The sequence below is a fragment of the Thunnus albacares genome, chromosome 22 (genome assembly GCF_914725855.1).
Source record: "Thunnus albacares chromosome 22, fThuAlb1.1, whole genome shotgun sequence".
Classification (NCBI taxonomy): domain Eukaryota; kingdom Metazoa; phylum Chordata; class Actinopteri; order Scombriformes; family Scombridae; genus Thunnus; species Thunnus albacares.
Genome location: NC_058127.1, coordinates 9,204,385 through 9,346,926, shown reverse-complemented (window position 1 = coordinate 9,346,926; position 142,542 = coordinate 9,204,385). Strand labels below are relative to the sequence as shown.

At 38.1% G+C, this 142,542-nt stretch overlaps 11 protein-coding genes and 3 long non-coding RNA genes across 17 annotated transcripts in view; 11 read left to right on the top strand and 3 right to left on the bottom strand.

Annotated features, from left to right (window-relative positions):
* The window catches only part of znf219 (zinc finger protein 219), an 18,860-nt gene extending 17,644 nt beyond the window's left edge, over nt 1-1,216 (top strand). For both annotated transcript variants that reach the window (XM_044341532.1, XM_044341531.1), the window contains exon 5: nt 1-1,216. This exon is cut by the window's left edge and continues 4,184 nt beyond it. The gene's annotated coding sequence lies outside the window, so the exon portion shown is untranslated.
* A 39,912-nt stretch (nt 1,217-41,128) lies between these two features.
* LOC122973930 (E3 ubiquitin-protein ligase TRIM39-like) lies at nt 41,129-47,350 on the top strand. The gene is made up of 6 exons (XM_044341729.1): nt 41,129-41,739; nt 42,680-42,775; nt 43,749-43,982; nt 45,215-45,362; nt 45,851-45,877; nt 46,106-47,350. Exons 1-6 carry the CDS (start codon nt 41,152-41,154, stop codon nt 46,651-46,653), a joined length of 1,641 nt encoding a protein of 546 aa, XP_044197664.1. The 5' UTR covers nt 41,129-41,151; the 3' UTR covers nt 46,654-47,350.
* A 565-nt stretch (nt 47,351-47,915) lies between these two features.
* Nucleotides 47,916-59,234, top strand: btr12 (bloodthirsty-related gene family, member 12). The gene is made up of 8 exons (XM_044341727.1): nt 47,916-47,957; nt 50,085-50,584; nt 50,883-51,074; nt 51,228-51,323; nt 54,235-54,468; nt 55,599-55,746; nt 56,702-56,728; nt 57,745-59,234. The coding sequence occupies exons 1-8, from the start codon at nt 47,951-47,953 to the stop codon at nt 58,281-58,283; spliced, it is 1,743 nt and encodes a 580-aa protein (XP_044197662.1). The 5' UTR covers nt 47,916-47,950; the 3' UTR covers nt 58,284-59,234.
* Nucleotides 59,235-59,981: 747 nt separating this feature from the next.
* LOC122974470 lies at nt 59,982-69,133 on the top strand. Its single transcript, XM_044342503.1, has 13 exons — nt 59,982-60,057; nt 61,172-62,180; nt 63,408-63,503; nt 63,653-63,883; nt 64,053-64,200; nt 64,321-64,347; nt 64,439-64,990; nt 66,076-66,704; nt 66,777-66,872; nt 66,958-67,191; nt 67,550-67,697; nt 67,782-67,808; nt 67,915-69,133. Exons 2-13 carry the CDS (start codon nt 61,215-61,217, stop codon nt 68,490-68,492), a joined length of 3,732 nt encoding a protein of 1,243 aa, XP_044198438.1. The 5' UTR covers nt 59,982-60,057; nt 61,172-61,214; the 3' UTR covers nt 68,493-69,133.
* A 1,803-nt stretch (nt 69,134-70,936) lies between these two features.
* Nucleotides 70,937-72,645, top strand: LOC122973677 (E3 ubiquitin-protein ligase TRIM47-like). Its single transcript, XM_044341388.1, has 3 exons — nt 70,937-71,516; nt 72,224-72,454; nt 72,562-72,645. Exons 1-3 carry the CDS (start codon nt 70,989-70,991, stop codon nt 72,586-72,588), a joined length of 786 nt encoding a protein of 261 aa, XP_044197323.1. The 5' UTR covers nt 70,937-70,988; the 3' UTR covers nt 72,589-72,645.
* A 76-nt stretch (nt 72,646-72,721) lies between these two features.
* On the bottom strand, nt 72,722-74,025 carry LOC122973678. The gene is made up of 2 exons (XR_006400103.1): nt 73,947-74,025; nt 72,722-73,319 (listed from the first exon to the last, which is right to left on the bottom strand). It is a non-coding gene; the product is annotated as an uncharacterized LOC122973678 (long non-coding RNA).
* Nucleotides 74,026-74,104: 79 nt separating this feature from the next.
* On the top strand, nt 74,105-80,831 carry LOC122973676 (E3 ubiquitin-protein ligase TRIM39-like). 2 transcript variants are annotated; one of them, XM_044341386.1, is made up of 7 exons: nt 74,105-74,169; nt 76,762-77,339; nt 77,494-77,589; nt 78,022-78,255; nt 78,450-78,597; nt 78,682-78,708; nt 78,816-80,831. In XM_044341386.1, the coding sequence occupies exons 2-7, from the start codon at nt 76,764-76,766 to the stop codon at nt 79,379-79,381; spliced, it is 1,647 nt and encodes a 548-aa protein (XP_044197321.1). In that variant the 5' UTR covers nt 74,105-74,169; nt 76,762-76,763; the 3' UTR covers nt 79,382-80,831. The 2 variants fall into 2 exon arrangements, with proteins under 2 accessions (XP_044197321.1, XP_044197322.1); XM_044341387.1 differs by lacking the exon at nt 74,105-74,169 and having other exon boundaries at nt 76,710-77,339.
* Nucleotides 80,832-81,663: 832 nt separating this feature from the next.
* LOC122974469 (nucleolar protein dao-5-like) lies at nt 81,664-97,864 on the top strand. The gene is made up of 38 exons (XM_044342502.1): nt 81,664-81,766; nt 82,661-82,715; nt 82,829-82,978; nt 83,092-83,129; nt 85,847-86,033; nt 86,160-86,348; nt 86,458-86,681; nt 86,888-86,969; nt 87,064-87,158; nt 88,730-88,822; nt 88,893-88,962; nt 89,057-89,142; nt 89,340-89,435; nt 90,421-90,513; nt 90,803-90,895; nt 91,278-91,385; nt 91,574-91,655; nt 91,737-91,780; nt 91,894-91,992; nt 92,122-92,220; nt 92,350-92,439; nt 92,919-92,997; nt 93,089-93,132; nt 93,216-93,308; nt 93,545-93,664; nt 94,136-94,214; nt 94,304-94,347; nt 94,773-94,865; nt 94,987-95,082; nt 95,310-95,391; nt 95,473-95,516; nt 95,624-95,722; nt 95,852-95,950; nt 96,080-96,169; nt 96,647-96,725; nt 96,827-96,870; nt 97,585-97,663; nt 97,755-97,864. The coding sequence occupies exons 1-38, from the start codon at nt 81,749-81,751 to the stop codon at nt 97,862-97,864; spliced, it is 3,465 nt and encodes a 1,154-aa protein (XP_044198437.1). The 5' UTR covers nt 81,664-81,748.
* A 7-nt stretch (nt 97,865-97,871) lies between these two features.
* On the top strand, nt 97,872-101,789 carry LOC122974364 (zinc finger protein RFP-like). The gene is made up of 6 exons (XM_044342338.1): nt 97,872-97,941; nt 98,172-98,258; nt 98,918-99,013; nt 99,092-99,269; nt 99,375-99,401; nt 99,552-101,789. The coding sequence occupies exons 3-6, from the start codon at nt 98,963-98,965 to the stop codon at nt 100,079-100,081; spliced, it is 786 nt and encodes a 261-aa protein (XP_044198273.1). The 5' UTR covers nt 97,872-97,941; nt 98,172-98,258; nt 98,918-98,962; the 3' UTR covers nt 100,082-101,789.
* A 126-nt stretch (nt 101,790-101,915) lies between these two features.
* On the top strand, nt 101,916-110,994 carry LOC122973650. Of its 2 annotated transcripts, none has more exons than XM_044341344.1 (18): nt 101,916-101,996; nt 103,947-104,181; nt 104,616-104,797; nt 104,943-105,021; nt 105,119-105,204; nt 105,564-105,651; nt 105,759-105,844; nt 106,104-106,191; nt 106,291-106,376; nt 106,727-106,814; nt 106,915-107,003; nt 107,161-107,274; nt 107,990-108,085; nt 108,173-108,276; nt 108,427-108,535; nt 108,668-108,812; nt 108,909-108,935; nt 109,614-110,994. In XM_044341344.1, exons 1-18 carry the CDS (start codon nt 101,952-101,954, stop codon nt 110,147-110,149), a joined length of 2,283 nt encoding a protein of 760 aa, XP_044197279.1. In that variant the 5' UTR covers nt 101,916-101,951; the 3' UTR covers nt 110,150-110,994. The 2 variants fall into 2 exon arrangements, with proteins under 2 accessions (XP_044197279.1, XP_044197277.1); XM_044341342.1 differs by having other exon boundaries at nt 106,915-107,057.
* A 2,939-nt stretch (nt 110,995-113,933) lies between these two features.
* LOC122973751 lies at nt 113,934-115,052 on the top strand. The gene is made up of 3 exons (XR_006400122.1): nt 113,934-114,159; nt 114,516-114,693; nt 114,893-115,052. It is a non-coding gene; the product is annotated as an uncharacterized LOC122973751 (long non-coding RNA).
* Nucleotides 115,053-116,820: 1,768 nt separating this feature from the next.
* Nucleotides 116,821-117,960, bottom strand: LOC122973747 (complement C1q tumor necrosis factor-related protein 6-like). The gene is made up of 3 exons (XM_044341481.1): nt 117,633-117,960; nt 117,354-117,482; nt 116,821-117,114 (listed from the first exon to the last, which is right to left on the bottom strand). Exons 1-3 carry the CDS (start codon nt 117,856-117,858, stop codon nt 116,834-116,836), a joined length of 636 nt encoding a protein of 211 aa, XP_044197416.1. The 5' UTR covers nt 117,859-117,960; the 3' UTR covers nt 116,821-116,833.
* A 3,073-nt stretch (nt 117,961-121,033) lies between these two features.
* Nucleotides 121,034-122,230, bottom strand: LOC122973748 (complement C1q tumor necrosis factor-related protein 6-like). Its single transcript, XM_044341482.1, has 3 exons — nt 121,964-122,230; nt 121,685-121,813; nt 121,034-121,445 (listed from the first exon to the last, which is right to left on the bottom strand). The coding sequence occupies exons 1-3, from the start codon at nt 122,187-122,189 to the stop codon at nt 121,165-121,167; spliced, it is 636 nt and encodes a 211-aa protein (XP_044197417.1). The 5' UTR covers nt 122,190-122,230; the 3' UTR covers nt 121,034-121,164.
* A 4,612-nt stretch (nt 122,231-126,842) lies between these two features.
* Nucleotides 126,843-129,221, top strand: LOC122973749. The gene is made up of 3 exons (XR_006400121.1): nt 126,843-126,904; nt 127,247-127,424; nt 127,849-129,221. It is a non-coding gene; the product is annotated as an uncharacterized LOC122973749 (long non-coding RNA).
* The last annotated feature ends 13,321 nt before the right edge of the window (nt 129,222-142,542 follow it).

Sequence of the window (142,542 nt, the reverse complement as noted above, 5' to 3'; positions counted from 1 at the left end):
TTTTTAATGAGAGCACAAACCTGAGTGATGGTCCCTTCTACTCCTCCCACAGGCAGATGGGAATAAAACGGCCTGCCAATCATTCTAGATGTCTAATGACAACAATTTCCTCGGTGATGAGAGATTTTCAAAATAGACCCTTTGTTTAAGAAGCATTCTTCTCTGGAGATTTGAATGTAAAAATGTAGCCTTCGACTCAAACTCCAAATCTGCACGGAGAAAAAAAAATCATCTTTGAAAGACTGAGATAGCACTTAAAAGTCAATATTTTTTCTCTCTTGAAGGTTTAGTTTGATTTTTTGGTAAATTTACTCTTTTGCCAATTAATATAAAGTCAGAAAACTCACAGGTGCCTTTTCATTTTTTTGCAAGCAGTGTGAAAGTATATAATTACCTCATGGATGTCAGTGGGAGAAGTAGTGTCTCCTTTCAAAAGTGAAGAAATACACATTTGCACTTTTGTATAGATGGACAGCTGGTTTAACTGAACCGCACAATATATCGCAGTGCATTTGTAGAGTTGCACGTTGTACTGTTAATTGAGAATTTACACTGTAATCAAACTTTGGATTTTGTTTTCAAGAGCCCCCAGCCACTTTGGATGAATATGAAAATGAAAATTTCCAAAAAAAGTATTGTGCTTAAGACAATTTGTTAGTGCTGCTATATGCAAACCTTCAGTGTTGAAGGTGTATTTCCCCCTTTTTGAGAGGAGCTCCTACTGAGCATCCATAGACATCCATTAAGGCTGAGCTCATTATTCAACTAACTACCTTCAAAACTCCCAAAAAGACATAAAAGGCATCCTTGAGTTTGACTAGGCAAACATTAAAAAATTCTCCACTAAACGAACTATCCCTTCACATTTGCACGTACTTTCAACTTAGCTCCCTTGTGATTCTTCAAATATATATGAAAATTGCACCTTATCTCCTGATTGTGAATCAGATCATTTCACCAAAAGGATAACTTCAGATGAACTGATCCTGCGTACTGTATCTACAGGTATGATCACTTTGAAGGTGTTGTTTACCATTAAAAGGACAAATCTTTGCGAGGTGAGGGGGCCATGCTGGGTTTGGGCTCTTGTGTAGTTGACTGCCATTGCAGTGAGGGAAAACTGATCTAACATAGTAGTGACTAATATGACTTTGTGGACAGATAAAAAAAAATAAAAATAAAACACATTAGAAATAAATAAACACCAACAAAATAACCTGGTGTCTCTTTGTCATGTTTATCTACCCTTGATGGCATTTTCTTTTAGGTTTTCAAAAAAGATCTTTATATGTGTTTCTTTATATATTGCATGTAATGTATACTTGTAGAAGGATGGCACGCTCCGATTTGTTCCTCTTCAAACTACTTGTGCTCAGAGTGAACACAACATTTAGGAGATAGAAAGCCCTCTTGTGGCCTAAAGCGGAACTGCAGGAAGGTGAAAAATCTAATGGGACATCCTTTTTTTTCTCCTGCAGCTTGAACTTTGTTTCTGCAGAGGTTATAGAAATTGGTTTAAAGATGTTAAAATTTGACTAAAGAATTAATGAATGAATGACTGTAATAATGAGGATGAAGGCAACCTTCATATAAACAGTCAGGACCCTCGAGAACTGTTTGACATATGTATTGTCTGGATGGATTATGGCTACATGTGATGTTAGAAATCTGGGAATTTAAACTACTTTTTTTTTTTTTTTTTACTCTATATGAGCTGGTGGCATCAGCAAATGTCCACAATAGACCATTTAAATTGCAGACTGAAAAAGCTTGGAAACTGACTCAAAAGGTTGAAGTTTGAAACTGTGAGTTGCTAAATTCTGGACGGATATTTGACTAAAATATTTTTTTCTGTTGATAGAAGTGCATTTTTACATCAAGCTGTGTTTAAATGCTCTGTAGGTTTATTGAACATTGATAACAGAATGTGAAGTTGGTCTGAGTATATAAATGTTGCCAGTGTCATGGCAAATGAAACTTATTCATATCAACTCAGTATTGATGGATAATGACCCAATGACCCCAATGAGCACAGCACATACAATGCCTCCCCTGGTACAAAGCAGCCATGTTTCGCATCTCTGCAGCAACATTTTACAGTGAAATATAACCCTAACCATAACCTAAGTACAGAGCCCTCTGTGTGAAGCAGCGGTTATCAACAGACAAGCTTAAGGGCTCCTTGATTGGGCCCCTGAGTTTCTGTCCATCAGGCAACAGAAATGTTGTGAACTGTAAAGACAATTGTGGGATTGACTGTATGTGGGTGTCTTCTGGCAGCAGGTCCCTTCATTTTACACGAATTTCCTAGAAATTTTTGGTGTAATTTGCTTCTGTGATGTTAATCGTTATGGCATTTTACAGAAGGGGTCATGCAATTTGTTACAAATTATAAGGAAAATTTGGCAGTTCTTTGACTGACAGAAAACCCTCAGTTTTCATTGTGTAGTTGTGTGTCAAACTAGATATTGGCATATTACTGTAGCTTATTTTTTAAAAGCTCTATAATGAGTGTATTTCTCTCACACTACCATATAATAAAACCCTTTTGAGCAGTTACACAGAAGCTAATTTTAGGAAATTGCTGAAAAAAATTAGTTGGAAAGTAAGGCACCTCTAAAATAAAATGTTACTGAAATTGTTCAGAGATGCTCACTCATTATATTTGACACAAAAAACTACACACTGAAAAGTATGTTTTTAGAACTGTTAAGAATCAAATTTTCAAAGATGTTTTGCCATATAAGAGCAACATATGAATGAACCCACATATAAACCAACTTTTTTCCCATTTTTCTTCTAATTTGTACCAAATTGTACCAAAATATCCCAAAAATTGAAAATATCCCAAAATTTAACAGGTACATACCTAAAAATTACTTTCCAGGAAATTAAGGGACTTGTAAAATAAAGTTTTACTATCACTTCCTAATTGTACCTGGAGAAGATGAGGATTTACAGCACCCTAAAGATTCCAAACCAGGAAAAGTTTGAGGATTTTAGTGTCTAGAATCAAATATGACACAACTGCTCCCTCCAGTGGATACATTTATGATGCTTTTTTAAAATTTAAATAACCAACACATTCTTTGGATTATAACTTCAAATTAGGTAATTTTGAAACGGCACCGATTAGATATATACATTAAGGAAACAATGACACACAGCACTATTAGATATGATAAGACTAATTTGATTTGGGTTGCCCATCTCAAGAAATGCAGTCCACTCTGAGTAAAGTCAGTAGAAAGCTTGCACAAACCGGATGTCTTAGATTTTTCCTTCAGGATAAAATCGTGAACATGCTGCCTTTTGAAAATTGAATAATAGATTTAAGAATATGCAGTTAGCAGTGCAAAGAGAGGAAAATGACACTTGAAATATCATTTGATAACGAGCACGTGTTCAGGATATTCTTTAGATGTGCTTTGGTAATTTATTTTGACAGTTTAGAGAGGAAGTCATGCATGCATTTTGGCTAACTTGACAACCGGGATGCGTAACATTGAATCTCTCTACTGGGAGGAAAAAACATCAGCTTTGTTGCAAAATCAGCCTCCATATATACCTTTTACTTTTGGGAACTCACCATTGTAAGCTTACAGATCAAATATTGAAAATCCAGAGCTCACAGCAAGTCCACTCAGGGATATGTTCAGGGATAAAATAAATAAATATCAAACATCAATTAACACTTTTCCGTCAAAGGCAGAGTTAAATGCTCCAGGGTTATCCTCCTTATTATGTTCCTATTAGCCTACATCCTTCTACTAGGGCAATAGTCTGCTCCCTGGTGACTAGTTGAGACTGAGTGGGCGAGACAGAGAGAGAGAGAGAGAGAGAGAGAGAGAGAGAGAGAGAGAGAGAGAGAGAGAGAGAGAGAGAGAGAGAGAGAGATCCTGTTGCCCATAAACCGCACCGTTACGCACACTAAAGCTTCCTTCCATCATCTCTTCCGAAGGAGAACTAAGCATCACTTCTCTCTATCAGCCCTCCTGCTGCCTCTCTTGGTCTCGGAGCATCCACAGGCTGAAAGACTGTTTCATCTTTTCTTTTTTTTTTTATTACACAGCGCTTCCCACACTCACTGCAGCACTCTTTTGACGGCTTGGCTTCGGTTCTGACAAGGGCTGAGAGCACGGAAAGACGAGACTCAAGTCCACTTCTGCTGCAGAACTCCCCTCCGCGCACGTTTCCAAGATGAGCGAGGTGAGTGCGCGCGTGTTTGAAGCATAAATCTGTTAAGATAGCTGTTTTAAGATTTGGATCAGTTCTTCAGAATTGACTACAAGTGCAGAGTTATTCCGCGCGCGCTGCAGTCACTGAGCGGTCATTTTCACCCTGTCAGATTAAACCCTGAGTCAACATCATGCACCTGTATGGAATTAAACGTGTCATCTTATTCCAGCCAGCACGCGCAGGCAATTAAACCCGGTGTTAATTCTCTGTCCGTAATCTCACACTCCTCTCACCATCATCCTCGCAAAACCCGCAGCCAAGGTGCGGTTAAGACTCAAAGAACAAAATGTTTTAGCGCAGCGCTCTCCACTCTCGTTTGGCTTTGGTCCCAAGTCTGACAACAGCACTGCAATGAGAGGCGCGCAGCAGTGACACCAGCTCACATCGCCAGTGGGCACTAGGAACATCTGGTGGCGCATGAGTGTTTCCCCAAAGCAGGGGCCCGGGGACCTTCGAGGGACCTTGTGTGGGATCCAGAAGGTCCACAAAATGGGGGTTTTGTTTTGAATATGTATGAATAATCTTTAACAGAAGATGTACAAGAATTATTTGTCGTTGACTCCTTGATGTGTTTGGGTATGAACATTATAACGTTTTCTGTAGTTTTCTACTGTGGAGTACCTTTGAGCAGCACCATACTTTAAATAAACTATATATATAAATATATGGTGCTTTATTTCCATCCATAAGCAGAAGTGTTGGTGCATGGGGAACCACTGCATGGATTCTTCCCAAACTTGCTGCATAGATGCATCATTTTTGCATAATAAAGTAGCTATTTTATAATGAAACATAGGCTTGATCTTGCAGGCATATGTGTGAATGGATGAAGCATTAGGGATAACCATCTTTATGAGGCAGACTTGGGGAGTGTGGTCATGTATGATCGAAGTACTGTTGACCGTCGATAATACTTGAAAACATCAAAAACAAGAGCAAGTAGTTTTGGTTAATTGATATGTTGGTTATATTGTACTGAGTATAAATATATTATAATACAGCTTGAGTCTAGCTTTACGGATTGTGCTCATTTCACCACGGTTCACTGCTGAAGCTGTCTGTCAGAGTTTCATTACCGCTGCAAAAGAGTCCCATCCTCATCTTATAAATATTTAACCTGCAAGTTGACCCGGAAGCAGCTCAAGACAGTCATTAGGTATTACTGGGACAATGTTCATTTTCCTTTAGATCTCCAAGTGGTGCAAAATCTGAATCTCTGTAGTGTTTCTTTACATTGGCTGTAGAATGAAAACGATAACCAGGCAGCTAAAAAGATAGATGCGTTATGTAACCTACTAACTCGTCCAATATCTCGTCACAAGATACATGGATGTGCATGACAAGCAAACCTTGATTGAATAAATTCCACATGGATAAAAATAACGTCATGGAGGTCCCCATGGTGTGATTATCTTCCCTCATAGAAGTAGAGCGTTGCTCCAATGGGACTGTTCATTCTGCACATGTATTTCTAATGGTCCTTGCCATTCAATCTACTGCCCGGGACAGATGGGAACTATCAGTGTGTCTTCTAGCAGATGATGCCACTACTACTCATGGGAGATTTGAAATGTAAACACAGAATGACATATTAAACATCTGCTGGACACTGAAAACCAGAAATGGCTGCATTTAGGAAGTTTGTTCCCCCCACATCTGCACTTTGAAAATGGACTGAGGCCTGAAGAGACGTATCACAGTGGTTTGACATGCCGGTTAATGCCTTCAGTTTTCCTTCACAGCCTTTTGATACATGCCGTCTGTACAATTTGGAAAATTCTGTTCCTATTTGGACATTTAAAATCTAAATTATATTCATTGTCTAAATTAGAACTGAAACGATTAGTCGAATAGTCAGTTAGTCGATTGTAGAGCTGCAACAGTTAGTCGATTAGTTGCCAACTATTAAATTCATCGCTAACTATTTTGATAATCAATTAATCATTTTGAGTCATTTTTAAAGAAAAAAAAGTCAAATTTCTCTGATTCCAGCTCCTCCAGTGTGAATATATTTTGGTTTCTTGAGTCCTCTGTGACAGTAAACTTAATATCTTTGGGTTGTGGACAAAACAAGACATTTGAGAACGTCACGGTTGGCTCTGGAGAAGAGTGATCAACATCTTCTACCGTTTTCTTCTAACTAATCGATTAATAGAGAAAATAATCAACAGATAAATTAATAATGAAAATAATCAGTTGCTGCCCTAGTCAATCATCAGAGAATTAATCTGCAACTTTTTTGATAATTGTTTAATCATTTAAGTAATTTTTCAAGCAAAAATTTCTTTAAAAATCCCCAGTGCCACCTTTTTATTTCTGAGGATTTGCTGTTTTTCTTTGTCTTTTGTGACAGTAAATCAATAATCGTTGGATATTTGAGCTCTGTGACAACACCTTGAGCTTTTGGAAACTGTAACTGGCATTTTTAACAATTTTCTGACATTTTATAGACCAAACAATTAATTGAGAAAATAATCCGAAGATTAATTGATAATCTTGCCCTATTCTCAAAATGTCAGAAATCAATTAACAACTCTTCCCTTGAAGAAGAATCTGACTTTAAAAGAACCAAGTCGACATCATCCTTTTAAGAACTCCCACGTTTGGCCACGAATGTTGAATTTTTCATACCCTGCCCATGCAGCGTTGTTTAGCAGCTGGAGTGGAAGACTTACAGTGTGCATAGCGGTCCTTCTTACCAGCCTGTAAACCTAATCTCTGTCGGCCATCCATGCCATCCTACTTCTAACGCCATTTGGATGGATACAAGTTGAACCCCTGACCTCATACATTAGACTGCAGCTGTGCCATCTCAGTGGATGAAGCACTAAGTGGAAATGGAAAAAAAAAAAGAAGCATTTCCTCTTTTTCATTTCAACCTCTCACGCTTCATGTATATACAAATGTAATCATATGACATATATGTGATATAATATAAACATTCTTAGATGTGTACTTTGGTTCGTAGAGATCACTCAGGATGTGATTGGGGCACATTAAATCATATCTGACACATGATTCAAGTGTTTTAAAACCAACTTTATGATTATTACAAAAACATCCCACAATATGCACTTCCTCCTGCTTCAATTTACGGAAAAGAACATGATTCAGCCTGTCTGGGAGCCACGTACACTTTCATTGGAGTAATGGCGATGAGCTATCGTACTGCACCTTCCCACTGCTTTGACAGACTGTCTCCTCCAGCTGAAATCTTGTCACCCACTGCCTCATTTCCTCCTCTTGCTTTTCACAAGCTTCTATTCATCTCCCCCTCGCTCTCTCGCTCTCTCTTTGCTTTTTTTTTTTTTCCTTCCCCCCTCTAAAGGCTTGACTGTATTCTCCTTAGCAACAGCAACAGGACTCAGGCAGGGTATTAACACTTGCATGCGCACATCCGGGAGCTAACATCTGCACAGCATGAGGTGTAGAAGTCAAAAAGAGAAAGGGGAAGGCAACGGGAAGGGGTAGTTCTAATTTGTGGGAATATGAATGGAATACGCAGGGAATGAAATGGGGCTGTTATGTAATTCGTGTTTGGCAGTGGTTCCACTTTTGACAGCTGTTTGGTGGATTTTCCTTTTATCCCTGCTCGCTCTCAGAAGCAGGACAGCATTATAGAAAAAAAAAAATGAAGAAGTCAGAGTCATTTTTAATACTTTTAGCATAATCCAAAAGTGCCCTGATGTAAAGCAGAGCACACAAACACTTCACGCAAATGCACACACACACGCAGTAAGAGAAAGGTAGCTTTCTCATTATGCTTGTAATTAACACTTAGCAGGCTTCCCCCTTACAAAAAGCCACCCTATTTCGAGCAAGCTGGCAGGGGATAATTACCAGGTTCTGATGTGGCTCGGAGGCCAATATGAAGCTGCTGAGGTAAAACCGAGAAAGCGCCAATCTTTGTTTCTCTTTGTAAATCTGTCTCTCTCCATCTGTCAGTCCCCTCTTCCACTTCCTCCCTCCTCTTCCTCCGTATCTTCCTTCCCACCCCCCACCTTCCCCTCCAACTGAGATTGTACAGCATCTGGCGTGTCTGGAAATCACTGGCTTTCCCCTACTCCTTCATGGAGGTATAATCCTTTTATTTCTGTCTATAAATACATTTCTGCTGAGCTTTTAGAGGCTTTCTGCTGCCTCTTTTTCCTACCCCCCCACCCCCACCCCCCCCCCCCCCATCTGACAGCAAGTGCAGCACTAAGCCCTGTGTGTGTTTATGGCTTAAGAAATGTACTGTATGTGTGTTTTCAAAGGAGACACCATTGAGTGTCGAGCAGAGAAAAGGGACCGGCAGAGGATGTGTTTTTCCACTAAAAGGAGTCCTAAATATACGCTGTCAGTCCCCGTGTCGCTGCACCTGTTTTTTTAGCCGCCGTTTTTTCTATTACGCCATTACTAGTCTTGTCCACCTCCTTTGGTATACCACCCAATCACCTGCTTCCATTTCCCAAAGGGGTGAGGCCGTGCGTGTTTATCCGATATCAAACGCTGAAATGTGAATATGTGAATGTTTGATGACAGGGATGCATGCTTTGAATATCAAGTTGCTAATTGCTTTGAATATGTCAAAGCTACCAGTGAATTTTCTCTTCTTACCAGCAGTTACAATGTATCTCTCACACATGGATGTCCAGTGTGTTTTAAAATAAGAAATAAACATTAATCCTGCTCAAATAGGACTCCAACCTTTTTTTTCCCCCCGAATCTACTAATTATTTAGTCAACAAAATGTCAGAAAACACTGAAAAAAAACAATCATAAAGTTGCTGAGTCCAAGGGGACATCTTCAAATTGCTTGTTCTGTCTCACCAAATTAAAAAAAGAAAGATTTTTAATTTACAATGACATAAAATAGAGAAAAGCAGCAAATTCCTCACATGAGAATCAGTAACCAGCTAATTTGAATAACATTTTTATACACACTGACATGGTTCTATAAATGACAATGTTAGTCTGTTGGTCAGTCAGTTCACCTTTTTGGTCCAGACTGAAATATCTCAACTATTAAAGTGGCAATGTCGAAGATCTCCGTTTCGTTCTCTTTGGCGACACCATATGGCATTAGGCGGTAATTCCAGGTGTTTTTTTGGACCTCAGTCCCAGAGATCCAAACAGTGTCGCTGCTGTGTGACGTCATGCTAGCACAAGGGAATTAAAGAGTGTCTTGCGTTACGTCCGCCTACCCTCTCTGGCAGATCATCCACTGTGTGATGGAAAATGTGTCATTAACTGCGCTGCTTGTGATTTGAATGCATAGTGGGAAAGTCGCCACGGACACCCAGTTTGTAATAATCATAATGCAAATTCAAGAGCTTTCATTAGTGGGCCATAGGCTCAATCACCATTGTGCTACCTCATTTGGCGATAGATAGTGACTTAACAGACTTTTATTTAAATGAAAATCTTCAAGATTATAACTTTAATGGATGGATTGAGAAACATTCATCGTCCCCAGAGGATAAAGCCTACTGACTTTGGTGATCCTCTGAATTTTCCTCTAGCGCCACCATGAGGTTGACATTTGTGGTTTTGTTTGAAATGCCAATTGGATAATAAACTATTGGATGGATTGCCGTGATGAAATTATGTAAAGACATTCAAGTTTCCCTGAGGATGAATTGTAATAACTTAAGTAATCCTTCTTGTAGCGCCATAATCAGGTCAAAATTTTGTCCAATACTTAGGTTTATGACCGTAATTATTTACTTTTTGTTTAGTGCTAATTAGCAAATGTTAGCATTCTAACACACTAAGCTAAGATGGTGAATGTGATATTACCTAAATATGACCTTCTTTAAATCAGGATGTTAACATTGACACTGTCAGCATTCCAGCACTCAAGTGATTAAAATGACTGTATATGAAAATGTAAGGGTATAATTTTCCATGGACAAAATGATCACATTATCTGCTATTAGCTCTGTCATAACTAAAAGTTGAAACTATTCAAACATATTTTGCTCTAAAATTCCTACATGTCAAGATTGTTGACAGGTAGGATGTTCCACCAAAACCAAAGTATATGCTTTTACAAAGATTAAATTCTCTTCACAGAAAAATATTGCGATATAGTATAGTGGGTATTGACCCGTCACTAAACCATCCCAACCAATTATGACAGATTGTTTAAAATATACATTTTTTTAAAGTTAAAAGTATGTTCTTGGTTGCATAAATGTATTTGTAATGTAATATTTATGTTCTGTTAAAAAAAAAAACATTTAATTGGGAAATTCAAAAGTCTTTGCTGCAATTCTTAATTTCTATACATTTTTTTATATACATTCATCCTGGAGCACACTCTCCATGCTCTTAGATTGTTACCTAAACGAAGTCCTCTCATACATCATCACCACCCATTATCCCTATCTACCCTCAGGAATCACAACTATTTCTGAATCACTCTCTTACTGCACAGACCCCACACCCACTGACTTATATAAAGCCATTAACTGGCATTGTGCTATTTTTAGTTGGCAGGTACAGTGTGTTTCAGAACAGAGGCTGAGGGTAGCTGTGCTGCAAATTTAATAGATGGAGGAACGGGCTTCCACAGTGGACACAAAGTCAAACGAAACAGATGGGGAGGCAAATACGACGGCTAAATGCACCAAAGATTAAGACAAAAATCTTTGTCTATTTTTTTTTTTATAGTATTAGAGGATTAAATCATATGTAAGTGGATCTACAGCATGTACATACAGGTTAAGCTTTAAAACTAGAGGTCATCTAGATTTTGAAACTAATACAATACATCCATGATAAGAGCATAATCTTGTGAACCTTGTGTCCATTACTGAAATGCTTTGTCCTGTTTGTCAGACTGGATCTTATGGACTATCATCAGACTCCATTACAGCTGCAAATCCAGCTCTAATTCTAATTAAATTGGAGTCCAAAGTTCATTAGAACCTACAGCTCATCAGAGTCCATTAGAATCCATAACTAAGCTCTAAAAGCAGCATTTTGAATGAACTGAACTTTCTGGCTGCATGGAGCATCCAGAGCTTGACAGCTTGGTCCACTTAATGTACAGTAAGAGCAGCTCTGAACAGATGTTGAGCTTGTACAGTACCACACAGTCAGCAACCGACACACATCTGGCCGCCCCGGCCAAACACAGACCTTTGGCTGAGTGTCCTCACAAGAGGGATGAAGGGAAGAGAGGAGAGGAGGAGGATGGCAGCGAGGGGGAATAAAGCATAGATGAGATGGAAACAACCGGGTGGGTGTAAAATTGAGTAGAGTTGGTAGAGTGCAGAAGAGGACAGAAGAGGAGATGAAAAGAGTAGAGGCATGAGTCGGCTCAGGCTAAAAACATAAGCACTCATGGAAACCATAAGGTGGATTAAAACAGCCCCCAAATGGCATATGTTATATAAGAGAAGAGGGAAAAAAAGGGCACGGATACATGAGATGGATAGTTGTAGACAAAGAAAGCCCAAAGGCTGCTTCCCTTTTTCTGGATGGGGAATAATAAGAAAACAGTAATAACGTTGCCTCCTTCAAATTATTCATCCTCCCTCTGGACCAATCAGTAATAAATTCAAAACGTCACCTTATTTTGACACGCAATTATTGCCTCCCCCTTGGACTAATTAGCATTTTTGTGGTGCTCATTTATCTTTTAGGCAAGTTATGCCAAGAAAATGTTTTAATTTTATTCTCATGTAGAGACAGAAATAGGCCATTGTTTTCTCATGATCAGGACTGCACTATCTCATAATCTCTTTATTATTCCCATTGATGTTGCATAAGAGTGTAGTCGGAGTCTATCTTAGGCTCTATCTTGTTTTCATTATGAGGGCCTTAGAAATTAAAGACTTCTTAATGATTGACTAAAGTAATATTGGACCAAATGATCAACTGAAAGTTAATTTATAATCAAATATTTTGCACATTTCTCCATTTTTTTTCAGAGAATAAAATCATTATTGGATTAATTTGTGGAAACAAGAAGCTCGAAGGGACAGTGTGCTTACAAGGAATTTCCCCCCTTTTTCAGCAAGCTAACAGTGTTGGCTGGTAACCATTAGTGATTTAAGTTGTCTGTCTATTTACAGCCTCAACATGTAAGAGGACCTACTGTGCTATTAAGTTACAATCCACTCAGAAAGTGGAAAGAAGCAATCTAAGCTAACTAGTTTCCACTCTGAAAGTGGAAGCTAGCAATCTAAGTTAACTAGCTAGTGGAGGCTTGCCAACACTGACTCTCACTTAACGTTACTTTTTATTCATGTTATTTCAACACCTTCTGAGTGCCCTTGTCAGGCTGCCCACTCAGCTTGTTTGTGTCCTATGTTATAAAAAGAAGAGAGTTCTTCTCATATAGCATTCACTATGCAAACCTCAGCAAAAAAACGTCACGATCTCAGGCAATAGCATGAATCCTTTATCTAAAGTTTAAAGGATAGGTTCACAGTTTTTCAAGTCTGTCTTAAAACAACAGTCAGGTGCCCACAAGAACATTGAAACACATTTTGCTCGCTAGTATCATTCCCACTGCTCATACTTACCATTAGAAGATCTCCTCCAAATGCACTTACAATGTAAGTGATGAGGAACAAAATCCACAGTCCTCCCTATGAGCGAAAATGTATTTAAAAGTTTATGAAGATAATATGAGGCTTCAGCCGTCTGAGTTAGTCAAATAAAGTGGATATGTCCCAGTCTTCATTTTAGGATCAGGGGATTTAAAATGTAAGCGTTAGCGTGCCAAAAGCATATGTTAAGTTGTCCATTTGGAAGGAAAAAACTTTTTTACTGACATCTAATGTTTGTTCCTACAGAGGTTAAAAGCACTCATTGTTACTTTGGAATGAAAAGTCTGCCAAATGAATATAATTTAATTTAAGATAGTGAGATAATGAAGTGGTAAAATAGATACTTTGGACTCTCAAAAATTGTGCATTGTCACTTTCTGACATTTTATTAACCATTATACATATATATATATAGGTAAATTATATATTCCCCAAAAAGATTACCCCAAATACCCTATAATAGACAGAAACATCGGGCTGATCTTGATATTAATCAGCTCTGACAATAGTAGACAGCTCTCTAGGACCTTATATAAGTAATTTAATATTTATTATGTTTATTCCACGAAGAGTTGGATTTGGCAGAGATCAGGGGGGAGGCGAGGAAAGGGCCAACTGGGAACGGATAAAGAAATGTGACAGAAGTGTGAGGAAAACAGCTCGGAGAGGTGTATTCCCCAAAGGAAAACCTTGTTGTAAATGAAGTGCATCGCACTGTGTGAGAAGAGGGGAGGGTTAGTGGTGGTGAGGGGGGGCGGGGGGGGGCGCATGTGTTTCTTGCTTCTGTATATGTGTGTACAGTATGAGCGTGTGTGCGCGTGTGTGTGTCCATGTGGACTCCATTTGTGCCAGCCGTGTCTTTTCTGAATAGACCGTGTATGTTCCGATCATTCTCACTGAGCCAGTCTTCTCAGTTTTTTTTTTTTTTTTTTTTTTTAAATCACCCTCTCGCTACAATGCATGTCTCTTTCTCTCTATCTTGCCTCCCTCTCCCTCCATATGTGTCTTTCTCTCTCTCTATCACCTTCAGCGGCTCCCCAGGGCAGGCTGTTAAATGCTGCAATCTGTCTCTGTCTCCCATCCTCACCCCTCCCTCCCTCCCTCCCTCCCTCCCTCCCTCTTTTTGGCTCCTCTCTTTCTCTTAGCCTTTCTCTGAGGCTCACCGCTCATGAATCACAGCGTTAACAACTAAAAGAGGGAAATCCCTGACTAAAAGCAGAAAGTGGAGGGAGGGAGGGTGATAAGGACATATCTCAAGGGGGGTCTAAAGCCAGCTAGTCATTTGTGATTAAGAGGGAGGAAGTGGAAAGGACAAGAGAGGAAGAAGAAAGGATGGGACAAAAGGATGGACAGATGATATGAGGATTATTATAGGGGGATATCAGGGTCGGAGGTTGATTTTTAATTTCATTTCAGCCAATTCAGAGCTAATTTGTGACACCATTAGAAACAGATACGTCATGGCAAGGAGAAAAGTGCTGAATTAGGTTTTGCACACTTGGTCCGTGCCCTGCTTTGCATGAATACAGTTACTTTCTTACAGGAAGCTGCTCTGTACAGTTACATTAATCTGCTGCTGATCACTGAGCAGCTTCACTGGAGCAAAATGGGGTTAAGTGCCCTTCAAAAATAATGGTGGTGGGAGGGGAAGGTGTTCCTCACACAATCTTTTCAAGCAGAATTTCCCAGCAGGCCTGCTGGGACACAAACAGACGACCTTCCCCTTGCAGTCACATGCCTGTTTCTTTTAAGCCCACAGAGATTTAGTTTGAGCTTTAAAAGGGAAGTGAATTGACCACTAACTGAAAAGACAGGAGAGAGGGTGTGAGAAAAATAAGGACGAGGAGAACGGAAGGATCTGATCGTAGAAGCAGAGATAAGGATAGAGATGAGTATAATTTTGGGATTAATGGTTAAACCAAATCTGAATATTTAATTTGTAAGTTGTAGCAACTGAGCATGACATGAGGTTATTCAGTGAATAGACTTCAAAATGGTGATTATGGAATTTTATGATGGTGCCAAGCATTATGACCAACACCACAAACGTGGTAATGTAGTGACTACTTGCAGAGCAGCATATAGAATTTGAACATGTGACAGCTAAGATGATTGACCAAAATGACCAAAATTAAACTCTATATTGGAAAATAAACTTCAAAATCTACTGATTTCCATTGAGACTAATTGATTTTGGTAAAAAAAAATGTACTTTTATAAATGTTGCTATGGCTAAGCCCTGTGGCTGTGAGTGTGTTGTTCCCTCTGGCATCTAAAAATTAACATAACAAGCCCATAACCCTAATCCTAACCCCAACCCTAACCCTAACCCTAAACCTAGCTTAAAATATCGATGTTTTTCATATATTATTGTTCAGGGTAACTAGGGAAAATGAATATTTGATATTTATTCAGTCTGCCTACAAAGTTCCAGATACAAAATACATTTTATGAGGATTCTGAAGGTGTCAAATACTGTATGATAGCTCATTACAGAACAATAATTCATCTATTTAGTGAAATCTGTGAGTTTTTTGGTTTAACTGAAAGAAAAAAAAACCTTTCTGACTTCATATGAAATCACCAAGAATGTGAATTATTTACAAGAGCATAATCAATAAATAACAAGGTATTATTTATAACAGCAGTAATCAACTCTTCATTGAAGAACCAGGTGTACTGATGTGTTGACTGAAAGCAAGATGCACCAACCAGTTCATGGACAAGCCTCACTTAAACAGTGAGTGGAACGCTAACAATAGGGTTAAAGGCTGATATTTTAACTAATACAATAACAACTTTAACGTCAAAGTTAGAGCAGAATGGTTTATTGAACAGGCAATTTGTCTCGCAACATTTGTCTCCAGACATTATATCTCATATACCAAAATGCCTGCTTTTCTTTGCAGCTTTTACCCTTTTTTTTTTTATTTTTTTTTTTACATCAGTCACTAACATGTACTGATGTGACAGTCAACAAACACACACATTCAGATATATCCGGCACCCTAGGATGAGAATAAAGCTTGTCACAGACACTAGAAGAAAAAGAATGAGAGAGAGAGGAAAAAGGAGATTATGACAAAAATATATTCTGACATCCCTGATAGGATAGAGCAAGCTTTAATTCTGAGCCACAAAATCAGGTTTTTACTAGTTTCATTTCTTTCCCAGTTTCTCTTTAAGTCAGCTTTATTGAGATTGTGTGTTATTTGTTGCCAAAAGACAACACACACTGAAAGAAAATAAGACAAAAGATACAAAGGAACTTGCTCACTTTGAAAAAAATCACACATTTGTTGTTTCTCCACTTCATTTATGCAGGTTTTTCCTCTAATTTGTACGTGTGTGTTCGTTTGTTGACTGTCTTTTCTATTTCCTCTGCTTTCTCTCCTACTTCCTCACCTGTGATTTTTGATTTTCATCCTCGTGTTTGTCAAGGTCAAATTCCCTCTCGCTCTCTCTCAGCTTATCAGACTTACTGTTGAAAGAGTGGATCTTTTCTGAGTTAAAGCCTGTTTTAATGCCTCCTTCACTGAAAGCTTCTGCACTCCTCGCTGTGTGATTTGTGTTAATATTGAACATACAGCTCTCCTCTCTCTCTCTCTGCAGTCTCTTTCTCTCTTGCTGCAGTCACACTCACTCATATCTCCGCAGTCTCTCTCTCTCTCTCTCTCTCTCTCTCTCTCTCTCTCTCTTTTTCTACATCACCTTGTTTCACCATCTCGCTTTTTCACTTTATCCCCTCTTCCTATCTCTGCAGGCTCGCTCTCTCTCTCTGTTGCACCTTTTTTTTTTTTTTTAGTTTGTAGTCTGTTGCCTTGATGTTTCACCACAACAGCAGTGGTGCAATTACAAGGATCTCTCTCTCTCTCTCTCAAACAGGGCTGAATGATTTGAGAAAACCATGTAGCCTAATTGCAATTTTTCTGACCAATATTGCAACATAAATTGCAAGAATTTCCTATAAATTAAACTCCAGGCCTGTATTTATGGTCTATATAGTTTTAAATATTGCACCAAATACTGTATAATCACAAACTTATCTTGAATCTACATTACAGACTCTGGAAAAATGCAGTTGCTAGTAGAAATCCACTCCTAGGAAAACATGGCTATTTCTTTACAGAAAACTCAACTAATTTAGCTCACATTTAAGAGATAAGATATTACATTAGTGGTCTACTTGACTTTATGCAACATTTTTATTGCTAACAACTAGAAGATGGCCAGTCATAGGAATGACAAACTGTTTTAGCGTCAGCTAGGTAAAGTTAGCTTAACAGACTGACAGGACAGACTGCTGTACAGCCCTAAAGTCCTCGGGTCCATTTAACTAGACCTTTTGAAGGTGATAAGCTTAAAACAATTATATGATGTGCTTTAAATTTTAGCAGGAGATTATAACAACTGTCAGCCAGCTGTCTTTTTTTTTTTTTTTTTTTACACTTGACAGTTAGCATAACTAGCTTAGTAGCTAGTTGCTAGCTACCTGTCTGCAATTGACATGAGGCAATTACCTAGATTATCTAGAGAAAAACTTGCTTCTCTGTTGGTCTTCTTTGAATAGCAACAAGACAAAAAGTCTGCTCATTTTCTTCAAAAGCATCAAAATTATAATAGAATGGTGTTTCTTCCTTGTCAAAACTACTTTTAGCTGAGTGTAAAGACACGGGCATGTAGAGAGCACTTCCAACCAGATCACACATGAGGCCAATCATGTCGGTGTGTCAGGAGATATAAATAATCAATGAAGTTATACTGCTGTGCCTCGTGCATAAATGTGCACAGTGTCTCTCTCAATGGGGAGATGGACTTACCGTTTCTGCTGCGGTGGGATCGCTGCAAATATTTAATGAACTCAAACATTTTTTTGGGAGAGGGTGTTTAATAGTCAGCACCCTCAACTGAAATCATGTTCTCATAGCTATGGGTTCACCCGCCGATTTATGTGCCATTTATGAACCACATTCACAGCCAAATTTGTATGTATTTTCCTGCACAGCCAAGAATGGAAAATCAAGGTGCTTCTCATCAAAGTGTTATGGACAATTAATAGAGTGCAAGGACGCAGTTTTCTGTAAAACATGCAGATTTGGTTTTTCATGACCTGACTGGTAATGAAGCAACAATGGCTGTAGGCTATTAGGCTGTAGTCTGGATTTATGTTTAGTTGCCACTTTTTGCAATAAAATAGATAATTAACAGTGCTGTGCGCTGTAGAGCTGATGCCCAGCCGGTCTTGCCGGTGCAAATATACTGCATGTTAGGCTGGGTAGGCTATAAAAGACGCTTTTTGTCTATACTGTTGTGTACAGCCTTTATAGTTTGTTGGTTTATAACAGTTTATCTCTGTTTGTCTTCTTTTTTCTTCTTCCAATTTTTCATAAGTCTGTTTTTCAGGGAAAAGATGGCCCACCCACTTTTGTATTGGCACACCCAAAATACAATTTCTGCCCACACCACTGTAACATACAAGCATTTTTTTTTTGTTTTTTTTCTCCCAACTCAAAGAATTAACGCTAATTAGCTACAGCCAAGTACATTCGCTGTCATCATTATAATTGACAAAATCAATGGTCACTGAATGGTCACTAAATAAAGCCTCATAGGATGCTGTTAATTATAAAATTGCAGCATGTGCGATTTGAAAATTGTAATGTCAAATCACAATTTTGATATAAAAAACATTCAGTTCTACTCCAGAGCACACTCTCACTGTGTGTATGTGTTTTCTTTCCCATTTATTCTGTAAGATCCTGTCTCTACCCCTGCCTCCTTGCCTGTCACTTGAATTTCTTCTTTTCGAAATCTTCATCTCTCCCCTCCTTTTCCTTTCTCCCTCTTTCTGTCTATGTCTCCCTCTCCAAGTCTCTGTCCCTCCTTCCAGACACATACTGTATACACTTGCAGTCACTGAACATTAGTTTTCTTCCTTGTCTGGCTTCCTTAGCTTTGAACGTGGGCTCCCTGATTGGCTGTTGACCCGATGGGTTCCCTTTTGCACGTGTGCACACGCACATAAATCACACACATCATGCTCACACACTGTATGAGCACAGAAAAACTCCCACACAAATCAGCACATCAGCACACACACGCACCCATGCATGCTTGCAGACATAGGTACATACACACTCTCACAAATACACACACACACACACACAAATACACACAGCATAGACTCTGAGTTATTGGCAGGGCTGGAGTGACAGGCCTCTCTTCACCAACTCATTCACGCTCTGTTGAAGATTGTGTTATGCATGGGCCATTTGCTACGTGGATCATAAAGTGCAATAAGGACAGAGTTAAGCAGGGATAGATTCATATACACGCACTCAAGCTCACACAAACACACACACGCACACGAATACGCACAGAGACACACTCTCACGCGCCGACTTCCCCTCAGTCTGACACGACATTGCATAATCGCAGAATCTGTCTAAATCTCTCTCTCCCTCTCTGTCCATGTCCCTCTCTGTCAGTTTTCCTCACACTCTCTTCCTGTATCACTGACTCACATGTCCGCAAGAGTAACACCAATAGCGCGGCGGCAGGAAGGAAAGTAATCCTTAAAAGAGCAGAAGGAGAGAGTTAAAACATGAGGGAGAAGCAAGCGGGAACACAGGAAAAAAAGATGTTAGATGGTTGACAGCTAATGATGGTCTGAGTAAAAATAACATTTCAAAAAAAAAAAAAAAAGTGCAGTCTAGGAAAAAAGTGTGAAAGTAAAAACAAAGGACTCCAGTAGATAGCTTAGAGGAGAGTATAACCAGGAGTTTACATGTTCTACTGTGACAAAGAAACAGCTATAGTGAGATGAGAATTAAACTTTTAGCATTAAAGAACATCTCATTAGGCACCACAACTGAAACAAAACAATCCTACTTTTGTTTCATGAAAATTATTACTAAATATAGAATATTGCTTGGTATTTAAAGTGGCATTGATTGTTGTTGTTGTTTTGGCCACTTAGGGGCAGCGTAACAAGCTGTAAAACAACATTGACATATCATCACCTTATACAGTTTGGTATGGCAAACTGTAGCGAAGGAGGGTTTCCACAGCAAGTCTTGAACGTCTCCCAGACCGCAGATAATTGCGCTAATCGCTCAGCCAAAGGGTCAACCCGCTAGCCAAGGGCCAATGTGTTAGTCATCCGTGGTCATTACTCTCTAGAAGGAACAGGTCTGCACTGTGACACTAATATTTTAGCAAACAGTACACACAACAGTGCCACATTACCATTAAATTTGAGTTGAGTTTTTGGCCACCTTGACAAAAATCCAATATTTATCCTCTTTTTAGCTCTGTTTTTGGTCTCCACCACTTCCTTTCTACCGTTCAGTGCTGAGCAGGCATAGTGTACAGTGGGTTTATCACAGCTTATTTACTGAAAACAGCTCCTGCTGCTGGAAACAAGGTTGATGAGAGTGGTAAGAGTGAATCAAAACAGAAAAGCTACAGGCTGTAAAACCAAAATAAGGAGCTGCAGAGTTCTCTGTGGGTTTATCACATGAGCGACACCTTTCACATTATTTAGTCATTTGATCCATAGTGGATATAAAAATATTGATTAGTGCAGCTTTAAAGGCACATTTGCTCCAAAACATGTATAATCAATGTAAACTTTGTATACTACCATAAAAAAGGATAAAAAAATCACCATGAAAACCATGAAATGACACCTTACTGCTATCTGACAGGCTACTTTTGGATACAGAAATCTAGGTTTTTAGCATAAACATGTGACAGTCTGTTGGACACAACAGCAGTGAACTCTTATCGTTTTAAAGTTATAAATGTAAACTTTGTTAAGAGGAAAAGTCTGAAAGAAAATGAACCAGAGGAGAGCCAAGAAGAAAATGTACCTAAACAGATGGATAACCTAAAAAAAGCAACTGAGAAAGCGACAAACGGAGAGATCTTGAGATGAGGTGAGACAGATGGCTGAAAAAAAAAATTAATTGGATTTTAACCCGTGAGACAGATAAACAGACAGAAATGGAGACGTGCAAGATCATAAAATTAGATTACTTGTCGTCTGGACTATGTGGTGATGTTAGCCATAGTACGCCCCTGCCTTGTCCTGTTTTTCTTCTTTGACGGTAAGCTCGTGGCAAATTTGGCATTTGACAAGACGTAGGAGAACCCAGCGTACACACACAGCTTCCTCTCATTCAGTTCTTTCTGCACACTGTAGTGAATTTTTCATTTTGAGTCATTTAAACAGTTCCAAGAAGACACCATTCAGTCTTCTGCCTCTCATCCAGTCTGCCAGGAAGTCTTTCCGAGCAAAATGTGAGACTATCGAGCGGCAGAATCGACAGAATACACAGACAGATTTATCCATAGTGTGTGTGTGGGAGCTGCAATACAGTTATTAATAAAATCATGATGATTGGACCATTCAGTTATGACTGAAAGCCTTCAATTTGGCAATCAGGAAGTTGCTTGATTATAATGTTTAACACAAAATGCTTTATGTTAGTGTGTGTGTTTATGTACAGTACATTTGTGTATACGTGTGTTTTCAATAAACATCTCCAATGCAGCAGTCCCTTAATAACTATTACAGGATTTTCTTGACAATTTCTCTCAAGTGCAGAACAGAAGTCCAGCAGAAATGCAGTAATGTAACATCATAATAGAAACAGTTACAGTACATGTTGCTTAAAGTGTTGTTCTTTCTTTTCTGCAGCTGGCATCCACTAACTCTGCTAACAGCAGCCAGACGACTGCAGCTGACAACAAAGGTATGTCTGAGCTTTTTTATCATCTCTAAATAATGATGTGCCATTTGGGAATCACTAAAATGTCCATCCAGATTGAAGCATAAATACCTCGAATGCTGCCAACACAGTGTTGCCAAGGGAAAGTAGCTTTTAGTCGCTCAAAACATTGGTAGATATCAGATGATATCCTGTGATCATTTGCTGTCTTCTCTTGGCAGAGGAAAAGTGGTGCAAAAAATTGGCAAGCAAATATGTCACTCTGGCCAATTTAGGAACTTTGTTGCTAGATTTGGTAACTTTTTAGACCACTCTATGTCAGTGGTATCATCTGGCTTTCCTTCTGAGAGCATCCACTGTATATAAATATGGACGACGCATCTCCACTTACAATGCAATGCAAAAATGAAGCCAACATCCTTTTCGGGAGCTGCAATCTTGCTTGTGTGATGTCATTTGGAGCCAGATTCTGCACGGTAGAATCAGGCGATGGGATGACGGCCCACGGGACATGCCCCACCAGCCGCACCGCTGCCTGATGGAGGTTTAAGAGTGGCTGTAATAGCTGTCGATCATGACGTTAACACCGCTTTTTTATATCGTCAAATAACTAATTAAAAACAAACTTACCAGAAAAATGAGCACTTGGACAAACATCAGCGTGATAACAACAACTTAAAATGATAGAAACCATCTTTCGGAAAGGGTTTATTTGACGTGTACTTTGATTTTTTAGTTTGGTTCATGTCCCATCCGCTAACATGGAGGGGGCAGACCTTATGACCTATACTGCAGCCAGCCACCAGGGGGCTATCGAGATGCTTTGGCTTCATTATTGGGGAGCTGTCATAACGTCCACATTTATATACAGTCAATGCCCAAGAGTTAGATGAGATGATAGATATCACTCTAATAGTCCAATAGATATGAAACTGAAGTGAGGAGATGGTTAGCTTAGCTTAGCACAAAGACCGGAAACAGGGAAACAGTTGGCCTGGCTCTGTCCAAAGGTAACAAAATTGTCCAATCAACACCTCTAAAGCTCACTAATTAAATGTTTTAAATTTAAATATTAAACCATGCAAAAGGAGAGGTAAAAGTGTACTATGTCAGGTAACAGTTTGGGATGTTTGTGATGGTTAATAAAATACAGGAAGTTGTCGCAGCCATTTTGTTTGGTGTATATTTTGTTTACCTGTCTTTCCCTTTTCTCTGCTCTGCTCTGCCTCTTTGAGTGTCCACTACACAAGAAACTTGACATTCTGTTTTATCAGAGGTCATACCACTGATTTTCCATGAGCTAAGCAACCAAGACAAGACAGTATTTTTGGCAGGAATCACTAGTCTGTCAGCCAGGAAAAGTTGGCTGCAGCTTTAACTTTTTGTGCAGCGTTGCTCATCAATATCCAATTCTAGCAATGCAGAGGTTCTATCAAAAATCTATCAGTGCGGCACCAGCTAACACTTGATCTGCCAGTGTGCGCAGACTGTGTGATGGGGTTGTTTGTCATATCAATGCAGTTTCTAGTTCCCTGACCACGTGTCTCTCTTTTTATCTATGTGAGTGTTAAAACTATTTTTAGTATATTTTTCTTGTGTGTCGTATTCTTTTTTTATGTTTCATGAAAGATCATAAAAAGGCAGCCTTTCCGTTTTTCTCTGTCTCAACCAGACAACATAATTTTTTTCTTTCCTCATCCTTCTCACCTCTGCAGTACCTTCCTTCAATCCCTCACCTGTTCTCCCTGCTCAAATGTGCCAAAAATAGATAGCGCATAAAGGTTTTCCATTCAAGCCCTGAGGCAAGGTTCACCTGCTGTAACAGTACCTTGCAGCTAATAAACATGTATGGAGAGAATGTACAGGAAGGTAGATACCCTGAGGCTAATCATAGTGCTCTAATTCATACGCCTGCCAATCACACACACACAAGTACAGCAGGTCAAGAGTATCTTTAAAAGCTGTTATATGAATTCACATTGTCTAGTCAAGTAGATGTCTTCCTGTGTTCACTAAAGTCAAAATCATTTTGCTTTTCTAAACACATTTCTATGCAATTTTAGAGCATGCCATTTTATTTATTCTAAATTTTAACCAAAACTTACACAGCCATGAACTGGTCGATGTAGCTGTTAGCACGTGACTTGTGTATACTTATAAAATACAGTATATGACATTTTAAACTGAAGCCAACCATTTTATTCCATTGAAATTTCCAGATCCTCTAAAAATGATTCTTGCTGCTTGGTTTACTGTCTTTAGGGTCTCTGCCAAAAAAGAACACTTGAGTTGACTGGACATTTTGTCTGGTCTCTTCTACTGGAAATGAGCTGTGACTCATTACTGAAAAAATAATAGTGACATATTCAGTATGAAATGTTCTTTGGTCTTTAATAAGCACAAGATTTTAAGAGACCCTTCTGCACGACTGCGTTCGTCTTCAAGGATGTGCTGTTTGTTCATCCACGCAACTCTTTGCAGGAGTCACCACAGATTAGGCCGACATGCAGCGTGGTTTTTAAAGCACCATCAAGCACTGACTTGTTACTGTCAGTTAGGTACATTTATAGTCTCCAGCTTTTATCACTTCAGCTCTTCTTTGTCTCTGATGTTGTTTTTCATTTTCATATCAGAGATGTGATGTTTTAGAAAGCTGAAACTACTTATTTTAGACTTTCTGGGCTAACAGAAAAAACATATCTTGATTTGCATACTGATATTTGAAGTACTTGCTAATAAACTGCAATACTGACAAATTGACTGACATTTCCTGTCCATTCTGCTGTGTGTTAACCTCCAACCTTCTTGCCCTCTGCCCTACTAGAGAAGGCAACGGCGGCGAAGCCTCAGGAACAGGAGGAGGAGATCGATATCGACCTGGAAGCGCCGGAGACGGAGAAGGCAGCGCTCGCCATCCAGAACCAGTTCAGACGTTTCCAGAAGAAAAAGAAGTAGAGTGACTGACTGAGTATAAATGAAAATGATATGAGGAAAAAAAAAAAACAAACAAAAACAAAACAAAAGAACAAAAAAAACTTTCCGCAGATGTACAGAAATACCGTAGATGATTGAAATGTGTGGTTTTGGGGGGGTTGACGGAGCAGGGATTTTAATTGTTCAGGATTTATCGTTATATTATGCAAAGTGTCATGAAACGCCTTTTTGCATGAGAGATGGACCGGTATCAAGAATGAGATAGTTGGAAGGAACAAGAAAGAGGGAAAAGATGAGATAAAAAGGTGATTTGGAATTTATAATCTAGCATGACAAAATACTGTAACCTCCCGTCAACACATTAACCTTTGCAAAAGCCCTTACATATCACCCGCGTTTCCCTTGACCCTCCAGTACATGCAACCCTGATCCCCTTTGTCCTCGCTACTCCTGCAGATGAAACACAAGCCCAGCACACAAGCAGACAGAAGTTGTGCTCAAAAAAAAAAAAAAAAAACACAGATAAACACTTCTCTGCTGACTGACAGAACAAGCACACACTCTTTCGACGTTGATTGAAACAAGAACGCACAAAAAAAACAACCGAAGCACACGCTCTCTTGTTTCCATGTTCTTTTTCTTTCCGCCTCCTTCTTTCTTTAATTCTCTGTCTCGCTGCGAGGATGAAAATAACACCGAGTAACTGTCTCAGGTGTAAAATCACCTCAGTATCGCCTCCTGTGTAGGCCAGATATTGGATCGCCTCTGCCAGTCTGATCTCACAGGTGACGGAGGTGGTGGTCATGGAAACTGGCTGCTAACTCGCGCAGTCAGAGGCAATTTGCTGCAGGCAAGATCAATATGTGATGGAAAGTAGGCACATGGCATCCTCACATGAGTCGTTAACACCCCTCTCGCACATTACGACAAATGATTGACGCATTAGTGATCATCAAGTGTTTATGTGTCCGCAGCGTCTGCATCTTTTAACGGTCCCTCAGTGATACCTTGATATCAGTGATGACCTGGTGGAAATTCATTCAAATATTCATACCCACTTAAAAAAAAACAACCATTCAGTGGCTTTTAATGAGCTATGTGTTATTAGATCTGAAAAGGGCTGCAGTGGTAGTGATAATCCATGGATAGATAATTCTCTCTGTTGGTGTCAGGTGACTTTTTTTCTATGTCAGATGTTTTTAGTGAGACTTATTGTATAGTATCCTGAACGCTGCAATTGCTATTTAGCCAAATATCTTATAGTTCACCTTTACAGTAAAAGCAAATGTGAATTTTAACATTCACATTTCTAGTAACTTAACAAAACTGAGAATAGTTTTGAACCCCTGCAAGCCAGAAACCAAGCCGCTGATATAGAAAGAGGTTTGCCCATACTGTACAGTACATACAACAGGCATCATATTACTGGCCCCGTAAGCCACATTTACAACATTTAAACACTGTCTGTCTACGGCTGAGAGCTCTCAACCATGCGTGGTGTTGGGTTACTCACTGCCCCGATAGGTAATTCAAACCTCCGTATCCTTAAATAAACACTTGATAATGATTCTGAGCAGATGCCAGCCACGAACCCGAGCCTTGTCACCTTTAGATCAGACGGACAGAAAGAAAAGAGAGACACTTCAGCTGTCGGATAGAGACGGAAAGAAAGACACTGAATGAGAGATGGAAAAACAAAACGTCTGTCTTGTTAGACACTACTTCAGCTACGACGTCATTATATTTGCACTCACACACACATACACACAAGGATTCCTACAATGTTCAAGTGTACTGTATATATTTTGGGACAACACACACATACACGCTCTCCTGCTTTATATCCATGTCCCCTCCTCCTCCTCCTCCCCCCCCCCCCCCCCTCGATGTATGTAGCACACTGAACTGCTTCTAAAAAGCCAAACTTACTCTCCATCGTTGCTTTAATAATAATCTCACTAATTACTAGAATTATTATTGGAATGTAACCTCTTTTCTATTTTGAGGACAGGAAGCGGTTGCATAAAAGCGCAACCGGCACAAGCCAGCCGTCATCGCCACTCGCTCTTCTCTGTCACAGTCCCACTGTTTCCTCCTTCCTTCCTCCACAGTGTGAATTGTTGATGAGCCTCTGAGTTTGATATCAAACCCCCTTCACCCCCCCCCCCCCCCCCCCCCCCCAACTGGATTTGACACGCTTTTCAAATAATTACCTGACATACACTTAGTAATACGGATTTAGGTGGATTTGACTCGGCATGCATTTTGAATAGACACCTCAAGTAAAAGTGTAGCTTGCATATAAATGTTTAAAAATTCTCAAATCACTGTGGGCCTTTGCAGTGTAGATACAATTGTGCTTGAGTTGATAGGATTAACAAGTTAGAAATACAGCTCAGATAAGCCTGCTGGACACCACTGAAACTCAACCTCCTTTATGTACCTGCACTGTATTATCCAGCCGTTCAACATCACTCACACTGTACACTTAAGCAGCGTTTGAATGTTCAACACCTGTCTGCAAGTACCAGTGTGTATGAAGAATTTGGAGAATATATAATCTCTCTTATTAAAGTGCTTTAAAGGCCCTGAAAACTTATTTTCTCAATCAGCTTCTTACTATTCTAGATGTGGTCCTACATTAAAAAAAAAAAAAGTTTAAGGTTAGAACAGTTTTTCTTATTTCACATGAGAGATTTCTGTATTTTTTTTTTCTTTTGTTTTGTCTTCGCTCCGCTTGCTGGTTTGAAATGGGCATGGCTCAGTTAGTTTTGCACCAATCAGAATTGAGCAATATTTGAATCAGAATCTGATGATAGTAATGTTTGGCTGTTTGGTCGGTGTAGTCATAAATACATAGTTTTATGAAGAAATACTTCAGATTTGAAACTTTAAAGCTTAGCTTTAAGGGCAAAATGGCTTTTACTTATTAGAAATCACATCACTGAGATCTGATTGGCCGACAAATGGTCAAATCTTGCATATTTGCATCATATATATACATATATGTAAAGAGGAGAATTTAAAATTGTCATTGTAGGACCTGTTCAAAAGCCAGATCCATGTAATTGAAAATAGAGTCCCTGTCTGGAGGCTGTAAATAGTTACCTTTCAGAATCTAAAGAAGCTTAATGTTGCTTGGCAACAGGCACAACTCGAGAGAGTAACGCCACGCTGGTCATTTCAATGTGAAATGTGACTTGTGATAAGCCTCGTGGATTTGAGGCTGTGAGATCATTCAGGTGGTTAGACAGAGTGACCTTCAACTGAAAGGTCACAGGTTTGATCCTCGCAGGAATCACTGTCCGCAGCCATGTTGCTTTTGCTGTGGATTAGTGTTAGCTAAAGGCCTCAACTCTAAATGTCACTTTTGCCCACTTCAGAGTGCCGTGTTGTTAAAGGGGAGAAAAGGAGTTTGATACAAATTCAGCATGAAAATTCAGTTGATGAAGCCGTCAGAGTTGCAGTTCCCTGTGGTCACTCATGATTTTGCATGTAGTTGAATCTAAAATACAGTTTAAATCTCTTATTTCTGTCCATGTGTGACTTTGTACTACTATAGTATCAAGCAGGGATATCACTTTTTTTTTTCTTTGCGATATTAATACCACAGCAGCCAATACCTTTACTGATCCAATAACCTTCTCTTTGTTAGCTAATAAACTGTTAACAAGCCATTTGTGTGAATGCACTTTGCTTACTTAGCTGCAGTTGTTGGCACATGACAGATGCTGCTACATTTCAGCACGTTGTTCAAAGTGTGGCCTCGAGTATTAACAAGATCTTTCAGGTTAGATTGTCAATGCATCATATCAGATCCTGATTTATATTTTCTACATCTGATCCAGAGTTTTGGCTGATTTTAAACTAACTGATTCTACAGTTTTTAAGACATATAGCTCCCCCTGTTAATATACTGCACCACATTACAGCATATGAGAACACTGATCTTTCTTTCTTTCTTTCTTTTTCTTTCTTTCTTTGTCAACGCTGTGTTTTCGCTTTGCTTTGTTAGCCTGACCTCATTTTACTTTCCCCCGAAGGCAACCAAATGCGGGGTTCGGCGAGCACAGCATGCTCGCTGTGAATGAGAGGGAAAAAAAAGGATGGGTGGAATAAAAAGCTTGTGATCATGAATGGAGCAAAGCCACATATAGTTTGTCCGAGACGGCTTAAGTGAAGTCCCCACGTCCTCCTTAAAAAAACCTCTTGACGTCACGGCAGACAAGAGCTTGGCAAACAGCGGCCGGGGCTTATACCATTTATACACTACAGCGTCTGTACAGTGTCTACCCAAAATCCATGCTTGCTAACTTAAATATTCTCCGCTGCTTGTATATGTTTATCTACATCCACTTATTATGCTTGACAAGAATATAATGTACTTGATAGTGAACAGTAATTGGTGCGGTATGCCAACAGTGGATATTTGGGCACAGCTTTACAGCCTAGAAATGACATCAAAGCCATACTTTAGAGAACAAAAAACATGTATATTTAGGTAATCTGTTCTTGTACACCCCTTCTTTATGTTGTCTGTAGTGCCGTAAAGCAACAGTCAAGCGACCCAGAAAGATTAAATCCCATGCATCCCACAGTGATGACCATGCTACAACTGAAGTGAAATGAAGGCAGTTTGTCCACAGTTATGATAAGAAAACATTAAGTAAGAGTTTAGTTTGTGTTTGAGATGATTGTACATTCACAATGTGGTGTTGAGGCATGGACTTACCCTTCACAGCGTGGCCAATCAGTGACCACTGTCCTTTCAGGGAGGCATCTGCCAATCAGGAAGCTCTACAGGGCCCCATCCCACAACCCACCAATCTTCTTGTATTGCCTCATCACTTCTTCTACCATGATCAATGCTTTATTTATTGCTGGTTTATTAAATGATGTTTCTATAATTTATGTGAATACCTACATTGTTGTGAACCTCTCTGACTTGTTTTGTTGTGTTTCTGATGTGACGGCATGAGAAATCCATATTTGTATGTTTTAGGCTATGAATTCCCTCTTGTGTATTTTGACATTTCAATCTATGTGTTGTTGGATTTTCAGAAATGGTGGCTAAGGTGAGAATGCACAAAAACACTCCCTGTACTGTGTTTTCTGCACTAAATAAAATTTGCTGCATATTGCTTTGAACTCTATCCATGTTGTATGTATTGCTTGCTTCAAATCTGTCAGTTTAAATGCATCAAAGAGTATACTGCCCATTTAAACTCCACTTAGACAAACCAATATACTTACTTTTTTTTCTCAATAAACACACATGTTCCACTTCTATAGGTGTATTATCTACATGTGAAGAATTAATTTGAATGTAGCACTCTCAAAGTAATTTCAAGCATGTGAAAAATATCCTTCTGACCTGGACCCTTCAGGGGATGCTGCGAGCGCCCCCGTAGGAGCTGGTTTCAATCTGGTTCCCGCTGGGTGCTGTTCCAGTTCAACCAGCCTCCTGGATGACAGTACAGAACATGGCTTCTTCATTACAGTGATGGAATTTAGGAATTTGGAGCACTCAATTATACACGGCGTAAATAGGACACTACAGTCTGTCTTTGCCTGTCCCCTTGACATGAATGAATGCATGTGTATGTCTCATACCACAGGGGTCAAAGAGGTCTGGCATTTTGTAATGGTCCCACCCAGAAATAGATTTGTCTCCATTAAAGTGAAAAACATTAAACATTTTTAAAGATCAATTAAATAAAAAATGTTAGATGATGATGGTACGATAGCCCAATTTTTGGGGCGATGGATCGTCTTCTTATGATTTTCTACAAACCGTTACTAACTAGTATTCTTGTATTTTCACAAGAAAACGGATTACTGCCAGTGCAATTCAATCAGGACTTAACCTCTGGGGAGTGGTGTCACCAGTCCCGGTGATCAGAGTGAAGTGGTCAGTTTGCTTAACTGAAAAGGGGATTTTCCAGCTAGAAAGCACTATGTTTAGTGTTGCCAACAGTGAGAAGTAGCTAAAGCTAAGGCTAATTTGCATATCTATGATGTCATGACGTAATTACATACATTTTATTTTAAAACTGACTGACTGTGACTGTTTTTTTTCATTAGCTATTTTTCTTCTCAAGCAGCTCCTCAATGTGCATCTAAATCTACTACTAATATTAAAAAACTGTTTTATGCAGGCTGTTGCATCAAAACTAACTGAAGTATCATGAATAGAGAGATGATCATGCACTGGAATAAATTCACTATTGTTAACTCTGCCTGTTTTGACAAAACTTAGATAGTAAAGTTAAATCATTTAGAATAAAAAAGCCAGATACTGAACCCTAAATTCCCTCTGATGGGCAGGTTGGGACCTTGCATGGTAGCCCCTGTGCCCATTCAGTGTATGAATGTGTGTGAATGGGTGAATATGACTTGCAGTGTAAAAAGTGCTTTGAGTGGTCGGAAGACTAGAAAGGCGCTATGCAAGTACAGTCCATTTACCATTTACCATTTAAAGGGGTCTGAAAAGTTGCTAAATTTAGCAACAAGTTGCTAAGCTGGCAACACTGACTATGAAGCAGCAAAATTAGTAGAGCCACACAGCTGCAGAGGTGGAAGTTGTGTAGAATTGTTGCAAATTGCGCTTGTGTTAACCACAGCTCATGCTATTAAACAGTATGACTTGAATGAATTTGTAAAGAACTTAGAGCTTCAGAATTTCCCTATTTAAAGTGACATTAGCAATTTATCTCACTATTAAGCCTTAGCTTGTTGTTCTTTGCTATTATTAGTAGCTAAATTATTGTTTTTGTCAAAACTAATTTGCAGCACTGAAATGCGTCCTACAAAACAGGAGATGGACATAAGGATATTTTTTACAAAGGGTCAAAAGCTAAATAGTGTAAGTAAAAATAGTAGCTACATGTTTGTGAGCTTTCTTAACTTAAATAATCAACGGTGCTTGCTAGGTCACCAGCTAATGTTAGCCCTGAGTTTAAAGCCTTTTCGCTAACATTTTCTTGTTCAATATTGCTATTAAATACAATTTACTGTTAAATTCAATTATAGCTCTAGATTGTTAGGGGGACCTAGAAGCCAAAGCAGATAATTATTGTGAACTTCGTTGGGTGTGAACATGAACATAATGCATTGTGAAACTGTTCCCCCTCAAACATATTGACTGCATTATGCCCCTGAGTGCAAAAACATATATAGTCAACCTAGAATAAGTGAACAAATACCATTGGATAGTTGGTTGAACAGGATTTCTAATCTATTGGATGATGGACCCAAGAACAGGAGTTGCCATGGCTAATGTCCAAGTTACAAACACAGATGTATTTTAAAGCTACAAAAACCAAGTACAAGTACTGCATACACCAAGTAAAATAACTTAGAAGACATGACAGACTTAGTCCTTCATGTAGCCCAAAATATACTTTTATATATAGTTTATCTTTTACTGCAAGAGACAAGCACATACCTTTTCTCTGGTGGCTGTCAAACAGATTACGGAAAATGGATGATATCAGTAACTGATGTAGAAGACAAGGAGGGAGAGTGGGTGCGCCAAAAAAAGTAATTTAAAGCACTTCATCTCATAATAACATCTGAAATGCCCTTGAACTTAGCAATAAATTTATTTGCTCATAATATTTGCTCATATTACTTTGTCAGAGTCCTCCATCATCCATATTTATGCCGGTAAAAGGGTCATGAATAGACATTACTCTGGTTTTGGGGAGTTTGAGGTTGAAAAGCTTGAAAGGTGCTGAAGATGAAACTTGGAAAATATAACATTATAATTTTATATCTGTCCAACTTGATCTACAGTTCACCCTACAGTTCACCCTACAGTTTGAGATTGGAAGCAGATGAAAGGAAAACAGCTTCAGGACATTTAAGCCAGTGTGAGACGTTATAATTCTCTCGTTTCTTCACCTTTTTTTTTTACACCCACTCTGTTATTTGGATTCCACACTCCAGACGTCAGACTGAAGATGTGTAAACAGTCTGTTGTAAGACATTCATACTACATTTACTACCGAGCCAGAGACTTCCCAAGTTTAGAAGATTGGGTTTTTGTGTTTATGTATATTTTGCATCTCAATTTGCATTAGAATCCTTTAATATCTTCAAAGGAGTTTTTATTTGACAGTGTAAAGGAGGATGGGATCTGTTCAAACTTGTTTAGGAAATTTGATTTGTCCCATGTGATCTTCTGAGAAGCTCGTTTACAGATATCAACATGTTGTCCAGTATAATCTGGCAATTTATATACTGTATGTTATGCTCATGTTGGATTTATTTTTTCGTTTATTATGTTGAGATATCTGTGTCTGTGTTTTATTGCAGTTTTTCCTCTCTTGAGAATCAATTTTCTCCCTGAAAGATCTTTTTTTTCCTTTTGGAGGATCAACTTTTATTCTTGAGGATCAATTTGCCTTCTGGTCGTTTTTTCCTGCCAAAAATCAATCAAGTTTTATTGACACAAGGATGGGGTTCATGCTGATCTCAAAGCAGAGAATGTGATGCTTAAAGTGGTTTTGAAGCGGTACGTAAAACTAGACTCAGTTCAATTTGCTTGAACATCAGAGGGCAGAAAGATGAGCGTCCAGGTAAAGGATGTAAGGGAGATCCATGTTACCTTGGAGAATATTTGGTCAATACAATGTTTTGTAAAGAAATACTATAAGAGGTCAAACGACACTGTGCTTTGTTCTTGGAGCTAAACAAGAGGAAGCAAATAAGGAGAGCATGTTTGTGGATTGTTAAAGGTGAACATCATGATAATTTTACAAAGTTCCACAATACATTTCTAAATAACTACAAGAAACATAAAACCATTGAAAAACATTATACATGTTAGAAAGTAAATGTTGAAAACGTGAAAAAACTGTGAACTATGTAATATACTGTGTTTCAGATTTGTTGGGCATGCTTTTAACGGCTGCACCATGACAGAAGCGTTACTAGCATGACCCCCCCCCGTGCCCCATATAGAAAGGTCGACACTTAACTATGAGATATTATAGGTTAGCAGAGCTGTGCCTCTCCATAATGGCATTTTCCGTGCACCAAGCTTTGTTTACATAAATGCACAATCCCTAACCCTCCTCTGGTCTTACCGGAGTTTTTAGCTGTATCCACCCTGAGGATGTAGCAGGTGCTATCGGGGACGTTGCTTTAAATCATGAAGTTTGTGTTTGCTTACACTCTCTCTCGTCTGGCGTAGCTGGGTTGATAGACATATGAGCTGTTACTGGTAAATGGGGCCATTTTTGGTCAACGGTAGCGCTCAAGGCTCAAACCCAGCTGAAGCGTCTGATGATGGGTAGAGTTGATGTTGAAGCTCCGGGCCACGGAGAGGATATATCCATGTCCCGCTGCTCATGCAGCACGGCTGTGGGAGCCGTGGCTGTTTAGCAGCCCTCTCTGCCTCTCTGTCCAGTCTCATCCTCGCTGCCTCAGCTGTGTGACGGACGCTATTCCGGTGGCCTCACCGTCACTACAGACATACTCCTGCAGTTGCAGTTCTGGCCCCTCGCCAGCACTTTACAAAGAAGTGAATAATGTTGACACCAAACTTCACTGAAAAAAAATGATAATTTAACATAATGATGATTAGTGATGGATCGCTTGTTAACTACTCATTTAAATTACATTTTTACTGAAGTCCACGTTTACCCACAAAATAGGTGTTGAATTAAACAGTTGCTCCTAGCGTTACTTTATTTCTGAAATATTGTCCATGTTGCTTGTCCTACACCTACAAACAAGGCCTGTTGTAAATTGTATATTTTTTAAAGGAGTTCGGCATGTGTGTTGTTAAGTTCAGAGGTTCAGAGACTGTTCAGTTGAGGGCGCGGCTTCAGCTCCCTCAGCAGACACACCCTCAGAATACTGTTTGTTTTTCCATGATTTTTAAACCTAATTTTATATACTTGGTGATTTTTTTAATCAGTCAAATTTGGCTGGGTGGTTAATAACAGTTTTCTGTGGTGTGAAAAACTCAGGACACATATTTATTATTGCTTTACACAGACTTTAATATTTATGTTTGGATAAGTTGCTCAGACAAGGACTAATGAAAAGAAAACATTTTTTCCAGCAGACTCAGAACTTGATCCCACAGCTTTTGACTGGGTTCAGCCTGGCTGCGCAGATTCTGTTTCTACCTTTCACTTTAACAAAACCCAAAAAGAGTCATTGTTTTGAACAGTCCTATTTTTGGAATCCATAATTCAAGGATGGGATTTCACATGTTTATTGAACCTTATGATCTTTTGCCTCAAAATGTCTGCAGTGATCACACAATGATAAGACACGCTGCTCGCCTTTTGTCTTCAGTTGCTTTCATTGTCTTTATTAAGACATATGCAGAGAAGATTTCGCGATGAGGAGAGACAAGATCAGATCAGACGGCATCAGATTAGATCAGATCACATCAGAAGGGAGAGCAGATAACGCTGCTGTCAACCGCAGCCATGTGCTCAGATGTTTTATGCTGTTTAAGCAGAATATGGTTTCAAGAAAATCTTACATTGGCCCGACTGCGCATGCTTTCATGTCTCAATTACGTAGAGAAAACACATATTAGTCATCAGGGCAACAAAAGCCGCCTCATGCATGAAAAGGTATTACGTGACACGGGTGTGATACAGATATTACAGTGAAAGAATTCACTGGAGGACACAGAGATTCACTTCCCACATCCAAGGACTGTGCAAGCACACGCACTCTCGTGCACACACATGCGGAGAGAGAGCAAACATGTAGCAACAGGCAGGAGCTGAAGGAGCAGTCCACCACATATTGCATGTGAATAAAGCATTCAGCTGTATGATGATGTGGAAGAAAAAAAAAAGCTTAGCCAGAGTATTTCATTTTTATTTACCTGTATGGTTTGACGTTCTCATCATTGCTTTCTCATTTACACTGCTGCATACATATTCACACTTGTGTGTAGTGACAGTCTTTACAAAGCCTGCTCAAATCATAAAGGTCAAATAAATACAATTTTACAGACCATATATACAATATTGATCTGAAAGGTTGCTATGAGAGATAATGGTGCAATGAGAGAATAAAGCATATTTCTCCAAAGCCAAAAAACAAATGAAAAAAACATATAATTAGTCTTATTATTAAAACAATATTTTGTACTGTATACATATTTCCTCTTCCACCAATATTTCTGTTGAAATCTGTGCATATATTCGGGGGTTTTTACCTAAAGCCATGATTGAACCATGATTGAACCAAGGACAACACTGAGAGTCTTGTTTATTAGTTTTTTGCTCCAGCATCTACAATGCAAAACATCAAAGTCTACAGTCATTCTCTTTGCAGCTGTACTTAAGCACAGTGGTGCTTTGAACTAAAAGTATGTTTATCATGATCACTATCTTTTAGCATGTTAGCATGCTAACATTTGCTAATTAGCGCTAAACACAAACTACAACTGAGGCTGATGGGAGTCTTTACAGTCATAAACAAAAGCATTAAAGGGGACATACCATACACATTTCCAGGTCTATATTTATATTCTGGGGCTCTATTGGAATATATTTGCATGATCTACAGTTCAAAAACTACTTATTTATCTTAAACTGGCTCTTTATGCAACCCCTCAGTTCAGCCTCTGTCTGAAACAGGCTGTTTTAGCTCCTGTCTCATTTAGGCCCGCTTCCCGATGAGCCCACTCTGTTCTGATTGGTCAACTTCTGCAAGCTGCCTCTTGGCAGACAGCAGCGGTTGGATTTTGCTTCCTTTCCCCACATGTTATGTCCCCTTTAAATAAAGTGAAATTTTGAACTGATGATGGCACTAGATGAAAAGTTAAAGGAATAGTTAATAGTTTTGGGAAATGTACTTATTTGCTTTCTCCATATCATCTGTACAGTAAATATAAAGCCACCACCAAAAGCCAGTAAGGTTAGCTTACCATAAAAACTGGAAATGGGGAAACAGCTAGCCTGGCTCTGTCCAAAGATAACAAAATCCACCAACTAGAACATCTAAAACTCACCAATAAACATAATACATCTTGTTTACTTATCTGTACAAAAGTGTAAAAACGTCACATTGCAGTTTTACAGGGTTATTGTGTCACCATCGGATAGAGGCAACCTGTTTCCCCGTTTCCAGTCTTATTGCTAAGCTAAGCTAAGCTAAGCTAATCGGCTGCTGGTGGTAGCTTCATATTTACCGTACAAACATGAAATTGGTATCAATCTTCTCGTCTAATTCTTGGTGAGAAAGCAACAGTGCAACATATGATAGTTTCCTGATTCTGTGTGAATGACTAAATGAATTAGTGCTCCAGTTTAATGTAGTTGATGGTATTGGTGCAAATGTAATCTATATGTTATGTCACTGATTCACAAATCAGCTGTACCACAATACTCCTTTGGAACAATCAATTTCTCCATCTGCACCAGGACTGTTACATAACCACTGGCCGCAGAAATACCTTTCAGCAAGCAGACCTGGGTTCAAGGCATTAGCAAGCACCCGTTTTTCTTGCCCTTGAGCAAGAAACTCAGTATCCGCTTCTGAGCTCCTGATCTCACTTCCCTAAGGAGTCCAAAGAGAATATCCCCACTGGGATCAATATAAAGTCTCACAGTGTTATTAGGAGTGCTAATGGTGCAACACGATTGCCTGTTTTCCCCATCGAGAAATGCCACATGATCAGATACTGTTGGTTGCCGGGGCACAGTGAGGTTATCAGTAACATAGAGAGTGTGACACTATCCGCACTGATTTTCAATAATGCTCACTAACGCTACCGTATCCCCCAAAGGAGGTGAGAGCACTGATACTCTCTCTGAGAAACCAGAGAGCATCAGGAGGAAGGGGGAAGACGACATAGTAGACGTGAGCTGGAGGGTGGAGGAAGCAGAGAAAGCAATATGCTGAGATGTGAGAAAACTATATGGAGAACAGCTGACTGTTTTTTTTTTTTTCATGTGTGTGTGTTTGAGAGAAAAGAGGAAGATGCGGACGAGCGGGTAACCTAAAGCTACATTTTCTTGAGAAAGATCTGTGTATTTGCAGGCAAGCTTCTTTCAGCGTGCCTCAAATTATAACATGAAAGAGGGAGATGGAGGTGCAACATGAGGGAGTTTAAAGTGAGAGGTGTGGAGAATAGAGAGGGGGGGGGGGATTTCAAGACAGGAAAAACACAGTGCAGTGTAGCTTCCAGCGGGGACTCTGCTAAGTGAAAAAACACCAAGCAAGAATAAGAGAGGGAGAAACAGCAAAGGAGAAGGGTATAGCTTCTATTTATAAACCTGAAAGAGAACATTTGGATAGCGTTATGGAAAATAAAACAGCAGAGAGACAGAGAGAACAAAAGGGGGGAGTACAGAAAAGATGGGCAGATCGGTGAAAAAAGATGAAAAGATGGATGGATGTAAAAGAAAACAGAGCTGGGGGAGCAGGGGCTGTGAGTGGAAATCAGAGAGAAAGAGAGGAAGAGAAGGGGGTGGGTGGCGGAGGGGGGGAAATACATTTACCTTGACTGACACTGCGACAAGGAGAGAAAGCAGAATCCCCACTCCAAGAAATTGTAGCTCCATAACATCATGCGACACAATCTCTGCAGTGGGTCTGCTGTAGGGATACTCTGAATATTAGAGCATGCACGTACAGATGCATGGCCACGCACACACACACACACACACACAGCAGTAATCACAGGGTAAGGCAAGATTATGGTTGGAAGCGTTCAGGTAAGACATCTCTTTTTACATCAGTGCAGATCAAACACCCGCAAAAGCCCTACTGCAATAGTAAAAAATAAATCATGAAAAGTTGTGTATTTTGAGGCAAATTTAAAGTAAAACTCAGAGCTAATGGAATAAGACTGAGGCAACACAAGCATAGAACAGTTTCTCAATAGAAACTGAGGAAAATGAAGACATAAGGCGATCGATAACATGCAACAGATAAATAGAAATGCAATGACATTTGCAGGAAGTGAGGGAGATCGATAACATCTAAAAGACCAAGACAAGTGGTCCTTTTTTAGAACAGACCCCCCTCCTTCCTACCTTTAATGCCTTATTGACATCAATGGTGCCAATATGCTGCAGTGCAAAGAAATCAAAGTTGTAGACTATAAACATAGAGGAATATTCAGTAAAATTGTATTAATCGCTTTCATTTTTCTGCCTGATTGTCAAGACTCATGCTACACTTTTCTAGACAAACCCTGGTTACTTTTGGATGTTTTTAGTGCGAGTAACCTGAGAATTGTGGCCTGTTCTATTGTTGTGTTCATATGTTGCCATGGACGACAGCATCAGTTACTGTATTAGGTAAAAATGCAGCATGAATATAAAGTGTCTGTTGGTAGAAACTGGTTGTTCTCTCTCAGTGCCAGCCCAATGCCGCACACTAGTGGTGGAGGTAAAGGATTGCTTCTGTCTGCAAAGCGGTCAGATACGTGAAGATGCCAGTTCAGAGAATGTGAATTAGAACTTTTAAAAGGGGATTACAAATAACAATTGCACTGCACCTTTAGAAAATGTTGAGGGTTCAGTAAATTCAACCACAACTCATTTGACTAAAACTGATGAGTCTAGAAGATACACTACCAAAAAAAAGGTGAAAAAAGACTTAAAGACTAAAATAATACGCAGATGATGACCAGTGACTTGAGTTATTCCTTGACTTTTCTTCAAGCACCACCATGAGGTTGACAGTTGTTGACACTTTTACTCTTGCAGCAGCGTCAAGTCAAAATTTCAACTTGTCCAATACTTTTTAAATGACTTTCATGCCAAAATACTTGCAAAACTAATAATATTCTCCTCAGCCTCTGCTGTACTTTTTGTTTAGAGCTAATTAGCAAACGTTAGCAATGGGCATATTAGCACGCTTGCGTTGGCATTTAGCTCAAAGCACTGCTGCTAACATGGCTGTAGACTCTTAGGCACAAATTAAAAATATTTTTTGTTATGTTTTCTCCATCTGAAATGAGGGCCCATGTGTATAAATAAAATGAAAATGACTTCATGCAGAGCAGTTTTGTCTTATGTTGTTCTAAACAGATGAGAAAATGACCTTTGAAAACTGGCAACCTCAGTATCTGGGAAAGTACAAACTTTTTCAATAAAACCAGCTAACTATAAAAAGCATTAAAAGGAGAAGTGTTACTGTATTACTCATGCATGCAAATACATATGAAAAAAACCCACCAATCACAAGTCATATTTCAGCAGCTACACGCAATGATTGAAACAGGAAGAAAAAACATACCTGATACCTGTCATACCTGAGCAAACAGCCAAGAGACACACAGGTACTGTAGCCTGATACTTTATATTCTATGTATATTATATTATGATATTGTATTGAAGTTCTAGGAAGTTTTTGCTCTATGACTTATTTTCTTGCATACTTAAAGAATATCTGCATAGCTAAGAATTCACCCCACTACTGTATGTTATACTATGTGCTTTATAGTCTCCCATAAGTCTGAGGTCTCTGGACTCTGTGGACTCTTTTAAAAAAGCAGTTAAAACCCATCTGTTCAGGCAGGCATTTAGGTAGCATGTGGTATTTTATGTTTTAACTCATGTTTAATGTCTGTTTGTTGTTGTTGTTTTATTTATTTGACTATGAAGCACTTTATGACTGGTGTCTGTGAAAGGTGCTATTTAGATAAACTTTACTCACTTACTTAACTATATTAAGGTGTCTAAACCTAATGAGGATAGATTTATATTGCTATTGCTGAGTATAACAACAAAACTGGCATAGTAATATGAAAATTAACTGCTGGGCTCATGATGATTTTGGGACCAAAACATGCCAAATACATTTCAGTAAGCCTGCAGTGATGTTTCCTACAAATTACCAAACTATCGGTAGGTATCAGTACTCAATACCTTTAAGGAATCAACCAAAATAAACCAGTACCAAGTTGTATCAAAACTTCTCCAGTCAAACGATACCTGCATTCAACCCTTTTTGTACCCAGATCTAGAAAAAAATGACTAATTGTATGGTTTTGCTCGCAGTCAATCACCACAAGCGTTCTTTGATTTAATGCAATGTGCTCCTTTACCGCAGCAGCTACAACTCATACAGTATGTGGTGATAATACTTCATTCTAATAAATGTTTTAATAATTTGAACACTTTCAAAATGTATTCATGTAAAAATCATTTGGTTGGGGAGGAGTGGTGGTATTTTACGCAGCTGAATGCTTCCATTCACACGATGAGTATCGAATGAAGTGGAAAAAAAAGGTATCAAATGAAGTATTCTACTGGTATCAGTATCACTTAAAGGGTACTGGAATTGATACTGGTATTGTTAGTTTTTAAATGATATCCAGCCCTAATTTTTATGCAGATAACATGCAATACAGGCCATCCTTTGTACCCTTCCTTAAGTTATTTTCTCCTACACCTGTTCCTCATACTTTCCTTCATAGCCTCATTGTGGAAGGTTATTTTAATCTTTTGCATTCCATTAAACCTGTTTGATGAAGGAAGAAATAGATGGATTTAATCAAAGATGAAATCCTCTACCCTCCCGGTACATTTCCCCACAAATTATTTTTGATTTTTATGTTTTATATGTTTTGATTTTGATTAAACAAAAAAGTCAGTCTGCTTGACACTAAAGTCTTAAAAGAGCAACATTTTATTTGCATCATTTGACTACTACTGCGATTGCACTATGATTTCTTAAGAGCATGTTTCCCTTTCTTAATGATTTCAGACATGGCAGACACTTTGGATAAGTACTCATTTAGTTGTTCTGTGTGTCTGGAGCTTTTCACTGACCCAGTCTCTACTCCATGTGGACACAACTTCTGCAAACTCTGCATTGAGAAGTACTGGGACAGCACAGAGCTGTGTCGCTGTCCCCTGTGCAAGGAGATATTTTACAAAAGACCCGAGCTTCGGATCAACATCTCTTTCCGAGAGGTGGTCGATCACTTTAAAAACACGAATACAGTCACAGTGACGAGCGCTGAAGCCCGTGAGGCCAAACCTGGTGAAGTGGCTTGCGATGTCTGTGCAGGTGTGAAGCTGAAGGCCATGAAGTCCTGCCTGGTTTGTATGGCATCTTATTGTGAGACCCACCTGGAGCCTCACAAGACAGCAGCAGCTCTGGGTAGACATAAGCTGATTGAGCCAATCAGAAACCTGGAGGAGAGAATATGTAAAAAGCATGAGAAGATCCTCGAGCTGTTCTGTAGGAAGGAGGAACAGTTCATATGTCAGATCTGTGCTGAGACCGACCACAGCCAACACAAAGTTGTAACAGCAGAGTCCGTGTTACTGCAAAAAATGGTAAAATTTCATTATTTTGTTAATCCAAGTTTCATGTTGTTCCTGTTGCTTTAAAAGAGCTCTTAATTTTCCCCTTGCCCAAAAAAGTTTTTACACTGTGTGTAGCATTTTAAATTTGATCAATAATTCATCACCATATGACCTTTTTCTGGAATAATTTAGTATGCCAGAAAAAGATTTAGTGTGCCCCAATACATAGTAAGTCAAATGCAGTATGCCAAAAGTACTAGGATGTCCATACATCCATGCTTTTCTAGCTATTCTGATCCGCAATCTTCGTCACATCAGCTGAGCCACCGAGAGATCACAGACCATTGACGCTGCAATGACAGGTGCTACAATGGCAGTATGTCCCAATTGTACTAAAAGTAAAAAGTAGAAGTCTGAACACGCTGCATAGCTGGAAGGACTTGTTGCCACTACACTTAATTTTACTTTGTCCAGTTTGGTAGGTTATCTCCTGAATTGCTTTACAGCACAAAACAGCAAAAGGTTAAGTTTTTTCATAGTAAATGTGGCAGAAAAGCTTCTGGTGTCTTGCAGTGAAAGACAGTAGAAAGATTAAAAGATGAAATGACTCTTTGTTGCAGGAAACACTTACATAAAATGTGGTCGTTATTAGGGAAAGTAGTGTGAGGGTAAATTATGACGTTAGCTTAGATGCAAGGATTCATTTTTGTTCAGGAAACATTGAGATTTATAGGAAATGTGGTCTTGTTTTTTAAAAGTAATTTTCTCCAGTTTTCCCAGTTGATTTGCATTAAATGTTCAAATATGTAACTAGCCACTGCACCATATTACACAGAAATTTGTGGGTATAAGTGCAGAAAAGTTTGTATCCCAGCAATCACATTAACACATAAACTTGGGGGAGACTTGTTGGCTCAAAGTTGAGTTGTGTGCTCACGTTTTCACCACTACTATTTAAATTTCCCTGCAGATTCAGGTCAAGAGGAGAGGGAGAGAGGTGGAGCTGATGATACAGGATCGACAAAAGAGGATTGAGGAAATCAATCACTCAAAGAAACAAACCAAGGTGGGTTCAAAGTCAACTCAAGAAAATGGTGAATGACTTCAAAGAAATTAAACTCGGGAGGAAGGGAATTCACACACAGCACAGCGCATCAGATATTTATCAGCTGCATACACCTGCCTCAACTCATACACACCTGTTAGTAATCTCATTTACTCAAAGAAATGCCCCCAAAAGTTATCATTTATGGCCACAAAGCTGTCAAAGAACAAAAACTTTAGATTTTCTTTAAAAAGTCAAAGAAAAACCAGCAAATCTCAGATGAAATTTTATTTTTATCCACTTTTTTTTTTCATCCACAACATTTCAACTACTTTCAAGTCATCAGACAATTCCACTGCTTTCATTTCTTACTCTTCCACTGACAACTACATTTCTATGCAACTAACTTGAACTAGCACAGATTTCTTTCAGAACTTCAATTTCAAATGATACTTCCATCTGAAATGTCAATTTCAGTGAAATTTCTTTGCTTGAACTTCAACTAAATCTTCAACTGAACTCTGTACTTACTCTTGAATTGACATCTTTTGTCATTATTTTTATTTTCTTTGTATTGTTGCTTTTTTGCCTGTTTTTTTTTATTGTATTTTTTTTTTATTTTTTGCCTTTACATTTCAAAATCCATTTACTTGTGTTTGTCAGTACTGGTGTTTGTGGTTTTGCTGACAGATTCAGGGTTATGGTTGGAGCCATTGCAGAAGAAATTAAAATAAATTGATTTCTAAACATTTGTCGGATGAATAAGATACATTTACTTCAACTAATTAAATTCAAAAGTGGATGGTATTCATTTGCAGTTTTCTTTTTCTACTACAAGGTACATGGACATAGTAAGACTTGTTCAAGTTTATATATGTTATCAAGTACAAATTGACAACTCCCATATTTGCTTAGAAATGACTGCCCGCATGGATTTATCACCAGGTTGGTCGACTGTTAAAATATGGATATGTTTTATATGCTTGACTTGTAGGAGAATGCACGGAAAGAAATGGAAGCAAGTGTTCAGGTCTTCACGTCTGTGATAAAGTCCATTCAGAAGACCCACAAAGAGCTTTTGGAAGAGATTGAGGCCAGACATGATGCTGAACAGATGAGATTTGAAAAGCTCTTCAAAGAACTGAGGCAGGAGATTTCTGAGCTGGAGAAGAAAAATGTTGAACTGCAGCAGCTCTTGCACATTGAAGACCATATCACCCTCATGCAGGTCAGTCGGGGGGGGGGGTGGACTAAACTTGTCTGTTATGTGAATGTATGAATGTATCTTTATGTACAGTATGCTTACAACAATGCATGTCTAAATGTATGTGTGTTTGGTCTGAGTTGACAGATTTCTCTTACTGTACCATTAAATTAAGATTGACTGTCATGCAAGAAAGCGGATTTGAGTCTTTCCGCAGACCTACAGTACAATAAACATTCACCTTTTTATTAACTGTAATCTTTCCCTAAAGAAATTAGTTTTAGTCGTCTAGTGTATTTGCCATAACTATAGTCTTTCCCTAACCTTTATTACTGTCTAAATTTCAAGTCACTTTGCTGATTTCATGCCATGTGCAGATATAGTCAGACATTAGAATTGCCATTAAAACCTATTATCACTATTTTTTTATAATAAAAATTACATGACAGTGTAGTTTGAGAGGTGCTGGTAGTGATGAACCTACAGTGAATTATCAGCGACTCTGCAGCTCCCCTCAGCTTTATAGAGCTTTATAGCGAATTTCACCTCATTTAGCTGTCTGGCTGCAACTTGGTTCACTCCTCTCATAGTGCCGTTTTCAACCAAAACAGGCTGTTTGCAAAGAAAAAGCTTTTAAAACCCACTGTACCTTCTCAGCACCAAACAGACACAGTTAGCAACTAGCATGGTGAAAAAGTAAAGAGCCAGATATTTCCCTCAGGAGTTGGTAGAGACCAAAAACAGAGCTAAAAGGAGAGTGAATATTGAACTTACATTCATCAGATGGACAGAAACACGACTCCAAATGAATGTTGCTCCGTAACTACCGGATGTGTAAATAAGCAGCTGTTTGCTAACAAGTTCAATATATCAATTTAAAAGTGATGAGATGTCAATGTTCTGTTCACAACTTGTTTCTGCTGCCCCCAAGTGGCCAAAAAAACTCTAAAAGCTAATGTAGGTTTAAATGTAATCGATGGTTTTGCAGAGTTGTCAAATACTAATGTTCTTGTCTGCAGACAAAGTTAAGAAACGTGTACCTTGGCCTGATGATGGCGCCAGATTGCGAAAGGTCATGTTGTTCATTTCACTTTACATTTAACTTGTGAGTCTTGGCTCAACTTTCAACGCAATACTTTTAGCGCCAACTGTGCTTGGTGTCACCTGTGCTTAGAGCTTTCAGCGTGTTCTCAGTCAACAGCAAGTTAACAGCCAGTGAAAAAACTTCAACATCGTTTCTGTGTCTCATTCAACAGGCATTCAGTCAAGCCTACACGCTACCATCAACTCAGAACTGGCTCAGCATCCCTGTTAATGAAGTGGACTTTTTGGGTTATATACGCACATCTTTGATTAATGCACGAGAGTTCATCAACCTGGAAATAAGAAAGCAGTCAGCCACTGGTAGGTTTGACACAAAGTCACATTAAAAATGACCATAATGCAAAATTTAACTTAACCCCTCTGGGTCTCCTTGCTTTTTTTCACTGTTAAGACATGGAGATGAGATAAATTGTAGATGTGAAATTGCGATACAAATGTGAAACGGATGATCTGTGTTGGCCCTTCCTTTTGCCCAGTGCATGCTGGCCTTGCTAAAGAGAGAGTTAAATTAAAATTACAGAAGAAATGAATGAATAAATGAAAATATTGCTCAATATTTCTGACACTGTTTCATTGACAGTTTGACGGATGGAATTTGATTTGACGAAAATGCACATTAAAAAAAAAAAAAAGATCAACTGTGCTTTCACTAAAGATCATTTGGTCACTGCGGGTGATTTGATAAATCAATCTATTTCACATCATTTAACCGCTCTGTCATTTATCACCGATCACGTCAACAGCATCATCCATCACATTGTTCATTATGTTCTGTCTTTTCCCCACAGAGCTCAAGAAAGTTTGGCGATATGCAGGTAACTTCTCAAAGTCAACATCCAAGGTGTTCACTTCCGTCAGTAATAACCTCATAGTTCTGAATGTTACATGTCATTATAAGAAAAAAACATAAAAGAATGTATTGTTTGTTTGACTTTTCCTTTAAAATTTGAACGTAGCCTTTACAAGGTCTCAAAAAGAATCATTTAACCACACAAAACCCTCCACACCACTGCTTAGTCCTCACATCCTGTCTATTCTTACAGAGGACATCACCATTGACCCCGACACTGCGGGGCCCTGGCTCATCGTCTCTGAAGACGGGAAAGAAGTCAAGCAGTCTCCAAAGAAGCAGAAAGTTCAGAGCAGCCCAGCGAGGTTCACAGAAAACCCTTTTGCTCTTGCGACAAAGGGTCTAACCACAGGCAGGCACTACTGGGAGGTTGGGGTGAAGGAGAAATCCAACTGGGTGCTGGGAGTCGCCTCTGGCGCTGTAAAGAGAGGAGAGCAGATCACTCCGTCCCCTGAGAGTGGAATGTGGGCTGTTAGTCACGTGGACGGAGGGCAGTATTTTGTGCTCACGCAAAATCCTTTTCCTTTGACGTTGTCTCCTCGTCCTCAGAGGGTGGGGGTGTTTGTGGATTACGAAGAGAGAGAGGTGTCGTTCTTCCATGTAGAGGCCAAGACTTACATCTTCACCTACACAAAGTGTAACTTTACAGACAGGGTTTACCCCGTATTTAATCCATGTTTGACGACAGAAAAGAAGGAGGTGGCTCCTCTGAAAATTATGACAGTAGAGATTACAAAATGAAAACACTCACCAAATGTCATCATCCAAAGCAAAATAGACCTACTTTTCTTACTGTTACATATATAGCCTAGATAATGATTGTATAGGTCCAGACACAAACACTGATCTAATGTAATAGTTATGATTTACCTTGAAGCCTAAAAGGAATATTACACCTTATAATTACTGCATCACATTACCATCAGTGCTTCTTGTATATTTCTAGGGTCAGTGTGTTGTTTGCTGCCGTTTTGCTTACATATTAATTTTTTTCACATTGAGATATTTCCAGTGTACTAAAGCTATAATAAGGTAGCACAGCATTTACAACTTTAAAATTCATTACTATTAAAAAAAATCACAGCTTTACTTGTGTGATGGATTGTGCAACAAGTTAACAGGATTTATCTGGGTGTTTTCTGATCTATTGTTTTTATATTTGTTTGTTTGATTTTATCTTATATTTTATTTACTTTTCATCTTAGAGCAAATTTTTTTGTTATTGTGTTTTTAGATTGTCCTAAATCTTCTGTTTGCCTGATGTAAAGCACTTTGAATTGCCTCTGTGGTTTTGGGAGATGTACAAATAAAGTTACAGTACATAACGTAATAGAACATAAGGTCACTATAACAAAAGCTGATGAACACATAGAGTTAGTTTTGTTTTAATCATCATTGTTTGAGATCTTCTGTAATTTTTTTGAGTTAAAATTTTTCTTTTCCTTTGTATTGTTTAATTTTTTGAGTGTTTTGTGTCATTTGAAAATTCATAAATCAAATCAGTTCACTTGTTTCCTGTTTGTTTTGTTTTTCCTCTTACACTAATCTGTTTGATTTTATATTGCTGTTCTTTTCATTTTTATTTTATTTTTTTTAAAGACTAGAAACCGCTTTGTGGATCCAATATGAATCCAAATAAAGAATAAAGGAAATTACAACAATTAATCTTAAACTATAAAGACAATTTATTGAATATCACATATTGGGGGCAAACAAACAGCAAAACCTTACCAACTATTGCTGATATCTGAAGGATTCATTTAATCATTCATTTACTTTTCAGGTAGAGGCCTATTGAAATGGAGAGAACACAACACAGCTTTAAGTTTAGGGTGTTTGCATATCCACACAGCAGAGCCATAGAAGTCAGTGAAAACTGTGTGAACAAAAGCAGCGCATGTGTGTAAATTTGGGTGTGTCGCACTGAGAGTGGGAGGTGCTGCTCCAAGTTTCAGGAAGAGTACAACACCTGTTGGTGTGTCATTCAAGGCAAAGTACATGAAGTGAAGGACTGTGGCGTTCCACGTCAGAGGAAAACATGCAGAGTAAGTTCTGTTTTATCTGCTTTAGTGATTAACTATTGACTGTGTGTATGTAAGCCTACAGTACAGAGTTACAGTCCGTGTCAAGTGAAGTTCTCTATAAAAACACATTTGGAGAATCCAAAATATATGAATAAAAATGTACATCTTAAAGTATGATGTGTTTAGCCTGAAAAAAATGATCAATAGTTGATATTTTTTAAACAATATGAGGCTGATTTGATCCTGAAATTATGCTACAGTGTTAATCTCGTCTGATTAAATTCTCATTTGCTGTTACATACAGGAAGCAGATGTCCTCTCACAAATCTGTATTACTGTCAACACATTTAAAAACTATACACATAAAAACTATAGTAAGTGTTAATTTGTGAGGGGAAACATTTCTAAATAGAGATTCTGTAAAAAATGTAGTTCATTTGGATTAACAACAACCATGGTAGTTTGACGTAGCTGGTACTGTTTAACTTTCCAGTGGGAGCTTTGTTTTCTTTTAAACCTGAAGTGAGATAGCAGCATGTCAGGTAGAAGGTCCTGAGTTTCTGCATTCCTTAGATACTTTCTCACCACCTCTGGACAGAACGACGCTATTACATTTCTTAACTTCCTGCTTGAACTGTAAAGTTTTTGTTATCTGTGGGATCAAAAGTATGTTTTCTGATCTTGTAGCCTTTCTCGTCCTCAAACTGATTTTCTGCCTCCCGTTGATAATGTGTGGGAATGTGAAAGTAATGAGTCATATGGCATTCCCCTGTCCTTCATCACTCAGTCATCTATGTGCTGTGTCTGTTGAGTTCACACTGTGTCAATCACTCTTCCAAGTATAGTTTAAATGGTCACCCTCTCCTTGCTCACTTCACTGCATCCCTTCCTCCTCAACATCTACTGTATGTTGTAAGCTACATAATTCAGAACAGACAAAATACAGTAAATTATCCCAAAAAAAGTGCTTCACTTTATTTTTGCACCTAATAGCAAGCAGAAATCTCAGCTCTCTCTGCTTCCCCACAGCATCAATCTACAGTATGTTGGAAACTACCTAAACCAGAAAACAGTAAATTATCAAAAGGATAATCCAATATTTCCACCTCACTGTTGATGATTTGAACACTCACCTGTGAACAGTTCTGAGTTTCAAAACTCAGCATTGGGTGGTGGAGGAAAATTTAGGATTTGAAGGTGCTGTAACAAAATCCAGGAGAAGATGCACTTTTCCTTTGTTACGATAACTCAGATAAGACATTGAACGCCTCTGAACATCAACTACATCCTGATTTTATGACTTAACCAAACTACATATGGATGTGTCTGAAAGATGTTGCAGGTCATCATAGAATATTTTTTTGGGTCATTACACAGAATGACCTCATTAAACTAATTACACAAGTCATTTAGTCTCTCCTCCTCTGGGACTCTACATGACCTGATTCAAGTGCCAAATGAACAATACCAGCTTATACAAACTGACTGTAGCCGTGCACAGACTGACCTTTGACTCTGTCAGATTAAGGTAACACAGCATGACATCACATATCCTCAGCCTGAGTTTTACTTGAATATCAACTGTTCATGAGTCTTTCTCATGGAGCGCTATAGTTTCTCATTACATAACATGTCATGTAAATATTTTTGGAAGGTGTGTTATTCAGTGTGTTTACATTTTAAAGGGACATCGTGTTACCATTGTGGCAACCTCACAAGGTTTCTATCCTATATCAGCCTGACATACAGTCAGTTTTCACACATCAAACACAACTTACATCTTAACAAGTCATTCTCTTAGTCAAATATTGGAAATAAAAATAATGTAAGATGTCAAATCTGCCAGTACCGGTGCCAAACTGCTATTTATAATGAACTTGTCCTGATATCCAATCCCAGGTGGTTTCACAGCAATTCACACTTTAATCCGTGTCACTCTCAGTCTAACACGACTGCCATATGATCTTAGTGACTCATGCATGAAATAAAGGTGTGAACATCCCTCTTCGATGAGAGCTGAGACTTGTTATAGGCCAAATAAGTCCAGTAGTTGATGATTTTGGACTTCTAGATGTGGATTCTCTATTTAGCATCTAACCTATAGTATATCATGCCGCTCTCTCTCCCTTTTGTCCCTCTTTCTTCCAGGCATGAGCTCTCCGGGAGGCCGGGTCCTCTCCGAGGAGCAGTTCAGCTGCTCCATCTGCCTGGAGGTGTTCGTGGAGCCTGTCTCCACCCCTTGCGGCCACAGCTTCTGCAAGGCCTGCCTGCAGGGCTACTGGAACCACAGCAAGAAGTTCTCCTGCCCCATGTGCAAGAAAAGCTACCCCAAAAAGCCAGAGATGAGCGTCAACAGGGTCCTGGCTGAAATCTCCTCCCAGTTCCAGGGGCTGATGATGGCTGGAGGAGCAGGTGGGGCCGCGGGAGCCGGGGGAGCCGGGGGAACTGGGACAGCCTCTCGAGGATCCACGCTGAATCTGAGCTCAGATTCAGGCCACGGGGGCTCTTCAGTGCTTGACACCGGGGAGTTCGCCCGAGCCGGGGAGGTCCCCTGTGATGCCTGTATTGGAAGGAAGTTAAAGGCGCTCAAGTCTTGTGTAAACTGCCCTGGATCATTCTGTGAGACCCACCTCAGACATCATAAAAAGGTCAGTTTTTTGCTTTTTTAGGGTTATTGCAAAGTATCTGTTTTCTTCCTCCTGGGAAATACCTCATTTCATATTGTAAGACTTTTCTGTACTGTACAAAGCAGACTCACAGAATGTGGTTAAGGGTCTTGCTTAAAGGTAAATCAGTAGCGTTGGATGAGGGAGCATTTGAGGATTTCGCTTAACTAGATTTCCTTCCATGTCTGGGGATCTAGTAAACCGCAGTCCTGGGTTTGTTATGCTTACATTTGCCCATTCAAATTCATGGCTCTCTCGTCCTCCATGCACTAATTTGCAGGTAAAGTCTCTGACGTCTCATCGTCTGATCGAACCCACCTTCCACCTGGAGGAGAAGATCTGTAAGAAACATGAACGTCTTCTGGAGGTCTACTGCCGCACCGACCACACCTGCATCTGCACGGCCTGCGCTGAAACGTCACACAAATCCCATGAAATCGTCTCCGCTGACCACGAGTGGAAGAAGAAGATGGTGAGCTCATCTGTACCCACTTATTACCACCAATCCTATATTTTTTTGCTTGTATACAAGTGTGAAAATCAACTATAATTCAATTAACAAAACCAAAAAAAAATTTAATGAAACGGTGTGTTCAAAATCAGATTTTCTTGAAAATATTTACAGAGTAATCTGGGAAAGAAGAGGTCAGAGCTGAAACATTTGATCAAGGAGAGAGCCAAGAAACTGGAGGAAATCAAACAATCCATCAAGGTCATCAAGGTGAGTCCACTGAAGGCTTGGTCTGCTAAGAACCAACACCTTGCCTGTGAGAGTGTGTGTATGTGTGTGTGTGTCAGTACAGCCCAGGCATTTGAAAGTGTTGGTGTCAGTTTTCAGTGAGTATCAGCCTTTTTTTTTTATGATGCCTACAGCTCCTTTTTGATTAACTCCACATCAACAATTTCATGGAAAAAACAGAAAATAAAATGTAAATTGATCTCTTCAAGAACTTTGCTGATATATTATTGATACTTTTTTTGTGTCCAAATTAGACATTAGATTGATGTTAGAAAATCAGTGTAGTATCGGTCAAATTATACAATAAATATCTTATCACTGACACTGACTCACCTACTTCATAGTAAATCACTACTTTGTGATTCACTGAAATTTATTCCATTTCAACCGGATCTTTATCATGCATGTCTTATGTTTTAAATTCTGTTTGACCAGCAGTCTGTTGTATTGCTGTTGTCATTTCCATCCCGTATTAAATATTTGCCTAGTGCATTCTGATGTTGCACTCTTCATGTGCTGAAGCTCAAAGGCTTTATTTACACTTCAAGCAGCTCTCTAATCCATACAGACGCATAAAACGTGGGTAGCCTGTTGCTCAAGGGCACTCTGACAGGACTCAAAGCTGTTGGTGGGATGACCTTTCAGTTACAAACTCTTATCTCTGTTTACCTCGGCTTCCTTGGAAAATCTACAAAATATTTGGACAGGACCTTTCTCATACTGTACCACTCATGCTCTGCGGTAGTGGAGAAGACGGCCTGCTAATTCTGTTTGTTGTTCTTTTGGGTATATAGACGCAGATGCATGTCTGAGGCCGTCGAACCGGTGTGACCAGTGTAGACATTTCCCTTTAGTTTCCCACACCCTGTTTTTACCTACTGACTCATGACAGTATGAACCTCAAACATGAAGGATTAAATGTCTTGGTTTGTGTGACTGAAAGAATTGTAATTGTAGTTGTAATATGGCTAAACTGCTATTGAGGCTTTGGATCATTTTCGATAACAATCCAATTAATGAGTGTGCCAAATGAGTAAAATTAGAGACCTTTTCTACACATATTTTTTGTCCAATAACAAATTAGAAACATGATGCTGATTTTTGATTTTTCAGAAACTAGAGGACATTATAGCTAAATCTGTTTTTCAGATAAGCAAACATTTCCCAGGTTCAGTGCTACTCCTGGTAGTTGGTTTCCTGCTTGATGACATGTTTATCTGCTTTTAAGAATACAAAGAGGATTCAGTTACCAAAGGGTTGACTATCAAGATGTCCATATCTGTGTGTGTGTACTGTATAAACACGACTGCGACACGATGTGCATGTTGTCATGTGGGTCCATCTGCATGCTACAAATACTTGTAGATATGGAGACAATGACACATCACTTAATTCTTTTGAATCTTTGGGATTAAATTATGGTCAAACAATGCAAAACACTTCATCAGTTTACAGAATATTTTTGCACTTTTTGCCAGAGAGTAAAAAAAAACTAACTGGAAATTATAGAATAATGTTGAAACCCACTTAGGGGTAAGTTTGAGATGAAAAGCTTGGTGGTTTCCTGTACCAGACTGGGGGAAAACACAGTAACCTGTTTGTCCAGTTGTACAAGCAGCAGACAGTAAATCACTCAGGAGACACTGGACAAAAGGAGCAGTGATTACTGACATTACCGCATTTCACAGGTTCATTTGTTAGAGGCTAATGTGTTTCGAAGGTTTTATTTGAGGCCTAACCCTGTCAGTCAGTAATAGAGAGGGAAAGAAATCAGGCGAGACAGAGATATGGGATTTAGACGGTAGACGCTTGAAGAGAAGGCAAGTTTATTTATATAGTACGGAAGCCGAGAACGGCTGTACTTGCAATTATATTTTTTAATGCCGTTATCTCAGGATCACGAGTTAATTATTTCGTGATCTCGAGATAACAAAGCTCATTTTCTCGTGAAATGGGTTAATTTATCTCATTATCTCGAGAAAACAAAAGGCTGATTTCTCGAGATAATGAGATAACAACTTGTTTTCTCGAGATCACAGGATAATTATGGAGAACTCGAAAATGAGAGTCTGGTTCATTTGATCATGGCTGATTTCAGCCTTCAAGATGGCTGTCATGACTGTCAAGGAGGATTCATCCCTAATTCGTCAAAAGATTTATAAAAGCAGTGAGGGGTTACTATAAGCCTTATTAACAAATGACTTATTATATCCATATATATTTGTACATCCACATTTTTGAGACCGTTTTTGGTAAATAACTTTTAATGAATAAAATATGACAGAAAACATCAGAAAAACAGATATATTTATAAGTAAGAAGAGGAAACAACCTTTTGTTTTCTCATGATAATAATAATGAAATAATTAACTTGTGATCTCAAGATAACGGCGTTCAAAAAAATAAATGAAAGCGCAACCGTTCTCGGCTTCCATAGTATAGCACCTTTCAACATCAAGGCATCAAAGTACTTTACATAAGACATAAAAAGACATAAAAATATGAGTTAAATAAGACAGAAGATAAAAATGAGATTGAATAAAAATAAAATATACAGTGAAGTTATGAGGCATTGCAAATGAATGGTTCCTAATTTATTTTCATAAAAGTCAATGGCAAGTTATTTTCTCAGACTTAAAAAATCTCCCTAATAAATTTATAAAATTTGCATAGTTTTGCTATCAGGCTCAAATTTAGTGTATTATGTAACCAAGAAAATTTGATGAATTTCCTACTTTTTATTTGGTCTTGAAGAAAGTTTGATTTTCTCTGGTCTTGACCTTGTCTTGGAGCCCTTTTGGAGCTTACATTTGCTTCAATTTGCACTTAGTGGTCTTGACAGCTATGGTGCATAGTCACCTTAACCTCTCCTCCCCTGTCGCCTTCTTTGCAGGCCAGTGCTCAGAAGGAGTTGGAGGAGAGCTGGCAGGTTTACGCCGAGCTGCAGCGCCTGGTGGAGCAGAGTCAGGCAGAGCTGGTGGAGCTGATCGCCACACGCCAACGTGAGGCTGAGCGTCACGCTCAGGAGCTGGCCCGAGGTTTGGAGAACGAACTGAGCCAGCTGAGGAGGAGGAGCAATGAGCTGGAGGCCTATGCACAGACCCAGGACAAAGTGGTCTTCCTGCAGGTAATACAGTACATCCTTTCAGGTCACATAACACTGACTATTATTTAAGAGTTTTCTTTTTCAGTTTCAAGAGCTGTCACATTTGGAACCAACAGGAAATGATTTAAGCCTTGTGTCTTTTCACTTTTTTTTCAGCAGCTGGTCACCATTTCTATTATATAATGTTTTTGATATAGTAGTATACTATATAGCCTTTAATAGTTTAAATCAACAGCATCCTCAAATGCCAACTTTAAAAATGCATGCTTGAATTTTAAGTATTATTTCATTATTCATTTTTTTCGGTGTGTAACCTAGATACTCAAAACACACTTAGTATGCATTTGGGACACAGCAAAGGAGAACATTTTCAGAGACTGAAGCTAAACACATTACTGTGTAAGCCATGTGTAACACCTAAATGAAAATAAATGTGCTTTAACAGACTATTGGCTTTTATAGTAATGTTACTGACCTGTACTTGCAGACCGACACTATACATTTTTGAAAATATAATTATCTAGCCGTAATGTTTACACAGCTAATTATCCATAGTTGCACCAGCTGTAGTTGCAAGGAGATTTGTGACACAACATCAAAAGCCTCTATGAACAGAGCCAGCTGTTGTGGAAGTTCCCCTTGTGCATTTATCCTGGACTGTTTATCTGGATAAAATGTTGATTCTCTCTCATATGAAAGATGTCTTTGAAGTAGATGAATTTTTCCAGATAGTACTGTAGGAAGGGGAAGCAAAGGCATATGGCCTTGCATACCCAAACACAGTGTTTGGAAGAACAAAGCTACAGCAAGAGTACGACTGGATTTTGAGTTGTGTTTTTCCTTGCGGACACACTGGTCTTTATCTGTGACTTTTTTTTCTGTTGACAAAAATGTGCTCATCTGCACCTCATCATCTGCTAAAAGTTCTTTGATTATCTTGTCAAACTGACAATGTGCAGAGAGCTCTGTGTTGGTTATCTGCATTACAAGATTTAGATTTACAGAGACAGGCAGCAAATTTATAAATCTGCACACTATCAAGAGCCCATATATTTGTATAAATCAATAAGTCAGTACTGATCTTAGTAACATCTATTTTTCAAACCTCTTATTCATTCTATACCATAACCTTTCTCCTCCACTTCCTGTAGAACCTGGCGACGCTGCAGCCCCCTCCTGAGCCCACTGATTGGTCGGCGGTGAGCATCAACACTGACCTTTATCTGGGAACCATCCGCTCCTCCGTCAGCAGCCTCATGGACAAGTTCCAAGAGGAGCTTAAAAGACTGTATGGGAAAGGTGAGGGAAGCCATAGCCAGAGTTCATTTCTCACACAATTTTCAATAGATTCGCAGATTTTTGAAAGACTCACTCGGTCTATAAATTTAGTAGTAAATACACAAGAATTTCTTTGTGTAGTAACTTAGTGATAACGTGCAGACTCCCAAGACAAAATGGACATTACATGAACATGTAGTCACATCCAATAATACCAATAAAGATATAAAGAGTTGAATGAAACATTTGATTTTGTTAAAATAACAAAAACTAAACATCATAAGCTTAACATCAGCAGTATTCATTACAGTGCTATTGTACTGGATTACAAGTTCATGTTATTTTGTATGACCAAATGTCACACACTTAATTTTGTACCAATTTTACAAAAGACTAGTAAAATGCATTTTTCCAACAATTTGTATTTTTAAAAAACCATTGTACTGTCCCTTCTTATGTGATATGTCATATTACATGTCTAATTGCAAAAAATATATAAGATTTGGAAGCAAGAATAATATCCAAAATGTCCAAAGTGATATATTAAAACTTAAAAATCAACCACATCCAGTTGGGTGCTAAATATACAGTAAAATCCATCTCTCCTTGTCCAATTTCAACAACACTTCCTGTGTAAAATCCAAAACAGGGATATGTAGGTCACTACAAGCACTTTGAAATAGAAAAGTGACTCATCATTCTCCAACAACCTCCCCCCCCAGACACTCACACGTTCACACATACAAGATGGCTGGACAGATGGAGATAGTGTTGATTCCACAGTTCATCCATTTGGAATCAATGGGGAGGCGGCAGCAGAGGGCTGACTGACAGCAGCACATGTCTTGAGCACTTAAAGCTCTGGCTTAGATCTACATGTTTACCACCCACACGTGCCATCTGCTTCGACTTTGACTCTTCAGCTGTATGACTTACTCTCTCTCTCTATTTCTGTGTTGCTTTCTCTCCCTCTCAGAACTGCGGAAGGTGCAGAACTACTCAAGTGAGTAACACTTCAAGTTTATCAGCTTGGTGATATTATATTGGTGGTTTCAATCGGGCATGACACTTCTAATAAGTGTTGTTGGAAGAGAGTGTGTTTGGCGATCTTGGACAGTGCAATCAAAGCTTAATATGAGTTTCAGTTCTTGTAAATGGCCACAAGATGACGCCACATTCTCACAGTACAGACAAGATGAATCCAGTTAGCCAGTTAAAACCTTTCTAACCATTTAGTGATTACAAACTGTGCGGCCAAACATTACTCAAACCCACATTCTGGTAGTTCTAGTAGTAGTCGGATCTTGCAGCTATCCCCAAATTTCCAAATATGTCAAAATTTGGGGAAATGACAATAAAATGCATTTAGAAGAAGCCTCAAACTGGACTTTCAGTGTGTTTACAAGCATGTAAGTTAACAGGTTACAGTTGGCTTTCTCCAGACACCTGATTTTCTTAACTGTCATGTAAAAGAGAAACCTGGTTACTATAGTCAGGGTAGGGGATTAGAGAAAACCAGATTTTCCAGGTAGATTTCTCCTGGAGAACGGGGGTTTCCCTGCCATGTATACACATATCCAGGTTTCTAATTAGCTTTTTACAAGTGCGCATGTGCATAATAAACGACTGCTGACAGGGAAAGTACAGTGCAGAGTGGCTGGATAGATCATTTTACACGAAGTGATGGGTCCTCACATTTAAAATAAACCCATCCAAAGTTAAAACTAATGCTGTGAGAGTAGGAGCAAGCTCAGTGATGAAGGGGTCAAAGAGTGCCAAGTTCACTGTCACAGTTTTGTTTTGGGTGAAATTCAGTTTTACAGTCCAAAGGACAGCATTAGTTGGGGTCAAATAATCATCTAAGGAGTTCAGAAATCAAATCATGAACTATAACAGGCACATTTTTGACAGTCATGATGTGAAGGAATCACTGCATCAAGCATATGTGTTCTGACACTGAAAATCCATTATTGTGATAGTAAAAAATGTCATTCTTCTGCTCTTCTTTTTTCTGGCCAGGTGAGGTGATTTTAGACCCTGGTACTGCCCAAAGGAACCTGGTTGTGTCCGACGACGGTCGCCAGGTGAGGTATGAAGAACGCAAATCCTCTCACTCCGAAGGCCCGAAACGCTTCAGCCCAGCCCTTTTTGTCCTGAGCAGAGAGGGTCTCAACTCTGGACGCCACTACTGGGAGGTGGACGTGGGGCGTAAGACAGCCTGGACGCTCGGCATGACCCGTGCCTCGGCCCGCCGCAAAGGTGAGATCAAGCTGAGTCCAGAGGGAGGATACTGGTGCCTGTGGCTGAAGAACGGGGAGGTGAAGGCTCTGGCATCGTCCCGTGTGCCTCTACTGCTGCCTTTCCAACCCCACAAAGTGGGAATCTACTTGGATTATGAAGGAGGCCAGATCTCCTTCTATGACGTGAAGGCACGCCTGCATCTCTACACCTTCATAGACAACTTTAATGAGAGTCTGTACCCTATCTTCAGTCCTTGCCTCACCCAGGATGGGAAGAACTCCTGTCCTCTCATTATAACCCCTGTTAAACACGCCTGACCTGACACCACACATATAGCTTTAGGTTAGAAAAGAAAAGGTTTGGTTGTAAAGTGCAGACATTTTTAAAAATTTTGAACAGGTGATTTTGTCCTGTAGTTGGTGTTTCTAAATGAAGCAACGTCATGACGGTTTCCCTTGTTTCCAAAGCACTTTACTTCAAACAAATTCCAATCTCATGAAAGCTAAAAAAGGAAACTATTTTGCATTTTAAAACGACACACTGCAAAATTGAAACAGTCAGGTTATGACATTTTCTCAATAAAAAATCTGGTCCAATATATATCCTACTGTATTGTGACTGTTTTAAAGCAATAAAAAAGCATGCATTGTATTACTAGTGTGTGTTTAGGTCAATGGAAACCAAAATGTAACATTGATGGTACTTTATTGACTGACTACATATTACACTGACGTCAATTTACAATTTTGTTACTCAAATGTCACAAGTAGCCAACTGTTTCTTCTTACTGTAAACTCTGAAATTGTATATAAAAAAAACAAGACGTAGATCATAGTGCGAAAACATGAGAAGGACTAGCGAGAATTTCTACAAAGGTCAAGTTTTGATCGGGGGTTCTCACTTTGTGCAGTTGGACATGATAAGGAGATTTGTTAATCTTGAGTGATGCTACAGCTTTGGCACTTTTCCTTACAATTTAAGTCTTTGTTTAACTGTATCAATAAGGCTTTGGAGACTTTACAGATTAAAGCAATGAAGTTAATATATGCACATTTAATTTCTAGCAGTTTAGGCTTGCCTGGGGAGCCAAAATGAAAGATTTTTGTACGTACTGTAGTGTAGGACTATGACATTGTTTGAAACAGGCCTTTTTAAAAACATATCATGGACACAGGATTGTTTTAAGGACCATGAAGCTATGTGCTGTATTTTTTATATGAAATGATTGCTTTTGTACCCTCTTTCTGAATGTATTCAATAAACATGATCAGCCACAAAAAATAAATTTTATCTTGATTATTTTTTCCAACTTTCAATCAAGGGGAGAACAAATGGTTTAGCTTCTGAACAGGCTCTGAAACTAGAAGGGACTTAGTTGTCATTCTTAAGAATGTTTCAGGGTTTTAAACCCAAACTCCTGAAGAGTACATCAAAGTATTTGACTGGCGGTAGAAGGAAATAAATACATTATAATGTAAGATCCTGGAAGGCTGGAGTCTGCAACGAATCAGTCAATCAACTAATAAATTATTCAATCAACAGTTTTAAACATGTAGTCCAGCAAAGACGATACGAGTTAAAAATGAATAAGAGAGACGTTAAAAATGGATGGTAAGAACACCTTACAGTACACTAAAGTAGCCTTAAAATTCCAAGTAAGTGAAGCTCAAAATGTTTTTGTTGACATTTCAAATCACACAAATTTCAGATTTTAATGCTTTTAATAAAACGTTTAACAAACTATAACCTCAAAAATAAACTCTGACTCAAAATCAGCTGACCTGAAATAACACCGACAATTCTAGTATTGCAGGGCTGCTGCACTTTACAGTGTTTTGTTGTCCACCTTCTGTATTTGACCCAAGCTGCACGGCTGGTAAAGTCATTTCTCTTGGAGCTCAGAGGGCCAAGGCCAGGGAGTATAAATTTGTATCTGGGGTAAAAGGAGAGGGAGGGAGGGAGGTATATTTTGGGTCTTAGGTGAGCGTGTTTTAGTTGGGGGGTTGGGGGTTTGGGGGGTTGGAGATGGCAGTGGTTACAGTCTGTCTCATGTGTCAGTGTACAGCAGAGCCTCGAGGCAGCTGCTCTCTGGTGAGTTTCCCCATATCTCTTCTTTTGCTGTCTCTCCTCACTTTCTCTTTTCATTTCCATGCTGTCACATATGCTTTTCAGCGCACTTATAAGTCTCTTTAGGGGGTGTTGTTTGTATTTTGAATTTTTTAAAATAGTGTTTGGCTGCCTAAGAGCTGTGACCTGAATATTTTTTTCTGTTGCAGTCAGTTCAGTAGAGATTGAGAAATTTCTCGAAAAAAAACAGCAGTGACAAGTCTGTATTCTTTTGGAGCTATGAGGTGTTTAAATGTGATAAAATCATCCAGACAAGTCCATGTTCTTGTTTAGAGCAGAGAAGTACTGCAAGGAGTGTCACTGGCTAGACCAATATTTTTGGAAAGATGTTAATCTTGTCTGCCATGAATACCTAGGCCTCAAGCAGAGAGGTGCCTGCGTTAAAAGTCAAACTCACTTACAGCTTCACATGCTGCTAGTGTGCTAATTAAAAAAGCTTAATATATTTAGCTTGAGATCAAAATAAAGATGCAAATGTGTTTTACTTAAAAAGTAAATGTCTGATGTTAAAGCTTCTAAGTCTGAAATAACTTAGTAGAAACCAACCTTAGCAGATAGTGCAGTATAGTAATGGCAAAGAAATGTTTGATATAATTTAGAAACAATGTCACCATTATGTAGTTTGTCCATCAGGGGGCACTAATAAGTTTATTTTTCAACTGCAATGTGTCTCACTCAGTACACATCTAGGTCACAATACTGTCCAGAAAGAACTATATTTAAGGGATCCTAATCAAAAATCATCATCATCATCAGATTTTAAAAAAACCCTCAAATATGGATTGGCTTCAGAAATCAGTCAAGCTCAGTGGAATAAACAAAAATAAACAGTCTGACAACACTCCCCGAAGACTCACAGGGGCTCATTTATTGAAAAAAAAAAGTAAAACAATAATAAAAAAAAGGTTTAGCTTTCCATAACTAAAATTCTAGGTAATCTGAATATATTTTTAAAAAAAACCTTTGGCTTTAATTTGACACTATAAATGAGTCCCGTCATGCTTTGCTTAGCAGATTTGCATGCAAATGACCCTAAGTGAAGAAACATCATCTAACCCTACTGACCTCGATATCACAGCAGGTTTGATGCCCCATTCAAAGGCTGGTTGTTTGAGCTGAAAATGACCCTGCCTCTCCGCCGTGTAGGAATGGCAACCACTGGGAACCTTTCTGAAGAGCAGGTGCACTGCTCCATCTGTCTCGACGTCTTCACCAATCCTGTATCCATCCCCTGTGGACACAACTTCTGCCAGAGCTGCATTCTGGGATACTGGAAAACCAGCCCTTTGTATCAGTGTCCTATGTGCAAGAAGTCCTTCTACAAAAGGCCCGATATTAGCGTTAACACTGTCCTGAGGGAAATCGCAGAGCAGTTCAAGGAAATCAGGGTTAAAAGTGTAAAAGGGAACTTGAGCAAGGAGGAGGAGGAGGAGGGGAAAGTGGAGAAAGAAAAGAAGTGGACAATGGAGAGACGGAAAAAGGAGGATGAAGAGAAGCTTTTGGAGAAAGATCAGAAGAAGCAGCTTCTGGAGGAGCTGAAGCAGAAGCAGGAGGAGGAGAGGAGAAAGAAAGAGGCGTCAAAGGAGAAACCAGGAGAGAAGAAGCCACCGCCAGAGGATTTACCACCGCTGATTCCCCGAGGGTCAGCCACCAAAACTTCCTCTCTGCCATCACCATTGTTCGAGGCATCAGCTCAAACATCACGCCCACAATCACCTCCAATCCCTCCTTCTCCAGCTCCTCAAGCCTCACCTTCACCTACTTCCTTTTCGCTCCTACCTTCTTCCTGGGAGGAGGTCCTGTGTGATGTTTGCCTAGGGGAAGGCAGGCCGAAAGCGGTCAAATCCTGCCTCGTATGTCTGACTTCCTACTGTGAGGAGCATCTAAAATCTCACACTGCCAGGTTCACGAAGCACAAGCTGATGGAGCCTGTCGCGAACATGGAGGACAGGATGTGTCCTAAGCATGAAAGGCTGTTGGAACTGTTCTGTAAGAAGGATCAAACCTGTGTGTGTGTACTCTGCACTGAGACAGACCACAGGGCGCACTACACTGTCCCTGTGGAGCGAGAATGGACAGAGAAAAAGGTGAGACAGATTTGCTAAAATCCACATATACAGGGTTAAGGTTTAGTCAGGCAAATATTTCTCAGAGGTAGAGTAGCTTCAAGCTAGAAACCTCAGTGGGGAGAAGATTTGAAAAAATTCTACCATAAATGTGCAAGACAGAAAAAATTTAAGTCCCAATATTCATTTCTCAAGTTTTGAAACAAGTTTTGAGGCTTGAAAATGAATGAAAAAGCAAGAAAAAAAACTCCCAGATGACAGCAATAAATACATTGTGAATTGGATATCTCAAGGTGAAACATTTCCAGAGTTTAAAAGAATAGCTTGACATTTAGGTAAAAATTCTTGCCAAGAAAAGTTTCATACCACTCTCATGTCTGTACAGTAAATATGATGCTATAGCCAGCAAATGATTAGTTTAGCTTAGCATAAAGACTGGAAACAGGGGGAATCAGCTAGCCTTGCTCTGTCCAAAGGCAACAAAGACTGCCTACTTGCACTGTTAAAGATCACTAACATTTTACATTGTCTTGTTTGATCCATACCAATCTCCAGACCCCTTTTCTGTGGCTAGAAGACGGTACTGTGGTGACCTGAAAGTACCTACTGTAGCTAGTTTTCTATGTTCAGTTTAGTTTGTATCTACATTATGTATTTAGTTTGTATCTAAGGCAATGTCCAAACTAACCTTGCTGAATTTGAAAATGCGTCTTTCCTAAGTTTTGGCCTTCTGTCCAGACTTAGCCAGAATTTCTCAAACTCATAAATGGCCTTATGTTGTAATATGGACAATATGGAGTTTTCCACAACTATGCTCTCACAGAAACAGCCAGCCAGTTGTCTCGGTAATTGCCATCATACAGCCAATCATGAAACACAAGTGTGTCATTGTTGTTAAAGTAAGCTAGGTAGCTACCTTGCTAATTTTACGAGATTGAACCTTGAGTTTTAAACTAATTTGTAGGCTCCTCTATAAACCTGTGGTTCAATGACTCTATGCAGTCAATTCCAGAGTTTAATCCAAGAAAAACGTTATTTATTAATCTCAAATGTAAATTATAAGACTGTCGGCCAATAGCAGGGACCACCACATATACATCAAACTGCTCTATAGCCCATATCAGCCTCTCTAAAAACACAAGTCTTCCTGTTCCCACAAGTAAATAATTGAAAACTGTAAACTGAAGATCAAGAATATTCATTCATGTCGAATCATCAGCGTTGTTTATGTGACATTCTGTTGTGTAGGCACAGCTGAAGAGGACAGAGATGGATGTCCAGCAAATGATCGAGGAGAGAGTGAAGAAGGTGGAGGAGATCAAACACTCTGTGGAGCTCAACAAAGTGAGTGAGCTAGTGCACAAAGTCTCTAATTAGCATCAGTGATCGTATTTACACACACATAAATATTTACAATAGAGTTTTATATTGTATTTCTATTTCATTTTGAGCACTATGACACTATGGCTCGATGAAACACTCTCTGATTTCAGGCTAGCGCTCAGAGAGAGATCGAGGACAGCATGCAGGTCTTCTCAGAGCTGGTGCGCTCCATCCAGAGGACTCAGGCCGATCTGGTTTTGGCCATAGAGGAGAAGCAGAGGCAGACAGAGAGATGGGCCGAGAACCTTATCACAGAGCTGGACCAGGAAATCGCTGTGTTAAAAAGGAGGAATACAGATCTGGAAAACATGGCTCGTACAGACCACATTCACTTCTTGAAGGTGAGAGAGCATTTTGTTTAATGAACAAAGTTCACTTCAAAGTTAAATCTAAGTTTCATATTTGAGCTTTGGCCCTGAAAACGGGCCAGGAAAGGGTTCTTATATTGTTAAAATACCATTTGGAAATTAAACTTATTTCCATTTCATGTCTTGTACTGTATCCCTGTAGAGTTTCCCGGCTCTTAGCACTACACCATCTGTGAAAGACTGGTCTGAGACCAATGTTCCCACTGCCATGTGCATAGGCATGATCAGGAGATCTGTGTCCCAACTGGAGGCAACACTGAATGAAGTAATCGAAAAACTGGTAGACAGTGGTAGGATTTCCTTTAACAAATCCATATATCTTTTATATGTTTCTGTTCATTTTGATTTTAAATTGAAAGCATCACCTGAAGAAGCTGAATAAAGATACTTTTGTCTTTTGTTTTTTACAGAGACCAAAAAGATTCTGAAATATTCAGGTAATGTTTTTTTTTTTTTTGGATTTGGTTTAATTTTTTTCATTCTCTCAAAATACTCCAACTAAATACATCTTTTGTTATGTTTCTGCAGCGGATGTCACTCTGGACCCTGACACAGCAAACCCGTGGTTGCAGCTTTCTCAGGACAGACGTCAGGTGAGACACCTGGGTGCATGGCAGGACCTCCCTGACCACCCTGACCGCTTTGACACGGTGGTCATTGTCTTGGGCCGTGAGGGCTTCACCTCAGGAAGACATTTCTGGGAAGTCCAGGTGGGAGACAAGGATGACTGGTACCTGGGCGTAGCCAAGTCTTCTGTCAACAGGAAGGGTAGGATCTCTGTGAGCACCACCCATGGCTACTGGGCTCTGGCCATGAAGAAAGGCCAAGGGTACCGGGTGTCAACATCCCCGCCGGTACTGCTCACCCTCGACTCCAAGCCCAAGCAAGTGGGTGTGTACGTGGACTACAAGGAGGGCCAAGTGTCATTTTATGACATGAGAGCTCGGACTCATATTTACACGTTCAAAGATACATTCACGGAGAAGATTCTGCCCTTTTTCTACCTGTACTGCTGCGACAAAGCCTCTGATACCTTTGTGATCTGTCCTGCGAATGAGAAGAGCCCGATCAAGCAAAGTTAAGGACAAGTTTTAAAATAAAACGACACACAAAAGAACTGGAAAACCCTTATGAAAATGCAAACAGACTTTATTTTGAAATCCAGTGTTTTGTGTATATTTATTACATGTATAGCATAGCTCAAAAAATATGTTAATTGTACATCTTATGTATTCATATTAGCTCATGGGGGTTCCACAAAAGCCTTAATGGGATAGTTTGACATTTTGGGTAATACACTTGTTAGCTTTCTTGCTAAGACTTAGATGAGAAGCTCAATAAGCTGTCAAATATGAAGCTACTGCCTGCAGTAGTTAGCGGTTAGCTTAGCTTAGCATAGCATGAAGACTGGAAACAGAGGGAAAGATCAATACCTCCTTCATGTCTGTATACAGAAAATCTAACTCTCAGCAAGAACATAAATGCCCCAAGCTAAAGTTAAAAGAAAGTAATAGTAGTTTTTTCTTTAATGATGTTTTGATGGTTTAATGATTGCATGTTAATTTTTATGTGACTGATGCTGCAAAGGTTGTTGAAGATAAGTGTGCCATGATTTAGGACAATAAATGTCTCAAATATTGCCAAATCTCTCTATTTCTGGCTTCATGGACTTTTCTAAGTTTCATTTCAGTAAAATGAGGTCACTTGAACACACCCACTAAAGTGACTGGAGCTGCCTCAGCTTCTCAAGGGCTGGTCTTTATTTTTATTTCCATGCCAGAGATGATGAGTGTTGTATTGTTTGTGGTGCCATAATTACCGCGTTCCATCTTGCATGTGAAAGTCGGTTCGATCCTCAGAATTTACCGTAGAACTACGAAAAGTAAGGTGAGTTATATTTCCAACACTTTTTACTGTTTGTTACATGTTTGCTATTAAAAAACACATCTGTAAGAATGTACAGTAGTGTGTGATTAAGATGTGCAAACCGCAAGTTGATTCACATGAAAGTGAGTCACTGGGCGGGTCGGGACTCGGGACATTAAAAAACAACCTAAAAATAGACTTGGTTCAAAAGACATTTTTGGCATATTTTGTAGTTTTTATGTCTGTATTCAGTGCAAGACAAAACCATGGTGGTAAGGGTTGCACGTGATGTAAAAAAGACCCGAAATATAAAACATATAAATTACCTTTCGTCCTGCAGAGAGCCATAATGTCATCATTCAGTGTCCTCAACTCATTGCCAAAGGATCGTTTCCAGTGTCCAATCTGTCTGAATGTCTTCAGCGACCCGGTCACCACACCTTGTGGTCACAACTTCTGCAAGACCTGCCTCAGCGAGCACTGGGACAACAGTGAGTTGTGTCACTGTCCGACGTGTAATAAAAGATTCTACATCAGACCTGAGATCTCCACAAACGCGGTCATTGACGAGATTTCGGTCCAAATAAAGAAGAGAAAAGTTGAGACACTGGAAAGCGCTGGTGCGCCGTGGCAGGTGAAGTGTGATGTGTGCTCTGAAGTTAAGTTCAAGGCCCTCAAGTCATGCCTGGTGTGTCTGACGTCATACTGTGAAGCCCACCTGGAGCCTCACCAGAGAGTACCCTCCCTGATGAGACACAAGCTGATCGACCCGGTGGAGAACCTGGAGGAGAGGATGTGTGTGAAGCATGAGAGGATGCTGGACCTTTTCTGCAGGGGTGAAGAGGTGTGCATCTGTCTGCTTTGCAATGAGACAGACCACAAACACCATGAGACAGTGCCTGTTGAAGAAGAAGGGGCTTTACAGAAGGTAAGAAGAACTCCAAATGAGAGAATGTCTGGTTTATGCCCTTTTAAAAATCTTTTAATTCTATATTTTTAGGAAAATATTGAGTCCAAAAAAGCTAAGATCCAAACAATGATTGAGGCCAGACTGGAAAAAATAAAAGAATTTACGGATTCTTCTGAAATGAGGAGAGTAAGTACTGAGAACATTTTGTACAAGTGTAATTTAACAATTTATATATCAGTCCTAATGACATAGTTTCTTTACTTTATTACAGGAGAAAGCAAATAAAGAGGCCGGGGACAGTGATAAGCTGTTCAATACTCTGATGACTCGTGTTCAAGAGATGCAAACGAAAATCAATTCAAATATTCAGGAGAAGCTCCAAAAATCTGAAGAGAAAGACAAAGCGATGATTAAAGAGCTGGAGGACGAAATCACCCAACTGCAGAGGAAGCAGTCTGAGCTGGAGGAGCTTTCACAAACTGATGACCACGTTCACCTTCTGCAGGTTATTGAACACCCTCAACAGCCACCAACATACACTTAACATGCAAATAATGATCCTGTAATACACAATAGTTCAATCACTTCCTTGTTTCCCTCCCTTGCATCTTATCCTCACTCGTCAATACTTAAAGTATGCAAAAAGACCAGAAATAGTATTAATGTTCTTGTCACAAAAGTTGATGAAAAGACCTGTTTGCCAAAAATATCGTACATTTGTTAATGTTTGTTTTACATTTGTTTTTTTTTTTAATTTTTATTTTTCATGACAGTGCATCAGGATACAAAATCTGCTTTGGTGTAGATGGTTTGGTTTTATAGCCCTGTGTTACTCATGATCATGTGTTTGTGAATCATTCTAGACTTTGCAGTCCCTGAACACCCTCTCAGACGGCAAGGACTGGTCTCAGGTCAGGGTTTACTCAGACGTGTATGTGCGGACGCTGAGGAGAGCCATGTCTCATCTTGTGCACACTTTTCGTGCCGAACTGAAAACTCTGACAAACATGGGTAAGCATCTGTTTCATCAGTGAAGATGAAGTCTCTTCGTATGAGTTTCCCATAACTGAGGTGTTGTGTGTTCATATGTTACAGAACTGACAAGAATGAGACAATACAAAGGTAAGATAATAAACACACATACCTTCATTTTTTTAACTAACTGATTAAATTCAGTCATTATTACTTCAGATGAAAGCTGTGCTTGATCTAATTTTAATTTTCTCAGAGTCCGTCACCTTTGACCCAACCACTGCCGGTTGCTACCTTGTGGTGTCTGAATTTGGTAAACGTTTGAAGTACTCCAAAACTGCGAGCACCTCATCGCCTGCTGACTTTGACAGGTTTGACTGTCCCATGGTTTTAGGCAAAAAGGGGTTCACCTCTGGGCGGCACTATTGGGAAGTCAAAGTGGGCCTCAGAACCGAATGGGACATTGGTGTTGCAAAGGAAACGGTATCCAGGACGGGAACCATTGTGAAAAGAGAAAATGGCTTCTTTGCCATAGGGAAGAAAGGTGTTGAATATAAAGCTCAACGCACACCCTACACAGTTCTTAACCTGAGTCCCAGACCAAGACAGGTGGGAGTTTACGTGGACTACGAAGAAGGCCGAGTCTCTTTCTATGATGTGAATGAGAAGTTGCATATTTACTCTTTCACGGGAGAATCTTTCACAGAGAAACTGTTCCCGTACTTTTATCTGTACAGTTGGGCAAAGAAATCAGAGCCTTTGATTATTACCTCTATGGAAGATCAAGCACTTCTCTTCTCTCGCATTCGCCTCCTCACACAAGCTAAAGAATAACTAATCAGTATAAAACCGTTGTAAGGTCAAACCTCACAACTCCAAAAAGGCCTGCAATTATTGAACCTTTCAAAACTCACCACATACAGTAACGTTCTCTTTTGCTCTCCTGAAGACCTGGGCCCTCTTTAACAGCTCAAAAAACATACTTAACATTGTTTTATCAGCTTGATACTTCATGACTTTTCCTAATTATGTGTGAATTGCTTTGGAACATGATTTTGACCTGATGATATACTTCAGAACTCCACTACAGAAGATGATTCATAACCTCTGTCTGGGCAGATATGTTTAAATGCAATGGATTTTCATATGTTCTTTATCTGTGATTTGTGTTGACAGTACTTCTTTATGCAGCACTACATCTCCCAAATCCCCAATAACTCTGTTTTTACCCCAAACATATCAATATGTAGGATAAGATACTGTTTCTTTGTCCATTAATGACTTTTTGGCAAGGTCTAATAACAATGCTTTGTGTTAATTTCAGTGCATGCTCACATTGTGGCACAGTACTTTTCTACATATTGGGTTTTGATGAGATCGGAAGAACAGAAAAATTATATTTCATGGTGAAAAATGAGAAAATCTTTGCAACTATTGTTATTTTTACACATACAGGATTGAAGTCTGTGGGATCCCAAACAATGAGAAAGTAAAGTTGCGTTTCTTTCATTTTAGTATCATTCTATTAACTTGTATTATTTTTTTCTCATTGGAATAAATGTTGAATACAGCATAAACGTGTGAGTTTGCTATATTCCTAAAAAACAGACATTTGCTGCCCTTTTTTGTAGCTTCAGCTCACTTGTTATAAGGAAATGTTACAACCTGCTTTATCAGGAGTATATAGGTTTATGAGCACCCAGGAAACAACAGAAACAGAGCCGCCCTCTTTCCCAGCAGTAAAAGGTGTGTCTATACTTACAATATTCAGAAGACGAATCAACAGATAAGAGTGTAACTCAACACTGTATGAGCCTCAGGAAAGACAAGCTGGCAGTTACACAAGAAAGGTATGTGAGTTTTATATTTTAATTCTGATGCTCTGGTAAGTAAAGTTTTAATTGCTGTTGCAGTTTTTTGTGATATCAGTGACAAGCTGTGTGATGATGTTTAACTAGAAGTTATTTATAGTTATGAGCCAGTTTTAGTTGATTTACTGTAGACTGACATGTCAAAACATAAATCCACAATTAGAAATATATTTTTACTCTGTTGACACATGCAGCAATCAATGGTCCATCTTGAAACATTATTTCACTGTTACATAGAATACTGGATTCTGATTGGCCCGAATATGTGCAACGTTTTGAAATTACCACATGGCTGTGACGCAGTAATCGCGCCACTCTGACATATGCAGTCTCTGATTAATACTCATGACTTCTACTTGTTGGAGGAGGAATGGAATGTTTCATTTTATGTCAACAAAAACATTGAAAGAGTGTTTTCCCTCAAAAAACTGAAATAAATAATACTTAATAAATACTCCTTTTTAATATGGTTTTAAATATGGTGCATCCAACACCAATAAAACCTCTTACCTAACTCAGTAAGGAATTTGATTGATTGCTCTCAACCATACCATTTAACAAACTCATCCATTGCCACACACTGTATAATATATGTGTTCCCCACTGAGTGCTTTTTCTTAATATTTCTCATATGTAAATCCATTTTAAAATGTTGCCTCCCTGACATCATTGATTACACTGCGTTGTGGGTTATTTTTTGATGACTGCGCAGCTTGTTGTTGATGACTCTTTACTTACTTGCGAAACTTGATGTCGGCCTCTATTGTCTTATAAATAATTATTAACCTGGCACCAGGGAGAGGCTTACACACAACATGCAATATGTGAACTTTTCTGAAGTAAGAAATCAAAGCAGTTCTACATACTGTAAAGAAATATAGAAAGGAGCACAAAGTTAGGCGGAGTGCTGATCTCAACTTGTTTTGGTTATAGTGAAACACATGCGGCTGCTGTTAGAACCTATAACAGCAAAACACTCTTTCACTAATAAATTTACATATGATTTACCTTTTGGGACATGGTTTTCCATAAATTACCAGCCCCCCCCTGACTCTGTACTCTGTTACCTAGCCTATAACAGTAACTTGTCACAATACCAGTCCCTGTTGGACTCAGCTCTGTGTTACCCAGGCCAATTTTAGTGACTAAACAGCTCACTAAGCACTTCACATAACTTGTAATTAAACAGTTAAATAAAACTGTCTTTAATCTTTTGATCCCATCACCTGACACAAAGAGCGAGACAAATGTTTGCACTCACCCTTTAAACTAATGAAGAACTGCTGTAAGTCATATGTGTGCTAATATAGTCTTTGCTTTGTCTACAGATATATGGTATTCAGCAACCAGTGGAATAAACCATCATTCTGTGTATGCTAAAATCACATCCAATCAGACCACAGGTTGTATGCATGTATGTGCACACACATGTAAAGGCACAAATTAAGTTTTTGACCTCATGTCAGAGCTTCCTAAATGCTGCATCTGTCTGGATGAGTTCACCAACCCCACTTCCCTCCCGTGTGGACACAGCTTCTGCCTTGGCTGTATAGGAGAATACTGGAGGATCAATAGCGCCTGTCAGTGCCCCCTCTGCAAGGCCTTCTTCCCCACCAGGCCACAACTCAAAACGAACCAGAGTCAACATGCCAGTGCCCCGACTGAGGAAGAAACCGTAGCTTTAAGAGCTGGAGAGGTTCCCTGTGATTTCTGCCCAGGAAAGCATCGAGCAGTCAAGTCCTGCCTGGTGTGCCTGGCCTCATACTGTGACACCCACCTAGAGCCACATTACAAGAATGAAGATCTTGGGCGCCATCTTCTGATCAGTGTGGTGAAGAACCTGGAGGGCTCTGTGTGTAGACTGCACGGGAAGCAGTTAGTCAGGTTCTGCAGGAGCGATTGTACATGTATTTGTGCCATGTGTGCACAGACAGAACACAAGGGCCATCACATTATTTCTATCAACAAGGAAGCTGCAAAGAAGAAGGTAAAGTCTAATAAAAGCACCACATCAGGAAACATTAATGAGTTCAGTTATTGTTTTGTAACATAGGCAATGCAATATTAGAGGATTTGCTTTTCATAAAGACTGATTTTATCAGTTTGCACTTTTAACAAATTGAAATCATCATTAAATCACTCCAACATTGTGGAAATGATTCAGACTAACACAAAACACTTGTAGTTTCCTCTGGCCCTCTGCTTTTTTTTTTTTACAAAACTGGCGGAAAATCTACATGTATGCAGTAAGTGTCTGGTTTTGTGTTTACGAGGGTGCTCAAAAACTAGGCTGAAGATTTCAGCAGTTACTCATGATGAAGTATTATGTCTGACCACTTCAATAAAGTGAAAGAGAACACAAAAGACTGCTGAGGGGGCAAGTGTCAACATCATTTCTGTAACAGTAAGCTACAACTTTTACAGAACATCTGGTCTTAATTTCGGGAAAACAAGAGCAAAAACCAAACATCTCCTTTCATCACATATTTAAACAAAAAATACCACAATTTATGTGACAATGATCTCAATTTAAAACAAAGACATAGCATCTTTGAAGAGGAAATACACAATGAATCACTCTAAACTCTAAACTTTCATGGATGTGACTCAAAATATCAATGAAAGCAAGTCTGTTTTATATCAGCCATAAAAGGCTGTAGCTGTGCTGACAAACTTCTTTTTTTATTTCCACAGGTCAGACTAAAAAAGATAAAGATGAAACTTCAGCAGGCAGTTCAGGAGAGACTGAGTAAAGTTGAGAAAATCAAGCTCAATGCAAACATAAATGGAGAAAATCAGAAAGAAGCGTGGATGCAAAGCAAAGAGTTCATTAAACAGCTGGAAGAAGAAATCTCTGAGCTACAGAGAAAAAACACTGAACTGGAGCAGCTTTCACAGACTGAAGACAACCTCCATTTCCTACAGGTCACTTATGAAAGACAATATATCACTCATCAGACAAATCAAATCATTTATTTTCTTTTTGTGACAAATACTGATCTTATAACGCAGTCTCTCTCTTGTCTCTACAGAGATTTCTAAACATTGATTCTTATTAATGGTTGGACGAACAAGATGATGATTCACCCTCAAGAGCACTGGAACAAATGTTTTGGGTTTTTTTTCTATTTAAAAAAATAGTACGGCACATAACCCCATGTAAATAGGCTAATTATTGTGTTTGCACTTCAGTTTTTATGTAGGTTGAAAAACAAGATGTAACATGTTAATTAGTGAGCTTTGGAGTTGCTGGTGTTACGTCTCTACTCTAGGGGGAAACCTGGACACAACATGCTTAGAGCCCCCCACTTTTGCCAATCCCAAGAATGGTCAGTCCAACAACCAACAATGTTCACAATGTAGCAGTTTACTGGCAAAAGCTTCAGAGCTGAACAATGCTCAAAATAACAAACAAAAATTAACTAACCCCAACCCTAAACTTCCCTGACAAAAAAAAAAAAAAACAGGAGAAAAATAGGTTACAAATAGAAAAAGGGCTTCTCACTCCTGCTGACTGTGACTGCTACCTCGGTTTAAATATTTACAGTGTGCATCTAAACATCTGATGGTTGGAAAGTTGTCTAACACACTGTGCTTGCATCTTAAGTCAAAACCCAACTGAAACCATTCAAATACACTGGACTAACACACAACTCTAGGGTTTAGCAGGAGAGCCTCCATTGTTGGGAACGGGAGAGAAGGGAGAAGGGCGGAAGCTGGCATCAGCTGGTCTGCATTAGCCAGTCAGCCAGCAGCTATCCCGTCACCTGAGCCAATCAGGGAGCACCACCTGCAACTCATCACACACACACACACACACACACACACACACACACACACACACACACACAAAAAACAATTATGTGTGAATAAAATACTAATGATGATTTCTGCCAATTTGAAGAAACAGTAAACCTTAAGAACTACAATAATTGCTGAAGTTCAGTAAATCAGATTGGTCCAGAGTATGGTATATCACACTGAGAACATATTGTATGAATGTAACTTATGCCTGGGTGGATGATGTAATTTATTTGAAGGATGATGTGTGTTTAAATGCTGTACAGGATTTCAGTGTTTTTTTGTTGTTGTTTTTTTTTTCCTTTTTTGGACTAATGAACAAAATGTCAAACCCAAAACAACATATTTATACAAACCAATAAAGTGTATTTTTTGAGTAAATAAAGAACATTAAAGCAATACAGCAAAACAACACATTTTGCTGGAGTTATGTTTTTACCTCAAAGACTGAAAAATGAAACTTATGGATATCACTCACTCGTAGTCTGACAGTGAAACATGCTTCACATTGAGCAATAGACAGGGAGTAAACAAAAACCCTAAGCTCATTTCCCAGCAAAATCTCTTGCCAAGCTCAATATTTGATCTGTGCGAACTTGCTCAACATGTAACATACCCTGTAGCAGACAAACAGATGATTTGGTTGTTCATTTACATGCTGACATGCCTCTTTGAATTAAGGAAGTGGCAGACTGGCAGAGCTTTTGAACAGAAATGAAACTTAACAGAAGAGGTATAAGCAAAGAAGGGACACTCCCACTCAGTGGGAGGAGAGAGAGGAAGAGACGGTGACTGTGAGAGACTGTCTATGAGAAAAGGAGCATCTCGATAGCTGAAAGGTAACAATATACTCCACATATAAGTATTTTCTGATCATATTACATTCAGACTTTATCTCTCTTTATGAGAATGAGGGGGGAAGATATTGATTTTTACTTCAAGGTTCTGTTGAGCCTTTTTTTAAATTCACCTGACTTGACTGTTGGTTTATTGCTTTACTGTGTAAAGCTCCTTGGTTTAAGGTTTAAGCCTTTGATGTTTTAGACTTTTTCTTATCTAAGTGATGGTTTGGGAAGAGTTTTAGTGTTGGTTGTTCTTCAAGTCTACTTTCGCCAACTTTCTGTTATTGTAACGATATACACACACCCAAGGTTGAATTATCAAGTGGGCGTGTCAATGGTAATACCTTAGAGCTACAACAGTGTCAAAGGGTGATTTTATGTATGTGTTTCCTTATTGTGCAGAGAGATATGTGCTTCGTCATCTTGACTTTTGGAATATGTCTTCTGACCCCTAAGTCATTTCATAATAGAGACCAGTAATTAGTTACAGCCAAGATACAACACTGGATGCTGGATATGCATCAAGAGTTAAACTGCACCTAAGACAAGGGAAACTGACCACTCTGATTTTCAAAATCCTCCATAACTGGCCAGGTTAAAATGCTGGTCAAACTGTGGGTGGAAAATGAGTACTGATATGCATAGATCTTAGCGACTGTTGAATAAATAATTGAATCATTTGATATCAATCTTTTATATATATATATATATATATATATATATATATATATATATATATACACACACATTCAGCAGCACAGTGGACCACACTGAAGGTACATTACATTCATTTTGCAAAAGGCAACACTTGAAGTAAATATTTAAAAAATGCAAAGTAGAAATAATTGTACATACTTACCATTAGAGAAGGTTTATAATGTGTGTTAAACCTGCACTTTAACAACCACTTTAGGACTTTCCAAATTAAAAATGAAAATACTTATGCATAAATATGTTAAACATCAAAAAGTTGCTCAATAAACAGCTCACGATTTAAAGCATCACTATGCAACTTTTGAAAGAGGCATTAACAGCCTTCCTCTTTCAAATGAAAAGCTGAGAATTCACCCTTGCTCATTTTGTTACACTCAGGGTTTTTGCTGCTACAACCTTACTTGGTGTGTCATGACCAGTAGCTCATGGTCGCTAATGTTAGCTAATCTTAGCACATTTTAAATCAATAGTCCTGTGTACAGTACTGATATTTAACAATAACAATAATAATAATAACAATAATAATAACTTTATTTATATAGCACCTTTTAAAAACAGAGTTTACAAAGTGCTTTGACAGACAAAGCAAAAGCAGAACAATGCAAAGCAAGGACAATGGAGCCAGTTCACTGACTCTATTACTCTTCTGTATTTGTGCTATTGTTACACTATCTTTTAGTATTTACTATAATCCTGTAATTGTTGCCCGTGGCAACAGTGGGTGCTGTTCAGGAAAAGTTACATAGCCTTACTTTTAGTCATTGGTAATTCACTAACATATAGACAATATTTGAGTACAACAGGGCTCCAGACTAACTTTTTTCACCACTGTTCCAGAACCGTCCTGATAAACAATTTTAACCATCCTGAAGTAAAAGTAAACTTTCCCAAAATTAAACTGTTGTTTCTTTACTTTATAAAGCAAGACAGAGTTTGCCTGGAGGCCCCAAATCACTAAATTTGCCCCTGTTGATGTGTGAGTGTTTTCTTTAACAATTTCTAATTTAGAGATGCTATTTTCAGTAACTGTAAACATTTCCATGGTGAACTGTGCCTTTGTAATACAGTTTCATATTTATGTAGCCTATTATGTATGCTGCCTGCTGCAGCCCCGTTTCTGCTCCTGATAACCCATGCGGTCTGGAAAGATTGCAGCAAGCTGAGTACACCAATTTCTCCAGCAATCTCTCTTGCATAATTGTAAAAGTAACTGTCATTAGAGTCTGTATATTTCTTAGTATTCCCCGTTGTTAGTTTGCTTAGTTGTGAGTCGGTATTTTGTGCCTGATGAAAAATGAAGCTGTCTGCTGCTGCGGATATAACTGCAATCCGCGCATCACTACTGTCCACGTACAAGTTGATAAATGTTTAAGGCTTAGATTATAACAAAAAAAGACCATAATAATATATTTAAATTGTCTAAATGTAGCCTACGCTTTAGCTAATATACTCACACACAGCCAGCTCGCTGTGTTTTGTTTAACCAGCACAACATATTTGCAAATTCCTGCCAGAAAACTGTTTGTGACTGAGGAGATAGATGGGCTGTTACCGTGGGAACATTTCAGGTCTCACACTGAGTAGCCACCCAATTTTAGTAACTATAGTAGTATAGTATGAGACAAAAAAAAAAGCATGAGAAAACGCGTTCTGTTGTAGTCAGCTCTTAGTTCAGTTTGTCATTTGCTAAGCAATAGGTTAAAATAAATAAATAATGGACGACATATAGAGTGTTCGGGATCGTTAGTCTCGAGCCCTGGAGTAATAAAAGAAAAATGTCGGCAGTGAACACCTTTGAAGTTACAAAACAATAACAACATAATCACCTGAGAATTAATTATCATATTACATTACATTTCTGCTCTATTCAATCAGATATGGCCTCTGCTAGTGCATCACCCAGTGAGACAGTCCCACTGGAGAAACATCTAACATGCTCCATCTGCCTGGATCCATTTGTGGATCCTGTCACTACAGATTGTGGCCACTCCTTCTGTAAGGAATGCCTGCGCTGCAATTTAAATTACAATGACAGGATGTGCCCTCTTTGCAAGCAGCCTCTGAGCAAAACCCCAGGTGTGAATATCGTCCTGAGAAACATTGTCCAACAGTTTAAAAAGACCCCAGAGAAAAATGATGATAAGTTCACTGGGGCACCTGGTGAGGTGGCCTGCGACATTTGTACAGAACAAACGCTGAAGGCCAAGAAGTCCTGTCTTGTGTGCCTTGCCTCGTATTGTTCGACCCACCTGGAAAATCATTTATCAACTGAAAGGTTGAAGGGTCACAAGTTGCTGGAACCTGTGGAGAACCTTGATGAGAGGGCCTGCCTGACTCACGGACGCCCCCTGGAGCTGTACAGCAAAAAGCAGCAGAAATGCATTTGTGTACGCTGTATGGAAGATGGTCAGGAGGAGGTTGTCTCCACTGAAGATGAATGGGACAAGAAGAAGGTAAATAACATATGGGAGGCCCTATATGTTTTGGTTGAATTCTTGGCATTTATGGTTTGTTGATGGAAACCAAATAATTTTATATCATAGCATGTACATTGGAAAAGAGAATGTTTGAAGTTGGGATATTGAACTGCTTTTTCGTCTACTGCAGACTAAGCTTGAGAGCAGTAAGACGGCGTTACAACAGAAAATAAACAAGAGAATGTTGAAGGTGGATGAGATTAATACGTCTCTACAGAGCTGCAAGGTAAGTCTTACAAGAGACAAACATAACCAATCAGACCAGTCTGTCAAGTCAAAACTGACAGAGTGGTTAGTTGAATGAGTTTCAAACACTATGGCAATTAAATGGAGCATCTGTTAAGCAATTATATCATCCCACACAAATATATATTTATAAATGATACTTGGTAATAAGATGAACTGTCTCTGATTGAGTCAAAATATGACCAATGTTGTTTTTCAGGCCAATCAGTGTAGTTTTGTAGGGATAGATAAGATAAGATTTTCATATAGATTTATAGATATGTAGCATACCTTCAAGTGTTGTTAAAACCAAACCACAGGTACCTAAGTGAAATTTACATGACAGAAAAAAGTTACATAGAAAAATACTTCATCATACTGTCCAATTTGCAAAATGTCAAATGGACAATGCCTGATTTTCTTCAATTTTCAGGACCAGCTGGAGGATGAGTGGTGGGATATTGAGGGTGTTTTCACAGCTGTGATTGCCATTGTGGAGGAAGCCCATGCGAGAGCTCTTCAGCCACTAAAGGAAAGGAGGGAGGTTTTGGAGAAAGAGGCAAAAGATCTCATAGACGAGTTGGAAGCAGAGATCAACAGACTGGAGAAGACCATCTCTGAGCTGGATGATATATCTGCACTCGAGGATCACATCCTTTTTCTGCAGGTAAGCAGAAACTTCAGACCTTTTAGAAGACTCGAGATATTCCAGTTACTTGAACGTACTTTTCGTTCAATCAATTTGGCTTGTATCATTAGATCTTCTTTGCTGAACTATACACTAAAGTTTTGATATGTACTACAGTCAGTTCACGTGTCTGTTGGTTGATCTCTTTTTCTCTCTCTCTTTCCGTCTCACAGCGATACCCATCTCTACAAGATGTGAACAACATCAAAGACTGGACAGAGGTGGATCTTGACACATCACTATCTTTTGGAACCATGAGAAAAACTACAACAACCATGATGGAAAAAATTCAACAGGAACTGGAGAAGCTGACCCCTATTGGTAGGAGTTAAATTATCAAAGTAAACGTAAAAAGCTAACATGTACTGTAGACCTAAATGATAAAACTATTTTCTTCATTTACAGAACTTACGAGAATTCCAAAGTTTGCAGGTGCGTGATATATTCTGTTTCTTCCTGACAATATCATTGAAAAGACAGACTTTTCTGTAGAACTATTCTGTAGATCTTAGAATTGTTTCCCCAACTTGTTCTTTCAGTGGATGTAAAGCTTGACCCAACTACCGCTCACCAACGCCTTGATCTTTCTGATGATGGGAAGGAAGTGAAAGATGGTGGAGAGGACCACAAAGTAGATGATACTCCAGAGAGGTTTGATCTGTTTGGCAGTGTCCTGGGTCTCAACAGGTTGACATCTGGGAAGTCTTACTGGGACGTGGACGTCAGCAACAAGACCGGTTGGGATCTCGGCGTAGCAAGAGGCGACGCCAACCGCAAGGGGAAACTCTCACTGAATCCAGATAACGGTTACTGGGTTGCTGTACATTATGAAGGGGAAAAGTACGCAGCCCTGACAGATCCACCAATTCGTCTTACCTTGAAAGAGAAACCTCAGAAGGTGGGGGTGTTTGTGGACTATGAGGAAGGACTTGTGTCCTTCTACGATGTAACGGCTCAATCGCACATCTACTCATTTACTGAGTGTTCATTCACTGATGAGCTCTTCCCATATCTCAGTCCACATGTAAAGAAAGATGATAAAAACTCCGATCCTCTGATTATCTCTGCTGTGAAACACTGTGAGGAGGTCATGGACGAGTCATGAAGGATGTATGTGTTTGTGTTCCAGTTTTATTAGGGGAGGTTATAAAATGTTGGCAGTCAAAAACAAAGTTGTGTTTAGTAGGATGTAAATGGGGAATTTGTGGAAAATCTTGCTCTTAGAGGCTTGGTGGATTTGAAAGAAATGAACAACAGCAAAGTGGTGGAGAATTTGTAGAATTACAATTAGTAGAGTTAATTGCAAAGGTCTCAGTGGAATATATAGAGAAAGCGTTGGGGAGTAATAATGCTATATGTAACAACAATACATCTACTAGCTTAACTACATTTTTGATATTATATATTATATTATTAAAATAATGTAATATTGTTAACAGCAACCTATTTTTTGCCATTAACCAGCAGGGTAACACAACCAAAGGCTGTGGTGTAACTAATTATACCAACAAATAATGACTGTGTTTTTTTAAATTTCTTAACTGTTTCTTCAATGTATTCAAAGGTACCCTGTGGAGTTTTTGACCACTACTAGCACTATGGAGCAATGTTTTTATGCATAGTTGCCTGTTTTGTTCGTGGGTGACACAATACACACTTCTACCAATGGTTTTACATGATTTCACCTATTAACGCGCCAAAAAACAAACAAAACAAACTCCTAAAACCCAGCATTCGAAAGATAGGAAAGAAGAAGACTGCTAGCTAGCAAACATAGATGTAAACAGATGTAACCAATCCAAGTTTCAGAATTGTCAAAATAATGCAAATGTTTAAACTACTTTAAACTACTTTTTTATGTGTATTTAAATGCGGTGTTGCTGTAGTTGGCTTTCTTTTAATGAATCTGGCTTGTAGCCTCATCAGCTACAGTAACAAAGTAGATAAAGTAAAGCAAAATATAGTGAGAAGGAGAAGAAAAAGGAGAGGCTGTAACAGTGTAACTCATGGTTTGGTCCATTTCACATTTCAATATCATAGCACAAAGCTAAGCTGATGTTATGTGCAGTTTAATATACCTTGTGCAGGGATTTAGACCTAAGTTGACCATAACTATGCCAACAACTGCCAGCAAATTATAAATGTCTTTTGTCTATAGTCATGGTAAAAACTATGTAGAGTAACAGGTTGAACTTGTGTTATGATCTAACATGTGAACTCTGTATGGTCTCATGCTATGATTGGGACACAGAAGCCCCATCATAGCGAATATAGCATTTTTCCAAAGTTACACTATAATAAATGAGAACTTGGTGGTTACAACAGACTTACACAATGGTGGGTGAAGGATGTGCAGTGTGTAACATGACTTATATGGGAACTTGAGTAATTTTAGCACATTTGGCATCATCAGCACATTTCTCTTGGTGATGGGAGGAAAATCAACTTATTCTATACTGGGCATGTAATGTCAAATGTGTGTTTGCAGTCTACATACAGTGTAGCCTGATTATTTAGTAAATGTAATATATTTGTTCTTTTCAAAGCTTCAAAATCTAAATCCAAATAAAATTCCAAATTTTGAAAATCTTTTTTCTTTCAAAAATATATCTCTCTGACTTTATTTTTTTAATTTACTACTTTGAACAGATTGGTATTTCATAATCATCATGAATCATGGCAAGGCTTAGTAGACCCCCCCCAGACCTCACACCCTGCACACTGTGATTGGCTGGGGGCTACACACCCACCGACCAAAGGTTGAGGCCCAAAAGTGTACCCAAAGTACCTAAAATGACCATCTTTGGGAAAAATTAACTTGACGAGTACTTTGATTTTTTAGTTTGGCTCATGTCCCATCCATGCTAACATGGAGGGGGCGGGACTTATGAAGTCTATACTGCAGCCAGCCACCAGGGGGCAACTGAAATGTTTTGGCTTCACTTTCAGGGAGCTGTAATGGCGTCCATCTTTGTATACAGTCAATGGACAATGATGATTGAGAGGGATAATTTTTGTATGAGTCTAAACATTATTTAGTTTAATCAAAGTTATGTGTACGTACTCTCTTTGTCTCAGCTTTCCACAGATGGATGTCTATCCATGACCTTTCCAAAAAGCGAAAACAGTTGCTCATTGAGATTTTATCCATTGGGTACATGTCCTTTTACAGTCATCCACTGTCAAGGCCTTCACACACAGCTGAACTCAGCGTCCATACATAGATTAAACACGCAATTTATATGATTACACATAGTTGACCACACAGTCAAATGATTAATGCAATTATTATTTGGTGATCCCCACATACCACACCTTTCTGTGCCATCATGCCAAACCTGTTTCCAATCCACTGCCACGTCATGGAAGATTTTCCAGATACGTCACCATTTGGGAGGGTTTTTTTTCTCAAAAACATTCCCTACTCAGAGTTATTGTGGCAGAGAGGAAACAGAGACAGAGAGGCAACAGAATGACAAAGGATCGCAAGGTAGGCAACACATGAATACATGTTGTTCATTCATTCATTTTTCTTTTTAATGTTGATTTTAATGCTGGGTTACTGAAATTCTGACTGATACATTTAATCAGAAAGTTTTTATTCCAGAGGACAGAATGGTCCATCAAAATCAATCAATCATCAAAAAAGCACTTAATTAAGTCTTTGAGAACAGAATGAAGGAAATACATAATAATGACTCTTAACATCAGGAACGGTCAGTTATTGCAGGGTGATTATCAAATTTACTCCTCCAGACAATTTTTCAGATCAGGCTATCTGTCTATCTCTCTTTTTTCCTACAAGAGAATTCATAGGAAAGTTAATTTCTTGTGAAACAGAGAGGAAGGTTATATCAAGAAGTTTGTAAGCAGTGTTGCATCCAAAACCAATGATATAGATACTGTACATAAAAAAGACCTGTGTGTGTAATTCATCTTAGGTAAGCTTTTTAATATTTGCTCTGCATGTAGGGAAGTGATGACAATGCAGCTGTTACAATCTATTTATAATCTCAGCCTTTCTTCATCCACGTGTCAAAAAACAGACACTATACTTGTTTTTTCAGCAGCCCAAAACTCAAAGTTATTCAGCTTTACAGCAATAGAAAACAGAGAAACTCAGCTCACATTATAGAAACTGGAAACAGACTTTTTTTGATTTATAAATGACTTGAAAACAATCAACTGATCATTAAAACTGTTTGATTTCTGGCATCTGACTCATCAATTGGCATAACTGTCATCAAACCTCAGAGTTTTGAAAGCAGCTTTCCTTAAAATGTTCTTGCTGTACAATTTTAAAACACCTTAAATGTAATTGAGAGTTTAATGGAAGAGACAACACATTCACCATACCAACAATATGTTTTGTAACATGTTTTAGGGGAAGATGGGATGTACACGGAAGGATGTGAGAGTTGCAGAGTCTGAACAGACAGGTGGGTTTTGTGCAAATATTCCTGATTGTGTTCATTCGAGATCCTCAGTTTACTGCTTAAAAACTTGCAAAAGAGAGTGATTGAAATCAACTGTTCAATTACTTTTTAAACAGACAAGGCTGCAGACTGCGTTTCAGACAAAAGCCTCCAGGTTTGTCACTGCGGCTGGTCTAAAGTGACGACATACCAGGGTCTGCGCACACATCAGGGGAAGATGGGATGTACACGGAAGGATGTGAGAGTTGCAGAGTCTGAACAGACTGGTGGGTTTTGCACAAATAATCCTGATTGTGTTCATTCAAGATCCTCAGTTTACTGCTTAAAAACTTGCAAAAGAGAGTGATTGAAATCAACTGTTCAATTACTTTTCAAACAGACAAGGCTGCATACTGCTTTCCAGGCGAACACCTCCGGGTTTGTCACTGTGGTTGGAAAAAAGTGACGACTTATCATGGCTTGAGGACTCACCAGGGGAAGATGGAATGCACTCCAAGGGGAATTAGGATCCCAGAGAGCGAACAGCCCTACTGGGCAAATCAGTGGATTAACGTCAATCAACGGAAACATCAGCCAGCTAAGAAAGTGATTACCAAGAAGGAGGTAAGTGCTAGAAATTACAAGAGAGATTTTAAAGGCAAAAAGTTGAAGTTCAGTTAGAATTTTTTTTATTTTTTTTATGTGTCTTTATGGTATAATTCCTTTGTCTAAATCTAATTCTGTCATTCATTTATTCAGCAGTGAAATGAACACTTTGGCATCATTACTGTGGAGGTCAGAGCTTGAATACGTATTATCAACTTACTTTCTTTTTACTTTCCACCTTTACCTGACAGAATGTGCCGGTGCCATCAAGAATCAACGCCCGTGCCAAATCTGCAGCACCAACGGCCCTGATCGACGAGGAATATGAAGATTATGAGATTATAGTTCACCTAAATTTAGGTTAAGAGTTCACATAATTTGAAAATAAAGCAGCTACTGTAACACTATGTACAGTGTAGCCTGACTATTTAGTAAGTGTTATACATTTGTTCTTTTCAAAGCTCCAAAATCTAAATCCAAATTAAATTCCAATGGTTGAATAAAATCTTTTTTCCTTTAAGAAATATGTTTCTGTGGCTTTTTTTTTTTTTTTTTAATTCACCACCTTGAACAGATTAGTATTTCACAAACATCGTGACTCATGGCTGGGGTTGGTAGAAAGAGACTTTTTGGCGGGGATTTTTGTTTTTTCAGAAATGAAACTGAAAGCAGAAAAACCATAAACGTTATTGTGGCAGAGAGAAAATAGAGACAGAGAGGCAACAGAACACAAGAGGATCGCTAGGTAGGCAACACATGCATACGTGCTGTTATTTATTGTACTTTTTAATGATAGTTAATGAACCATGGCTGCACAGACTGCAAGCTTTTCAAGTCACGTTGGTTGTTAGTAGCATGATAGTTGTATTTTGGTTTTTACGATGTTAAACCACAACACAGAAACAGAATAATGAAGATCGAGAGCTCTTTTGTTATTGTTTGAAATCTTTTTTGCATGCTCGCAGCCCTAATGAACAGCCTTTAATTAGTACGTTAGCCCTAACAACTTCACCAAATCACTGAGTTGTCAAGGTGTGTTTTATATACATAATGTAAACTAATAATATTTAAAAATTCTGAAAATATTCCGTTATTCTTTACACTGAAAATAGCTACAACTTTGAAGATGAATTTAATTAGCACATTTAATTAGAAAGTTTTTATTCCAGAGGACAGAATGGTCCATCTGAATCCCTTTTTTATTGAGAAGATCCATGATGAAGTAGGTATGTATGTCTGTCTCTCGGTTTTTTTCAATAAGAGAATTCATAGGAGAGTTATTTTTCTCGTTCTATCCGGAGCAGACCATTAGACAAGGTAGGCAACTGCCCGAGACCCCCCGGCTAAAAATGGGTCCCAAACAACTATAGATTTATTATGATGTTCAGATATTAAACATATGAAATTATGTTACTATTCTAACTCATTATACCCCTGCAATAACTTACAAAGGGTCACCAAAGCCCTTTAAAACATAGTGTAGGACCCCCCTGCGCACTACAGATTAATGGACTATTCCTTCAGTGGAGGAGCCAGCGCGCGCAGCACTCGACTGACGTTTTGACACAGTAGATACGTAGGAGCTCACCCAGGTAATCTGCAATTAAACATAACATCAAACAGAGTTGTCTCAGAGCGCATCTCAGAAGAAGAAACTAAGAGGAAAAGTCAAGCAATCATTGTTCAAACTGTTGCTTCTCCTGAAACAACCAGCAGGACCACAGTTAATGACGTTTTCCTGTCGCATCGACTCACTTGTTAGATGATGGGTGCACCGACCCTCTTCCCCCCCCAAACCCTCATGAAAACAGACAAATATAATGATGATATGAAAAAATGGCATTCAAGGGAGAGAGAGTGTCAACTAGTAGTCTGTAAGAATAGAAAACTGCTTTCAATGTGCAGCAAACTGCGGCTGCCAGTGATGGAAGAAAGATTCACATCCTCAAAGTAACAATACTGCAAAATACTGCATTACAGAAATACTCCATTACAAGTCAAAGTCCTGTATTTCAAATTTTACTTGTGTTATATTATGTTACATGTTACTTGTATTATTATCACAGACATATTGCATTATAACAAGCATTTGAATGTTAATTTGAATGTCAATTTTAACATAATTTTATTCCTTATCAGAATTATCTTTATTGGCCGAATATCTTTATGCATCAGGTTTAGTGGCTCTCAATGTGCTTACTAAAACACAACACTGTTCAGAAAGACACACAAAGAAAAGGCACCTCTACTAGGGTTTCAGTTCCTTCTATTTCAGAGGGAAATGCTGTTCTTGTCATTCTGCTATATTTATCTGACAGCTTGTTACTGGTTACTTTACAGATTAAGATTTTACACAAAAAGGATATGAATAACAGATAAAATATGATTCGTTATTATTGATTAGAACTATCCAGCAGTATATAAAGCAGCTCAAATGAGCTCCACCTTGAAGCAGATGTAAAGTAAGTTTGGGTACATTGTAGGGTTGAGCGATGTCTACAGAATTGAAATATGTTTTATGCAGACACACGCCGGAGATGAGCCTCCAGGTTTGTCACTGCGGCTGGTCCAAAGTGACGACCTATCAGGGCCTCAGGATTCACCAGGGGAGGATGGGATGCACGCAGAGGGGGGTGAGAGGTGCAGGGTCTGAACAGCAGAACATGTGGGGGAATGTGGGACTTCCAAACAAACAACAGAACCTCTGGGTGGATATTTACACCTCTATCAAGACTGGTGGGTTTTTGCACAAATATTACTGATTGTGTTCATTCAAGAGCCTCAGTTCACTGTTTAAAAACTCCCAAAAGAGTCAACTGTTTCAACTAATTGAAATCGACTGTTCAATTATTTCTCGAGCAGACACAACAGACTGCTCTTCACAGACAAGCCTCCAGGTTTGTCATTGTGGTTGGACCCAAGTGACGACTTATCAGGGCTTGAGGACTCATCAGGGGAAGATGGGATGCACGCAGAGGGGTGTGAGAGGTGCAGAGTCTAAACAGCAGAACATGTGGGGGTCTGTGGGACTCTACACCTCTGTCAAGACCGGTGGGTTTTGTACAAAGATTCCCGATTGTGTTCATTCAAGATCCTCAATTTACTGCTTAAAAACATCCAAATGAGAACGATCTAATCACTCAAATTACCTTTCAAACAGAGACAACTGCAGGCTGCTCTTCAGACAAAAGCCTCCAGGTTTGTCACTGTGGTTGGAAAAAAGAGACGACTTATCGGGGCTTGAGGATTCACCAGGGGAAGATGGGATGCACTCCGAAAGGAATGAGGATCCCAGCGAGAGAGCAGCATGACTGGAAAAATCCATTGGAAGACGTCAATCAAAAGAAACTTCAGCCAGCTCTGAAAGTGATTATCAAGAAGGAGGTATGTGCTAGAAAGATATTTCATTTTAGAGCTTTTATCGGCTGATACTGATGACGTGCGGATAATATCGTGCATCCCTATTTTATTTCTTATGTGTCATAATGAATTCCTTTGTCTAAATCTCATTCTGTCATTCATTTATTCAGCAGTGAAAGGAACAATTTGGCATCATTATCATTATTTTACTTTCCGCCTTTACCTGACAGGATGTGCCGTCGCCACCGAGAATCGACGTCTGTACCAAATCTGCATCACTAACGGCCCCAATCAAGGAGGAATATGAAGCATGTACGTGTAAGATTATAGTAAAACTGAGACTTTGCATAACAATTTGAAAAGCAGAAGCAGCTACTGTAAGACTGATCATCTCCTTTCACTACAGCTGCAATTCCACATCGTTCTGCAACGCTGAGTAGTCCGCCATCTGCAGTAGTTCGACCTAAGAAGAAAAAAAGGAAGGATCAAACATCACCACAGGTATACTCAGAAACAGTTGGTTTCAGAGTATATTTCATTTACTACTTTTTAAAGCAGATTTACACACCTTTTGAACAAGCAGGCACAGGTAAAAAAAAAAAAAACCTGGTAGGTCTATCTTTGTCTGTTTTGTGCACACAACTTCCCCTCTTCTCCGTTCTAAGTTTGTACATCCTCACCTCCTCTCCTAGCATCCTAGTCCCTCCCACCTGAGATGCGAGCGGAGGAGGTGAGGAAGAGACACGAGGAGAGATGAGTCAAAGCAACAGGCAATTAACAAAATGAGACATCCTTGGTTCAGAGCTGTCATGTCAATTAAATATGACGTGTGGCAGAGCTGCTTCATCTGTCCTTTGTTTTCTCATAGAGTACTGCTGTATTTTATGATCTCTGTCAGATGAGCATAACAGTGTTCATGACAACTTATAGCCTATATTTACTTTCAATTCATATCACAATGTGGCACAATGTGACAAGAATGTACGGATGTCATACATTGTCACACTCACACTACAAATGGTTGTATATTCCAGCTCTTTTATACGTCACAGCACGGGTGCCGAAAAGACTTCCGCAAAGGATACACCTGTGTATAGCTCCTCCAGCAAGCCTCCTCTCTCCTGAAGATGCATTTTAGGAATCCTTAAATGTGACACGCTGAGATCGATTTGCGGGTCAGAGGCAGGAGGATTTAGGAGAGAGGAGACGAGGAGGCACAAAGTAGAGAAATGAGAAGAGCCCCATGTATTGCATGTCCGTTTATCCTGGGAGAGGAAACCCTCTGTTGCTCTTTCTGAGGTTTCTTCCACTTTTTCCTCATTAAAGAGTTTTTTTAGGGAGTTTTTCATTATTCAAATCGAGGATCTAAGGATAGAGGGAAAGCCCCCTGAGGGAAATTTGTGATACTGGGTTATATAAATGAAAATTGACTTGGCACAAAAGATGAGCTGGAAAAGAATGAATGAAATTGATACCAGTAGAAATGCTACAGGGCTGATTAGGGAAGTGGAAACAGATGAGCAGGCGGGCGGGAGGCAGGTGAGTGGAGGGATATGGAGGGAACAGGTAACTGCAGGTCAGATGAGTGTGGCCGGATCTTAAACCTCAAGAGATTTAGAGGCAGAAAAACAGGCGAGGATAAATATAGAACTAGGAATGAACACTTTTTTTTTTTTCTTCCTCAACATGTTGCGGATTATAACATGAATCACTGTTTTGAAAAGTAATAAATAAATGAATTCAATTTTTATTCATCATCAGTATTATGACTGAGTCACATCACAGCCACAACAAAACAAAACAAAATGACAACAATTAAATGATTAATCTTTTACCAAATTAATAAATTGCCATAAATTATATCACAATCACAAAATTGAGTCATTTAATGATGAACCGGGAAAAGATTTTATTCATTTGTCATTAACTTTAAAATGAGTAATATTAACTCTTTATTAACTATTTTAACTTTTCACCTTTACCTGTCAACATGCATAGTTTAAATTCTCTCACCACTAAATAGCAAAGTATGAAAAGTACCACAGTATGTAAATGAAATGAACATCTTTCAGGTGAACGGATCGATCAGGGAGCGTCCAACAATATACCCGATACCAGCAGTCCGAGCTAAGGAGAAAACCAAGAATGATCAAATATTATTACAGGTACTAAACTGTTTGTTTTTTTTTAAAAATTTTATTTCAAGTATGTTCAGTAAATTTTTGCCTTAATTAGGTAGCAGACAGAGGAGCAATGACAGGATATGCAGCAAAAGCAGCCACGATCAAAGAGGAGCCCCACACACGTATGTACTGAGTGAAGATTTAGAGAATTTAGCAAATCAATGTGGAAAATAAAGCAGCTATTTGGTTGAGACTGATCATCTCCTTTCACTACAGCGTTTGCAATTCAACAGCAGCCTTTCCAAACAGCCACAAACTCAAAGTCAGGCCATGAGCTGCATGATTCCTCCTCCGGTGTGCAGGTAAAGTAGATTTGTTGGAAATGTTTGACTATGAAATGAAACCAATATTGTTAGTTTTTAGCTACTCAATGCAAATTCTTACCTCGCTTTTTGTTCCAGATGGTGACATAAACACACAAGTTTATTGTTTAGCTGCTGAGTGTTTTGAAAAGTATAATATAAATGGAATTAACATCTTATTCTCCTCCATCTTTCAGGTGAATAGATCAGTCAGGGAGCGTCCAACTCTTCCACCCCGGCCAACAGTAGTCCCACCTAAGAAGAAAGAAGGGGAAGATCAAACACCATCACAGGTGACAGTTTGTTTGTTTAAAGTAGATTTACACACCTATTGAACAAACAGGAAGAGGTCAAAAATCCTGGTAGACAACAGGCTAAGTGAACAAAATGGGCAGGCAAGTGGTTGAAAACAGGCAAAATAACAGATTGGCAGGACAAACTGGTCTATCTTTGTCTATTTTGTACACACAATATGTATTGCATGTCTGTTTATCCTGTTATTCCTGAAGTTTCTTCCACTTTTTCCCCTTTAAAGATGTTTCTAGGGAGTTTTTCATTATTCAAATGGAGGGTCAGGATAGAGGGTGTTGTATTGCTGTGAAGATTGTAAAGCCCCTTGAGGAAAATTTGTGATATTGGCCTATACAAATGAAAACTCACTTGGCACAAAAGATGAACTGGAAGAGAATGAATGAAATTGGTACCAGTATAAATGCTTCAGGGCTGATTAGGGAAGTGGAAACGGGTGAGCAGGTGAGTGGAAAGAAATGGTGGGAAGAGGTAACTGCAGGTCAGATGGGTGTGACCAGATCTGAAATGTCAGGAGAGTTAATATGTAACGAGGCAGAAAAACAGACAAGGATGAATATGGAACTAGGAATGAACACACACACTGTGACACATTTTTAGGTATTTTATCCTTATTTTCACTTTGTTTTTGTTTTTTTCCTTCTTCAACATGTTGCAGATTGTAACATGAGTCACATCACAGCCACAACAATACAAAACAAAATGACAACAATTAAATGATTAATCTTTTACCAAATTAATAAATTGCCATAAATTATATCACAATCACAAAATTGAGTCATTTAATGATGAACCGGGAAAAGATTTTATTCATTTGTCATTAACTTTAAAATAAGTAATATTAACTCTTTATTAACTATTTTAACTTTTCACCTTCACCTGTCAACATGCATAGTTTAAATTCTCTCACCACTAAATAGCAAAGTATGAAAAGTACTACAGTATGTAAATGAAATGAACATCTTTCAGGTGAACGGATCGATCAGGGAGCGTCCAACGATATACCCGATACCAGCAGTCCGAGCCAAGGAGAAAACCAAGAATGATCAAATATTATCACAGGTACTAAACTGTTTGTTTTATGCCCTATTTTAAAGTTGCAATAAATGATATTTAGTCGTATTAGTTGTCAGAAAACAACTATTTGCTATGTAGAGATATCGTGGAGTAATGGCGTCCTTACCAGTGAATGAAGTCGCACTCCTTCTGTGTGTGTTGTTATCCGAGCTTCTCTGTTCTTTGTTTTGACAGCAGGTCTGTCTGAGCGTGCGTGTTAGTGCATGTGAGCGTGCATGTTAGTGCATGTGAGTGTTTTGAAAAGTACAATGTAAATGGAATTAACATCTTTCAGGTGAATAGATCCGTTAGGGAGCGTCCAACTCTTCCACCCCGGCCAACAGTAGTCCCACCTAAGAAAGAAGGGAAAGATCAAACACCATCACAGGTAAACAGTTGGTTTTAGACTCAATTATCATCTTTGAAGGTATTTTTATCCTAATGTTTGACTTGTTTTTTGAATAATTAGTGAAATTTCACCAATGTAGTTCTTTGTTGTTTTCTTTTCTAAACATATTGTAGTTGCACCAATGTCCTTTACAGTTTAATTTCTGATTGGTTTGAAAATTACCATTTAATTCATTCAACATCTTTCAGGTGAGTAGATCAATCAGCAAGATACCCGATACCAACAGCATGTCAAAAACTACACATCAGTCACTTACTTGTGTCACCTTTAGCATTTTAAAGTCAAACTTTAACAGCTACTTTGTATTCAACGCTGTACTAACAAGACTTTCATCTTATCTCTGTGTGTGCATACACTGTAGGTGTGTGCCGCCAAGGCCATACAAGAGAGACTGAAATCTGAACTAGAGCTGAAAATTCAGATGAGAGAGGAAAAACTGCAGAAAAAAGCAGCAGAGAAAGTCTGCGAGGTAATGCAGCTAAGATCTAAACTTATTTGGATTTGATTCTGAATTTCACTCATCATGAGTTTATTCCAAGACTTTGATTAATCATATTCTTCATATCATATTCTACCATTAGGGAATTATTGTTGCCACTTAAACACACTTAAAAGTGAAATGACTCAAGTAGTACCAACTTTCCACCTCTTTGTCAGAGTGTCCCAGATTCAACAAGTGCCACCACCCAAACCAATACTGCAGCAGCAGATGCCATATCAGAGGAGGATCCTAAATCATGTATGTAGTATGATTTATTCAACACAGGAAATTGCTAAATAATCAAGAAAATGAATCATTTACTGTCTTCTTTCTCTTCAGTGAATGAAACTGCACAGGACTCTGATTTCTCCACTGGCATGAAGGTACAGCAGACTCTGTTTCCAATGTTATGCAAACACTTTCGCTGTTGTGTTTTTGCTGATTGTTCAGAAAAGCAACAGTTATGCTGTTTTTGTGGGTGATTAAAATGTTACAGGTGAAGCAACTGGCCCTGATGTTTTCAGCTACAACCAAGAAAACAGCAGCAGTCCAGCAACCAAAGGAGAAACCACAGGAGGAACAAAAACTACCACAGGTGATAGATGTTCTGACAGAAAATGCAGCTTTTAAGTTTTATGCTAACTGATTTGAAAAGTGCTGTGTTAACAGCTATGATCATATTATTATTAATTAGTTGGATACATGAATGCTTTATATCTTTCAGGCGAAGCCTTTGGTCCAGAGGTTTTTAGACGCTACAGCCCAGGAAACAGCAGTCCAGCAACCAAAGGAGAAACACGAGAAGGAACAAAAACTACCACAGGTGATAGATGTTTGGACAGAAAATGCAGCTTCACATGTTATTGTTGACAGACTTGAAAAGTGTTGTGCTAACAGCTATGATCATATTATTATTAATTAGATGGATACTTGAATGCTTAATATCTTTCAGCCTTTGGCGCAGAAGTTTTTAGCTGCCACAGCCCAAGAAACAGCAGTCCAACCAAAGAAGCAAGACAAAGAAGATCAAAAACTATCACCGGTAAAGAACTAGTGTCTTTTTTAGTTATAACTATTGGATGGTTTGCCTTGAATTTTTCTACAGATATTCATGATCCCCAGTAGATGAATCCTACACACATTAATAATGCTTTGCAGCTTCTCCAGTGAGGGGATTTGCTGCTTTCCACTGTTTTATATCATTGTACATTGAATATAATTGTGTTTTAGGCTGTTAATTTGACAAAACAAGACAGACATCCGAAGACATCACATTGGACTTAATTAATTGATTAATTGAGAAAGTATTAAAATAATCCTCAGCTTCAGCCATAGAAGATGTAACAACCCCTAAAAAACCTAATTCAGTTTTGAAATGCAGGAATCCATCTTGTAGTGTCTCTAGTTGCAATATGAAGAGCTTTCATTAGCTCACAGATTCTCATACAGTTGAGATGAAACACTACATACGTGCTCAAATGCTTCATACATTATAAACCTTCCACCTTTCTCTGACCAAAGATGCCAGACTCAACAAGTGCCACCACCAAAATGAATCCTGCAGTGACAGAGGACGCAACAAAGGAGGACCCCAAAGCATGTATGTGGTTGTGTTATGGTTAATTTAACACAGGAAACTGCTAAATAGTTAAGGGAATGCGATTGACAGTGACCTTCCTCTGTTTTTACAGTGTCTGAAACTGCACAGCTCTCTGATTGCTCCACTGGACTGAAGGTAGAGCCAATTTTATTCATTAATTATATAATGTTCAATAACTATTTGTGTCAAGCTTGTGCTGGGTGTTAAACGTTTTTCAGGTGAAGCAGCTGGCTTGGATGTTTTCTGCTACAAACCAGGAAACAGCAGCCCAACTGAAGGAAAAACACCAGGAGGAACATAAACCAGCACAGGTATAGTAGTAGACTCTCTATAAATCTGATTTTTCACCTCATTTAGATGCCAGAAAGTACAAAAAGATCAAACGTGATGGTGTGTTAGGGACTCAGTTTAGTATGTCTGGCAATATGTGCTAGTTTGTTGGTAAGATACCAGTAGGAGATGGTTGCAAGGGTGTTTGAGATGGTTACTGGGTTTCTAGGGTGTATTAATAAGTAAGTTGGATACTTGAGTGTTCATTGTCTTTCAGGTGAAGCCATTAGGCCAAAAGCTTTTGAAGCCTTTGGCGCAGAAGTTTTTAGCTGCCACAGCCCAGGAAACAGCAGTCCAACCAAAGAAGCAAGACAGAGAGGATCAAAAACTATCACTGGTAAAGACCTAGTGTCTTTTTTAGTTATAACTTTTGGATGGATTGCCTCGAATTTTTCTACAGATATCCATGATCCCCAGAAGATGAATCCTACACACATTAATCATGCTATGCAGCTTCTCCAGTGAGATGATTTGCTGCTTTCCACTGTTTTATATCATTGTACATTGAATATATTTGTGTTTTAGGCTGTTAGTTTGACAAAACAAGACATCTGAAGATGTCACATTGGATTTAACAATTAATTGATTAATTGAGAAAGTATTAAAATAATCCTCAGCTTCAGCTGTAGAAGATGTAACAACCCCTAAAAAACCTAATTCAATTTGAAATGCATCAATCCGTCTTGTAGTGTCTCTAGTCGCAATATGAAGAGCTTTCATTTGCTCAGAGATTCAGTTGAGATTAAACACTACATACGTGCTCAAATGCTTCATACATTATAAACCCTCCAATTTTTTCTGACCAAAGATACCAGACTCAGCAAGTGCCACCACCAAAATGAATCCTGCAGCGGCAGAAGCCACGAGAAAGGATGACCCCAAAGCATGTATGTAATTGTGTTAAGATTTATTCAACACAGGAAATTGCAAAATAACCAAGAATGTGGTTGACAGTGACCTTTCTCCTTTTTTACAGCATGTGAAACTGCACAGCTCTGCGATTTCTCCACTGGACTGAAGGTACAACAGATTTTTGACAATTGTGCAATTGTCCATTTTATCTGATATTTGCCTTTTTTCTTCTATTGCAGCCCTTTTTCTTATGTTAAACTTGCGCTAACACAGCTAATGCTAGTTGGAGCCTCAGTACGAGAGGAGTATTTGACCTGACTTTGGCCTCCTCTGATTGGTTTGGTTGGGGCGAGTCTCGCTTAAAACCTTGAGAACTAAATATCTCTGTACTGATACCAATCTGTCCAATGAGCCTCCCCACATTAAAACATACTTTGAAACATATTTCAATTAAAAAATATAAGAAAAAAATGACCTACTGTTGTTTAAATTCAATGTTTATTTGCTGCACTTTTCAGAACAATCAGCAAAGGTTATTATGTTTCCATTATTTATTTGTGTCAAGATTGTGCTGAGCGTTTAACATTTTTCAGGTGAAACAGCTGGCCTGGATGTTTTCAGATACAACCCACAAAACAGCAGTCCGACCAAAGGAGAAACACAATGAGGAACGAAAACCAGCACAGGTATAGTAGCAGACCCTTTGTAAATCTTATTTTTCATCTCATTGAGGTGCCAGGAAGAACCTAAACATATGTCACCAACTGTGCTCTAACAAGACTTTCATCTTATCTCTGTGTGTGCAAGGCCACTCAAGAGAGATCAAAATCTGAATTAGAGCAGATTATTCAGATGAGAGAAGAAAAAATGAGTAACATCAGAGCAGCAGAGAGAGCCTGCGAGGTACTGCGCTTAAGTTTTTGACTGTTTTTTACTCTAAATTACTCTATTCATCATTTATTATATGAAGTTATTGCTGCTACTTAAAAAATTATTTGAATTCTGTAAACAAATTTGTGATAAAAATGCTGGACAGTGTGAAACCAGCTGGAAAAGTCTTTATTGGATATACACTTTACTTTGAAATTAAATCACTCAAATATTATGAACTTTCCACCTCTTTTTGTCAGAGTGTCCCAGATTCAACAAGTGCCACCACCCAAACCGATACTGCAGCAGCAGATGCCGTAACAGAGGAGGATCCTAAATCATGTATGTAGTATGATTTATTATACGCAGGAAATTGTTAAATAATCAAGAAAATGAACCATTCACTGTCTTCTTTCTCTTCAGTGAGTGAAACTGCACAGGTCTCTGATTTCTCCACTGGCATGAAGGTACAGCAGACTCTGTTTCCAATGTTATGCAAACACTTTCGCAGTTGTGTTTTTGCTGATTGTTCAGAAAAGTTATGATCTTTTTGTGGATGTTTAAAATGTTACAGGTGAAGCAACTGGCCCTGATGTTTTCAGCTACAACCAAGAAAACAGCAGCAGTCCAGCAACCAAAGGAGAAACACCAGGAGGAACAAAAACTACCACAGGTGATAGATGTTCTGACAGAAAATGCAGCTTTTAAGTTTTATGCTAACTGATTTGAAAAGTGCTGTGTTAACAGCTATGATCATATTATTATTAATTAGTTGGATACATGAATGTTTTATATCTTTCAGGCGAAGCCTTTGGCGCAGAAGTTTTTAGCTGCCACAGCCCAGGAAACAGCAGTCCAGCAACCAAAGGAGAAACACGAGAAGGAACAAAAACTACCACAGGTGATAGATGTTTGGACAGAAAATGCAGCTTCACATGTTATTGTTGACAGACTTGAAAAGTGTTGTGCTAACAGCTATGATCATATTATTATTAATTAGTTGGATACTTGAATGCTAAATATCTTTCAGCCTTTGGCGCAGAAGTTTTTAGCTGCCACAGCCCAAGAAACAGCAGTCCAACCAAAGAAGCAAGACAGAGAGGATCAAAAACTATCACTGGTAAAGAACTAGTGTCTTTTTTAGTTATAACTATTGGATGGATCCCCTTGAATTGTTCTACAGATATCCATGATCCCAAGTAGATGAATCCTACACACATTAATAATGCTTTGCAGTTTCTCCAGTGAGAGGATTTTCTGCTTTCCACTGTTTTATATCATTGTACATTGAATATATTTGTGTTTTAGGCTGTTAGTTTGACAAAACGAGACATCTGAAGACGTCACATTGGACTTAACAATTAATTGATTAATTGAGAAAGTATTAAAATAATCCTCAGCTTCAGCTGTAGAAGATGTAACAACCCCTAAAAAACCTAATTCAATTTGAAATGCATCAATCCGTCTTGTAGTGTCTCTAGTCGCAATATGAAGAACTTTCATTTGCTCACAGATTCTCATACAGTTGAGATGAAACACTACATACGTGCTCAAATGCTTCATACATTATAAACCTTCCACCTTTCTCTGACAAAAGATGCCAGACTCAACAAGTGCCACCACCAAAATGAATCCTGCAGCGGCAGAAGCTGCGAGAACGGAGGACCCCAAATCATGTATGTAATTGTGTTAAGGTTTATTCAACACAGGAAATTGAAAAATAACCAAGAAAATTAAGGAAATGTGGTTGACAGTGACCTTTCTCTTTTTTTTACAGCATGTGAAACTGCACAGCTCTGCGATTTCTCCACTGAACTGAAGGTACAACAGATTTTTGACAATTGTGTAATTGTCCATTTTATCTGATATTTGCCTCTCTTGTTCTATTACAGCCCTTTTTCTTATGTTAAACTCACACTAACGCAGCTAATGCTAGCATGGAGTCTCAGTATGAGAGGAGTACTTGACCTGACTTTGGCCTCCTCTGATTGGATAGAGGGGAGAGTCTCACTTAAAACCTTGAGAACTAAATATCTCTGTACTGATACCAGGCTGTCCGATGAACCTCCCCACATTAAGATACACTTTAAAGCATATTTCAATTCAAAAATATAATAAAAACAACTAACATACTGTTTTTTTTAAATTTAATGTTCATTTGCAAGACATCTGAAGACGTCACAATTATCAGATTGATTTTTCACTATTCTCTGACATTTGTTAGGCTAAACAATTAATTGATTAATTGAAAAAATGTGAAAATAATCATCAGAAGATAACAACACAACAGCACAAAACAACACGACAGTAACAACACAAGAGCTTATGATAGAGCTCAAAAATATGTATGATGTTGTAGATGTCTATGCAACTGAAAACACTAAAATAATAATCCCCCCTAAAAAGACACATTCATTTTTGTAAAGCAGAAATCACTCCAATATAAAGAGCTTTCCTTTGCTCAGAGATTCATATACAGGTGAGATGATGCTCTTGCTTAAATGTTTCAAATATTCCACCTTTCTCTGACAAAAGGTTCCAGATACAACAAGTGCCACCACCAAAATGAATCCTGCAGTGACAGAGGCCACAACAAAGGAGGACCCCAAAGCATGTATGTGGTTGTGTTATGGTTAATTTAACACAGGAAACTGCTAAATAGTTAAGGGAATGCGATTGACAGTGACCTTCCTCTGTTTTTACAGTGTCTGAAACTGCACAGCTCTCTGATTGCTCCACTGGACTGAAGGTAGAGCCAATTTCATTCATTAATTATATAATGTTCAATAACTATTTGTGTCAAGCTTGTGCTTGATGATGTTTTCCGCTACAAACCAGGAAACAGCAGCCCAACTGAAGGAAAAACACCAGGAGGAACGTAAACCAGCACAGGTATAGTAGTAGACTCTCTATAAATCTGATTTTTCACCTCATTTAGATGCCAGAAAGTACAAAAAGATCAAACGTGTGTTCGGGACTCAGTTTAGTATGTCTGGCAATATGTGCTAGTTTGTTGGTAAGATACCAATAGGAGATGGTTGCAAGAATGTTTGAGATGGTTATTAGGTTTCTAGGTTTTATTAATAAGTAAGTTGGATACTTGAGTGTTCATTGTCTTTCAGGTGAAGCCATTAGGCCAAAAGCTTTCAGCTGCCACAGCCCAGGAAACAGCAAAGGGGAAAGAGAGGGACGATCAAAAACTATCACAGGTACAGTACCAGTGCCTCTATTGTGTTGTTTTTTTTTAATCATTCCTATAGTAGTTTTGCTTCATTAACCTACTGAGGTGCGGAAGACAACAATTTTAAGAAAATCTTAGTTTTAAAATATGAGAATCACAAGTTCACTTACAAGTCAGTTTATTATAAATTTTGTGGTTTAGCAATTAGGAATGGGCTGACTTTATCACTGCTGTTTGCTGGTCAGCACACTTTTCCTGACAAAAATTATAAAAGAAGCGTACTCTACTTGCCATCTCAGCAAGTGACCCTAAAATCTATATGATTTATGACTATTATACACTGTTCAACCATTAAGAGAAATCCTTCAAATTCAGTCTTTAACAGTATGTAAGTCTTCTATTATATTCTTCTACTTGCGTAACAATGCTGGTATTAGGAGTGCTCTGGTAGATGAATGGTTACAGCACAGACCACATAACGGCAACATTGCCGCTTCAACTATGGCTTGGGACCTTTGTTGCATCATCCTTCCCTCTCTCTCCCCTTGTCTCCTGTCTGCTTCTCCACTATCCACTCTCCGTTAAAGACAAAAAAGGCCCAAAAACTATTTAAAAAAAACAATGCTGCTGTTGTACCTGCACATACGGTTGTACTTAGAAGCCTTGTTTTGCGTAAACTCATTCAAGGTAAGGCAAGACAGAATCCCAGATGACGTAAAGCACAAGGTTGAGATGAGAGAACGAAATGGGGATGAAGACAGATCATCTGTAAAAGCCCGTAAAGTAAGTTTTGAACATTTAGCTTTTTTATTTTAGTCTTTTCTCCTCAATATGGTTTGATACCAAAATGCTGTCCATCAGCCTTTACAGGAGAACTTGGATTGCAGACCGGTGGAGACCAACAGTGAGCTCTCAAAGGTGATGGAGGATGCTCGCCAGAAGTCTCTAGACCTTAAAATCTCCAATGAAACTCTGAGAAATACAAAATCGACCAAGGTGGGGCAAATTCACCAGAAACTGGAAAAGCCATATTCTAATGGTAAGGCCATACACTTACTAATCATTGCACTTTAATTGTTTTGCATTTGCAACCGTAATTTACGGACACTGATTATTAACTAACAGTATTTTTTTAACCCCACAGATCTTGAATGGATTACCAAGTTTGCAGGTGCGTGTTTTAAAGTGTAAAAAAATGTTATCTAAACAGGAAAAGAAGCAAATACAAGGAATTCTTCAAGTTCAGAAGAAAGAAAGATGATCTTTTTAAAGCTCACTGTGAAGTTTTCTATTACTTCTACTGTTTCTCTCTTAACTCTAGTGGATATAAAGCTGGATCCTACCACCGCACACCGATGCCTTATTTCTGCTGATGGGAAGGAAGTAAGAGACGAACAAGAGACAGACGTGGCTGATGCTCCAGAGAGGTTTGATCTGTTCGGCAGCGTCCTGGGGCTCAACAAGTTTACCTCTTGGAAATCATACTGGGAAGTGGAGGTCAGCAACAAGACCGGGTGGGATCTAGGTGTAGCGAGAGGCGACGCAAACCGCAAGGGGAAACTATTGCTGAGCCCTGATGACGGTTACTGGGCTATTGTACATTTTAAAAACAAAGAGTATGCAGCCCTGACAGCTCCACCTGTTCACCTTTTGTTTAAAGAAAATCTACAGAAGGTGGGAGTGTTTGTGGACTACGAGGGAGGTCTTGTGTCTTTCTACAACGTGACGGCTAAATCTCACATCTACTCCTTTACTCTGTGTTCGTTCACCGGAGAAATCTGCCCATATTTCAGTTTGCATCTTGGTGAAAGTGCTGATCCTCTTATCATCTCAACTGTGAAACACCAGTAATTATATGCAGCATGTTATTACAAGGGTGTGTATGCAACATACTCTTACAGCCATTTTACTCTGGTTTTTACAGATTTTATAGAAATGGCAAGGTTTTGAAAATGGTGCTTTTTTGGTAACATTACAAGGAATATGTGTTTTCATCATTGGTGCAGTTACTTACAATAAGTGTTTTACTGTTAATGTTAGCATTTCCGTTAAAGCTATGTTTTGTTAAAGGGGGCATATCTTGCTTTTTGTGATTTTATGTTATTTTTTTACTGTTACAATGTCGGATGTCTATGTTAAACATAGTCAAAGGTCAAAAAAATTGGGTTGAACCTATGTTAAATGCTCGCTGCAAGTCAAAAGTCAGGGCTTCATTCTGCACGCTTGGTTTACAATGTTACCTCTACTTTCTCCTCTTGATGATGTCAGGTTGTTCGCGCATGCCCAGAAATGGCCAACCGTTTCGTAACCTTTGTTGCTAAGGTGGTTCCAAGTGTTGTTTGCGTTGTTCACTTGCATTTTTTGGGTCGGATTCGGACCCAGCATTTATGGATGTGTTTGAGCAGTTTACATTTAGAGTAAAGAACAAGAAAAAGAAGTGAAATCCTGCTTCTACCGTTTGCTTACATAGCCTCCCAAGCCGCTGGAAGTCGGCCGGTATAAGATAAATAAGGAGTTTTTTAAACTGTAAAACATTCAAAGATATTCAAGTAGAGCCTCAGAATATAAATGTAGAGCTGGAACACTGGATCCTATTTTCTATAATGCAACTGAATAGTGTCTTATGTAAGGCCCTACCTGCTTGGTAAACACCAACTTCTTCCAAATAAAATATTCAGGGTTTTTTTTTAGACCTCGTAAAGCTCCTTCTTGAGTCAACATAGAAAGTATTATGTCAATATATGTTATAAAAGAGTTTTTTCAGGTTGAGTTGTACTTGTTATTAAGAGTTAACTGAACGTAATGTGTAAGATCACTAGAGTGCACCTTTAATTGTTATAATATAATATATATATATAATGTAAAAGAATTCCCTTGTTGAGTTCACATGTCCTGCAATTAGATAAAGAAAATTTGTAATTTTTTTCTACAAATATGCATTTCCTTTATATTAAGCATTGTGTATTTTTGTTTTTGGTTTCTTCTTTTTGAATCCCTGTAAGCTACCAAATCTACTCTTAGCTACTCTTCTTAGAGTTCAAAGGAGAGTAACTAAAAGTTTCTCCTAATTACAGCAGACAAAAACACTTTTTAAAAACTAATGTCAGGACAATCTTTAAAACCTACATTATATATTATTTTCAAAAGTGTCAAAGTGTTTTTATTAAATGTTTTGATGTGCATTTCATGTATGGATGGGTAGACAATGATAAAAAAATTGATGAGGACACCAGAGGACAGTTAGTGAAATCCTCATTCTGTCACTTTCTGTTCATATAGCCTGTTATTTCTAGTTACATCCTTGTATAAAACCACATGTACACCATCACTGTGACCTCTGACCCCTGCCCTGTCTCCCCTTGGTTTTGTCACATGATGGTAAAGTGGGAATTTATATCATTTACTTATTTTTGTAAGCTATTAGTTAGGACATTTGACATAGTCTATAAAATCACATGCAAGGGTGTAATACAAACTGTTACATAACAACTTTTTATACTTCAACGCACAGGGGAATGAAAATCCCAATAAAGAGTTTCTTTTTCTTTTTCTGACACTATCAATTGTTCCTGCATTTTTTTCCAAATGAGTCTGACAGATTAGTGTTGCTTAACGACACCACAGTGCATGATGCGAGTAGGTTTTGAACTAGTAAAGGATTGTTTTGGCTGAAACGAAACTGAAACAGTTTAAAGTTAATAGAAAGGAGGAGAAACGGGAAATGACCGACAGATCACACACAGGATCATCAAGGATACAGACCGAGGTAGGCTGAGATAAGCAGGTTATGATATCGTTACTTTTTACTTTAAAGCACTTTTTTGGTAGAATTATGAGGCAACATAAAGCACGAATGATAACACAGATTAGAAGTTTAGTTTTCCTGTTTGGCGAATATGTAATAGAAGGAAATGATCTTGAAAACTGTTGTAAGCATTTGAAAGAAATAATTTAGATTTGTATGCGTGTTGTAAAGTTATTAGAGGTCGTGTTTAAACATGCACAGTATGTTATGTCAAAAAGAGCGATTTCATACTTGTGACCGATATATCCGGGTTTCATAACACTGTCGATGATTACAAGGACGATACGGCTTGACAGGTGCAGTCATGCAAATATAGGAAAACCACAGGTTTCGAGGCGTGCACAAAAATACACACAACATAGTGGAGCGTGTGTAAAATTTAAATACAAATTTTCAATGGGCTTTTATTCGATGTTCAGTCTTTTGCTGATGTCAGAATGAAGTAAATCAAGTAAATCAAGTTTCCTGTGATGAAAGTTATTTTTAGATCTGGTTACAACGTGTTTATACGGCACTAATATTAAACCACACAGTGGTATGATGACAAGGAAGCACACTTTTTTTTTCTAAAACTGAACAGCGATTAAAAACCTATATTTTTTATTATACCACAGAACTACAGGCACCATTTTACAATAATAGCATATATAAATACTATCTTTCTATATTATGTTATATCATTCTGATACTATATAATACTATTGGCTATCTGTTGCTTTTAGAGTTGATTTCAAGATATTATTGATTACTTGCAAAGCCCAGAGAGGCCTTGCCCCAAGTTATTTCTCAGATCTATTAATGCCCTGTGTAATTCCTTATTGTTCCAAGGTTCAGTTTAAGACACAAAGGTGACAAGTAAAGACAGCTGTAAACAGGTGTAAACAGGTGTAAACAGAGCTGTTGTTATCAGGGCTCCTTGACTTTGGAATGACCTGCCAGAAGAGATCAATGCTGCAAACTCTGTCTCGTCTTTTAAATCACTTTTAAAAACCTGCTTTGTGTTTTAAATGTGTTCTGTTTTTATTGTAAAACACTTTGTAACCTTGTTTTGAACGGTGCTGTATAAATGAAATGAATTATTATTATTATTATTACTATCTTTCTATATTATGTCAAATCATTCTTATACTTTATAATACTACTGTATTGTATTGTTGTACTCTGTTATCTCATATTTATGTATATACATTGCATAGTTATACAGTATAAACATACAGTATGTACATGTAAACATGTAGCTGCTATCTGCTTCTCTGCTCTTCTTCTTGTGCTGCTGTAGTGCTGATTATCTATGGGGATTTCCCCGGGATCAAAAAATTTGATATTATCTAGTCTATGTGTCCTCACAGGTTATCTTCACTGGTGGATAATGTGTGTATAATTAGCTGGGATGACTGTAGTAGATACTGTGCAGTACACTCAGAACCATTAGAGGGCGACAAATGAGTGTCTAATCTCAGGCCTGTACCAATTATGGTTTTGAGACAAAATTAAGAAAATGCAATCAACTTAGAGTAAATATAACCAAAAGGTGTTGCCAGACTTATTCTTATTCGTGTTAGGATATGCTCTTAATTTCGAATCAAACTTTCCTCTTTAGGAAAGTAAAGCCTTGAGACACGAGAGAAGCAGAGAAACAGTTCAGTAAAGCATTTCCTGAGGCCTGTTGTGGACAGTGCTACTAAATGTTTGATTTTATGCTTAAAACAAACAAAAATAACACTATTGATCTCTGTTAGAATATGCCTTATGTCACAGTTGTTTCAAGGTTTGGTACATTGTTGTGAACATATTAAGGATCAGTCGTTGTTGCTCCTACAAAAGTCAAGCAAGTGCTTTCCTAAATGTGTTGCATAATGAAGAAGAAGCACAAAACTCACGCTTACAAAAATATACATTTGTCTTCTACAGGTACTTAACACATCAGACATGAGTTTGCAGGTTTGCCACTGCGGTTGGTCAAAAATGACAACTTACCAGGGCCTGAGAACTCACCAGGGAAAAAAGGGATGCACACCGAAGGGAATGCACATCCCTCAATGTGACCAGATCATGTTTCAGAGTTACAAACCTACAATTACCTACATGGGACCTCCAATCAAAATAGAAGACCCTTTCCTGGACGCTTACACCTCTATCAAGACTGGTGAGTAGTTTACCTCTGACTCTGCTTTGTGTTCTCATTTATCACATTAATTAACCTGCTCCCAAAAAAGAACCAATATTCCCACCAGATGTAGCGTTGAATACCTGAATTAAATGTCACCTTCTTAGCACACATTCACCTTTATACAGTGAAACAGTGTTACAGCAAGGTTGCATTTTGTGTTTGGGATGTCATACCAACAAAAAGGCCCTCTTTTGTGCATAATTGACAACATACTGTATGTCACTGCTTGGCATAATTTCAGTACTTTGTACAGTTGTATGCAGAGGGTCAAGTGTATAGCCTTCTCCCAAACTGCTCAATATAATGAATGATGAAGATAAATTAATTTTCAGTTAAAGGTTAAACGATTTCTTGCAGTTAACTTTTTTTTTCTTTTATAAAAATGAACTCTTTAGTTATGTCTCAAACAGACACAACAGACATGCCTGCAGAGATGCTCTTCCCGAGCCTGAGGATTCACCCGAGCATGATGGGAAGCACTCCAAGAGGAATTAGGATACAAGAGAGTGAACCGTACATCTATAAAAATCAGTTGCAAGAATCTCACCAAAAGGACAGCAAACCAAATACCAGTGCTCTGGTAAAGAAGGAGGTATATCATTGTCTTTGATATCATGTTAGACTTCAATCATCTTTATAAATATATAAAAAATGATATAAGTCAATCAGTCTTGCAGTAGAACATTACAATGTCAAGTGAAACCTTTCAAATCTTATCTCCCGCCTCTCTCTGACAGAATGTGCCAGCGCCACCAGACCTTACCACCGAAACAAATCCTGCAGCCACAGAAGCTGTAATGGAGATGATCAAGTCACGTATGCATTTTGATTTTAGTTTATTAATATAACATTAGAAATAACACCCAAAAAATGAAGCAGCTATGTCTGATAGTGACATATCCTTTCTTTGTAGTTTTGGAATATCAGCAGCGCTCTCTTCAAATGGCCCAAAACTCTGACAACACTCATCCAGAGCTTGATTTCTCCACTGGCGCACAGGTACAACAGATTTCTAACTTGTTTGAAGAACCTGCTTTGGAGTAGAAGAAAAAAAGCTGTTTCAGCTTAAATTAATTCATCCAGATGTTTACCTGCTGTATAGAATTAAAATTTTTGCCTTTCATTCTTTGTAACCCTCTTGCTTTTCCACTTTTCTCATGCATAATCAGTTCAGGACAAAATAGAGAAAAGTTATTTTATACAAAACTGTTTAAGGGGAATATCAAAGTTTTCGGATAAGATATTGCATTATAAACAAAGGTGAAAGTGTCATGGAAATATTGAATGATCAGGAAAAGTGAGCAAAGTTTCACTGAGTGAGATCCATTAAATCTTATCTTCCACTTTTTCCCTGACAGCCTGTCTTGATGCCAGTGTCACAAAACCTCAGCCTCCAAATGAATCCTACAGCTGCAGAAGCCACAGTAAAGGAGACAAACAAACCATGTATGTTCTATAAATAAATGACTTCATACAAGTGAACAAGAATTACATACAGGAGAGGGGTTGTAAAAGCAGCTGTGTTTGAAACTGACCTTCGTCTTTCTCTACAGGGTTTGAACTTCAACAAGACTCTCATCAAATTGCCACCAACTTGGACAAAACTCATCATGCGTTTGATTACACCACTGGTGCATGGGTAGATCTCTGACTTGTCTCTATGTTTACCTACTGAATAGATTACATTTTATTCCTTTCATTTTTATAACCCAGTTGCCTCTGATAACAAGCACCACTTTTCTCATGCATAATCCAGAAAAAAAATAATTGATTCTGTTGTTGCCCATTATACAAAACTAAAAAAAATATCATGGAAACACTGAGTGATCGGCAAAAGTAAGCAACGTTTTGTGAAGTGAAACCCATGAAATCTTATCTTATCCACTTTTCTCTGACAGCCTCCCATGATGCCAGTGTCACAGGACCTCAGCACCCAAATGAATCCTGCAGCTGCAGAAGCCACAGAAAAGGAGACAAGCAAGTCATGTATGCTCTATAATTGTAATTGTTTCATTACAGAAAGAGAACAAGTCTAATACAGAGAAAAAATACTAAGTAACTATGTTTAATGTGCTTTCTTTACAGTTTTTGAGAGCCCACAGCACTCTCATCAAAGTGCCACCAGCTTGGACAAAGCTCGTCGAGCGCTTGATTTCTCCACTGGCGCACAGGTACAACAGATTTCTGACTTGTTTAAACAACCTTCTTTGGAAAAGAGGAAAAAAAAACAGTTTCAGCTTAAATGACTTCATCCAGATGTTTACCTGCTGTATAGAATTAAATTTTTTGTAACTCTCTTGCTTTTCCACTTTTGTCATGCACATGCATCAGTTCCGGACAAAATAGAGAAAAGTTATTTTATACAAAACTGTTTAAAGGGAATATCAAAGTTTTCGGATAAGATATTGCATTATAAACAAAGGTGAAAGTGTCATGGAAATATTGAATGATCAGGAAAAGTGAGCAAAGTTTCGTTGAGTGAGATCCATTAAATCTTATCTTATACACTTTTCTCTGACAGCCTCCCATGATGCCAGTGTTACAGGACCTCAGCCTCCAAAGGAATCCTGCAGCTGCAGAAGCCACAGAAAAGGAGACAAACAAGTCATGTATGCTCTATAATTGTAATTGTTTCATAACAGAAAGAGAACAAGTCTAATACAGAGGAAAAAATACTAAGTAACTATGTTTAATGTGCTTTCTTTACAGTTTTTGAGAGCCCACAGCGCTCTCATCAAAGTGCCACCAGCTCAGACAAAGCTCGTCGAGCGCTTGATTTCTCCACTGGTGTACAGCAGGTACAAAATAATTTTTCTGAACATCCGGATGTGGAGCAAAACCGGTTTTATCCTGTGAGTCACCTATTAAAGCACATTAATCCACCTGTATACACTTTCAGGTTCACCGTTATATTATCATTTGGTCCAACTTTCACTGAGTGCTTTCACCCTTTAGATGGACCAACTGATGTGGGGGCCACCAACGACCACAGCTCAGGGAACAGCAGTACGAACACAGGTGGAGGAAAAAGAAAAAGAAAAAGAAAGAGAGGCTCAAAAACTATTAAAGGTACAAGACCTCTAATAATACAGTATATTGTTTTTAGCCATGCTAGGGATGACAATGTTGGTCAATTGGTCAGTCAGTAGTTTGTCCAATACTTTTGTTTATGACTTAAAGTACAATACCACCAACAGCTGCTAGATGCTGGCTCCACTTGACTCCCATTCAAAAATCATCAATTTCTCTCTAGAAATACAAAGTCAATAATTTTTTTCAACAAGTCAATATGGTCTCAATTGCTAATTTCGGGCCCTCTAATCAGTTTGCTGGTGGTTATTTTGGAAATGATTGCTTCATCTAGAGATTGAAGTATTGGAGTTTGGCTTCAAACTGGCTCCAATGCAAACCAAACCAAACAGTCTATGTTTATGAGTAAATACCTTCAAAACTAGTAACATTCCCATCAGCCTCAGTTGTACTTTGTGTTTAGTTCTAATAAGCAAACTATAACATGCTTGTGCAAGATTGTGACCGTATTATATCTGCCAAAAATTAGCATGTTAGCATGCTAACGTTAGCATTTCATCAGCATGCTGACATCGCTATGCCTATGTACAGCTTCACAGAACTGTTAGCATGGATGTAGACTCTTCTTCTTGTTTGACTCTACAGGGTATTTTATACTTTTATACTCAGCAATGCTACCATTTTACTTATGTGTTAGCATGCAAGTGGTCACTACAATGTGTGCATACCAATGTACTTTTTGTCTTGATTCAAGGCAAGACAAGATAGAACCAGAGCTGACTTACAGCAGAAAACTCAGATGAGAGAGCAAAAGGTGGCTGAAGTCAGATCATCTCTGAAAGCCTGCAAGGTAAGCTGCAGCAGAGATTTAGAACTTTTTGATTTTGGATTTGATTGATATTTCTTTAACATCTTTACTATCCATCACTCTTTTCAGGGCAGCTTGGACGCTGAGTGGCTGGAGATTAACAGTGTGTTCTCAGAGGTGATGAGAATTGTGGAGGATACTCGGCAGAAAGCCCTTCAACCTCTGGAGGAGAGGTTGGTCCTGTGTAGACCAGTGATGGAGATAACACTTCCTTGATTACGAGTTCATTAGGAGCTCCACAGTTAGAGGTCATCAATGCATGTCCTGTATGCAGTTATGGTACAGTACATTTTATTAAAACTAACGTACTGATTACTTTTTAGGAGACAGAGAGTAAAGAAAGAAGCACAACAGTTGGTCCAGAAGCTGCAAAGAGAAATTGATGAGCTCAAAAGGACAATCGATGAGTTGGACAAAAACCCAAATTTGCAGGTGAGCCCGAAGGATCTGACATTATGCTTCTACTGTACTTTTCAAACTAATTCTGACAATACAGATTAAGATTTTTCCACTTGTTTTGTATTTTACAATTTGTATTGACAATGCGTTATTTCTGACACACAGGTTTCCGCTCTAACAAGCTTGGATGAATCTAGAGATTGGAAACATCTAACTGTTGACACTTCATTCTCGTTCGGTACCCTGAGAGCTACAACTTCTGCCATGATGGAACAAATTCACCAGAAACTAGAAAAACTCTCCTCTGTTGGTGAGTCCCTATGTTAATCAAGGTTTTTATTTTACTAAATCAAGGTTTGTGTCCAACTTATTGTCATTTACTTTAATGTAATTTCTCTTCCCACAGAACTCAAGAGGATTCCTGCATTTGCAGGTGTGTATCTCAAAACTACTACTAAATAGTAAATATTCAACTATGTGAATGTGACTATCTTAACAAGAAAAAGTAAAAAATAAATCTGTGACAAGCTTTCACATAGAGTTTCATTTTGGTAAAGTCTACAAAAAAGATAAGTGTAAAATAATGAATCAGTGGTACAAATAAATTACGTTTCTTGAATAAACTTAAACTAATTGTCCAGTTAGCGACCAAACGAATTAACTGCTAGTTAGCTACTCTGACACTTATTTTACAAGGAATTTTGATGTGCCTCTTTCTGTTGTGAATGAACTACTCTGCAGAAAGCAAGTCAGTTATCTTGTCTCCAAAAAGCACACGTTCTTCTATGCAATGACATTTTAATATTGGTGTGTTTATGATGTAATATTCCTCCTTTTTGCCTGAGTAAAATAACACCAAATCATCAATATTACACCCTCAGAACCTCACTGAAAATGTATTCTTCTGTGGACATTTATTTTCTGCGCTGGTTGATCCTTACTTTAGTGAGGGGTGCTTTATATCTGCTTTTATTATGGAGTAGTATCCATAAAATGCATCAACATATGTGAAGTTTTAGCATGTGTTACCCAGTTGATGTGCTTCTTCCCACATTAGAGCTGAATTTATTAAACCCTCATCATGATTCTGTTCTATTGTATTCAACTGCAGTTGATGTAAAGCTGGACCCCACTTCTGCACACCAATGCCTTGTTCTTTCTCCCGATGGGAAGAGAGTGAGAGATGGAGGAAAGAACCAGCCAGCTCCTGATTCTCCAAAGAGGTTTGATCTGTATGGCAGCATCCTGGGGCTCAACAGGTTGACCACTGGGAAGTCATACTGGGAGGTGGAGGTCAGCAACAAGACTGGGTGGGATCTGGGTGTAGCGAGAGGCGACGCAAACCGCAAAGGGGAACTGTCGTTGAATCCAGATAACGGTTACTGGGCTATTGTACATTATGAAGGCAAGAAGTATGCAGCTCTGACGGCACCACCCGTTCCTCTTACCCTGAAGGAGAAACCACGGAAGGTGGGGGTGTTTGTGGCTTACGAGGAAGGTCTTGTGTCCTTTTACGATGTGACGGCTCAATCTCACATCTACTCATTTACTAATTGTTCGTTCAGGGATGAGATCCTCCCGTATTTCAGTCCACATCTCAAGCAAAATGATGAAAACGTGGATCCTCTGATTATCTCTGCTGTGTAAAAGCAGTAGTAATTATATGAGGGGAATGTCTTACTGGTGTGCTGTAAGTTATAGTGCACCACTGGTTATTAAAAGTATGAGTTGGGTGTACAACAACAGTTTACTGTAACTACTAAAGGGTTTAAATTGGGTTTTTTGACCTTCATCCACAGGAGTTTTTTTTCTTTTTTTCTTCTTAAACAGGACATTGTTATTTCTATATTGATGATGACATTATAATTTCTTTTCAGTTCAGTTTTTTGTTTTCATTTAAGAGATTGTTGGTGTTTTGCAAAATGTATCTCAATCAATGTGTAAGATAACAAATGTATATATGAATTTACATATATGAAAAAGTTGCAAAATGATACCCATATTTTATGCCAAAGGATGAATGAATAAGAAAGATATTCTCGCTAATCTTGTCAATACATTTGTTTTCATTCAAACTATGCTGCAAATATATTTAGCATCTTAATACACTTTCATGTACGACACATATAAGTAATTGATTATAAATATATGGTTTGCTCTTTTGCTGTTTTTATCTGTCTATATTATATTTATCTATACTCTAAAACATCTTACTTTTGGTGGACACTTGACAACTCCCTTTTTTTAATCTCCATGTTCATCTGTTTGTCTCTTAACATGTTCACAATGTGGTTTCTGGTGATTTTGATATGAAATAAGATTGCAACTGCTGTGGTCTGCATGAGTCATCCTAAATATGCTAGTTCACTGGTATTAAAATATGTTTTATGATTTGAAGCTTGATTACTTAAATAGGACAGCCATTTGGGAAACATTTTACTGTATAATATATTTTGTATTTTTCATTTATATTTTTTCATGGTTTGGGTAAAATAAAAACAATAAAACAAGTTTGACTTTGTATTTGTTGATGTCTCCCTTTCTCTCTTCACAGCTTCAGAAGCTCTTTTGCATTTTCTTGGAATTTTTTTTGGACTGTGTTATTCTCCATCTGTCCACCAGTTGCCATGTTCATTATTCTATATCTGGCTGTGTACTTTCAATACCAATACATCCTTTTCTTAAAGGACAATTATTATGAAACTATATAATATTTTGTTTATTGGTGATGGCATTTCTGTGTATATCAGCCAAATTTAACAGTCTACTGACTTTTTACTTTATCCACTGCAGTGAAATGCTATTATATGCAACCTCTAGGAGAGCCCTTGTGTTTTGTGTGTGCATCTGTCTCCCTCACCTGGTGGCCCTCCTCTTTGCATTTCCTTCAGCAGGTATAGCAGTGACATGGGTTGAGATAACAAGTAGCCTTTTTCAGCTTAAGGTGTAGCATTTTATCTGGGAGGTGGTGGACTGGAATTTGACCTTGAGATCTCCATTGCATGGACCAATCAGGTGAGAGGAAAGGCAGGAAAGCTTGTACTCCATTGTTCTGTTAATTGTTCGATGTCTGTGTTTATGTGATTCTTCAGTTACCCAGGGCACAGGACTAGGTAAATTTGGGGTGGCCTGTACATTTCAACACATAGGATTTACATGTTAAAATCACAGGGTTAGAGGAGGTTCCAGGGTGGTTTTGAGTAGACAGAGTATTATTATTATTTATTTTACATGGATTATTTTATTAGATTTGAGACCACTCTGACTACAAAGTGTGGATTTCTATAGATTTTGCACTGCATTGGTTGTGTGTTGGCACATGATTGTAAATAAATATATTCTACTGTCCTTTTGGTGTTGTTGCCCCATCATTTCATTCTACCAGTAACTGTTTGTTGTTGTTAAACACACTTCTACATCCTTTAGACAGCCTGAAGGTTTTCAAAACTGTGCAAAGCCACAATAAAATTCCAGAAACAGGCTTTATGTGCTGGTGGTGGGGCTCTTGACTGGGCTGCAGAGGTGGATGGCTGTATGTTTATGCCTGGCTCCATAACTGGCCTTGCTCCTCTTCTTAGGTTTGAGGTGGTGCCACAATTTTCAATGAAGGGTGTCAAGAACTCCATGACAGCCACAAATTTCCAAGGCCTTTGAGCTGAGGCCCCAGCTCCACTCCTGTGTCTTTCCCTCTCCTTTTTTTTCTTTTTTAAAAGTGTTCCTGAGTCTCCTCCACCTTGATCTGCAGATGTCCTCCTGTGAAAACAAGACTAAAATAACATTCAGTAAAGGCTGATGTGTGAACAGTGGTGGAAGAAGTACACTGTTCCTTTAGTTAAGTAATAGTACACTTAACAGAAGTAAAACAGTTGAAAAGTATTCAATATTCAAAGTACAATCTACTAACTATTGAAAGTAAATGCTATGATGTTTTTATATATGTGCTTGGCAGCAGTTCTTGATCCATTGACCACATAAGGTTATGTTGAAGTGTCTGCTTTTAGTTGGCAGGCTTAAAATGTGATAGTACATCATCTTATATAACATAGCTATGCCGTGTCTTAAAAACAAATGCAATTTTAGTTTGAGGTAACCGTTAACTGGTGGGTTTAGATTAACTGAGCCCAGTGGATTAAAAGTAGTAGTGGATGAACTGCAGATTATAACATGAGTCACACCCACAATGACTCAGTGATAATGTGTTTCCCACAGTGACTTGGTGTCCTGTGTACAAATAAGAAATGAAAAAAATGACACAGAAAAAATAGAATGTGTTTTATATGTTTGGTTTTGAGCATTTCATTTCTTAATCAGATCATTGACAGTAGAGAGATGACAGGGAATGAGTAGAGAGAGATGGGGAATGACATTTTACAAGGGTCCCCAGCTGGACTCAAACCAGGGACGTTCTGGTTCATGATCAGCTTCTTAAGACAAATATCATGAATATATCAGGCCATACAGTATATATATTTATTTAATCCACATTACATATAATATTTCGTTGGGCACTATTATTCACCTCTGCCTATAACTGTTTGAGCTCATTTTTATCACTACACCCTCTTCTCTCTAACATGTTCATCATGTGAAGAGGAAGTCATGTTTCTGCTACTGTGTCCTGCAGAACTCACTATGAATATTATATTATTATCAGTTATATATCTGACACCCTTTGTATGAGTGTGACTGATGATCAGTTATTCAGAGTGTCATGCTGTACTGCAGTATGGCCTGGTTCAGCAGCTTATCTGTGAAACTTCAGACTAAACTATATAATCAAATCCAAATTTGTGCAGATTATTAGCCAACCTGTGGCACACTCCTTACAAGTAGCTCACAACAAGAGCCTGCTCAGACTAAGTCGCTAACAGTATCTCTTCTGAGTCCTTGCATGTTTTTAAATGGAGAACACCAACTTCTGCCCTCTAATATGTGATTTAGAGTCAATATACACACAACAGGCTGAAGAATTCTGAGGTGATATGTATGATTGTCATGACTGTTTCATGTTTTTTGTATGTCCATGAAAAGTGTCATATGTATAACTGTATGTTTAATCTGTGTGTAAACCTCTTAAACAGAACTGCCTAAGAATGCAAAATGAATTTCAGTGTAAGCTGATAATAAAGTCTTATATCATATCAACAACATCCACCACTGAATACTGCATGCATGCACTGTAGCTGTTGTTATATTGACAGAATTTGAAGTTCAATTACACATATTATCCTTTCTGTATTTGTTTTAATGACTGTTGCAGATTATGTGCAGTTTATTTCTCATGAACTTACAAGGGCCATGATGATGAGTGCTTCTTTCTCACTATTTTCTTGTATAAGGTGTTAGCCACAGTGACCCACCCTGACATGTTCACACATACAGTATGTCATGACAAAAGTGCACTTTTACATTTACAGAAACAGCGGTTGGTTTGTGTCAAATATGCACGTACACTAAATTACTGGTAATCAGACATGGGTTATATGCAGTAATTTGACTGGCTGTTAAGCTTTATTTTGGGTGAACATAATTGGTTGTGTCCAAGATGTGGTGGAGAGAGCAAGTTTAAAAGGGGAGAAACATTTTAGAAGTTCTAACAGGCACTTAAACATCAATCGGTATTGTTCCTCTCCAGACTAACACGACAACAGAGAAAGGTAAGAAAACCCCTCTTCCTCCCTCTTTCTCTGAAATTCTAAAGATTTTGGCATTTTTTAATTTAATTAATTTTTAACTGCAATTTAAAAATTCCATCTCCTTCCTTGGAATTTTTGGTGTCTCGTCCTTTATTTAAAATATGGAGATACAAGTTAGCCCCTACAGTATATGTTATGTCCAGATGAAGATCTTTGTGATTTATTTGGCAAGCATTTCCATTCTGCAGTTACTGGATGTTAATTTTAAACCCTGCATGTACAGAATTTGACAAATTACTTGTTGGTGTGTTTATTTTGTTTTTGAGCAACTAATTACTCTGCTCAATAACTCAAACTCTCTTTCTTTCTCACTCTAGACAAAATGAACGTCATTCTCCTGACTCCCTTCATCTTCATTCTAGCCCCTGTTGCTAGCGTGACCTTTCCCTCAAGGCCCTGTCAGGGGAGAAGTGAGATAGACAAATACAATGAATTCATCAAGAAACACATCCTTCCACCTAACTTTGACACAAATTCTCCAGAGGAATGGGGAAAGTGAGTGAAAATGTTAAATCAATTATTTTTTCTTGTGAAAGAGCCAGTAATACTAAAAATGTATGCTGAATTGTAATTTAGTGGATTCTTCTTGATCCTATATCATTGCAATGTTTAACTTTGGACTTTAGAGCAAAAGTGCTGCAGCAACTCAGCAAGCCAAAAAAAAGTTGAACCTTAACATGATCTCTTTATACAGATACTTAATGAGGTTAGGACTCTGTGGCAGAGTTCCTGTGCAGTCCTTCATCAACAACGACAATAAGGGAAAAGTCGTGGAGATCTGTAGTGACGCTGGCCGGCTCTTGCGAGATAACTTGTGCATCAGCAAGTCAACAATGTTGGTATATCATGTCACATCCACACAGGGTTGCGAAGTTGAAGCTAGCGATATAACAAAACGCAATCAAAATGTGATTGTGGCATGTAATATGATTGAAAATCAGTGCCTCCCTGTCCATTATCAGAAATACAACAATGAAAGACCAGGCAATATAGCCTGCACCTAAACTTTCTGTCAAGCTTTGCTAAATGAATAATTTGTGCTCATGAAAATGTGAAAGAATCTTGAGCTACATATATTTTGTAAATCACATGTTATAGATAATACAGTGTGTTGTATCAAGCAAGGTGAAATGAATAGAGCTGATGTTTGGGAAGTTTTTAAAACATTTTCTCTGTTTTCTTTTTCATGGTGTTGGTAAAAAATAAAACGATGTTTGGCTTTACATTTGTTGTTGTCACTGTACTGCAGCTGCTGTTATACTCACATATTGTCCTTTCTGTATTTGTTTTAATGACTGGATAGATTGCAGATTATGTGCAGTACAGTATTTTCCTGTGTACATGGTTAATGCTTCAGTCTTTGCATTTTCTTGTATCAGGTCTCAGCCACAGTGATCCACCCTGACAGAGTCACACATACAGTTCACTTCTTCATTTACAGAAATAGCAGTTGGTTTGTGTCAACAAACACACGTGCATTACCCTGCTGTACAGTCATTTACTGATAATTATCATAGACAGACCGTATATAGTAAAAGATACGTTTGCAGTCATATGATTGGCTGTTAAGCTGCTTCAGTCTTTGCATTGTCTTGTATTAGGTCTCAGCCACAGTGACCCACCCTGACGGGGTCACATATACAGTTCACTTCCTCATTTACAGATATAGCAGTTTGTTTGTACATTTACAGGTAATTATCATAGACATACCATACATAGTAAAAGATACATTTGCAGTAATTTGATTGGTTGTTAAACTGTTTGTTTTGGGTGAAGATGATTGGTTGTGATCAAATGTTCACAAGATAAGAGGAGGTTTTAAAAAGGCAGGCTCATTTTTGAAATTCTAGCAGAGACTTAAACCTCACTTTGTATTGATCAACTCTAGACTGAGGCTGGCAGATCAGAGCAGGTGAGAAAATCTCCCTAACAAAAAAAAGTGTGTAGGTGTGACCCTTGTTGCTGTGAGGCTACAATTGTTGTTGCTTCAGTGGTTTATTCATTGATGAGTAGTGTTTACAACTTCCGGCTTGAACAACCCAAACTTCATGTTTATTGTCTTGCTTTAGCAGCTTTACAAGCACAACTTACCAACAACATTATAAACTTTTCAGTGTATTCATTTGTTGTGGCTGTACAGTAGAATATCAATATCAGTGGATTATAGACAGGTACATACACACTCTGCAGACTACTGATATGTTTCATGTCATGCAGCTGTGCAAGGCCAGTTATGGAGCCAAGCATAAACATACAGCCATTCACCTCTGCAGCCCAGTCAAGAGCCCCACCACCAGCACATAAATAAGCAATTACAGAGCTTAACTGTGCATGAAATAAATCCATTCAGTGTTCAAATGTCAGTATTTAGTGACACATTTGTTCATCTTCCTACAGACAAACAACATTCTGGGTGCAACATATAACTGTTTTAAAAAATATTTATGTAACAAAACTGTCAACTTCATGACACAACACAGTAAATAAAAGAGGACTCATTACACTCATTTTCAAGTGATTTATTTCTCTGATTTACATTGTGAGTGACTGCCTTCTTTTTAGACATCTGAATTTAAATTCTAATGGTCAGAAATGATTCTGTATCACAATGAAGTGGTAAATTATTTATCCATTCTCATATTTGAGTGACCAAAAAACCACTGAAACTTGTGTGGTAGTTGTTTCCCCAAACATGTGAGTTTGCAGGCAAACGGACATACACCATGTCACCTCGCTGCAGCTGCAGGAACACTGCGTTTCCTCCATTATCAGTTGAGTCATACTTTGACGGGTGATCACCGGTCATGACCATCACCTGATTGTTCTTGTACAAGTACAGCTTTGCCGCATACTGTCCTCCAGCATGAAAGAAGATGGTAAAGTAATAAACACCTGCAACCGGTGCAGTGAAGATACCTATGGAAAGAAAAACAGGTTTTTGGTTGCGGCCTAACAACATAGTTTAAGATTTTTTTTTTTTTTTTTTGGGGGGGGGGGGGTTCAAATGAAATGTATCTATCGTTCCATTATTTTCTTGCTCCTGCTACCTGCTCATCCTGTTCATGAGGGAAGGCATCCTGCTGAAATGCTGATCTTACAAAAATGGTAAATCTTTAAATGAATAAATGTGTGTGTATGTATTTATCATATCTTACCTGTGTATTGACTGTAGGCTCCACCGATGTTTGTTAACACTCTTCTGTAGATTAGAGTCGTGTCTGTGTTGAATGGTCCGATGTGTCCACCACCACCTACTGTTGCACTGAATATTACCTTGGTTCTCTCTGTATAAAGTAAAACATCCTAAATCATTATCTTGTATTTCCATCCTACTAATATCTTCCATCCTTGTTTATTCCATCATAATGAACAAAACAATTCATTCATTCCTAAATAAAGTCTTTAAATCAACTACAGGAAATGTTTGACTTTACCTTTGTTTCTCACATCCATAATCTGGTTTTCACTGTCCTGCAGTCTGGTTTTAACAGCTTGCAGTTCTTCCTCAATGGCATCAAACTTTCCCAGAAGCTCATACGTGTCAGACAAGTTGGCAAACTGCCTTTGACTATTTATTTCTGTGTCAGTAGCGTTAGCATCCTCCTGGGCCAACGTCAAGCTGCAGAACAGGAACACAAAAAACAGCACCGTAAATGTCATCTTCAAAGTTCATTCAAGATCTTCAGTCTCCTAAACTCTGATTGATATGATCCCTCTGACTGCTTTTATGTTGTTTAAAAACGACCTGTTAATATTTAACAATCCCATTTGACACGTGACTTCATTATTTTATTGTAAATGATCCACTAACTGTTTCAGTGGAAGAGCAATGAGGAAATAATATTTTCTCTGGACACCATCAATGTTAACCTTTGATTGTTACGGTCTAATGCCTTTTTGTTGTTTTGTGAAATTGACATGACAAGACTTTTTTAGGTTGTGGCACAATGAAATTAACTACATCCAATATCTTTGGAAAACACATTTACAAAACTAAAAACATAACACACAACATTTCAGAAAACACAACGTCAGTTCATATGCCTGTAGTGAAACTTGCAACCTCATAGGCAGACTCGGAGCCTCTATCCAAGTGCTGATTTTTTGGGGAAGCCTGGCCACCCTATTGGCCACCCCAGATGTAATTGACTTAGATTAGTGGGGGTTTTTTTTTAGAGGCAGAACAATTTCTGTACAGCTGCAACACACCTGGGATGCGTTTTAGGTGCACACACACACACACTTAGGTGAGCACCCACAAATGCCTCTGGAGACTTGTTTTTACAACTGGCAAGTCAAGTAAACCAACAAATGATTAAAGGTAAGCTAATTATATATGTCTTCATCCTCAGTCTATCTCTCTTGCTTAAAATGCTTTTTTTCTCCTGTTGGTTCTCTTTTTGATGGCTGAAGCAAGCAGGTAAAGCAGAGTTGTGGTTATGAGTGAATGGATGGATTGTGTTTGCAGCTTTGGTATGTTAGAGGCTAGAAACAATTCTCTTACAAATCACAACAGCAGAACAGATCTGTGTTGTTAAGAAGACATGCAGTTCACTGGATTGTGGGATGTGACATAAAGGGTAACTTTGAGGCTGAGGCAGTTTTGGATAACAACATTCCTATGAAACTTTTAGGGAAATCTAGCTTCAAAGAAACAATAACCAAAGATCAGCGAACCTGAGAATTTTATGGTTTCTTTTTGAGATTGTCAAGCTACATGACCCTGGAAATGCTATCAGCTGGAATCAATATAAACACAACAGGCTGAAGAATTATTTTATACATCAGTCTATACTGTTGCTAAACCAAGATCAGTGATCTGCTAACTGAGATCTGAATACGGAGGACATGATGTGATATGTATGATTCATGACTGTTTAATGTTTTTTGTATGTCTATGAAAAGTGTCATATGTATAACTGTATGTTTAATCTGTGTGTAAACCTCTTAAACAGAACTGCCTAAGAATGCAAAATGAATTTCAGTGTAAGCTGATAATAAAGTCTTATATCATATCAACAACATCCACCACTGAATACTGCATGCATGCACTGTAGCTGTTGTTATATTGACAGAATTTGAAGTTCAATTACACATATTGTCCTTTCTGTATTTGTTTTAATGACTGTTGCAGATTATGTGCAGCTTATTTCTCATGAACTTACAAGGGCCATGATGATGAGTGCTTATTTTTCACTATTTTCTTGTATAAGGTGTTAGCCACAGTGACCCACCCTGACATGTTCACACATACAGTATGTCATGACAAAAGTGCACTTTTACATGTACATGCACATTTACAGAAACAGCAGTTGGTTTGTGTCAAACACATGCACGTACACTAAATTACTGGCAATCAGACATAGGTTATATGCAGTAATTTGACTGGCTGTTAAGCTTTATTTTGGCTGAACATAATTGGTTGTGTCCAAGATGTGGTGGAGAGAGCAAGTTTAAAAGGGGAGAAACGTTTTAGAAGTTCTAACAGGCACTTAAACATCAATCGGTATTGTTCCTCTCCAGACTAACACGACAACAGAGAAAGGTAAGAAAACCCCTCTTCCTCCCTCTTTCTCTAAAATTCTAAAAATTTTGGCATTTTTTAATATAATTAATTTTTAACCTCAATTTAAAAATTCCATCTCCTTCCTTGGAATTTTTGGTGACTCGTCCTTTATTTAAAATATGGAGAAAACCTACAAGTTAGCCCCTACAGTATATGTTATGTCCAGATGAAGATCTTTGTGATTTATTTGGCAAGCATTTCCATTCTGCAGTTACTGGATGTTAATTTTAAACCTTGCATGTACAGAATTTCACAAATTACTTGTTGGTGTGTTTATTTTGTTGTTGAGCAACTAATTACTCTGCTCAATAACTCAAACTCTCTTTCTTTCTCCACTCTAGACAAAATGAACGTCATTCTCCTGACTCCCATCATCTTCATTCTAGCCCCTGTTGCTAGCGTGACCTTTCCCTCAAGGCCCTGTCAGGGGAGAAGTGAGATAGACAAATACAATGAATTCATCAAGAAACACATCCTTCCACCTAACTTTGACACAAATTCTCCAGAGGAATGGGGAAAGTGAGTTAAAATGTTAAATCAATTATTTTTTCTTGTGAAAGAGCCAGTAATACTAAAAATGTATGCTGAATTGTAATTTAGTGGATTCTTCTTGATCCTATATCATTGCAATGTTTAACTTTGGACTTTAGAGCAAAAGTGCTGCAGCAACTCAGCAAGCCAAAAAAAAGTTGAACCTTAACATGATCTCTTTATACAGATACTTAATGAGGTTAGGACTCTGTGGCAGAGTTCCTGTGCAGTCCTTCATCAACAACGACAATAAGGGAAAAGTCGTGGAGATCTGTAGTGACGCTGGCCGGCTCTTGCAAGATAACTTGTGCATCAGCAAGTCAACAATGTTGGTATATCATGTCACATCCACACAGGGTTGCAAAGTTGAAGCTAGCGATATAACAAAACTCAATCAAAATGTGATTGTGGCATGTAATATGATTGAAAATCAGTGCCTCCCTGTCCATTATCAGAAATACAACAATGAAAGACCAGGCAATATAGCCTGCACCTAAACTTTCTGTCAAGCTTTGCTAAATGCAAGCTTTGCACATAAATAAGCAATTACAGAGCTTAACTGTGCATGAAATAAATCCATTCAGTGTTCAAATGTCAGAATTTAGTGACACATTTGTTCATCTTCCTACAAACAAACAATGTTCTGGGTGCAACATATAACTGTTTTAAAAAATATTTATGTAACAAAACTGTCAACTTCATGACACAACACAGTAAATAAAAGAGGACTCATTACACTCATTTTCAAGTGATTTATTTCTCTGATTTACATTGTGAGTGACTGCCTTCTTTTTAGACATCTGAATTTAAATTCTAATGGTCAGAAATGATTCTGTATCACAATAAAGTGGTAAATTATTTATCCATTCTCATATTTGAGTGACCAAAAAACCACTGAAACTTGTGTGGTAGTTGTTTCCCCAAACATGTGAGTTTGCAGGCAAACGGACATACACCATGTCACCTCGCTGCAGCTGCAGGAACACTGCGTTTCCTCCATTATCAGTTGAGTCATACTTTGACGGGTGATCACCGGTCATGACCATCACCTGATTGTTCTTGTACAAGTACAGCTTTGCCGCATACTGTCCTCCAGCATGAAAGAAGATGGTAAAGTAATAAACACCTGCAACCGGTGCAGTGAAGATACCTATGGAAAGAAAAACAGGTTTTTGGTTGCGGCCTAACAACATAGTTTAAGATTTTTTTTTTTTTTTTTTGGGGGGGGGGGGGTTCAAATGAAATGTATCTATCGTTCCATTATTTTCTTGCTCCTGCTACCTGCTCATCCTGTTCATGAGGGAAGACATCCTGCTGAAATGCTGATCTTACAAAAATGGTAAATCTTTAAATGAATAAATGTGTGTGTATGTATTTATCATATCTTACCTGTGTATTGACTGTAGGCTCCACCGATGTTTGTTAACACTCTTCTGTAGATTAGAGTCGTGTCTGTGTTGAATGGTCCGATGTGTCCACCACCACCTACTGTTGCACTGAATATTACCTTGGTTCTCTCTGTATAAAGTAAAACATCCTAAATCATTATCTTGTATTTCCATCCTACTAATATCTTCCATCCTTGTTTATTCCATCATAATGAACAAAACAATTCATTCATTCTTAAATAAAGTCTTTAAATCAACTACAGGAAATGTTTGACTTTACCTTTGTTTCTCACATCCATAATCTGGTTTTCACTGTCCTGCAGTCTGGTTTTAACAGCTTGCAGTTCTTCCTCAATGGCAACAAACTTTCCCAGAAGCTCATACGTGTCAGGCAAGTTGGCAAACTGCCTTTGACTATTTATTTCTGTGACAGTAGCGTTAGCATCCTCCTGGGCCAACGTCAAGCTGCAGAACAGGAACACAAAAAACAGCACCGTAAATGTCATCTTCAAAGTTCATTCAAGATCTTCAGTCTCCTAAACTCTGATTGATATGATCCCTCTGACTGCTTTTATGTTGTTTAAAAACGACCTGTTAATATTTAACAATCCCATTTGACATTATTTTACTGTAAATGATCCATTAACTGTTTCAGTGGAAGAGCAATGAGGAAATAATATTTTCTCTGGACACCATCAATGTTAACCTTTGATTGTTACGGTCTAATGCCTTTTTGTTGTTTTGTGAAATTGACATGACAAGACTTTTTTAGGTTGTGGCACAATGAAATTAACTACATCCAATATCTTTGGAAAACACATTTACAAAACTAAAAACATAACACACAACATTTCAGAAAACACAACGTCAGTTCATATGCCTGTAGTGAAACTTGCAACCTCATAGGCAGACTCGGAGCCTCTATCCAAGTGCTGATTTTTTGGGGAAGCCTGGCCACCCTATTGGCCACCCCAGATGTAATTGACTTAGATTAGTGGGGTTTTTTTTTTAGAGGCAGAACAATTTCTGTACAGCTGCAACACACCTGGGATGCGTTTTAGGTGCACACACACACACACTTAGGTGAGCACCCACAAATGCCTCTGGAGACTTGTTTTTACAACTGGCAAGTCAAGTAAACCAACAAATGATTAAAGGTAAGCTAATTATATATGTCTTCATCCTCAGCCTATCTCTCTTGCTTAAAATGCTTTTTTTCTCCTGTTGGTTCTCTTTTTGATGGCTGAAGCAAGCAGGTAAAGCAGAGTTGTGGTTATGAGTGAATGGATGGATTGTGTTTGCAGCTTTGGTATGTTAGAGGCTAGAAACAATTCTCTTACAAATCACAACAGCAGAACAGATCTGTGTTGTTAAGAAGACATGCAGTTCACTGGATTGTGGGATGTGACATAAAGGGTAACTTTGAGGCTGAGGCAGTTTTGGATAACAACATTCCTATGAAACTTTTAGGGAAAAAAAGCCTTGTCTCCTGTTATTTTCCAGAATATTTGAAGATTGTAAAATAATAAACATCTGCAACAGGTGCAGTGAAGATAACTGTGGAAACAGAGTGTGGGTCACAATTGACAGATTAATCATTAGCCGGGTCCCAACTGAAAAAAAATGTGATGCAGGTAAGAAACATACTTCCAATTGAAACACACACAAAGTCGTGCTGAGTGTTACGAAAAATGGAAAACTCGTGTCCATGCACACAAATCTATAGATTCAATTTCGTGACTATTTCACACACTGCTGTAAGACTGGGTTGGAAGATCACATGTCAGGCAAGCAGGCAAACTGTGTTTGACTATTTATTTCTATGTCAGTAGCCTAAGCATCATCCTGGGCCAAAGTCAAGCCTAAGAACAGCAACACAAAAAATAAAACTGTAAATGTCATCTTCCAAGTTCATTCAAAATCCTTCAGTCTCCTACACTCTGATTGCTATGATCCCTCTGACTGCTTTTATGTTATTTATTAATGACTTGTTACTTTTTAACATTCCACTTGACATGTGACTTTATTATCTTATTGTAAATAATCTGTTAACTGCTCAGTGGAAGAGCAATGAGGAAATAATATTAACATTTTTTGGACACCATTGATGTTAACCTTTGATTGTTACCTGTCTAATGCCTTTTTGTTGGTCTTTAAACATTGTGAAATTGACACAATGACAAGATTTCTTTGGGTTGTGGCACAATAAAATATATATCTATTAAGTACAGTGGCCTACCTTTTCCATTTTTTGTTGTTGTGTTTTCTCATTTGTTGATGTGTTTCCTGAAAAGTTGTTGTGCTGGAAAAGCAGAACAGACCAGAAAACTCAGCGCTACAACAAACTTTGCGGTGCTTCGGTGAACCTGATTTTGTTTTCTGACAGAATATTATATCGGACTTTGCCAACTCTGAATACAGAACAGAACAACAGCAACTGTGTTAGCTGTAACAGGGTTTCTGCCAGAAAAGTTAACAGGCCCGGGGTGCAGTTGCACCCAAGCACACGTATACCTGATCTCCTTGCTGCACCTGCAAGAACTCTGTGTTGCCTCTATTATCCACTCAGGTTGTCACCATGACGTTCTTATGGAAGGATAGACATGTTTGGTGTGATCCAAAAGAATGATAAAAGAAGGTGAAATAATAAAAGCCTGCGACAGGTGCAGTGAAAATACCTGTGGGAACAGCATTTTATTGCAATGCTCCTTCAACTCTTGGGCCTTCGCAGCTCTCCACACTGGCTTGTCTCTGTTTCAAGGTATAACCACAAGTGACCAAAAAACAAAAAACTCCCAGAAGCTCCAGCCTCCTCTTTTATATCAGCTGAGTCCTACTAAGAGACATGAATTAGTATTTGATAATCAATTACCCCACATGAGATTAACACCTGGGCCACAAAATATCCAAACATTTATAATTGAATTATCAAACATACTAAAACACATTCCCCTGGGAACCTCCTTTTATACACTAATGGTACCTTCCTGTATAGTTTTGGCAGCTCCGGTTCTAAACAGAGGAGTGAACACTTTTAACAATAAACAGAAATGTTTAGTGCAAATACTAGTCCCTGTAACTTATTTAAAAATACATTCTGTGTGCTTTGTTACACTATGACCCACGACAGAAAAAACTTTGTTGGCAGGCTTCCTGACATCAAAAAAACAGAGGTAATGTTGACGATGTGAAATCATGCTACTCTGACACTACAAGACAGAATTTTGAGGTATTTTACAACTGGTGATTCATTCTGGACCACTGCCTTCAATAGCCACGTGGGTCACAGCGTTATGGGCAACATCCTTAAAGATGTGGCTGCAGCCATCTAGTAGTCCTGGTAGAGGAGTTCATGCCCGTTCCTACTATGGAGGACTGGAGGACCATCGCAGACAGCTTTTGTCAGTGCTGGAACTTTCCCAACTGTCTGAGATCCATAGATGGGTAGCATGTGGTGATCCAAGCACCATCAAACTCTGGTTTGCTGTACTACAATCACAAGGGGATATTCTCCATCGTCCCCCAGGCAGTTGTGGATGCCCATTATGTCTGTGATTGATACTGGCGGATATGGCAGAACCAGTGATGGTGGGATCCTGTACAACTCTGCCTTTGGTGAAGGCCTCAGAGACGGCACCCTGGACCTCACACCAGACGCAGTGATTCCAGGAGCAGAGCTACATGGAAACCTGACAAGGTGTTTGCTCTGTGTTTGCTTCATATATTCATGGTACAGGTGAGCTTTGCGTGACACTTGGTAGTTTTTTTGTTGTTTTGTATTTTTGGTTTTGAGCGTTTTATTTCTTAATATGATCATTGACAGTAGAGAGATGACAGAGAATGAGGAGAGAGAGATGGGCCATGGGCTGGACTCAAACCAGGGACGTTCCAGTTCATAATCAGCTTCTTAAGACACATATCATGAATATATCAGGCCATGCAGTATATGTCTTTGTTAAATCCACATTACATATAATATTTCGTTGGGCACTATCATTCACCTCCGCCTATAACTGTTTCAGCTCATTTTTTTCTATTATACCCACTTCTCTTTAACATGTTCATCATGTGAAGAGGAAGTCATGTTTTTTCTACTGTGTCCTGCAGAACTCACTATGAATACTTTAACAGTTATATATCTGACACCCTTTGTATGAGTGTGACTGACGATCAGTTATTCAGAGTGTCATGCTGTACTGCAGTACGGCCTGGTTCAGCAGCTTACCTTTGAAACTTCAGACTAAACTATATAATCAAATCCAAATGTGTGCAAAGATGATTAGCCAACCTGTGGCACACTCCTTACAAGTAGCTCACAACATGAGCCTGCTCAGACTAAGTCGCTAACAGTATCTCTTCTGAGTCCTTGCATGTTTTTAAATGGAGAACACCAACTTCTGCCCTCTAATATGTGATTTAGAGTCCCTTAATTTAAACACAACAGGCTGAAGAATTCTTTTATACATCAGTCTATACTGTTGCTAAACCAAGATCAGTGATCTGCTAACTGAGATCTGAATACAGAGGACATGATGTGATATGTATGATTGTCTTGACTGTTTAATGTTTTTTGTATGTCTATGAAAAGTGTCATATGTATAACTGTGTGTTTAATCTGTGTGTAAACCTCTTAAACAGAACTGCCTAAGAACGCAAAATGAATTTCAGTGTAAGCTGATAATAAAGTCTTATATCATATCAACAACATCCACCACTGAATACTGCATGCATGCACTGTAGCTGTTGTTATATTGACAGAATGTGAAGTTCAATTACACATATTATCCTTTCTGTATTTGTTTTAATGACTGTTGCAGATTATGTGCAGCTTATTTCTCATGAACTTACAAGGGCCATGATGATGAGTGCTTATTTTTCACTATTTTCTTGTATAAGGTGTTAGCCACAGTGACTCATATTGACATGTTCACACATACAGTATGTCATGACAAAAGTGCACTTCTCCATTTACAGAAACAGCAGTTGGTTTGTGTCAAACACATGCACATACACTAAATTACTGGTAATCAGACTGTATATGCAGTATTTTGATTGGCTGTTAAGTTTTGTTTAGGCTGAAGATAATTGGTTGTGATCAAATGTGTCCAAGATGTGTTGGAGAGAGGAAGTTAAAAGGGGAGAAACACTTTAGAAGTTCTAACAGGCACTTAATCATCAATCGGTATTGTTCCTCTCCAGACAAACACAGCAACAGAGAAAGGTAAGAAAACCTCTCTTTCTCTCTAAAATTCTAAATTAATTCAATTTTAGGCCTTTTTATGGCTAATTTAATTCATTTTTAACCTCGATTTATAATTTGATGTCTCCTCCTTTATTAAAAATATTTAGAAAACCTACAAGTTAGCCCATTCAGTATATGCCAGATCCAGATGAAGATGGCCATGATTTATTTAGCAAACATTTGCATTCTGCAGTTACTGGATGTTAATTTTAGACCTTGCATGTATAGCATTTGACAAATAACATTTTTTGTGTATTTATATTGTTTTTGAACAACAACATTACTCTGCTCAATAACTCAAACTCTCTTTCTCCACTCCAGACAAAATGAACATCATTCTCCTGACTCCCATCATCTTCACTCTAGCCCCTGTTCTTAGCATGATCCATCCCTCAAAGCCCTGTAGGGGGACCAGCAAGGTGAACAGATACAATGAATTCACCAGGAAACACATCCTTCAACGTGTCTTTAACTTTGATTCTAAAGCTGCATGGGCAAGGTGAGTTAAACTGTTAAATCTTTTTTTTTTTTCTTTTGAAAGAGCCAGTTATACTAAAAATGTATGCTGATGTATTTGTTGTAGCAAAAGGTCACATTTTATTTCTCACTGGAAATAAACTAGTCCCCTAAAAGTTGGTCATCAACAAATAAATGCAATTAGTAGGTTGCTAAAGTTTGTTCCGTGTTGTACAATCCTTTGTGCATTGATACAGGACAATTTGATTATACTCAATGACAACTCTGCTATTTTGTCCATGAAAAAGCCCATTAAAAATTGCAGTTGTGCAATCTAGTTAACAGCACGAACATGTGAGCTTTTTTCAATATAAAAAAAACAACAAAACTGTGGTTAGAGCAAAAGTGCTGCAGCCACTCAGCAAGCCAAAATAAAAGTTGAAACTTAACATGATCTCATTACACAGATACTTAAGGGATAACAAACTCTGCAGCAGAGTTGGACCGCAGTCCTTCATCAACAAGGCTGATGAAGAAAATGTCCTGCAGATCTGTAGCAGAGCTGGCCGGCACCTGCGAGATAACTTGTGCATCAGCAGGTCAAGCATGACAGTTTATGATGTCCGATCCTACTTTTGCAGCTTTATTCGCATACAAACACACGATCATCCTGTGATTGTGGCGTGTAATATGATTGGAAGTCAGTGCCTCCCTGTCCATTATCAGAAATACAGGACGCCAAAGCCAGGCAATCAACCCTGCATCTAAACTTTCTGGCAAGCTTTGCTAAATTAATAATTTGTGCTCATGAACATGTGAAAGAATCTTGAGCTACATATATTTTGTAAATCACATGTTACAGATAATACAGTGTGTTGTATCAAGCAAGGCGAAATGAATAGAGCTGATGTTTGGGAAGTTTTAAAAACATTTTCTCTGTTTTCTTTTTCATGGTGTTGGTAAAAAATAAAACGATGTTTGGCTTTACATTTGTTGTTGTCACTGTACTGCAGCTGCTGTTATACTCACATATTGTCCTTTCTGTATTTATTTTTATGACTGTTGCAGATTATGTGCAGTACAGTATTTTCCTGTGTACATGGTTAATGCTTCAGTCTTTGAATTTCTTGTATCAGGTCTCAGCCACAGTGATCCACCCTGACAGAGTCACACATACAGTTCACTTCTTCATTCACAGAAATAGCAGTTGGTTTGTTGGTTTGATTAAAACTTAATAGTCTTAAGAGACCTGTTTTCACCAAAAAATGTGAATTTATATATTTTTCACGAATGGTTAATTCTTATCAATGAACAAAGTGATGCTTTAAAATTCATTGCATATGTATTTTGTATTATATTAAACATTCAGATTCCCTGTACATGCCAATGGATGGATTCAAAAAAAAAAATCCTGAGTAAAAGCTATAAATCTTTCATATGATATTTTTGGCATGTGTAAGGCCAAGTTGTCAGAGATTTAGTAATGGCCTGCTATCTACAGCTTTGTCAAGCTTGGCTAAATTATGCTTTTTTTGCTTATTAAAAAATGTTGATGTGATTTTATGCTTGTGCTACAGAATAGTCTTGCTACATAATTACAGTGGTCACACAACCTTTTCTGATGTCTTTCATTTCAGCTTCATTTCATCCATATTAAACACATTTTTCAGCTGCAAAATCTGTGTGCTAACCTTAATCAATTGTTGAACCTTATAGTTTGAATGTAACTTGCTTAATGACAATAAACTGTTTTCATGTGACATTTAAATTATGTGTCCATTTCATGTTATTGTCATATGATCTCTCATGGTCAAACAGTCTTATCTTCCCAAAATTTGTATCCAGTGTGTCTTTCCATTACAGAGAATTTTTGTGACACTGTATTAAGTTTCTGTTTGTTGTGATTTGTATATTGTCGGTTAAATGCCTTCAACCAGCTTGACAATCATTTCTTTGCTGGTTGAATTTCCCACCTCGCTGCAGTGATGTAGAAGTGTACTCCAGAGTGTGTCAGTACACCAGAACATCACAGTTGTTGTGCTTATAGGTGCAGCAGAGCATGCTCCTGATGCTAATTGTGGTTACAGGTACAACAGACTCAAAACTTTCAACCAAACTGTGCAGAAAAATGGGTTTTTAATATTTTTCTATGTTATTTATTTATCACAATATCCTGTCATTCATATTTTCTGAATCATTAGAAATAACATAATGTTGCATCATTTTGCTGCAACATTAGCAGCCACATTTGTAATATTAACACTTGTATTAATGAATTATCTGTAGTGAGTGACATATGAGAAAAGATTGTGTGCATATTCTTGTGGATAGATTATGTGGATAAATTATGTTTAACAGATTGTTCTTTTCATCAAAAAAAAAGAAAACTGAAAGATGCATGAAGGACATAACAAGCTTCTATCACGTCACTTTATTCAAAGTAAAAGAATGGAGGATTTCTGAAGAGTTTTTACTCAGTACTATGCATGCTTGGATGTATCCTAAAAAGTTAAGAATGTCAAAAAAACCCATTGAGTTCAGCTGAACAGTCATTGAACAGATTTTTAAAGATGTTTTAAGATGTGAACTTGATTATGAAATATTATAATTTCTGAAATTGTTTTACGTTTGGTAGCAAGAAATTTTAAATTCACTTGATCTAAAACTGATAAACACTGAACAAAAGATGTAAAGAGTAACAAAACTGAAAGCTTTGCAACATTAAATGTTGTTTGACTCATTAAACAATGAACAATACTCAATTCAAACCGTCATAAATGCACCAGTTTTCTTTTCATGAATAATAACTGTGTAAAACTGTGTCCCAGTCAAAGGTTAAATCATTCAAGAGTTATCCTTTTTTCATATTTGACTAAGCAGAAAACCATTGAAGGTAGTGATGTGTGTTTGTTCATACACCTGTCCCCTTGGTACTGCTGCAGGAACACACCATTAGCACAAAAGATGTATATAACCTCTGTTGATATTTAATTTATTTAATTTTTTAGTATTTACTTTATTTGAAATGTAATTAGTGGATTCAAATAAAGCATTTAAAATGTAATGTTAATACTACTATTCATAATAATAATATAATAATAATATTAAGAAGAAGAAAAACAAGAGGAAAAAGAAAAAGAGACTAAAAGCCTTTAACTAAATTCAGTTTACACAGTGAGCTCATCCAGCCACAGACTTCAGTCACCAAGTCACTGCCTCTCCACTCAACATTTTAGGCTCTTTAATGCTGACTCCCATCAGATGGTCCAACACCTTGGTAACGTCCAGTACTGCTTCACTGCACTGGTTTGGTGCAGCAGAGGGCGCTGTTTTATGTGCTACCAGTGACTTGTCAGACATAAAATGTCAGACATATGTGTCTGTTGTGTATGTGAACCTTTTCTGATGTCTTTAAAATTACAATTTTCCAGTATTAGGTGATAGATGATCCACTTTTACATAGCTTCATTTCATTCATATTAAACACATTTTTCAGCTGCAAAATCTGTGTGCTAACCTCAATCTGTTGCTGAACCTTATAGTTAGAATGTAAATTGCTTGATTACATTAAATCAAGCTATTGTCATATGATCTCTCATGGTCAAACAGTGTCATCTTCCCAAATTTGTATCCAGTGTCTTTCTATTACAGAGAATATTTGTGAAACTGTATTGGATTTCTGTTTGATTTGATTTGTATATTGTCAGTAAAATGCCTTAAACCTCTTTGTTTAAGACATGACACTTGCTTAGCTTTTTTTCACACTACTTAGCAGCTGACAATCGTGTCTTTGCTGACCCAGTGGTTGAATTTCATACCTTGCTGCAGTGATGTAGAAGTGTACTCAAGAGTTTGTCAGTACCTCAGTAACCTCCCACAAATAATGCTCCAGGATCCAGTGCATAAACCAATAGTCTGCAGTCCATATAGAATAGAGTCTGAGCAATTTAACTATCATAAGTCACTTTTCTCCTCCTACCCCATGATTTAGGAAGGCATTCAGAAAATGCAAAAACATCATCAAAAAGATATTCAATTAAAGCTCCATTCTCAAAACCTATCAAATCTAAATCTGGAACATAAACTTTTTCAAACAAAATGGCCACATAATACCCCTTTCCCCAACTGCTTTACCTCTCTTGCCAAATCATTAAAAAAAAACAGCAAATAATGTTAGTGATAGAACATCACTTTGCTTTACGCCACAGAGCGTAGATAAAAATTTTCCATTAACACCTATTTGGTAAAGCTTATATTTCAGGAGATCATGATCAACAAAATCAAACGCCTTTTGAAAATCAATAAAACAAGAAAATGTGGGTTTTCTGTATTTTAATCTGTAGATGCTGTATATATATGATCTATACAGGCCCTTCTCCTTTGTATTGAAAATACATTTTGATATTTTTATTGTGGGAATAAACTCACACCTGCACAGGGTGAAACACGCATAGCAACAAGAGTCTGTGTAGGTGTGACCCTTGTTGCTGTGAGGCCACAACTGTTGTTGTTTCAATGGTCTTTTCATTGATGAGTAGTATTTACAACTTCCAGCTTGAACAACCCAAACTTTAAGTTTACTGTCTTGCTGTAGCAGCTTAAAAAGCACAATTTACCAACAACATTGTAAACTTTTCAGTGTATTCATTTGTAATGGCTGTACAGTAGAATATCAATATCAATGGATTATAGACAGGTACATACACACTCTGCAGACTACTCATATGATGATCATATCATGCAGCAGTAAGCAATTACAGAGCATGACTGTGCATGAAATAAATCCATTCAATGTCAGAATTTGGTGACACATTTGTTCATCTTCCTACAAACAAACAAATGTTCTGGGTGCAACATGTAACTGTTTTAAAATCTATTTATGTAACAAAACTGCCAACTTCATGACACAACACAGTAAATAAAAGAGGACTCATTACACTCTTTTTCAAGTGATTTATTTATCTGATTTACATTGTGAGTGACTGCCTTCTTTTTAGACATCTGAATTTAAATTCTAATGGTCAGAAATGAGTCTGTATCACAATAAAGTGGTAAATTATTTATCCATTCTCATATTTGAGTGACCAAAAAACCACTGAACGTTGTGAGTTTGCAGGCAACTGGACATACACCTGGTCACCTTGCTGCAGCTGCAGGAACACTGCGTTTCCTCCATTATCAGCTGAGTCAGAGTTTGATGGGTGATCATGAGTCACCACCATCAGCTGGTTGTTCTTGTACAAGTACAGCTTTCCCTCATAATCTCCTCCAGCATGATAGAAGATGGTAAAGTAATAAACACCTGCAACTGGTGCAGTGAAGGTACCTGTGGAAACAAAAACAGGTTTTTGGTTGTGGCCTAACAACAACTTTTTTAGGAGAAAGTTTCAGATGAAATGTGTCTATCGTTCCATTGTTTTCTTGCACCTACTACCTGCCCATCCTGTTCATGAGGGAAGGCATCCTGCTGAAATGCTGATCTTACAAAAATCTTAAATCTTTAAATGAATACGTGTGTAACAGCAACACAAACAATAAAATTGTCAAATTCATTCTCAAAGTTCATTCAAGATCTTTATTGTTTTTGTAATTAGTATCTTTGTTTTCCCATTTCTGTATGTATTCTTTTTTCTCCCACTTTCTTTCACTACATTTACTGTTACAAATATGACCAATGAGTGCAATGAGTCCTCTTGACCAAGTATTTTAATTTTTTGTTTGACTTCAATATTAATGTTTTGTCTGTCTTTGTCCGCTCTGATCAATACTTGTTGTTTAAACATCCATCTTTGACTGTTTTTTTTATAATGACGGTAATGTCGGCATAAGCAATAGCAGTGACTTTGTGTGCATGGCCTACACATGTTCCAGCAAAACGATTGTTTATATATTTAATTAGGGGGCTGATGGCCAAAATATAAAGAGCTTCAATGGGCAGCCCTGCCTCACTCCTCTCTCCACTTCAAAAAACTAAAAACCCATTGACATTTACACGAGCACTTGGTTTAAAATACAGACATCTTACTATGTGAATAAAGCTGTCACGAAAGCCGTATGTTTTCATCACAGCCTAGACATAATCTCTGGAAATGTTGTCAAATGTTTTTTTTTTGATGAAGACCAATAATATAAAAACCTTTTGATGCTAAAGGTTTTTCTCTTAAAATGCTAAGATTGTCCCACATTACCCATCCTTTAATTACACAAGTTTGCTCTTTATCTATAATTTCCTCTAATGTATCATTAAGTCTAGGCCTTAAACACAGTAATCATCACTGTAAAAATCGCAGTAATAATTTCACTACTGTAGAGTATCACAGTAATAAAGCCACTATAGAGTATCACAGTAAACATTAAGCTACTGTAGAAAAATATACTAATATTCATACTACTGTGGAAACCATTATGTTACTGCATCAAAATAACCATTTTAGTAAAATCACAGTAACAATTATGTACTGTAAGAAATCACAGCAGCAAATTGCTGTAATTTTTACAGTGAGGTGCAAGGTGCACCTTCATAAAAAGAGTCCCCCATACAGCCACTGTGCAGACCTTCATTATACATGGAAGTGAGCAGGTTTATGATTTAATCGAAATATAACTGATAAAACTCAGTGGGCAGACTGTCTGGACCGGGGTTTTTCCCAGTATTTAACTGTTTGATGGCCTGTACTACCTCGTCTTTTCTTATATCACCACTAAGTGAGGTAAAAGTCGACGTTCTGTATGATGGCCAAAAAAGTGTTCACAGATGCGTGGTCAGTTTCTATTTTCTACTTTCTTATTTTCGATTTTCTAGTTGCACATAAACCCTTAATAACTTGAAGTTGTTTTTGTCCAGATTTAATAGCATGAACAAGGTTTCCTCTTCTTCTACTTTGTTTATATATTATATAATAATTCATAATTAAAGGTGTTTATTTGTGTTTTTAAGTTTAATATTGTTTCTTAATCTATAGTTGATCTTTGTTTCATCTGCCTCAAACAAATATATCGATTTATTCATGCATCATACTTTTTATTTTAAAATTTAATTTAGTCTTTACATTTAAATTTAAAGAAATCTTTCAGTCTGTATTTTAGTATTTCCCATAGTTTAGTATCAGATTTATCTGGAACGTTTAATTGAATCACTTTATGTATTTCATGTTTTAAATCCGTTATCAAATCCTTATATTTTAAGCTCTGTGTATTAAGTTTCCACAAGCCTCTGTTAGCTGAGGTTCCAGATGACAAAGAAGTTTTAACTAAAAGATGGTGAGAGAAATCATTTAAAATTGTTCCGTAGTGAGTTACTTTGAAATTTGAGGACACAAACATCTGGTCAATACCCATTTTAGTTTAATTGATTCCAAGTAAAATTGGAATCAATAGTAAAATAGTAAAATTGATTCCGAAGGGGTTAACAGCTTTATAAACATCAGTTAACTTTGCTTCTTCACAGATTTCATTTAAAAGTTTACCCTCAGGACTCAGTCTAAACACTGTGCTGCCTACTCTGTCATTTTCCTCAGTTACTGTATTAAAATCTCCACATAAAATAATATTACATCCCACCAAAGTTAATTCTCTAAGTCTTTTAAATAACTGATATTTTATATGTGCTTCTGATGTAAACATCAATAACACGATATTTTTTTTTACCTTGATAAAAATAGTCCAACATAAGTAGTCCACCTGGGATAATATCTCTTCCCCTAATTATATTAACTTCATGGTTTTTGAAAAATATATGTAACTATGTATTTCTGATGATCCGAATAGAGTGAGACACACAAAGAAGCATAAATTGAATATGGCTTCAGCAATAATCTTCAGCATTCATATAGTCATATTTTGTCCAGCAGATGGCAGCAGAAGGCTCCCGACCTGATATTATGATTCAATTAAAATAATCTGTTTGCTGCCACACACTTCTAGTAGGTCATAAGTGATGACTGAGAGGGATTATTTTTGTATGAATCTATAGATTGTTTTTTAGGAAAATCCTGCATAGTATGCCTTTAACCAGTTTATTGTTAAAAACCTGTCTGAGTCTGAGGGTTTCAACCAGTTCAACTGCATGAAAGGTTATTCTAAGGGTCTTGTCAAAAGAAGGTAAAGTCTGATGTTAAAGGGAAACTTTGTTTCTGTAATCTTTTAAGGAGATCTTGTTTCCAGGAAATAGTTAAATTAATAATAATAACCACACCGAGCAGCACTGATGAGTGTGGTCAGAAGTATGCTCTGTGTTGCACCTGTGACAGCACCCAACAGTGATGTCATAGTGTACTGATTACACCCTCAAGTACACTTCTAGGTCACAGCAGCAAGATGAGAAGTTAGACCACTGGAGGTCAGCAGATAATATGCTCTTTAGATAATAAAAACATACAACACTCACCAAAAATACTGATAACACCAACAGTCCACACAGTTACAAATAAAACACATAACAAAAACTGGACTCCTTTTCACCCTTGACTAAGCAGAAAACCGCTGAAGGAGGTCATGTATTGTTGGTGTTTTGCCAAAATATGTGTATTTGCACCCAAGCACACGAACACCTGGTCCCCGACGGGGTCAGCCCTGTTGTGCGATGTACTGTGATCGGAGGTCGTAGCCACAAACTCATTGTTCTTGTAGAGTGATAGATTTGTTGGGTTTGTTCCTCCGGCATCATAAAAGAAGATAAAGTAGTAAATGTCTGTAACAGGTGCGGTGAAAATACCTGCGGAAAGAACATTTTATTCAAACAACTTCATTGTAACACACTTTTAAGCCTCTGCTGATGACGTATTTGAATCTGTGACTTGTATATGGTTGCCTTGCCAATGCTTTCACTGGTGATTTGATAACTGACTAACAAACAATGAAAGTTCATCTGTCTTGCAAACTACATTTAACGAACATTGGGACCGGACAAAAATACTTCCTTGTTGCTGAAATGGACGAGGTCAATACAATAATAAAGAAATAAACTGACAGCTTTATGAATCGGATAAAGCTTTGTCATGCCAAATGAAAAACAACCAACTGTCTGATCACATCTTTGAGTGTTGCTTATTTTGTGGTCTCTGTTGCTTCAGTGTATTTGCTAACACCCCGTTGGGTTTACAGAAGACATGGTTTTAGATTTTCAAAACAAGGTTTCATAATTGATTCAGGAAATCAGTGGAGTTAAGGCTAAAACGGCTATTCAGACAGTTGCACACAATAGTTCAGATTGCCATATGTGTGTCCACCAAAATCATTGTGATGAATCTTGTGATGAATTAAAAGTCAAATACTTGTTCAGCAAAGGTTAAACATTTTAAATAAATGGCAGCGAAAGTCCACACATCCAAATGATTAACAAAGTGGGATTTTTTTCTCTTGTGTGTTTGTGTATGTGAAATACTTACATAATAGTTACTCACAATAAGTCGTTTATTTCTCAGTGTTATTGCTTCGATTCAAATCTTGCAAAGTGTTATGAAAGTTACTTCATGTTCCTGTTTTGTATCGGGTTGCATCATGTTTGGGTTAAAATAGTGCTCTTTAGAAAGTGAATTGTTCTTGTTTTATTGTTTTGTTTTGTTTTGTTTTGTTTTGTTTTGTTTTGTTTTGTTTTGTGTCATTGAACTTATCACAGGCTCAGAATAATTCTACTCTCACAAAGTTTCTCAGCTGTGTGAAAGTGAAAAATGTATTAATTCAACCGCTGGTAAATCTGTACTAAACTTTTATAAATGCATTTGTTGCCACTTTTAGATTATGCTTCCATTCACAACAAAAGATTATACCTCAGTAGCAGTAACTTTTTCACTTTGATTGAAGTGATAATGATTAGTTCTCTTTATTGTAAATGTGATCACATATTAATACAAAAAAAAGCTCAGGACATTAATTACATCCATTTCAGAACATGCAGGAGGAAAGAACAGCCTTTTGAGTTTGTGTTGAGCTCAACTGAACATAGTAACAAGGACCATTGCAACTTAAATAGCATTTTATATTTTTTGATGGAGAATCATGCCACAGAAATGAATTACTTTGCATTTTGGTTAAACAGCACACACTGAAAGGAAAACTCAAGCATTTGTCTTGCATCTTTTGGAAGGTTCAAGTTTGCATTGTCTTACATCTTATTGTGCTTCACCAGCTTGAAACACATATTGTACATTATGTGGCCGGTGTGTGACGAGTTTAACAGTCTTTCACATTAATCCATTTTTTTGTCTCCTTCATTTCATGCGATTCCCCATTCATTTTTGTTTCTCATTTTGTATTTGGGAGATATTCAGTCTTTTGATTTTGTAAGTTCTTGGCTCTTTTGGACCTCCTTCCCTCACTTCCTCCAAAACACTGTTAATTTCTCTCATTATTTAATGTCAAACAGGGAGACTCTGTACTCTCCATTTTCTCCTATTTTTTGGGGGACACTGATCAATTTTTATTTTTTAATTTAACCGCCAATTTTAGTTTTATCTCATTCTTAACTTTTTCAGTGAAGTCAATAAGAGTCCAGTATTTAGCAATCAAAGATGCTCTGGTGGCATTACATCAAAAAAACCAAAAAAACTAAATCACACACCTCTAGACTTTAGACTTTTCTGTCTGTACCACTGCCAGCATGGTGAAGCACAGACAAGCTTGTAGGTAATGCACAATGTTGCTGCCTTTTTTAAATCAAATTTGGGGCTTTTGATTAACATCTTATGCTGCACCTTAATTATTTCAATTCATTTTTATCACTACACCCACTTCTCTCCAACATGTTCATCATGTGTTTCTTCTACTGTGTCCTGCAGAACTATGAATACTGTAAGAGTTATATATTTGGCACCCTTTGTATGAGTGTGACTGACGATGATTATCCGGAGTGTCTGGCCTGGTTCAGCAGCCTATCTGTGAAAATTCAAACTATAGGATCAAATCTGAATTTGTGCAAAAATTATTGGCCAAGTTGTGTAACACTCCTTACAAGTAGCTCAAAACCAGAGCCTGCTCAGACTACCTTGCTAACAGTACCTCTTCTGACTCCTTGCATATTTTTAAACAGAGAATACCAACTTCTGCCCTCTAATATGTGATTTAGAGTCCCTCAAAACACAACAGGCTGAATAATATTTTGTTGCTAAACCAAGATTAGTGTTCTGCTAACTGAGATCTGAATCCAGAGAATATGATGTGATATGATGTGATATGTATGATTGTCATGGCTGTTTTTTTTTTTTTTGTATGTCTATGAAAAATGTCATATGTGTAACTGTATGTTTGATCTGTAGGATGCAAAATGAATTCAAGAGTAAGCTGATAATAAAGTCTTATATCATATCAACAACAACCACCACTGAATACTGCATGCATGTACTGTAGCTGTTGTTATATTAACAGAATTTGAAATTCATACACATGTTGTCCTTTCTGTATTTGTTTTAATGACTGTTGCAGATTCTGTGCAGTACATTTGTTGAAGGGCCATGATGATGAGTGCTTCGTTCTCACTATTTTCTTGTATAAGGTCTCAGCCACAGTGACTCACACTGACATGTTCACACCTACAGTATGTCACAACAAAAGTTCACTTCTCCATTTACAGAAACAGCAGTTGGTTTGTGTCAAACACATGCACATACACTAAATTACTGGTAATCAGACTGTATATGCAGTATTTTGATTGGCTGTTAAGCTTTGTTTTGGCTGAAGATAATTGGTTGATGTGGTGGAGAGAGCAAGTTTAAAAGGGGAGAAACGTTTTAGAAGTTCTAACAGGCACTTAAACATCAATCGGTATTGTTCCTCTCCAGACTAACGCAGCAACAGAGAAAGGTAAGAAATCCTCTCTAAAATTCTCATTTTATGTCTAATTTGATTCACTTTTAATCTCAATTTATTCATTTCATTTGGTGTCTCCTCCTTTATTTAAAATATGGAGAAAACCTACAAGTTAGCCCATACAGTATGTCATGTCCAGATGAAGATGGTGGTAGGTTATTGATAGTAATATATTTATTTGGCAGATGCTTTGTTCAATGTATTGTAGTTCAAATCATACTTCCAGAGGAACAAGAGCTAGATGTCATGATGATGATTTATTTAGCAAACATTTCCATTTTGCAGTTGCTGGGTGTTAATTTTAGACCTTGCATGTACAGCTTTTGACAAATTACTTTTTGGTGTATTTATATAGTTTTTGAACAACAACATTACTCTGCTCAATAACTCAAACTCTCATTCTTTCTCCACTCCAGATAAAATGAACGTCATATTCCTGACTTCCATCATCTTCACTCTTGTCCTTGTTCACGGGGAGCAAGGAGGCAACAGCAAGACCAGCAACTTGGCACCCAATCGCTCAAACCCCTGTCAGGACAAAAGCGAGATGAGAGCATATGATAATTTCATGAAGAAACACATCCTTCAGCGTGACTTTGACTTAAATTCTATGAAGGCATGGAGACGGTGAGTTAAAAGGTTAAATCAATATTTTTTCTTGTGAAAGAGCCAGTAATACTAAAAATGTATGCTGAATTGTAATTTAGTGGAATTTTCTTAATCTTATATTGGTGCAATGTTTAACTTTGGATGGGATCACCCATAATTAGCCTACCTGAGTGATCTGCCAGTTAGACTACAACACAGAAAGATTTAGCTTCAAACTGAAACAGGTATGTGTTGTGTCTCATTGGAAATAAACTAGTCCCCTAAAAGTTGGTCTGCAGCAGATAAATGCAATTTGTAGGTTGCTAAAGTTTGTTCCGTGTTGTACAATCCTTTGTGCATTGATGTAGGACAATTTGATTATACTCAATGACAACTCTGCTATTTTGTCCATAAAAAAAGCCCATCAAAAAAACTGCAGTCGTGCAATTTTTCTACTAAAGCGAGGAATCTCTGTCTGTGTGTCCTCTGCGTATCTCTTGAACCGTTCATTGGATCAACTCCACACTTGGCAGGTGTATAGCTGGGGGAAAAAGGGAGTGTCATGTAGAATTTGGTGCAATTTTGACATATTACACATTTAATATTGATAAGCTTTGAATAAACAAGCAAACAGCGAGTAGCTCAGCTCTGAGTCTGAGTGCAGCGGAGACTGTTTGATATAAACACCATTACATCATAGCGGGGCGGGGCTTCTGGGCTCTGACTCCACAAGCGAATGTGAGCTCCTCAGGTCTGTCTGAGTGCAGAGGGGCTGTTTGATACAAACACCATCACATCACAGTGCTGAGTGGGACAAAGGCACGTGCCCCACTCAATTAAACTACCTGAGAGAGAAGAACGGGCATACTCAGGGGAAAAAACAGAGGCGGAGGTACTAAAACAAGCCAATAGGAGCACGGACAACCAATTGAAGGCCATAAACGGCTTCTACTACTGGTAAAGTTTCTGTCTGCAATAAAATAATTTAATTTATTAAATTTTTATCGTTTTAATTGATACGTTTGTCAGTTGATAAATATATATATATGTGGCTCTCAAGAAATAATAAGCAATCTGCCCATTTTGAACAGGCATGTTTTGAACGGGCACTGCACTAGTTTAGTTAACAGCAGGAACATGTGACCTTTGTTCAATATAAAAACAATTTTTTTGTGGTTAGAGCAAAAGTGCTGCAGCCACTCAGCAAGCCAAAAAAAAAAAAGTTGAACCTTAACATGATCTCATTACACAGATACTTAAGGAAATTCAAACTCTGCGGCAGAGCTCGAGTGCAGTCCTTCATCAACAAGGCTGATGAAGAAAATGTCCTGCAGATCTGCAGTGACGCTGGCCGGCGTCTGCGAGATAACTTGTGCATCAGCAGGTCAACCATGGTGGTATATCATGTCAAATCCATCAAAAAGCAATGCAAAATTAGAAATGTAAACAGAAGCAAACATCATGTGATTGTGGCATGTAATAAGATTGGAAATCAGTGCCTCCCTGTTCATTATGAGAGATACAACAAACAAAAGCCAGGCAATATAGCCTGCACCTAAACTTTCTGTCAAGCTCTGCTAAATGAATAATTTGTGTTCATGAAAATGTGAACGAATCTTGAGCTACATATATTTTGTAAATCACAAGTTATAGATAATACAGTGTGTTGTATCAAGCAAGGTGGAATGAATAGAGCTGATGTTTTGGAAGTTTTTAAAACATTTTTTTCTATTTTCTTTTTCATAGTGTTGGTAAAAATTAAAACAATGTTTGGCTTTACATTTGTTGTTGTCACTGTACTGCAGCTGCTGTTATACTCACATATTGTCCTTTCTGTATTTGTTGTAATGATTGGATAGATTGCAGATTATGTGCAGTACAGTATTTCCCTGTGTACATGGTTAATGCTTCAGTCTTTGCATTTTCTTGTATTAGGTCTCAGCCACAGTGATCCACCCTGACGGGGTCACACATACAGTTAACTTCCTCATTTACAGATATAGCAGTTGGTTTGTACATTTACAGGTAATTATCATAGACATACCATATATAGTAAAAGATACATTTGCAGTCATATGATTGGTTGTTAAACTGTTTGTTTTGAAGATGATGATGGTTGTGATCAAATGTTCACAAGATAAGAGGAGGTTTTAAAAAGGCAGGGCCATTTTTGAAATTCTAGCAGAGACTTAAACCTCACTTGGTATTGATCACCTCTAGACTGAGGCTGACTGATCAGAGCAGGTGAGAAAATCTCCCTAACAAAAAATAATTGATTTATGTGTATGTGTGTATATTGATTTATGTTCCAAACACACAAAATATTGTCCACTCTAAATGCAATCATAAATCATGAGCAATCAGAAAAAAAGATTAAAACACTTTATTATGTGTTATTTTTTCTGTCCATTCCAATAAACAGAGAATCTGAAAGCCAGAAACCACCTTTAGTAAAAATGACAATTAAAAGTTTTAAGAGAACTTTTTTCAACAAAAAAATGACAGTTTATATATTTTTCATGAATGACGAACTCATATCAATGAATAAAGTGATGCTTTAAAACACATTGCATATATATTTTGTATTATTTCAACAATCATTCGGATCCTATTCCAATGGGACCTTCACTGAATATTATCTGGATTTTTTGTGCAAAAAACCTAAATGTTTTTGTCCTATAGTATATTTATTTTTTATGTAATTCCATCCTATTATGTATATCCAGTGTATTCCATCATATTCCATTCTTGCTCAATAAATAATCAATGAA

Coding starts and splice junctions, on each gene's coding strand:
- LOC122973930 (XM_044341729.1), top strand. CDS start 41,152: ATGATTTCAGACATGGCAGACACTTTGGATAAGTACTCATTTAGTTGT. Junction 42,776..43,748: donor ACTCAAAGAAACAAACCAAG/GTGGGTTCAAAG, acceptor CTTGACTTGTAG/GAGAATGCACGGAAAGAAAT. Junction 45,878..46,105: donor GAAAGTTTGGCGATATGCAG/GTAACTTCTCAA, acceptor CTATTCTTACAG/AGGACATCACCATTGACCCC.
- btr12 (XM_044341727.1), top strand. Junction 51,075..51,227: donor ACGAGTGGAAGAAGAAGATG/GTGAGCTCATCT, acceptor AAATATTTACAG/AGTAATCTGGGAAAGAAGAG. Junction 54,469..55,598: donor ACAAAGTGGTCTTCCTGCAG/GTAATACAGTAC, acceptor CACTTCCTGTAG/AACCTGGCGACGCTGCAGCC.
- LOC122974470 (XM_044342503.1), top strand. CDS start 61,215: ATGACCCTGCCTCTCCGCCGTGTAGGAATGGCAACCACTGGGAACCTT. Junction 66,873..66,957: donor ATTCTTCTGAAATGAGGAGA/GTAAGTACTGAG, acceptor ACTTTATTACAG/GAGAAAGCAAATAAAGAGGC. Junction 67,698..67,781: donor GAAAACTCTGACAAACATGG/GTAAGCATCTGT, acceptor CATATGTTACAG/AACTGACAAGAATGAGACAA.
- LOC122973677 (XM_044341388.1), top strand. CDS start 70,989: ATGTCAGAGCTTCCTAAATGCTGCATCTGTCTGGATGAGTTCACCAAC. Junction 71,517..72,223: donor AGGAAGCTGCAAAGAAGAAG/GTAAAGTCTAAT, acceptor TTATTTCCACAG/GTCAGACTAAAAAAGATAAA. Junction 72,455..72,561: donor ACAACCTCCATTTCCTACAG/GTCACTTATGAA, acceptor TTGTCTCTACAG/AGATTTCTAAACATTGATTC.
- LOC122973676 (XM_044341386.1), top strand. CDS start 76,764: ATGGCCTCTGCTAGTGCATCACCCAGTGAGACAGTCCCACTGGAGAAA. Junction 78,256..78,449: donor ATCACATCCTTTTTCTGCAG/GTAAGCAGAAAC, acceptor TCCGTCTCACAG/CGATACCCATCTCTACAAGA. Junction 78,709..78,815: donor GAGAATTCCAAAGTTTGCAG/GTGCGTGATATA, acceptor TTGTTCTTTCAG/TGGATGTAAAGCTTGACCCA.
- LOC122974469 (XM_044342502.1), top strand. Junction 94,215..94,303: donor AAAGGATGACCCCAAAGCAT/GTATGTAATTGT, acceptor CCTTTTTTACAG/CATGTGAAACTGCACAGCTC. Junction 96,170..96,646: donor AGGATCAAAAACTATCACTG/GTAAAGAACTAG, acceptor CTCTGACAAAAG/ATGCCAGACTCAACAAGTGC.
- LOC122974364 (XM_044342338.1), top strand. CDS start 98,963: ATGAGAGAACGAAATGGGGATGAAGACAGATCATCTGTAAAAGCCCGT. Junction 99,014..99,091: donor CATCTGTAAAAGCCCGTAAA/GTAAGTTTTGAA, acceptor GCTGTCCATCAG/CCTTTACAGGAGAACTTGGA. Junction 99,270..99,374: donor GGAAAAGCCATATTCTAATG/GTAAGGCCATAC, acceptor TTAACCCCACAG/ATCTTGAATGGATTACCAAG.
- LOC122973650 (XM_044341342.1), top strand. CDS start 101,952: ATGACCGACAGATCACACACAGGATCATCAAGGATACAGACCGAG. Junction 105,022..105,118: donor AATGGAGATGATCAAGTCAC/GTATGCATTTTG, acceptor CTTTCTTTGTAG/TTTTGGAATATCAGCAGCGC. Junction 108,536..108,667: donor ACAAAAACCCAAATTTGCAG/GTGAGCCCGAAG, acceptor TCTGACACACAG/GTTTCCGCTCTAACAAGCTT.
- LOC122973747 (XM_044341481.1), bottom strand. CDS start 117,858: ATGACATTTACGGTGCTGTTTTTTGTGTTCCTGTTCTGCAGCTTGACG. Junction 117,483..117,632: donor TATGGATGTGAGAAACAAAG/GTAAAGTCAAAC, acceptor TACTTTATACAG/AGAGAACCAAGGTAATATTC. Junction 117,115..117,353: donor AGCCTACAGTCAATACACAG/GTAAGATATGAT, acceptor TTCTTTCCATAG/GTATCTTCACTGCACCGGTT.
- LOC122973748 (XM_044341482.1), bottom strand. CDS start 122,189: ATGACATTTACGGTGCTGTTTTTTGTGTTCCTGTTCTGCAGCTTGACG. Junction 121,814..121,963: donor TATGGATGTGAGAAACAAAG/GTAAAGTCAAAC, acceptor TACTTTATACAG/AGAGAACCAAGGTAATATTC. Junction 121,446..121,684: donor AGCCTACAGTCAATACACAG/GTAAGATATGAT, acceptor TTCTTTCCATAG/GTATCTTCACTGCACCGGTT.